At 43.1% G+C, this 121851-nt stretch overlaps 6 protein-coding genes across 17 annotated transcripts; 4 read left to right on the plus strand and 2 right to left on the minus strand.

Annotated features, from left to right (window-relative positions):
• Window positions 1-28822: 28822 nt before the first annotated feature.
• Window positions 28823-32757, minus strand: LOC147247234 (uncharacterized). Of its 3 annotated transcripts, none has more exons than XM_086180382.1 (7): window positions 32535-32757; window positions 31992-32228; window positions 31394-31582; window positions 30912-31078; window positions 30321-30470; window positions 29582-29754; window positions 28823-29504 (listed from the first exon to the last, which is right to left on the minus strand). In XM_086180382.1, the coding sequence occupies exons 2-7, from the start codon at window positions 32175-32177 to the stop codon at window positions 29107-29109; spliced, it is 1263 nt and encodes a 420-aa protein (XP_086036508.1). In that variant the 5' UTR covers window positions 32178-32228; window positions 32535-32757; the 3' UTR covers window positions 28823-29106. The 3 variants fall into 3 exon arrangements, with proteins under 3 accessions (XP_086036508.1, XP_086036506.1, XP_086036507.1); XM_086180380.1 differs by having other exon boundaries at window positions 31394-31588; window positions 32535-32715; XM_086180381.1 differs by lacking the exon at window positions 32535-32757 and adding an exon at window positions 32319-32528 and having other exon boundaries at window positions 31394-31588.
• A 5541-nt stretch (window positions 32758-38298) lies between these two features.
• Window positions 38299-44350, plus strand: thumpd2 (THUMP domain containing 2). The gene is made up of 11 exons (XM_086180331.1): window positions 38299-38523; window positions 39727-39865; window positions 39976-40608; window positions 40725-40843; window positions 40980-41057; window positions 41132-41184; window positions 41491-41578; window positions 42142-42213; window positions 42466-42580; window positions 43072-43192; window positions 43455-44350. Exons 1-11 carry the CDS (start codon window positions 38392-38394, stop codon window positions 43795-43797), a joined length of 1893 nt encoding a protein of 630 aa, XP_086036457.1. The 5' UTR covers window positions 38299-38391; the 3' UTR covers window positions 43798-44350.
• Window positions 44351-45171: 821 nt separating this feature from the next.
• On the plus strand, window positions 45172-85587 carry map4k3b (mitogen-activated protein kinase kinase kinase kinase 3b). Of its 8 annotated transcripts, none has more exons than XM_086181422.1 (35): window positions 45172-45402; window positions 55659-55716; window positions 55931-56021; window positions 57320-57384; window positions 57527-57582; window positions 58034-58081; window positions 58486-58528; window positions 58640-58712; window positions 59049-59180; window positions 59585-59647; window positions 59760-59841; window positions 60021-60137; window positions 62821-62899; window positions 63035-63093; window positions 66155-66217; window positions 68571-68623; window positions 68956-68994; window positions 70268-70342; window positions 73391-73442; window positions 73665-74025; window positions 75644-75750; window positions 76103-76144; window positions 76442-76526; window positions 76626-76705; window positions 76920-76980; window positions 77118-77235; window positions 77397-77455; window positions 77778-77881; window positions 78353-78524; window positions 78617-78685; window positions 78786-78878; window positions 79074-79144; window positions 79564-79619; window positions 79719-79766; window positions 81212-85587. In XM_086181422.1, exons 1-35 carry the CDS (start codon window positions 45304-45306, stop codon window positions 81297-81299), a joined length of 2961 nt encoding a protein of 986 aa, XP_086037548.1. In that variant the 5' UTR covers window positions 45172-45303; the 3' UTR covers window positions 81300-85587. The 8 variants fall into 8 exon arrangements, with proteins under 8 accessions (XP_086037548.1, XP_086037553.1, XP_086037549.1 ...); XM_086181427.1 differs by having other exon boundaries at window positions 73665-73851; XM_086181423.1 differs by lacking the exon at window positions 79719-79766.
• Window positions 85588-86522: 935 nt separating this feature from the next.
• Window positions 86523-104775, minus strand: arhgef33 (Rho guanine nucleotide exchange factor (GEF) 33). Of its 2 annotated transcripts, none has more exons than XM_086181430.1 (17): window positions 104285-104775; window positions 100910-100953; window positions 98336-98500; window positions 97624-97745; window positions 97279-97427; window positions 96926-97045; window positions 96645-96771; window positions 95009-95141; window positions 92514-92621; window positions 90601-90693; window positions 89769-89917; window positions 89592-89681; window positions 89266-89444; window positions 88516-88967; window positions 88208-88426; window positions 87748-87890; window positions 86523-87548 (listed from the first exon to the last, which is right to left on the minus strand). In XM_086181430.1, the coding sequence occupies exons 1-17, from the start codon at window positions 104334-104336 to the stop codon at window positions 87422-87424; spliced, it is 2472 nt and encodes an 823-aa protein (XP_086037556.1). In that variant the 5' UTR covers window positions 104337-104775; the 3' UTR covers window positions 86523-87421. The 2 variants fall into 2 exon arrangements, with proteins under 2 accessions (XP_086037556.1, XP_086037557.1); XM_086181431.1 differs by having other exon boundaries at window positions 97279-97424; window positions 104285-104774.
• A 2073-nt stretch (window positions 104776-106848) lies between these two features.
• slc17a5 (solute carrier family 17 member 5) lies at window positions 106849-115453 on the plus strand. Its single transcript, XM_086180408.1, has 11 exons — window positions 106849-107049; window positions 108208-108404; window positions 109151-109384; window positions 109607-109694; window positions 109994-110080; window positions 110904-111022; window positions 111536-111697; window positions 111930-112062; window positions 112145-112292; window positions 112722-112812; window positions 113610-115453. The coding sequence occupies exons 1-11, from the start codon at window positions 106965-106967 to the stop codon at window positions 113745-113747; spliced, it is 1482 nt and encodes a 493-aa protein (XP_086036534.1). The 5' UTR covers window positions 106849-106964; the 3' UTR covers window positions 113748-115453.
• An 836-nt stretch (window positions 115454-116289) lies between these two features.
• LOC147247239 (elongation factor 1-alpha 1-like) lies at window positions 116290-121625 on the plus strand. 2 transcript variants are annotated; one of them, XM_086180410.1, is made up of 8 exons: window positions 116290-116380; window positions 117408-117587; window positions 117778-117957; window positions 118538-118834; window positions 118975-119125; window positions 119537-119793; window positions 120084-120318; window positions 120431-121625. In XM_086180410.1, the coding sequence occupies exons 2-8, from the start codon at window positions 117444-117446 to the stop codon at window positions 120553-120555; spliced, it is 1389 nt and encodes a 462-aa protein (XP_086036536.1). In that variant the 5' UTR covers window positions 116290-116380; window positions 117408-117443; the 3' UTR covers window positions 120556-121625. The 2 variants fall into 2 exon arrangements, with proteins under 2 accessions (XP_086036536.1, XP_086036537.1); XM_086180411.1 differs by having other exon boundaries at window positions 116293-116380; window positions 117412-117587.
• The last annotated feature ends 226 nt before the right edge of the window (window positions 121626-121851 follow it).

A 121851-nucleotide genomic window follows, 5' to 3' on the forward strand; every position in this document is an offset into this window, starting at 1 on the left:
TTGACATTTTAAAATGCCAAAAGTACGTTGCAGTTTGTCGCATCAGCTGCGTAATCATCGCAGAACTCCATTTTTACCTCTGGTTCAGTGCATTTGAAGAAGAACCCTGGTCTAAATGTGTGTGCAGCCCCATGTCTGCGTCTGTAGTGCTGTCGTCTTTAAAATCTCAAGCCCTCCATCTCATAAGTTGACCAATTTCTCCATCAGCTCATTATTCCCTCTGACTCCACCTCTCCTGCCTTCTCTCTCTCTCTCTGCCTCCCTCCATCTCATCAAACTAAACGATGACAGAGGAACCGCAGGATGGAGGAGCCATTACAGCGTTCCATCCTGCACTGTCAGCCGTTTACTTCTGATCACACACTTTACGTTTATCTCAGAAATCTAACCCCGGAATGTTTTAAAATGCTGTCACACACTCGCCTTTTTAGACATTTATGGTATTTTGTGTCAGGGATGAAGAAAAGGAGACAAATGTGAGCGTGCCTGTCGGTATGCATACCTTAGACAGAAAGATGTCGTTTGACAAATTCCTTTTTTTAATCTTTTAGAAGGAAGACATCGTCACAGTGCTGCTTATTTTGAGCCTTAATTGGAAGTATTCTCACTGGTTTGCTGAACAAAGACAGAGCCGTGTCAACAATGGGTTTGCATACCATTTCATACAATGTTCTATATTTTGTGTCACATTTATATGTGCACCAGGTTATCGAACAGTCTTTTTTTTTTTTTTTAATCTGTGGTTGTGGGGCAGTGTTTTCAAGTCATGGGGGGGTTGCGGCGGTTTCCTGTGTTGCCGCCCAACATGGGGGGTCATTGCTGCAGTTTCCGGTCTTGCCACCAGCATGGGCGGGCATCTGTGGAGTCGGACACGGTTAGCTGTGTTTGCCTCCTCTCCTCGGCTCAATGCATCATTTGATCATCATCATCATCGCTGAACACGTGATGTCAGAGGCGAATGAATCCATCGAGTCACGCTGAAACCTCCCGGAAGCTTGACGGAGGACTTGCAGATCACACCTAACTCATTTGAGGTGAACGAGTAGGTGATCGACATGCAAGTTCTGCAAGCACAGTGTGAACCACCAGTCCTAATCAGCCTTGATTAGTTTATGCAAGCAGATCCCTCCGGGGGCTGAAGTCTCCACAGCCACACAACCACAGCTTGGAGAAATGAGCTAACCACATGGTATTAATTTACACTGTTTAAGGAAGAAAAAGGGTTTAAAAAGGATCTGGTCACTTTGCAAATGACGTATGTTTTACCAACTCGCTATTTTCCCCCAAAGGTTCCATTCCTGTCCTCTGACTGGTTCTTTTATTCTGTGGTTGAGCAGAAATCATTGTGTTGTATTTCTCTTTTATCCAATCAATCATAGTTCCATTAAACCATGACGTCTAAACAGCTTGGTTCAGAAAATAAAAAATCTCATCACTTTAGAGTCCAAACTTCACACAAATACAAAAAACGAGCCATCAAGACACCACATGGCAACTACAAACCCGACCCACATGTGCGACGCCTTGGACAAGCAAACCAAACCATGTAGTACCCGTGATCAATGTCTGAAGAAGATGATGGCGACAAATGAGAGATCTGGTGTCTCTACATCCTTTACCCACCACACACACACACACACACACACACACCATTTGATGTAAAACTTGCATCTATTTTGGAGATCCCCATATGTTGTCATTTCATCCAGTTATCCCCAGAGAGAGAAAGAGATAGAAATAGACTAGAGGGGAGGTGTGTGTGTGTGTGTGTATGGGGGGGGGGGGGCAGGACAGAACAGATTCTAGCAACAAAAACAAGGTTGATCAAAGTTAAATGAGAGAAGGGAAAGTCAGGTCAGAAAACCTTACACAAGATGAATAAAAGGTTCTCTCTGGTGAAGGAGGAATAATAACTCAAATAGATGAGGAGGGAACAGATGGAAGGATGACGAAGTACTGGACTTCTGGTTGCGTTGAAGCACACATACCCGCTTTGTCACGCATGCATAAACGTCACAAAAAGGTTCTTCGTCCTGATACAAACTCATTATTTTGTCAGCACCCATCCTTTTACTTAACGGAGTAAACACACAACTTGACTTAGTGCCGGACTGAAACTATTCTGGCGTCCGCTGGGACGTGGGAGGACGGAACACAGTGAAGGATCTGGGTCAGGGGCTGAAGGTGATTTGAGACTGACAGCTTGGGTGATGAGGTCAGGTAGGTAGAAAGTACAGAGGCCAATTATTTTGAGGCTGTGTGGGGGATTTTAATAACCTGCAGGGATGGAACAGATGGAGCCAACAAAGGCAGTTGATGTCACAATAATCTTCACCTATTTGCTTGTTCTTGGGAGTCAGGGAGGGCAAATGTGCATCTATTTACAAGTGTTTGCTCCTTTTATATCACTCAAGGTGTTTGAGATCTGCACCTAAAGTAGTGAGAGAAGTGAGCCAGGCTGGCGGGTGCAGGTACCGGTCAGAGAAGCAATATTGATCCACCTCTCTGTCAGTCCGGCACCTGCATGATTAAGCACTGGGCCCAGTGGCCATGCAGACTACAACATACTGGGCGCGTCCATGTACCAGTGAAGGTCGTTGCAGTCAATTATCATCGGACCCTGAATGTCACACATGACTTCAACTTCACCTTCTTTTTCCTCAATAGGTGAATATTTTTCTGTCCTAATCATGCAGAGTTCCAAACAAATGGATCTTTTTCTACTGTGTGTGTGTGTGTGTGTGTTTGGGGGGGGGGGGGGTTAGACCCATCGACACACACATGTACACGGCCTGAACAAACAGTCAGTCTGGCTTGTTAAATACCTGATAGAATTATGAGTGTGTTCCAACCTCAAAGTTGAACCTCCACCTCCTGCAGCTACGCCTCTAGGAGGAAGCTTTCTGGTTACACCGAACACCATTTCTAGTCATGTAAGAGTCTCTTGGCAGGGTTCTAGGTGGAGCACCACCACCCGGTGACTCCATAAAGCTGAACAAGGAGGCCTTCAGGGCAGAAGACAAGCGTCAAGCCAAAACTTTTTAATTAGGTGTTACACTTGAATTAAATTGTAGGTTAATACCACCTGCTGTTATAGTTCCAAATATGAGTTTTTCAGGCATCACCAGGGAAGTAGCTTGTGTGACAGTAGTTCTAGAAGCTTCTCAGACTTTTTTTTTTTTTTTTAGCTGGTCCCCAAACGAGATTAGCCGTTCCATCTTAAAAGGTCAGTCCATCTTAAGTGAGTCTGGGCCGAAGTGTCTCTCTCGACTGCACACTCCTTCAAGTTACGCCACTCACAGACTTAACCCTGAGAGCAGTTTGCTCTCTGAATATCCCGTTTTAGTCGTTTTAGTTTATGTTAAAGGTGATAATTAAGTGGGGTGTGTGTGAGAGAGTCGCACTGCAGGGTGTTGCCAACTTGTATTAAGTATTTGAGCATCATCCACTTTGTGACAAAAAAAAAGCAAAAAAGGCCATTTGCGGATGTTTTACGGACCCTGTACTTATTTCACACCACAACAACCGTGCTTAATGTTCTGTGTGTGTGTGTGTGTGGTGCCTCTGGATGGTGGTGGTGGGGTAATAGAGTGCAGTAATAGAGGAAAGAGATGAGTATTTTCAAGCCATGTCAGTTGACATCCCAGGTGAAAATGCTCAATGTTGTGTGTTAATGTATCAGACGGCGGCTTCTTCTGGGTTCTTCGTCTGGCGTTTGTTCTAATTTGGACTGCAGTGGAACGGTGTTCTCATAAGGATACGTCACAGTGTTACACTACTGGTACGCACATTTTTCAGGTTATATTAAATTGACTCAGTTTCTAAAATGTTCCAGAGTTCCCTCTGTTGCATTCGTGCGCCAGCACAGGAGAAGCATCCGGCTCAACCCATCATTGTTTGTGTTTCTGTCATCCAATCATAATCGTCGTGGGCGGTGCTAAGATCCGGACCCAGTGAAGGTGCCCTCATGCTCTATGCAACAATTATAAAAACATGCCTGCAGTATTTTAGGATCCAAATCTTAGCAAACTAGGGGAACAAGTTTTGACAACTCAGTGGTTGTTGTTTCACACAACAAGGGGGGCTTGTCAGGAAGGGGAGGGGGCAGTGAACGACTGAAGCAGTCACCCTATAGAGAGTTTAAGCCCGTAGTATTCTCCCGCTATGCTAATTCCACAGTATTCCTCCATTTTCCCAATTTTTGTGAAAGAAACTTCAAACTGTGCCATTGGAGGGCATTTTGCCTTTCATCCAAGAGGCTTGATTACGATAAGAGATTATCAGTCACAGTGGACTTTTCTCCATGAGGGCAACTGGACTTGCGTGAGATCCTGAATCTGTTTTTTCTTTTTCTTTTTATAGAGTTCCCTTCTAGTTTTCAGTGTGTAACTCTTGTTGGTGAATGTTTTTCTCTGTTTGTTTGTGTTACGTATATGCTATGGTGCATAAAAGTCACGATCAACAAGATTTCATTTTGCACAGTGGCAGTAAACCACAAAATTACATTTGCATTGTGTCGCTCGCCCACAGCAAACAGCTCCCCCCTGTGGAGCATACAGGGTTTGCTCGGTTGGTGTTTGAGAGCGTTTCATTCATTCGTTCATTCACTGTATGCCAAAAACATCTCATTCTTGCTCTCCTACGTCTCCTTCCTTCATCTTTTCAGCAGACCAGCACCCCCCCCCCCGACCTTCTTCCTCCAGCTCTCTCCCCTCCATCTCTCTCATTCATCATGGTAAGCTCCCATGACAGGGGAGTGCTGCTCTGTGGCAGTCCACTTAGTAGAGCCTGACACACACAGCCTTGAAGACAGCCTGGCAAAATGAAAGTGAGGGGGGGGGGGGCAGACAGATGCTGGACAATATGCAAATGAGGGAAGTGGAAAAGAGATCGGGAGGAAGGGAGACAGAGGGAAAGAAAGACAGGTCACATGTGCTCCCAGTTGAGCCATCTCAAATTCCAGAATGTGTGGCAGGTGACCTTGGGAATCATGGCCATGCGTCTCTGTGTGGTTCTTTGTATTGGTGAACAATGGAAGTCTGACTCACAGAAAGTAAGTGGATCGACAGACAAACCACGCGCCCACACATGCTGGTACAGAGTAAAGTGAGCGTCATCCATGAATGTAGACCCAGATGCCCTCAAAAGGTGAGCTCTGGCTACTCAAAGCGTTCACGACAACAATCTTCGGTAAGGTCTGCATGCACGTGAGGACGACGAGCTCTCGTTTCGGCAGCTCCAAGACCACGTCGCTGATGTTCATCCAGAAATTCTCTGATTGATTGTCTCACGCCAGCATTCCAGAGGTGAAGAGCACAGATGTGGCAGGCCTGGGCTGGCATGGCCACATGTGGTTATCAAATTCATGGAAACAATTTTGGAGACAGTTTAAGTGCTAATGTGGATTTTCACCCATTCGTAAACCAAATGTTATGAGATATAAACCTTTTGTGGCCTACAAAAAGTCAAGATCTTTCAACTGAAGTGATGAAAAATGGAAGCGAGAGCAAAAAGGGTTGCATTTAAATTTTTGAGTTCACCAAGGAAGTGGAAGAGCTCAACCTTGACGTGACAAATCCAACAATGAATCCATCTCTCTGCAAACGTTACAATACCTTCACAATCTTGCAGCGTGTAAGGACACGTTCTCAAACACTCCTGCGCTGCACTAACTGAGCCACTGAAGGGTGGAAGCCATCTTCTTTAATAGAAGGTTTCACCAGAAGTCAGAATGACCTGACTGCACACGATGACTTAGTTTGGCTGGGTGCCTTTTGGAAAAATATTTAATTTTGTAATTTAATGTAAGACATAACTAGATGACGATGTCCTTGACTGGAGAATGTAGTAATAGAAGAACTTGTCCTTGATTAGAAGAAATCCATCAGTGACCCCCATAACAAATGCTGGGAATAATTAACTTCTTTAATTAAATTTTCCTGTCTGCAAGGACACTGTTTCAAAACAACTCCTTGGAGCCAAAGTTGAACAAGTGATCTGAGGATAACTGCGTTTGTTTTCCAAGGGGTGCAAGCCATTGCTTTCCAAAAAGGTTTCCCATAGGCCCCGTTCCCAAAGGCCAAAACCCTGCTAACACTCAGCAATTTTTCTGCAATGAAAACCGCTTTAATGGGCATTCACTCCTGGGTCCGCTGACCCTCCATCTGCGATCGGCACTGATGGAAACACAACACTGACAATGGAGAAAAGCCCCCAGTTGTAAAAGATTCATGTTCCATGCTACTTCAAACATGGTCGGGGGCACTGTGCTGGATGTGGAGGAGCTAATTATTTCTTATAAGCTTCAAACGTAACATGTACAGCTACGTTTATTCTTCTTTCCTTCTTGTCTTTTTTTGTACTGAAGGTGCCTAAAGAACGTGCGAGGGAGACATCTCCTCGCCTCTCTCCTTAAGACCACCGTTCATGAGATGCCATTTGAATGCAATTTAAAGAGCAGGTCGCTCATAGTCAGGTGAACCCCGCTGCCGTGCTGGATGACCACCGGTGCGATCAGATGTGTAATGCGGTATACTGTTGTTGTCACATGCATTCTGAGTAGCTTTGATCATACACGCTCCGCTCGTTTTGTCACTGAGACAAAGGTTATCGAGGGCAAGCTTTTATTGCAATCTTTAAGGTTCAGCTGTTGCAAATTAGTTGCTATAAAAATATTCCCCGGCGTTAAATTTATCCGCTCGACATGAGGAACTCGACTCTTGAAATAGACCAGGCACATAAATGACACCTCATGTCTGCACGAGGGATTTTTGCTTCACCTGCGACACCTGATCTGTGCTGTGTATATCTGATGAGATTTGAGCAGGATTCTCATATTGATTATTATTGATTGTACCACGCGTCAATGATAGCTTTTAGGAAAAATGAATGGTTTTGATTAAAATAAACCGTAAAACTTAAGACATTCATGTAATGAAGAACATTATTGAAAGCAGATTTATGACTCCTACTTCTGTGAAACAAAGTTTTACTCGGAGTTTAAAAAAAAAAAACAATGCACCTCATTTCTGTAAACCCTGCAAACAAGTGTCTGTGCTCCATTTATTTTAGACATAATGGAGTAGTTTTCTCACACCCCCCTCAAGGAAACAGCTCTTTCTTGTGTCTGCAAAATGTAATTACTTTTAGGAAATTTAATAGCTCGCTTTTGCTGGGATCAGATTAGTGTAATCCTTTACTTGCTGTTCCCACACTGTTGATACATTCAGAATAAATTGATGTCGGTGTTTACACAATGAAGCCAGTCACCACTCTGTTCGCCGGCTTTATTAGAGGAACCAAGGTCGGCAAAGAGAAGTGCCATCATGCTTAAATAGCCAACACAAATGCAAAAACCCTGCTATCTAGCATGTGTTGTGCTGCGATGACTCAATACATTTTTCAAAGACAACATTTAATCCTCTTAAATTTAAGTCAACGTGCAGTATTCAGCACAATTACAAACACTGCAGTGGTGGTTTCATTTAAACCCCTTTTGTTTGTCTGCCAACTGTGATTGTCACATCAACTGGTGAGGTCACGTCGCCGTAAATCTGAAATCATAAGTTGATATTTAGAGTTGTGAGTATGAGTTGAACTGTACCTTTTCAAACTGTCCTCACAAGGAAAAGGTGCATTCTGCAGCAGAGGGCAAACGCGGATGTTAAAAAATGAACAATTAAGATGTTCAAAAAGTTGGGTTTGAAGAGGTTTTTCAAAGGAAACGCGTTTGATGCATATCGTACTGTTAGGCTGCCGATTGATATTCATAATATAGTGTTCGTAAGGCACTTTTAATCTTTTTAAATATGTTGAGCCTCTTCCATTCTCATATGACAAACATTTAAATTGATCCAAAATCTAATTTAAATGTGCTGTGAAATACCCCCCCCCCCCTAAAAAAAAAACTGATGGCTGGAAGTTTGGGAGGAGGAAAAAGCTTTAAGTTGTCAAAGATCAATGGATGGAAGATGACAGGGATGCCAGTAACAGAGGGAAAAGGGAGAGATGCATGACAATGGGAGAGCAAGAACAGAAGGGATATTCACCTGAACACAAATAAGGAAGAAGCACGTAAAGTGTGACAGCATGAGAGGGATTTGATGGATGAAAAAAAGCGGAGTTTAATTGGATGCTTTCAAGAAGAGGGAAGGAAAGAATTACAGGGTTGGATCAACAAGAGGAATATGACAAGGGAAAGATATGAGCAGGAAAAAAAAAGGAAAGACAGGCAGAGGGAGCGATAATTAAGCCGGAAGGGAAAAAAAGAAAGTGAGAGATTGGAACACACACACATACGCAAAACAAAACAATTCATGCAGGGCAGCAGCAGGGGAGGGATGGACATCGGGAGGTGGCCTCAAAATGAAATTGCAAAGTTGCTGTTTCTGGAAGTACAGCAGGAAAATGAATTGAGCAGAGATAATGAGACAGGTGGAGAAAGACAAAGGGTGGGGAAGAAACACTGTCACTACTTTAAATTCTTTCAGAGGCACAAAAATGGCCATTTAAAAGTGACCCCCCCCCCCGCATTACTTTTGCGATTACAGAGTGCAGAAAGAGCCAGGCACGTAGCTCTAAGCTAAATTTCAATGCTAAGAACTGGCTGTGCTACCATTTACTATTATAGTAAAGTATTTCATTTACTGAGAATAAAGAACGGGAATTTTTCCTGAAACAGGTGTTTTTAGTCGCTGTAGCCGTCAGTCGCCATTAGCTTTGAAGCTAATGAACAACTCTTCCTGCGTTCTTGAGTCACAAAGCAAAGCAAGAGGGGAAGAAAATGCATTTGAGAGCTCAAGACAGCCGTTTCTGAGTACTTGAGAGGCAAAATACACTTTATGGGTGAACGTTATCAAGATGATTAGTTCACTGATGAGGGTTAATATTAGTTTGCTGATCTTGAAACAACATCGACATCTGACTCCTACTCGCCCTCCATGGAATGTTTCAGAAATCATTAAAAACACTGATAGCATGTTGAGCTGCTGGCTTTACTGAGTGTGTGTGTGTTTGAGAGAGAGAGGGAAAAAGATGGAGCTTCCTGTTGCTTTTTCTCTGCTTTATCGTCGATCAATAATCCATTTTCGCTAGCTTACAACCCTCACACATGCACACACACATCCACTGCCTTAGTTAAGCGCACACGTTCACTGACACACACAGAAAACAAGTCGACACTTGCACATATGAACACAAACCTCAGCAAGTACAACAACACATGTAGACAGGCAATTAAAAAGCTTGATTACACATTTAATGGAGATCATTATTTTGGTGCAGTGTCAACATGCCTGCACACACGCATTGTCTGAGCTGCTGAGATGTGTATTGATGAGTTGTCGTCATGTACCCACAGTCGTGTGTCTTTCCTTCAATGGTTCACTGACTCAGTCACTCCTTTCTTCACTCATTCCCTCCACACTTCCACGTGTTTCAGGTCTGTTGCTAATTGCGGTGCGGAGGTTCCAGGCTCAGCAGTTCAGTTGCACAAGGACCACCAGTCCTCTGCAGGGCAGTGACTGACGTGTGTTCTCCGCAATAATGCATAATAGTCGCAGTAAAGGCTGAAGCACAGGTATCAACAAAAACATCAGTGTCCTTGTCGCTATTTGCTTTGTTGCTCTTACTTTCATCCACACACGTGCGTCCTTCCCAGCCCGGTTCTCTTCAAACTGGAAGGTGAGCACAGGTCATTGTTAGTTTTCTGCGTCTGCGGTCCCACCAGCATAACCTGCGCTCAGTAGTCAAGCGCTGTCTGACTCTGGACTCTACAACTGCACCACAGCATGGGAGGTGGACACAGAGGGGAGGTTAACACAATGGGCGCTAGCATCAGTCGCCAGTATCTCGCTTATTGTTTCAGACAGTCGTGTGGAATTCATAATTGCTCCACTAAAATTAGCTGTACTCATGATACTAAAGGACCATAATGCCTGGTCTTAGTTGGGTTTGCTGTGCTCTAAGCCCCCATATTTAAACCCTTCACGGTTCTGATAACGAAGCCGTTGAACGCTCTACCTAGCTAGAACACCTGTGGCTGCATACCACGCTCACTCACATCCATGGAATGCATGTGGAGCCGTTAAGAGGCTAAGACTTTAGTATAGAAACAAATCGTCTTCCCCTTTCTGCTCATCAAAAACAACGAATTCTACAATCTGCCTGACTCAAAGTTTCATCACAGGTGAAACATTCCTCACGAATGCGCCTGATATGAAAAGCTCTGCTGGTTCTACTTCCCAAACAGAAGGGAGCAGCACTGCATGTTTATGCATTAGGCTGCTCTGCAAAAACTGACTCACACAATGAGTTCTGATTCAAATGTCTCATTCAACTTGAATATCATTGAAATTAAGAAAAGCAATTATAAAATGTGACAGCAGTTACTTGATTGGAAAAAAAAAAGTCTGATTTATCCTGAAGTTAATTAGTAAACAGACATAATGAATGGTTTAAACCTATTATTAACATTTAATCATGAGAACGCATCCACACTCCTAATTGATTTCAGAGTTGTAACTGCGGGGTCTCGGTTTCTCACAGACACTTGATTTCTGAAAAAAATAAAGTCAAACATGGAGGCAGACACTTGTCGCAAACTGGTCGCCCTTGTGGGGGAAAAAAAATCTGAAGTCATGGCTGAGACGACTGAACGAACATGTTGTATATATTTTGCAAATAATCTGTCTAGATCAGCTTTGAATCACAAACACGACAGGATGAGCAAATCTGACCCCAGATCATCGCAGACATCCTGTCGTGTGCAACAAGTTTAAGTGGTATTTGAGTGTCTGCCAACCTTCTACTAAGAGTTGAGGACTAATAATGATAGTTGACAGGTCTCTGGCTCACACTGCACTGATTTTAGAGTATCAGACACATTAAAGGTCATTCCAGCAGTGAGGTGTATCATATCTGGCATTTGGAATAATGAGATTTGGATCTTTGGCTTCAGGAGAGCAGCAGAATATTGCAGCAAAAGAACGTAAGAATTATTTATTCATGTCCAAAACTCATAATCCACAATCATGAAATATGCCACAAGAACACAGCTATCCATTATTTATCTATGGACAAAGACACACGAGCGCTGGGTGGTTGGCAGCATAAAAAGTACACAAACGCGCAAAATGAAATTTTTTTTTTTAAACTTTCGTCGTGAGTAAATCAGAGGCATAACTGTCATCTAAAGGAGCGTCACATCGGACGAACAGGAACACGCATAACACAAACAGCTCATTTTTACTTGTCTGACGTGAGCACATTCATTCCTCCAGATAGAGAGGGTGGGAGTGTGTAATCTTGCCAGAGGAACAGCAAAGAGCTAATGACTTTGGCTACTGTTTTATTATGAAGTGTGAAACAAATAGCCACGTGAGAGAGGCGCATCCGTGTCCACTCCAGTATACCAGATGAACCCAGCAGCATCAAAATCAGTCAGGTGAGACTTTGTGCTCAGCAGGATTTCATTGATTTCAAAGCTGCAGATCAAAAACAACCTGCAGGCTCCTCCAGCCTCAAAGTAAATCTTCATGCAGTCGTTGCTAATTTGTTTTAGTTCTCAATCAAGGTGGGGAAACTGAGAACAGCCGCGTAGGTAGCAGTGCAGTGCGAGCAGCTGGCAGAGAGGTGCTGTGACTGCTCAATTTCTAGGAAGGTTTCAGTTTGTTGACTTAATAGGAAAACATTATGTTAAAGTTAACACCCCCCCCCACACACACACACGCTATCGGTTGGTCTACCCACACAGGTGTTTGCACCTACTGTGCCTGATTAGACCTCTGCTGGGGACTGTGTGGGCATGTGCAGACGGTTTGATTGACATCTTCCATTTCACCGGGCGTCAAGTCTGTTAACAGCCCTGCATTAAAACAATGGAAGGAGCTGAGTTGGCGGTGGCCGTGATTATTCAGGTGCCAATGTGACATCAGCGTTTGAAGGCTTATCTGGCAGAATAGATACCACAATGATTACCATTATGTCATGATAAATGATGCTGTTTACATGCCATAATCCTGCTGTCTAGGCTTGTATTTATTTAGCATTATTCATATTATTAGTCAAGCATTAGCCAAATTAGGCACACACACACTATAACACAATGCATCATAATTATAGTCCTTTGAATTAGATGACACTTCACTGAACTGCAGACTAGCACGCACTGTCAGACTACATCACCCATAATTCTCTGAGACACCAGGAAACAAATTTGTGCGCTGTTTTCAAACCACCCTTTACAACTAAACAGCCTACAGCAACAGATGCACTTTGTGGTACACATTGACAACATGACCGCTACATCAGTGGACTGCGTCAGGTCACAAGTGGATTCAAATGTCATCATTTTAATTTCACGAAGCAAACGCTCAACGCTACGTTGCTGGATTGCAACGCCACCACCACCGCAAGCAACAGGCTTTGCCAGGTAAGTGTCCATCAGTAGCCCCACAAGCTGTGAAGTAAAACGGTAACACAAATCAGAACATTTAGGCAAAGAAACATTGTCTTACCGGTGGCCTGTGTATTCGTTGAGGATTCCGTTCGAATGCTGTCAGTTCAGATCTACCGGCCTATTAAAGGAAGGACTGTCAAACAAGCGCACCTGCGGTCTACACGCATCTCAATTGAGGGAGAGAGACGGCAACTCTTTGCCTGAACATAAAACTAGAGCTCATGATAGGCTTATTTTGAGATTTAGTTTCACCTCATTTTGTTCTTCACTTTCAGTGGTTCATAAACACAAAAGTCTTTCAGAAACAAATTCAGTTAGTTGAGCGAAACAGGTAATAATGATCATATTTACAATGACAGCAGGATGTTTCGTGTGTAGAACTTCTGTCTTAACACAGCTCTGTTCATGAATGTGACGTCAGATGGTGAGGTCACTGAGGCTGCACAAGGCCTCCCTGCACATTTGGATCCTTCTTAAGGTTTCCTTAGTAACGACGGTTGCAGCACCAGTCGGAAACATATTCCTGTAACTCAGAGCATAATTATATTGACCTCAGACACAGACTTACTTAGAGGGATCGCTGAGGTTAAATACCCCACACTCAGAAATGCTTTGCATCAGCAGTAAGGTTGTATATGGAACTGTTTTCCAGTGGATCAGCTTCACCGAACATCTGCCTTTTGTTCTCTAAAGGGTTAAATATCCATCATGGCTTGGACTGTTAATATTTTCTGTTTAGGCTCATTGACTTTGTATTCTGTCTGGTTGTATAAGCAATTCATCACGTCCTGTGGGCTGTACGCTCCTGCTGCAGTCCCTTCTGTTACCCTGTAGCCCCCCCCCCCCCCCCCACACACACACACACACACACACACACATACACAAAGAAATCAGTTTGTGTCGGTACACCTTTTTTTGTTCGGTGCAGCTGGACCCACCTGGAACAATATGAAGTCAGAACACTGAATTTTTAAATGGGAAGTTCTCAGTTCCCAGGAGCAATGCAGTACTCGTCCTGTTAGCTCTTGCTGTCGGTTGTGCATTGACTATCTGATGAGCATCAGGTGTGCTTGAAACTTTAGAAGCTGGTGCAGTTGATAAGTTATCTGAGCCCTGAGTTTGGAGCAATTTTCTTTTCTTTTTGTTTGAGCATCCATTTTCCCAGCAGCTATTCCCAACGAACCACGTTATGTAACGGAAATTAAGTTATCTTTGCCAGCCCAAGAGGGTTTAGTGACTTAGTCTTGTTCGAAAAACTCAGTTTGTTTGACATGACTTGACATCCATGGGATTTATGAGTTATTTTTCAATAAACAAATCTGGCCTCACATGGATTTTTCACGTTGTTGTTGTCACATTGTCCTGGCTACTGTCCAGATCTGTTTTCATCGTGGTGTTTGTGTAGAAAATGTTTTTGAAAGGAACAGGAGGTTCAAAACCTTTCCTGAAAAATATTGTCAGTTCATAAATCACACCTCACTGCACAGGAAATACACGCACACACACACACATGCACACACACACACGCACACACACATCACCTGTCTCGGTGCATTTGCACACATGCAGGAGCAAACAAAAAAAATGCAGCCTTCAGCCCAAGTGTCCTCCTACCTGTGCCTCAGTAAATTGCATTTGTCAGAGACAACACACACACACACACACACACACACACACCGAGGGCACAGAAAGCAACAACTTAATGGACTCCAGCTACAGAGGAAGTATTGCCTTGTTGTGGCCTTTCAGTGCTACATCCACACGCGTGCCAGCACAGTCACACACTGGCACACACACACATTAGTATACACACACACACACATGCACACACACACATACAAAGTAAGACAGCCATTTTGTGCATCAGAGTACCTGCCTTGTAGTTGTCTTTGATGGAACAATCCAGGACAGAACAGTCCAAAGGTAGAAGAAGAGATGATGGAACTGACATGTGACATGAAGAACAGGAAGAATGCTTGAAAGGATGGACAAAAGACAGGAAAAAAAAGGATAAAAAATGACGTAGGATGAAGAGCAGAAGAGTTTCATGCATGAAGGAAGAAAGGAAATGTCTAATTTGTCCACCATTAAAATCCCATCTAAGAATAACGTGTGACTTTTCACTTTTTGGGGCTGAAAAACAACAGAGTGATCAAAAGAAGAGTTGAGGTTGTGTGCATAGGGTGCACTTGTACAGAACAGAATAAACAGGGCTTTTTCTTCAGAAATTGTGGATGTAAATAATCTCTTCATATTCCCATTAAGGTCCCAAGTTGGTTAAAGAATAAATAAGCTGATTAATTTTCAAGTTATGAAATAAGAATGACCACGAGGGAAGAAACAAAGGAAATGGAGATTCATCTGGGTGTGATGCATATCTGTAGTTCTGACAGTAATTAAAAACAGGAGGTGTGTGTGTGTGTGTGTGTGTGTGTGTGTGTGTGTGTGTGTGAGAAGGTAGTTAAGCAGGGAGGATGTGCATAACTTCATCACAGTTTTTTCAAAGAGCCAGGAAACAAATAACACGCCGACTAGTTGGGGTACAGCTTTTATTTATGTATATTTAGGTATGAATTTGAGAGACCTGTACTATTTAAATCTCAGCTGCAACTCTCAGGTGTTTTGTTTTGTTTTTTATGTAGGAGACTTATTGTGATAATAAATAAATAAATAAATTGTTCAACCACATAAGCCTGTTGTTATGATAATGATAATAACGATAAAAATAATAAAGACGGTGCCATTATCGTTTTAGCCTTTGGTACAGGGATTTACGTAGTAACTTCTGTTGCGGTATTGCAGTATAAGTGCTGGGTCACGTCAGGATGGGTACAACTTCCTCACTCTGAGTCTTATATGCAGAGTGGTGTTGCTCCTTCACGTGCCCTACTGCTCACGAGTGATGTGATTGTGATTCAGTTCCTCTCCTCTCACCTGATTGTGCTGCACAAGCGTTAGCATGTCCGCCCGCTGAGGCAGAGAAACAACGCTGGCTCCTACAGTTTTAAGATATCTGCCAAGTGTACCTTTCCCAGTGTGATCCTTTTTTTTTTTTTTTTTGTGGTTCTCATATTGATTTCCTCTTTTATTAAAAAAAAAAAAAAAAAGGAATTGGATAAGAAAAAGATAGCTGCAGGTATTTCCATCATTAATATTTATGCATCCACACGGTTCAATAATTCACGTGTCCAGCACAATAAAGCTATAATCTGTATTATTCAGAAAACCTTTCCCTTTTTTTCTTTTTTTTTCATGGACTGGAGTGCATAACAAAATGGTGACCTTTCTCTCTTCCTCTATGACATTTGGTATTGTGAACGTAAGCATTATTGTAAAGTGTCCCTGCTGGTATATTAAACATATAGGAGAGGAGATGGAAAAAACCTGAGTGGACTCACAAGCTGAAGGCAAATATCTGTAGAAAATACATCTTCTGAATGATGAGGGAAATATGTAACACACAATCATACACACGGCCTTGAATTATTGATACACGTTCATGTTGGTGTAATTTGTCCCAAATGTCTTTCTGTATGTCTCCATAAGATACTTGACTAAGACTACATTTATAAAGTTACAGCTTGATGAAGTTGTGTCTCAGGTGTGCGCCACAGCCAAATCACACGGTCTACGTCGTGGATGAGTATTTATATTTCTGCGGTTACGCAACCACCCAGGAGTCACGAGGTCTAGTGTGCGTTGCCTAACATCAGCTTTGTAGCAACGATCACGTTTATGCATCAAAAATTAAAAAAAAAAAACCCATTGGTGTACGTTTCTGAAATCATCCTACAGAGCAAAACCTAAATCTCACGAGAGGTTGTTTGCTGCTGAGCTTAAATACTGCGATACTGCAAAATCAAATGTAACAATCCTTTTGGCTGAGGGAACCTGTGGGGATGCCAGACATCCCAGTTTGCCTAAAAAGACAGCGTAGGACCCAGACCTCCAACTCAAATGACCGCAGGAGCCATCAGCATCTGTCTGAGGTCACTTTAACCCACTGCATGCCGTGTTCTTCATGAATGGTCGTTCTCCTCATCTTAAACACACTGGCCTCTCTGGTCTAGGCATGCGATTATGTATTACAAGGAGGTGTATCATGTTTGATATTATTGATAGGCTAAGCAAAAAGACACTGAACTGAGGGGAGGTTAGAAGGAAATCCAATTTCTGGGGACAAGGGACTTTGGCTGTCACTATCCATCAGTGTTTTATATCTTTGGCCTCGGAGATAGCAGCAGTCAGGGGAGTGTGTTCTCTGGAGCAGCACTGGTAGGAGAGAGAGAGAGAGAGAGAGAGAGAGACACGAAGAGAAGAAAGGGAGAATGGAGAGAGAAAAACAGTTGTTAAAGTGGGTAATAAGAAACAGAGATGCTGTGCACTGGGATGTGACAAGAGCTTATATGTTTGTGGAGGAGTGGAATAGCACAGAATCTGTCTGCCAGTCTTTCTATCGAGTGGCTTTATTTTTGATTGATGTGCGCCAATATTCATGGATGCAGGATTTGGATGTAACTTTCGCAAGCTGCTCTCTTGTTATGAAGCCATTAGCTCTCTTGCAGTGTGGGTTTGCACCGCTGGCACATCTAATTTAACATGGGACTGTAGTTTTTTTAAATTTGTGAAGCTCAGCCACATTTAGAAAGTACATTCGCGCAAGCGGACCACAATACTCGCCTCATCATAGCGATTCACCCTGTCAGATTTATTCTAAAAACTCTACATGTCCATACAGCTCAGGTCAGATTCAGCTGGAAATAAACAAATTAAAACCTGCTGTTGAACTATTTGGAGTAAACCCATGGGGTTGGTCTTAACTGAAAGGAAGTACTAGGATTTTTATTTATTTTTTTGCTGAGGATCTGTGTAAGCGCTAGTATCATTGAGTATTATAAGTTTGAACACAGAAATACTGTAGGTTTTATTCTCACCTAAATCTTTTCTTGAGAACAGGTGCCTGCAGATGAGCAGAGCTAAGAAGCTCTAGGAACTGCAACACAAAATGGGGCCACAGCACCAAGACTGACCTAATTGAGGTTCAGATTTCATAAATATATCATAAAATGAGTATTTCACTCGTGTTTTCCACTGGGTATGTCCAGGCGGAGTCGACTTACAAGTCTGTTTACTCATTGTTGTGGTACCCAGCATGAAACAGTTGCGTAATGTCTCCGGTGGCTCCAGAGGAGAGTCATGTCAACCTCGAATAACCTTTTTTTTCCCCAACATGTTTGTCTCTTTCTTTTTGCTACTTTCTAATTTCAGATTCAGCCAATGGCATTAATATTACATTAAAAGCATGCCTGAGAGCCCAACAATGACAGTCACACACAGAAAGAACTTGCAATACGTCATCAAGATTCTGTGTGCAACCTTGATGTGAGATTAACCTACGCTTTCTGTCCTCTGAACACTTCAAAATCACTGTTATACCTCTCACTTGTTTTATATTAGAATTACTGCAATATAGCAAACATGGTCAGAGCTGCAGCTGATCACAAACGGCACAAACCACGTAAAAGATTCTACATGCAGGTTAGATTGACGAGTTTACTGCGTGTGTTCCGTGTTGAGGTGTGACGGCAAAATGCAGCAGCAACATTTCTTCTATCGAGGCTACAACTTTCATTCTGCTGTTTTCAAGAGTGAAACTTCAGCGCAGCATTTAATCAAAACAGTTGTCATACTTTGATGATTCTCATTTCCAAATGTAAATAGCTAAGATGAAACCGTCAGAGCAGAGTAATAGGCAACGCTGAAAATAAGGATATGCTGTAATATTCAGGTGCGTGAAGCCTGCTTGGCTCTGCTGTAGTGGAGTGGATACTAATGCAGGCTGGAGACCAATGTGGACTTGACAAATTGAGGCGGCTTTGAATTCCTTTAAACCATCAGCATCTGTGGCTACCAGGAAATAGGCCTGTCACCCTGATAGATTAAAACAGCCTGTATGTATACACACACGCGCACGCACACACACATATAATATCTATATATATATATATATATACATATATGTATTTACTGAGATGCACTTGCCTGCCATTTGATAGCTGTCGAGCCATGATGCAGCAGCAGTGTATGTGTAAGCGTGTGAATTTGTTTTTAAACCGTGCATGCAGGAACTTAACATACTGCACTTTGATTTACTAGTCTCTCTCTCTCTCTCACACACACACACACACACACACACACCTGACAGGCTGCTCATGCATTTATAGATGAAAGAATGGTTTGAGGGGGGAACTGGTTGGCCTGAAGACATAATAATTGCTTGTGGATGGGATGTATAGATGAATGCTGCACTGCTTGTGGAGTGTTTGAACGTGTGAAATTCAAGAGGATATGGGAGGAATTTAAAATGTAGGCTGACTGACTAGAAAGAAAGCAAAGAATAAGAAAATAAAATTGAGAGATCAAGTGATTGAGGGAGAGGAAGTGAGAGGTAGAGGAAGTGAAAATTGCAGAGTGAAAAGAGCGGTGAGATATGGGGAAGAAAGAAATGAGGAATGACTGTAAAAAGACCCTCTGCACCGCTGGCCCCGTGCATGCCTGGAACGGGAATATATCAGGTTCTATTCTGCTGACTGCAGGTTCACTCCGGTCACTGAGTAGTTATTCCTCTGTGGTTAATTTTATTTAAAATCCATCCAGTTTATGCAAGGGAGTGAAAAGGGTGAACATCTGCTGCTTCCAGATAATCAGAGGTGGTAAAAGTACACATTTTCTTTACAGAAGTAGGGGCAGATGTTCCAGTAAGAGTAGAAGTACTAATTCTTTATTCTTATGTGTACTAACATTAAGCAACTACTTGCTCTGCCTGACTTTGTCCAAAACTTACTGAACCAATAAAGTTTTAAGACGACTGGAGGATTCTAACTGCGGCGGGGGTGCAGTGGTCCTCACTGTCGCCTCACAGCAAGAAGGATCCGGGTTGGAGCCCCGACTGGAACACGGGGTCTTTCTGTGTGAGTCTGCATGTTCTCCCTGTTCCTGCGTGGGTTCTCTCTGGTACTCCAGCTTCCTCCCACAGTCCAAAGGCATCAAGAGGGGACCAGGTTAATCCAGACTCTAAATAATTGACCGAAGGCGTGGCTGTGAGAGCCAATGGTTGTCTGTCTCTATGTGTTGGCCCTACGATGGACTGACGACCCATCCAGGGTGAACACCGCCTCTCGCCCAAAGGCTGCTGGAATAGGCACCACCCCCCGCGACCCTTCACAGGATAAGAGGTAGAAAATGGATGGATGGAAGGATGCTAACCTCAACTTCAACAGGCTGATCAGTTCTCCGTGATCGACTCTTGAGGACAGACATCCATCGTTGACTTTAATTTAATAACATGAAATAAAAACAAAATAAATTATGAGCGCTGAGAGTAAAAAGAGTAGATGTGTGTGATAAAAATGTAAAACTAGTAAGTACTTCACGTATCTCCCACCTCTGCAGATGATACAGAACCGATTTTTGATCAAATTACAAGCACAGACAAGGAACCAAACGTTTTCCTGGTTGTCGGCCGAGACTCTTTAAAGAGCGGTGAATCTCCTCAGCCAATTTAGCGTTGAGTTGCTCAGAGGAGGTGCAGCTGAACTGCAAAGACTCTTTGATATTTTGCATTAATTATTTTTAGCCCAGTCAGGAACAGTGAGTAAAGACTTTTTTTAGAAAGTGCGTTAAAAAAATCGCTGGAAAAAAAAGTTGGACTCAATGAGAAGCTGTTGAGGGTAAGCCAATGAATGACGGAGCCAACGCCAGAGATCAAGAGTCAAAAATCAATATCTAATTTTGCAAGCAAACATTCCCACAAACAGCGCCGGCACCTTGAGAGGTGATGCATTCTTTCTGCATTTGATAGAAAACTTGGTCATTTTCTTCGGAGCTCTCCAATCTCCCCAGATATAAAAATGGCTTGCTAGATGGATTCCAACTTCCCTTCATGCCTCTCTGACTGTTTGGCCTCATTCGACACTCTTAGCTGATAAAAAGTGTTTTGGTTAAAAGTGGCAATTAGAGAAAATCAGCAAGAGGGAAATATAAAGACTAGTCATTGTGTCCAGCGTGTCCAGCCTCCACTCGTACACACTCGTACTTTTTGATAATGAGAAGTGTTACCCACATAATAATGACTCACTGGTTACGTTTACATGCGCTGTTATTCCAAAAAAATGATACTATTCTAAATGTTATAAGGGTAATCTCAGCAGCACCTTCTGGTCAGGTCTGAATGCATCTGACATGTGGGCTGAGCTGATACTCGTCTGGTTTTAGGAGCATTACTCTGACATGAACGCAGCACATGTGGAATATGCTTCTGGAGGTTTGACAGGGTTTGACAGCCTTTTGAACCTCTAGTTTGCAGCTGCGTGGCGCTGAGCTGTAGCTGTGCAGCAGATCAAGGTGTGCTGACAAACGCCCCCCACCCCCACCCCCACCCCCACCCCCACCAGGACACACCCACAGTCACAACTCAATCACAACACAATGAAACCTTGAGAAGATGCCAGTACCTGTCACTTCTAAGCATAAACCTTTGAAGTCAGATGATGATCTTTTTTTCATTCTTTACCACAAGCTGGCTCACCGGATGAACGATACGTTTGATATGAAGAGTAACTGTATTCCATCCAGCTCTGTGAAACCTGTTACATCCATGCGTCAATCAATAAGCCTGAGAGACGCCTGCAGTGACAATCACACCCATCTTACTGCTCTTCATAGCCGTTTCTACACGTGTAGCATCACTGTTTCGCTTGCTTGCTCATTCATGGGGAATTACTGTGTATGTAGAATGGTTCTATACGGAATATCTGTTATGATTAGACAAAATATGTTCAGAAATATGAAAGAATATCTATATCTATCTATCTGTCTATCTGTCTATCTATCTATCTGTCTATCAGCTGAAATTGAAATAAGTGTGGAGCACAGTCTCAGCTCCTCAGGGACACAGTTCCAGTGTTTACAGGCAAGTGAACTAAATGCGGAGGAACAGAGCCCAGGGTATTGATGAAAACATGAGTGAAGCCATGAAGTTGTCATGTTCATGTTGAATGATTCATGGTGGTTTAATTATATGTAAAGGTTTGTGTGTGTGTGTGTGTGTGTGTGTGTGTGTGTCTGTCTGTCTTCCAGAGCTGTCTTCTGCCCTCCACTGATTGCAGCACACACGTCCAGTCACTCCTGTGTACGGGACATATTTGCTGTGGGGGGGTGATCTTGTTGCATGCAGAGACCAGAGAGTGCTACTCAACTTCTTTCAGCAGGGGCGGAGGAAGGAGTGGGGAGTGGGGAGTGTGTGTGTGTGTGTGTGTGTGTGTGTGTGTGTGTGGGGGGGGGGGGGTTCATTCAGGAGGAATTTTAGCCGCCGTCAGCATATCTGACAAGAATATCTCAGTAAAAGTGTAATGGATGAAACCCGTGTCTACAAAGTACAGTTTCTTACTTTAGCATAAATTGTCACATAAATTAAATTGATGTGCCAATTCAAAACCTAACTCTATGAATTGATGACTTTGTCACACTTCTCCTCGTGAGAATAATTTGAAGGCAAAAGCAATTTGTTTTGTGTAGCTTCCATAACGTCACATGCACGTCTCAGTCGCACAACTGGAGGGGTGATAGAGAGAACGATACACAAGGTGGATCAGTCCAATCACTGACTGTGTTCACGTGAGCAGTGGATTAAAAACATGAACATAAGGTCGCAGTTGGAATAAGTAATATTCAAATTAGGATGTGAGGTTTTCCTGATCTTGGTCTCATTATTGAAGTGTGTTGTAGACGTGTGAGCACATCACTCGCAAACTCCTACCACGTAGCAGGATGATGCTCAACTCGCCCGTCTTCACTCCGCCTCTGTTTCTCTTTTCCTTCTTTTTCATCCTCATTTACATGTCACCATCAAGATCCCCCTCCATCACTTTCTCCATCTTCTTTGAGTCTCCTTGTTCATCCTGCCTCATCAGCCCTCTCCACTTTCCTTTCCTTGGATTTTCTCTCCACCTCCGCATTCCCTCCATCCTTCTCTCTGGAGGAATAAACAGGTTCATCTATCACCTGCCCGGTTGCTTATGGATACAGGGATCTTAGACGGATTTTTTTTTTCAGGTGTTTTCACTGTAATTTGTCTCAAAACTTGACAGCTCAGCCACAAAACTCCAATAAACATCTAGAAAACAGACTGACATTAAGTCTAATATGCCCATTCTGTCAACAGGCAGAATGCTTTAAGTGCTGCTTGTGCTGTCAATGTGGAAAAAAGTGCTTAATGTATGAATCAGAACTGAGAGATGTAGGATTTATTGAAGCACTGGATATTATCCAATAGCAATACACTTGGGAGAATTAGAAAACCAAGTGCGCAACTTGACAACAACCAACCAGACACACTTCTGACATGCCTGATTATTCTCTTTCAATGTTTTATTACCAAAACCGTGCACCATAAACAGAATTCATGATCTTGAACGAAGCGAAGTGGGAGGCAAGGGGGTCGTAGCTTTTTTTTTTATTTTTTATTTTTTATATTTTTGGTCGGTTGGTTTGACTTGACGTTGCATTGCAGACCTGCAGTTAATGTCATTACCAATGTTCACTGCGATCTTTTCCTAACATTTAATGTCGAACCAAAAGCATGAATCTGACATATTTTATACGCCATAATCATATTTTTTCCCGAATGTAATGCACAGATATGAAAACAGGGACTCTCTCTGTTTCAAGTTGAATAACCTCCACAACAGAGATTATGGTACATTGTGTTCACATCAAACATGACGCAAAGCTGCACATGGACGAAGGCCGACACATTTCAGGATTGATGAGTTCGACCCAATAGTGCGTCCCTGTATGTGTGTAAATATTGACCCTCTAGTGCTGTTATTGAACTGTGTGCCTTTTGGTGTCCTAATTATGCTAATGACATCTACTGAAACCCCCCCCAAACCATCAATATCAGTGTCAGAAGCGAATATCAGCTCTTCTAATGTATGTCTTGGAGGGAATTTTGGAACGTGTCCTCTGCCAAGGATCCACCCTTTTAAAACAAAGAGGCCCATAAATCCAAATCTTGAGTTAGTCTGCAGTCTGAGTAAACATACATCCTTGCTTTACCAGCCTTAGCGAGGCAGAATCATAAAAAATGACTACTTTACGAAATTGGCCTTCGCATTCCTTGAACTTAGAACTAAGGAAACAACTACAACAGAAATAGAGAGCACACACCCTTATTGAGGTTCTTTCCAGTAAATGACTCTCAGCTTGCGGGGATATTGAGCCTTATGGGTACAATATATCTGGGTTTATTCATAGAGAAGTAAATTTATTCTGCTTTCAGTGGGACTTACACAACACAAAATCCCCCACACTAACAACAACAACAGCAGCAGCAGCAAGAGCAACCACTCCGTCACACAAACAATACAAAAGAATATCCAAGTCGGAACATGCTAAGTACACACCAATAATAGATGTATATGCGTACATGAGAATACAAATGAGATTCATAACGGAAGTGCTGTGGGCTCCTGTGCCAAATCTGCCTCCATGCAGACGTTCGTCTGGGGACCAGATGTATAAACACTGAGAAAACATGCACAGACATCCAGTCAGACATGAGCAGGCCATTCATAAGGAGCAGCCCGCAGTGAAAATTTATTATTTCCACATCGCATCAAGCACAAACAGTTTATGAGCGCAGGTTGGGGGTAAAGTAGGAGAAAATAACATGAAAAGGGAGAATTTGGGCTGTAATATTATCATTTGAACACACACGGTATGTCCTCAACAAGCAATGTCATTCTCTGACAGCTGTTTTTTTAAACTGTGATTTGATGAATTCCTCTAGCGCATTGTCCCATAACGTGATGAGGGAACGGTGAGCGGTTGTTCAGTCGTCATTGTGAGGGACATAAGCAGTCTGCTCCTAACGGCTGTGGAATGACAGAAATAACTGTGGAGGATATCATGCCATTGCATAAATGGAAGCGTGTGCTTGTCTATCCTCTGCCTCACACACTCTAATATTTTTGATGCACTCTTTAGCCTCGCACTTGAGGTCTGTTTCATCTCTGCCTGGGTCAGGTTCAGCGCCACCGCTGCTCTCATGTCAATTTCTCTGATCATTTTTCCATCCTCTCACACTGTGCTTACCCATGAATGAATGAATGAATGAATGAACAGCAGCAGTGATTCATGTAGAAACTAGCAGATCGGGGGAGTATCAAGCCTCCATTTACGGCTGTTAGCATAACTGGAAGTTAGACTCATGATGATTGAGATTTACTCTTCACATGCACGCAGAGATTTATGACCTGATGAAAAGCATCCTCACACGTACTTCTGTCCTTTGATCACCACCGTTCCTACATCAGCAGTAATGAAATCAGATGACGAGTCTAATGAGAGGACACGGAAACTGAATCAGTAGAGTCATTAATCTTGGTCCAATTCAATCTCAAGGTACATTTTGTAAACTACTTGTACTATACGGAGTCTAGTCTGACTCATTCGCAATGTGCAAACTCAAACTGTGTTCATATGTTGTTATTCATCTTGTCCCCGATGACTTCCTGTGATATGAAAGAACCAGACTTCCTCACCAACAGCTTCCAAGTGACGAATACGGCTGCAACCTTACAGGTTACAGAAAGGCTGTTAGAGCTGAGAACACCTGTGTCATTGCCAGGTTAGGTTCTTAATGGCAGCCCCCCCCCCCCCCCCACACACACACACACACACACACACTCAGATGCTTCAGCAATATCAGCTAAAACCTCTCAAGCATGTGATTTGGATCCAGATCCTATTAAATTACAAGTGACCTGCAAATGATAACAGGGTTCCCTCTGGTCAATACCTTATTGGAAACTGCCTTCAAGACTGCTGTGATAAAATCTCTTGAAGCAATACGATCCCTCATGATTACCAGCCTATTTCTAACTACCTACATCCTCTGAGCAAATGTTCCAAGGAGTGTTTTTTAATGAGCTTAAATGGTTAACTTCTTCCGTAATGACGACTGTGTCGGTCTGTAGATCTCATCACAGCTCAGACACACCCCCTCGGACCAAATCTGACTCTCACAGAGTGTCATATAGATTTGACACTGATGGTCACATTAAGTTGCTTGGGGGTTTGTTTCTGTAAAACGTGATTTAGTTATATTGAGGCTCAAGGACGTCGCTGAGGTCTGCTGCTGCACTCTGTGTGTGCCTCCATTAGGTAACATCATCAGTCAACGTGATGTTAATTTCTGGAGCTACGCAGATGATATCCAACTATAATTTTCTACTGAGCTAAAAAAAAAAAAAAAAAAAAAACCCAGACGGACCTTTGCTCCATGACCATCTGTTTGGTCACAAATCAGGAGACACATTTTAAAGCTGACTGAGGATGAAATACTTTTACTTGGACCAAAATCAAAGAGAGGTGTCCTTGTAGGCAAGCCTGGGAGCTTGGCTCCAAAATAAAATGTAAAAAAAAAAACAACAACAAACAAAAAAAGAAGCAAACTGTAGAGGTGAAATTTGGGACTTGCAAAAATCATTTTTAACAGGACAGGATGAAAATGTGTCGATATTTATTGTACTTTTTACCAGTCTTTGGAAAGAAAAAAAAATCTGTAAATATTTTTCATGTAAATGATAAAGAGATATTCAGATGATTTATCAGGACTCCATAACCAAACTTGTAGATGCGGATGATGCTCGTGCAGATCTGGCAGTGTTTCTGCCAGTGAAGGATGACACAGAGGAAACGAGGGTCAGGTTACATCATGGACAAGTCCCAAAAGTGTAGATCGGTCACTGCAGAAGAATCATGCAATGCAAATTTAAAAATATGCTAATTGAGGATATGCTAATCCTCTTGAAGCCTGCTGACTAGATCAGCAGTGTGTGTGTGTGAGTGTGTGAGTGTGTGTGTGTCAGATTTTAAAAACCTACAAGTATGTTCAGTTGGAAAAAAGAATGTCACTGAACACAACCAGTTCATTTCTGAGGGCTTGTTTCCACATCGTCTTGTCTGGCGTCCATCAATTGTGCCCCTTGCTGTTTTACACAAGGAACTGCATTTCTTTACAGATGGACATAAACGCCGCCTGCTAGCTAGCAGGCTCTCAGGTTAGGCTGTTAGGGCGAGGAAGAGGCGAATTTTGAGTAGCTTTCCCCATCAAGTTGTACGAATCTGCACATGAAGCAACACCGTGAACCAATAAATAACACACGTCAGCCTGTTAGCTTTTCCTAGCGCTCTTTTCCATTCAGTCTCTCTGAAATTCACCACAAGGTTCTGTTTTTTCCATGTGTATGGAGCATAGATGACCCCAAAGAGAAATGTAAGGAGGAGTGTCTCATAAGAAGGAGTGGCTGACTCATGTGAAGGGAAACGTGGGGTTCTACATGGAAGGACCTAGGCCTCCTCAGGAAGTGGGGCCTCCACGTTCACTGAAACAGGACTGAAACATTTCCTGAGGCTTCTCGGTGATGGAAATAGGGTTCGTTTTTGTTTTGTTTTTAGTCCACTACTACCATCTTGGTTCACTACTCCTGCCCCTCCTTAAAACACAAGTCAGTACTGGCATTAAACTGGGTGGAGGAATGGAGCTTGGGCCCAGGAGGAGGATCCGGCTTGAGGGGCAGAGTGCAGTTACTGCACTGCCAGTACAGGTAACACCTCCATCCTTGTCAGGAGACTTCTAGTAGTAAATTGCAGTTACTGAATGTGACAGTGTTCGTTTGTCCCTCTTTATGGGTCACCTTCTTTGTGTTTTTGTGTCTGTATACATGTGTTGCTGTAAATGGAACAACTCACCTTGCCAGTGAATCAGTTTAAACTGAATTGAATTTCAATAAACTTTAATCTATAACACCCCTGTAGAAACCCAAGGATATTTTACAAGGTAGCAGCTAGTTGTACTGATGAGAGATGGAAAGAAGGGAAAGAAAGATACTGTAGTACAAGAAAAAGAGAGTACATAAAAAAGAGTCAGTGAAATTTTATAATCACTGCTTTGTGTGTATGAAATAAATGTAGTACTTTTCATCTGTGTGTGTGTGTGCATGTGCGTGTGTGTGTGTGTGTTGCCAAAGCTGGTTAGATTTATATAATAAAGTCACACTAATCTGATACCGTTGGAAAAAAGGGGGGAAAAAAAGAGCGAAAGGAAGGGAAGAAGAGTGAGAGAGTAATAACACCTATCAGAAAGCATTAGGAGCACAGAGACCAGTAATTGGAGCTGTAAAGTGTGACTCATCAACAGCTACACACACACACACACAAACTTGTACTCTAAGTAACTCACACACCTTTTATTCACGCAATGTACTTTTTCAGATCCTTGGACTTGTCTTCACATCTTTTCCTCCTGTCTGATGTACACACACACACACACACACACACACACACACACACACACACACATTCTCTCCCTCCTGGGTTGGCATTCACGTGAGAGCTCCTTCCTGCGCTGTTCCCCACCTGCTGCATTACGCATCACAATACTGAGCGAGACATCATTCAACCTTTCTGAGTGAGAAACACTTCAACCGAAAGTGTGTGTCCTTTCAGCATCACCCAGACTGTCCCCACTGTGGATGTGCATCGTCTTCACGTACAGGTGGCAGTCAGTTGTGCACCATAGGAGAGATGCAGCCGTAATTTGAGTCCATGATCTAGAAACTAAAGTAGCATTGCTGTTGTTGTGTCAAATGTGGGTAAAATTTTTAAAAAAGGTTGTTATTCTAAAAATACAGCTGCCTCTGATTACTCAGCTTCTTACCAAAAACATGGATCAAGAGACATCCCCTCCCCTGAGGTGTTCAGGCAATGTGGTATTAGAAATACCACATTGCTTGCTGATCTCCAGAAGTGAAATGTTCGTTAACGTGTATGAACATCAGCTATTTTTTACTCATTGGCAAAAAATCTTTGTTTGGTGGCCAAAACTTCTGGAAGATGTGGGCCCACAAGTTAGGAAGGCGTAGAAGCACGATGGGAGTGGCCGAGGGAACGGCGGCTGGTTGATTAGAATGAAGTCGACCGTAGCCTCAAGGTCAGCAAACTCAGTAAATTCCATTAGCTGTCGGAATGTTTCCAGCATGTCGCTCGCTTATAGTGAATTCATGTCTGGATACAAGCAGATTCATATCTTTGTAAGTCAGTCCAACATTAAATTAAAATGAAATTGCACAAATCATATACTTTTTTTTTTTTTTTTGCAGAAGCTGATTTACAGTAGGAATCCCAATGAATGGGGATTTGAGTCTGGCAGCCTGCCCACCCGAAGTCATCAGTCAACACAAGAGAGCTCAGGCATTCGACCGCAGGCACAAGAGGAAGGGAAAAACCTTTTAGAGCGCAAGGACACTTTTATTCCTTTATTCAAAGCTGAAATGTACATTGACACATTGTGCCATAATCACTGGCCATACAAACATATTTTGTGAGATTTCAAGCCAACACAAAACTTGTACCTGTGTAGCTAAAACGCTCAAATTTGAAAGGAAACAAAGTGCAACAGATGCAGACTGACAAAAAGTTAAACCCTGATGATTATTGCCATGATATTCTAATGCAGACAAGTTATTATAACTGCCATTCAGCCTCAATGTAGCCATCTGTTGTTATGTCTGCTGCTAGTTTTTTTATTCCTGGTGAAGGCTGTGATGGAGGTCTTGTTGTTGCTGCTGTGTTTCTGTAATACTCAGCTTTAGACCGTCATCTGGTCGATCCCGTTGCTGCATCTCCTTCGGTTCTCTCCTTTCAACTGTATTTTCTCTATTTACTCCGTCAATACCGTCGTTAGGTTTCACTCCATCGCTTTGTCCTTTCCCCTTCCTTTTCATGCATGCCGCTTCAGTTCTTAGCATTCTTAGGTTTTCACCAGCCACGGTGAAGTAGTTCTCCAGCTCTGCTACAGGTCCCTTCTCAGAGAACAGATAGTCCAGGTAAGCCAGGGCGTACTGATCTGAGGTGACCAGGTCCGGGTTAAAGGAGGCGGAAGATGCAGCAGCGCTGTCAAGCCTGGACTCTCCTCTTCTCCCTGTTTAGTTCAGCTCAGTTTAGTTAAATGCAAATGGACTCAGACAGGAATAAGCAGCTGTCAACAGGAAGGTGTACCTGTCTCTGCTTCCATGGCGGCTAAAGTGATGGTTGCGCTCTTTCCCGTCTCCCTGTCTGTCACTGTGAGTCCTGTCATGGATCCTTCATCTAGCACCTCGTTGGTGGGGTCACATGATGGTTGAAGGCCTCCTCGACATTTCACAACACACACGGTGTTTGACTTATACCGCCTGAGATGAAGCGATGGTGTTGTGACAGGATGGGAGAGGAGAACAGGTCAGTCTATCAATCAGTTTACTAAGTGATCCTTTATTTGTGTGTGTTTGTGTGACTCATGTTCCCCTGAACCTACAGAATGCATTTTCAGGAGTTTAAACAAAGTCTTGTATTCCTCCATTGCTAAATTACAGAGGTGAGTGGTGTAATTGAAGCGGTTGAAAATCTGGCTGAGGGTCTATGACTGTACAAAAAAACCAAAACATTACATCATCTCTATATAAACTAAAAATTCAACTTTAAACATTACATTTCAAAACATCACTCGGATGAAGGGCATTAAGTCATGATTTAAAAAGCGGCACTTTTGCAACTAGGCAGAGAAAAATCAAAATAGAAAAACTTCGAATGATTTTAAGTTGTAAAAGTCGTGTTGAAACAAAAGAAGTTTAGCCCTGTTAGCGACATACAAATGTTTCACGCGCTAACATTTCTATCACGTGGATTGGTAAGAGAGGCTGTTATGGACCGATAACCACATTTGTGATTAAAAACCTCCTTCACTGTTGTTTGATTTTACCTGTACACAGGTACGATGTGAGCGAGGTCCTCCGTGTACTGCTGCAACGCCGCCCTTGCTGCCAGGGGCTCCGTCCGGCCCTCGAGGGCAGCCAGGTGAACCAACATCTGGGTGTGAAATGCTGCTCCACTGGCCCAGTGCCTCAAAGACCTGAGGAGCAAACCAGTCTGAAGCCACTCCACGTTTCATCATACTTCTTACTTCCTGCCGTACAGTTTTACAACCTTGGTTCAATCCTCCAGAATGACGCTTTTTTTTTTTTTATAACCTTTTCATCCACTTGGCTCTTTAGTACGAGTATATTTACAGTACTTCTCAGTGCAACCCTCTCTGCTTTACTCTGCTCTGCCAATTGATGCTCCATCCAAACCATCCACTTTTCTACCTCCTTGCACTTAAAGCCCTTTACAGAGGTGCGTGATCCACCTACTCACACGCTGATGGTGGAGGCCACCGCACAAGGCGCCAAACTGCTCATCAGGAGCAATGAGGGGTTCGGTGCTTGCTTCCACCTCCTCAGCCATACCACATGATTGTAATTCAACCGTTAAGTGACGCTGTCTTAAACTTACCTGTCCTGTATCACCTCACCTGGAGTCACAGTCTCCCCCGATCAGGCAAGTCTTCAGCTGGGTGAGGGTAAAGCTAAACTGGGCCTCTAGTCTGACAGAGTCCTGGATCAATCGAGTTTTATCGCTCAAGTGGATCCTGCAGCGCTTCAAGTACTCTTCCATTACTTCCTGCAGCTCCCAGACTCTCTGTGGGAGGTACAAATTCATAAACCTTCTCTTAAAACTACAGTGCGTCACATTTTCAATTACACATTCCCAGAATACTCATTAAGCTCGTAGCAGACAGCTAAATCTATCCGCCTTTCACAAAACCATTTAACCACATTCTCACAGCGGCAACAGCAGCAGCGTTACGGGCTATGGCAGCGCCGGTGATGTCACGCTCCACAATCACAGTGTAAATTTGATCTGACCGTACTAAACGTTCTTCTTCTACTTCATTAATTTGCCCTCTAGCACTGCCAATACTATTCACCGCTGCCGATCACTCAGAAACCTTACCTGGCATGATGACGAGCCCACCGACTTCCCTTTCACAGCTGATGGCTGTTTGGACGATGTGTAGGCCATATCCATCACCATAGTAACCACTGATCCCAGCAGGCCCGCCAGACGGGGCTCATCTGAGAATGATGATAATCGGCCTATCAGGTCCCTCAAGTAGGTGGGCGCCCTGTTTCCAAAGTCAACCTGCAACTGAAGAAGGACACGCTGAAGATGCATGAATTGCTGACAAAACTTCAGCGTAGCGTTTCTGACCATCTGTTTCAATACCGGGAAGAGAGCGGATTACATCCCTCTATTCCAGAAAACACGTTAGAATTTCATTTTGTGATTATCTCCATCACTGTATTGAGATGTCGCTTCTTCACAATCCCTGGCTGAACTACATTTCTAATACAGTCATTTTGCATATTGCACTTTCGTAACAAGGCTCCAGGCAGCATCACCTCTCTCTTCTGTTCATCTGCAATTCATGACTGATGGAGTTTCAGGGTGAAATATATGAGCAAATCGCCCTCTTATGAAAGAACAGGGTTTTTTTGGGGGGGGGGAGGGTTCTTTTTGTCTGCGTAAACTTTCTTAAAATCTCATTAACCTTTTGCAGTTGTTCCCTTAGGCAGGCCCCAGAGTCAGCATCTTCATCATGACTTGCGAGGAGGAGAGGATGCACGACACCGAGGTTGGGTACAGCACCGCCCTCCAGCATGGCACGGTAGAGCAGAGAGCCAACTGCATCCTTTAGATGAGAAAACTCTTCTTCTGATGAAAACAGCTGGCCCATGATAATGGGTATGAGTGGGAATCAGGAAATACTCCTCGATTACAGCTGCATCTAAAGAGAAAAACGACAACCAGGTGGAAAATAAGGTACAAATCCAACATTGTATTTATGCCAATAACACATCATGAACTATGATCATACCGATTACAGGTCATGTACATGCTTCTCTTTCTATTTTCATTCCTCTGAGTTCTATGATATTCTAAAATTACTTCTGAATATCTGTGGAACAGCCTAAAACTAATGTGAACCCTCACAAATACATATTTAATCCAGTTAATGAACAGACGTCAACAAAATAGCACTCCTCTATTCCCAATTTAACACAGTGCAGCATTCCAGTTGTTTCATTCTTACTGCAGTGGGTGGTATGTGTTGTTGTGGTATGGTTGTGGTCAGCCCTCATTTCCCTCTTCCTCCTCCGTCCCTCCGCCTGCCTGCAGAGGAGAGTTGAACCAAGACAACACAGGAGCAGAATGGAGCTGAGCAGTAAAGCGAGAGCTCCCCCTAGCTGCCACTACAGGACCTGCATCAGCTGCTGAGCGGGCGTTAGCTAACCGATCATCCAGTCTGTTTGGGGTTACAGTGCTATATTGCCTTCAGGCAGTAGTATAACGTGTTACTAATAGAAATTTTGGCATTAGTATTCCAGTAGTCCATTACCAATTAAAATTTACCTTCTTGTTATTCATCATGGCTTTAAATGCAATGAAATAACCGATTTACTTAAAGTAAAAAGCTCAGGGCTGCTGACAACTGCGCAGTTCTCATTCCGATCAGGTGAATATGTTCTTCTCAGAAGCTTAATAAAGCAGCCTGGAGCTTCAGGGACTTCTGGAGTCTTTGCATATTAACTGTGCAATGACTCTGAATCCTTTTTCCAAAAAAAAAATATAATCCAATTTCCGGCAGAGTAAGACCCCTGATGCTCTCACCCAATCAGAGCTTCACAGGAACCCAGCTCAAGCAGTGAGGTATCCTGGGTACTGGAGTTTGGTACTAATTCGTTTTCAGAAGCAGCACTACTTTGCACATCCCTTAAATGTTACCGCTGCATGTTTATATACAGTACATAAACACACACATACAACATGTACATGCAGGAAAAATAAAGAAATACTATATTTATGCACATAAATCTGTCCAGTTGAACACTACCCATGAAAGAATACAATGTGCTTCATTTTTAATACTTTTGCAGTAATATTTGGTGAAAGTAGCACAAAAGTAGTATAATTGATAGTTATCACTGCACACAGACAGTAATGGTGTAGTAAAGTAACACGTTACTTTCAAATGAAACCAGCAGAATCTAATATGTTACACTGCCTGCCACTGCTGTTGTTTGTGCATGTGGAGTCAATCCTCTGAGAACAGATTAATTCTTCATTCAGATTCTTATGAAATGATCTTTAAATGAATGCATAATATTGAGATTCAATTAATCCTCCTGTCTGTGGGGAACCAGCGCTTCAATTTAAGTCCCTGCCCAAAATCCATTCTCCTTTAGAGAGTGAGAGCCAGTCAGTCACGGAGGACAGCATTGTGCAATTTGTGCAAATCATGATTTCTAGCAGGGTCATTAAGCAATCTTCTTACAGACATATTTTAAAAGCTGAGCCGTGAGGCCATTGCAGAAATACCAAAAAACTAGAACTCAGTCACCTGAGTCTGGCTTCAACATCGTTAATCCACATATTGCCAGGTTTTGATCTCTATTAGTCTATTTCTCCTTCCATGAGAACTGTGCAGTGGATACATTTTAACATAAATGGGATTGAAATTGGTCATAATTGAAGGGTGTGGTCTCTGTAAGGAAAGTATCAGTGGTCTCACTGTTGCAGTCCAGCCAAATAATAAAAAAAAGAACAATAAACAAGTCTGAGAGCGAAACCATCTGATCAAAATACCCTTGAAAGAGCCATAATTCTCATCTCTATAGGGGACCCAGAGGTCCTTGGGAATGAAAGTAACTCAGCAAACTCTTTATGGCTGTGTTAAACACTGATAAATAGGCCAAGGGCTTTCAAGCTTTTTATTTAGCTAAATGGAACAGCGGCCTTGCTGCTGCTATGATGTTGACTTTTTACTTGATAAAATATGGGGCAGGGGGATTTGGGATTTTATGTAGCGTGAGAGATGTTCTTTCTTAACTGGGACAAGGGCCTTTGTACTGTCAGGCGTCAGAGGTTTGTGAATTAGAGCTACATCAAATACCCCACACACTGTTGAGGTAACTGTAAACTCAGGTTAATGTTAATGATTCGGTTAATTATTATCCCGGCCACGGAGGTTATGTTTCAGTGCTGCTGTCTGTATGTGTGCAGGATTGCTGCCAGGGTCATTTTGGTGGGGGGCTGGGAAAAAAACTGTTCATTTTTCAAAGCAAATGTGAATTACAGGGCTGATACATAAATAATTTCTCGCTTTCATTAACTTTTAAGCATCAGCAGGTGATTCTTGGACCTCAAAACCATCTAAAGTGCTCTATTGTGCAACGATGTATAAAAAGTCCTGACCTGAATCTGGCCTTACTTACCTCTCCATGAAGTTTTCTGAAAATCTGTGCAATATAGTTTTTCCATAATGCTTTTCTCAAACTTTTCTTTAAATGAACACTCATAGTGGTAGTAATATGAATTATTGAGTTGAATGTAATAAATTTAATAACAAAATAAAACCCTGAGTATCTGAGAGTGTTATTTTTATGACTAATCGTAAAAGAGAATATGGATCTTGCACTCACTTGGACGTGTCACAGATGATATGTTGGTATTTAGGAAGTGAAGTGAGTGAACCTTTAAATTGAACATACCTAGTCTATTACAAATCACACACACACACACACACACACACACACACACACACACACACCGACGCTCCTTCCCAGATGTCATTTTCTCCTCTTACTCCATCTCGTGATACACCCTCCCTGTTTCCTCTGTTATTGTTGCGTTTGATTGCTTCTGTCAGTTTGATGCCGTGTTTACTGGCTGAGCTCTGCTGGGTCAGAAAAATCTTTCTTTAACACACACACACACACACACACACACACTCACACTCCCTCTCTCTCTTGACACGGAGGCTTGGGCCTGTTGACACACTTGACACTCGTCTAAGAGCAATGAATATTTAAATTTACTTATGTCACAAACACGTGCAGAGTCAGCACTCAGAAATGGGCAAAGATGCACACGAGGCTAAAAAGACAGCAGATGGACTAAACTAACTGGCTCACTTACAGTAAAACCAACGCTAAGCTTAGCGCTTAAAACCAAGTCTTCACCCTTGAACTGCCATTTGAAGTGAGAATTTGGAGCAAACAAAACTCCTTCAATTTCTGAAATTGGTCCTCACAAAGATAGCTGTTCAAACACACATTTACACCCAGAGATGCCCATATGTGCACGCGCGCACACACACACATACACACGCACACACACTTTCCAAAACAACAGCCTGCACACGTGCACTCTCCTGCTGCAGTGCATTTACCCTGGAGGAGAAAGAAACGTACGTTCATAAATGCTGCAGCAGAAATAAGTGCTTCCACTGAATTCTCACGTCTCCTGTCAGAGTCATCCTGTCTCTCCCTCTGTCCTTCACTCTGTCCGACACTTTTTAATCTCCTTTTTTTGCTCCTGCTGACATTTTAATGACCCCAAACATATTTAATCCCTTCAGTTTATTCAATAAACAGCGGTACTGTTGTTGCCTGGTGCCATAAATCCCTTGAATGCTGACCGACTGCTGCAACCTGTCACAGTCTAGTATGCTCTCGCTTACGTCTGACTTAGACTTGCACTAAACTGTGGTTTTACTCTGTGTTTAACTGCAGAAGGAAGCCTGCTCTTTATTCACAGCACCTCCTGAGTTTGCAAGAAATAGCATGTCAGAACCGTTTTGTGTTTGGATGTTGCGCTCAGTCCTGACCCTGGGCCCTTCGGCCTCCAGCCTTAGAAAAGCTATGAGCCTGAATTTTACCCAACGTGATGTAGGAGTGTAGCACGGACTGAGGCAAAACCCATTAAAAATTGGGGCAGACTGGTTTAAATTTACATTATTTCTACATTCGGTTTCGCCTTTGCAGACTTATTTGCTCTCAGAGTTCCGTCTGGTTAATGTTTGCATTCCTGCAGAAAGCCAGACATTTCTGAAAGATCCAATGGTCATAATACTTGAAGCCCTCGTTCACCTTTTGGAAAGTCAAGGGCCCCTGTTTTGTAATCTACTTCGGATAACCATGTTAACAGTGACCCACTGTGTGACATTTTAAGTCCTTTATAGTCAAGGAGAGCATCAAGTGACTTGTTTTCTTTTCTTTTTTTTTTTGTGAAATTGAGGAAGTTTAATTAAACTGATGAAGCTGTCATCCATCTCTTCTGATGTCAAAAACAATATCGTGCAAACACTGAGGGTCACATTGTCACCATCCAGTATTTCACAGTCAGAGGTCTAAACTTTCTTGAGGCTGTGAGACTGATGATGATTACAGTGAAAGTGACAGCCTTAATTAGAATTAAAACTGGATTTATGGGGTTTCCCTTTTCTTAGTCAGTCCCTTTCTTTGGGATTTTGCTTGTGTCTCACTTCCATTAGCCCATAACATTGGATGTAGCCATGTAGAAATGAGATATTAATACTCCTTTCAGCAGCTGCCATTTGCAATAATTAGCCTGACTGCTGTTAAGCGGACACAGCAGCTTGACAAAATGGATGCAGCCTGGCACACTTGCCATGACGTGATGTATTACTTAACATTAAACTTGTTTTCATTCTGCTCCACACCCATAAATGAGTAGAGGGAGGTTAGGGAGAAGGGAAGCACGATGGACGGCTAAAGATGATAGAAAATGGAGGATGGAAGAGAAAAGAGGGGAAGACAACAAATTATGGTGAGTGGAGAGGTAAAGAATGGGAATAAAAAGGACATGAGGAGGGCAAAGGAAATGGCCGTCAGCTTTATCAAGCTGAAATGATTCCCCCACCTTAACTGCAATGTGTTTAGAACTGAAGATGGATGAGTTGCACTGTGGTTTACCGTATATATGCGGGCAGCATCGCTGTGGCCAAAAGTCTCCTCACATTTCCTGTAAAACCTTTCAGCTCCCGAATTACAATGTTCAGCAGCGTGTCACGAGCAGAAATACAAACAAAACTGAGTGATGTCATGATCCTGACACTATTTTATTGATTTTAACAGTTCTCTCTCAGTATGTAGAATGTTGTACTTTATTACTTGTTGTCTGGTAGACTCGTTCTCCAGGAGCTCTGATTCCCTACATTGCAGGTTTATTACTGGCTTCAACAGCTTCTGCGGTAGAAATTAATTATTAGATATTGAAACTAAAGTAGTTGATGGTATTGAGCCTTTCGGTGGCTTTTGCACAGATGAGTCAATGGGCACTTTTACATTATCACAAGGCAATCTGGCCCAAATATTCCTATTTCATATTACAGATACATCTAGTCAAAACACCACTATGTTGCTATTTCAATCAAATGAAAAGTTCCGAAACACTCATAGGAATACAAAACATTGAATTGCCAGCGGGATTGATTCGGAACCGTGTAGGAGCCGACATCATTTTAAAGGAATCGTAATTGAAAAAATATGAATGACATAGTCAACATTATTCAGCATATAAGTGGAAGTCAGTGGGATCTCTTAATTAGGATAGATGGGCAAACCTCTGTGTGTGTGTGTGTGTGTGTGTGTGTGTGTGTGTGTGTGTGTGTGTGTGTGTGTGTGTGTGCGCGTATGTGCTGTGAGACCCATGACTTCGATCATTAGATTTAAATTTACAATTGTTCTCGGGATTTCTCATTGTTCTGGCGTTATTTAATTACAGAAATCAATATGAATCAATTACGAAAGCTGAAACATTATTACATGCACATGGTGAAAAATGTCACAGTCAATATCATCTAAACCGCTCCGAGTTGTAAAGCCTGTTTTACAAACTGTGGAGGGAGAGAGACCCCTACTGGCCATAACAAGTAACAGCAGTTTTTCAATTTATATTGATCTCCTCAGTATAAATTATCCAATACACTGTAAACAGGTTTCTCTGTTCGAACGAGTCACCCCTCATCCTACGTCTTCCGGTTTAAACATGATTCCGTTTCCGGTGCAAACAAACAAAACAACATGGCGTCCTTCTTCGTCCCGAGAGACGACATGGCAAACATACCAAGTAAAATATAAGCTTTTATGAACATTGAACATATTTATAGCCGCAATAAAATGGCTGAGAGGAGTTTGGTTCGCTACTTCTGCACCGCCGGTAGTGGCATGGAACCGTTTTTAGCCGAGGAGGTGAAGATGAAGCTAGCAGCTCGAGACGTGAGTGTTCCTGACCGAGGCTCGTATTAGCGAAATATAAGCTTCTTTCTAGTCTTTACAACGAAACAGCGCTTGGTAAATTCTAGTTTCGTTCTGTGTGTAGCACGGGTTACTTGGATGGGGTTTACTCACTTTAAAGTGACTCAGCAATATAAAGTGACCGACCTCTTATTCTGAAAAAACTCACCTTTCATTAGTCGCCTCTCTGAAATGGCCCCTCCCCGTCTCCACTTAGGTATCACTCCGTTTCAGTTCAGTCTCTGCCTCAGCTCCCCAGTTCTCTTCTGGCTCTGTGGACTTCATAATGCCATATCGAAACAAATATAAAGATGACATGAAATGTTGTATATGCAGTCAGGTGAAGTCTCCCAACACCAGCCAGCTCATTTAAGTGGTTTGTATGTGTCCCCTCAACCAGTCAAACTTTGTTTATATAGCACTTCTCATACAACTGTGTCGCAGCACAAAGTGCTTCACGAGGAAGGAGCCTATCCCAGCTGACATTGGGTGAGAGGCAGGTTCACCCCGGGTGGGTCGCCAGTCCATCGCAGGGCCATCAGGAGCTCAGTATCTTGCTCAAGGATACTTTGACATGGTGACTGGGGGAAGTGAGGATCGAACCAGCAACCCTTTGGTTGCTAGACATCCACGCTGCCTCTGAGCCACGCTGCCCCGTTACACAAGAATCAAGTCACAGAAAAAATGTCAAACCAACTAACATGGACAAAATTGAAATAACGCTATTGGAAGACATTGCAATGAAGAAACACCAGAGGCAGGATTGAAATAAGTCAATAAACAAAGTGAATAAAAGTTATAAATCCTAGCATAAAATATCTAAAATAAAATGACTGTAACTGTGGTTAAAGGATAGAAATTGAACCGAGTAAAAGCTACAATACAAGTTTTAAAAGTAGAATAAAGAACTGATTGAAGAATATGTGCATGAGATATACGAATATAAAACAAAATATTTGCCCACTGTTCCACAGATGTGGGCCGCAAGAGCTAAAACAATTTTCACTTTTGGGATCATCAAGAGCGTCTGGGGGTTTGAGAAAAGCATATCTAATGAACTGAGAGGACCGTTTTGATTAAGAGCTTTAAAAACCAATAAAATAAAATTGAAAATCAATTCTGACAGGAGGCCGGTGCAGAGACTTTTAAATTGCCGTTATATTTGCTCTGCTTCTGGTTCTTCAGGTTTGCCAGCTGCCAGGTAAAGTGTTGTTCAGCACCAGTGCGAGAATCACCAGAGTCAGTGAGCTGAAGGCTGCAGAGAGACTCTTCCTCCTGCTGAAACAAGACTCACCTGTGACGCTGCCGGCTCACGCCACTCCAGGTATCAGCTAATGCTAAGCACACAAGATACCTTTTCATTTAATTGTTTATCTGTCCCTGATCCACAGCAACTGCATTATGATAATCAATCCTTCTCTGTGACGTTGATAGAAATGGCAGCCTCTTTGTTGCACTCCAAACTGTTGGGTGACAGAAAGCAATGGAGTAGAGCTGTAATGACATGGAGCTGTCTGCAGGGGGAGCTGGCAGGCAGAAAAACAACTGTCAACGTACCAAGCTGTCCCCTGGGAGTGGTAAAGAAGAGAAAGGAGGGGAGGAAGAGTGAGGAGGACGAGAAGTGTGATGAGGAGTTCAGCGAAAGTACAGGGAACCACAGGGAGGAGGAGGAGGAAGAGGAGGAGGGTAGAAATGGGAGGCTGAGAAACCGCGAACAATATGTAGCGCAGAGTCTGGAAAAGAAGAGAAGGGGGGAAACACTTGACAGAGCGGAAATGACAAGCAGAGAATCCTGTGGAGTTGAAGCCCAGATGCTGGCAAAAAAGAGAAAGAGGGATGATGAAGGGGACACAATGACTGACAACAACACGGAGAAATGGAGGACGCCTGTGAGAATGATGGAGGACAAAGAAGAGATGAGTTTTAGCAGCTGTGGACAAAATGAAAAAACAGGATTTATATCAGAAACAGATTTGCATGGCAGAGGAACACCAGGCTTGGACTGCAAGTTGGAAAGACGCAGCACCAAGATAAATGACGCGCTGGAGAAGTGTTCTGTGGAACATGGTAAGACGATGGATGCTATTTCATTTCAACTTTTATGACTTCAGTGTCTGAGTTTGACTTTTTTTTTTTTCTCCTTTCTGTTTTTACTGCCTTGTGTTTGCCTGGACGTAATGAAGCAAAGACCACTGGGGGAGGAGATGAGGAGCTGACATCAGACCTGCTGTCTTCTGTCCCGGTCTTCTTTCGCATCAGCTGCAAGTGCACTGGATCTCTGTCTCGATGCCTCGGCATTCAGGTGATGGACGTCACAAAGCAGCACAATGTCCAAATGTCGTCTTTTGATTTTGTGCGCTTCAATTTGACTGTTATTAAATGCGATGCCTGTCCTTCAATAGGAGAATATTATGTATAATTGTCAATCATGTTTATAGGAGGTGAGCAAAGTGCTGGGAGTAGGTTTGAGCAGACTGCTGGGCTGGAAGGTTGACCTGAAGAATCCACAGCTGGAGGTAAAAGTTTGACAATCTAAGTGATGGTAGAGAGTTATTGTGTGATATTTATCCATATCCGTTATTGTTTACAGGTAAATGTTTACTTGAGTGATGACCTCTGTCTGCTGGGGATACCACTTACCAGGTTATTGAATACAACACTTTCCATATTCCTTCTTCCACTGAGGGAGGCGGGAGGCCTGCTGGCATCATATATATATATTTTTCCCCTCGTTATAGCAGTGGCAAAAATAATAGTCATAAAATGATGATACCATTTTTATTCAGACATTTCCCTGGACAATATATCATCTAACAAAAAAAAACATTGTGGCAGGTCGTTATTACATTATAATTGTTTTGATCAATTCCTTGTGTTTGTGCTCCAAATCAGTGTCTCTACATGGACAAATAAAACTTCTGTCTATCTGTCTCCTCCTCCCTCTCTCAGATTACCTCTGGCTAGTCGCAGCTACATTAAAACCACAGGGCTGAGGTCTACGGTGGCCTGGGCTATGGCCTCACTGGCTCAGATTCAGGTACTAACACATCCAACTGCTGCAGTTGGCTTTCTTTTGTCTTTCTCTGACAGTTGTTACAATTACAACCTCTGGAAACTTCTATCTTAAATGATTGAGTGATAAAATTTCATATCCAATGTGACCTCATGATGTTCCACGGAAATAATCTTTGAGTGCGGCCTTGGCAAAATAATGAGGTGCGCAATTTAACCAAAATGAAAATTCCAAAACCTTTTTTTTTTTGTCCCCCTAGTAAGTTCATTTAGTCTGTTACTGTATACAGTAAATAGCAGGAGGGTGGACCAGCTGGCAGAGACATACAACTGCAAGGCTGTAATTCTAGTTGATCAATGTATGTCAGAAGACCTTAATGACGTTACAATGAAAGGACAGTCCCGTTGTTTCTGTTATATCTTTTGTCTTTCTGAGTTTTCGTAAGCTGTCCTCAAATTCCCTAAAAAGTGGGTCTGATTTAGTCTCATTAAATGTGAAGTTTCACGCTTGTAGCTGCTCATTTCACAACATCAGCTGTATGCTGATGACCAGCTATGTGTGCTGCTGTATGATATCTCCTTTCCCAGCCAGGTTTCCTCGTGGTCGACCCAATGTGTGGGGTGGGAACAATCTTAGTAGAGGCAGCCCAGGAGCACAAGGTCAGAAACCTGCACACACTGCCCCTGCACTTGAGTTTCCTTTTTAGGTAGTTAACTGTTTCTCCAGATCAGGTGGAGGGTTGTTTTTTTTTTTCACGTTGTACAGTCCATTATAGTTTGAACAGTAATATCTTGAAATCTCTGGTGTCTCATGTTCTGTTTAAAAAGCAAGTATACCATGAAGAATTGTGGTTCTCGACTGTACAACCACTGTTCTAATCAATAATCAGTAACCCTGTGCTGGATCCTCAGGAGGCCTGCTTCCTGGGTATGGACATTGATGATGAGCAACTGCTGAAGGCCCATGAGAATGTTCTGTTTGCAGCGCTGGGAAACAGGATGCACCTGCTGAAAGCTTCATCTATGGGTAGGAAACCTACTTTTAAGCCTTCTTTGATGTAAATACTGAAAGAAATACAAATGAATGCTGCTGTGTCATGATGAAAATGTTACATTACAGATGTTAGTTAAAAAGGGTCTCAGCATTGATTTGTTGGGAATCCTCAACAACTAAACAGTACCTGCAACCGAATCCAGGCTCCTGAATTCATCCCAGCCTGAATAAGAGTCTGTGTTGAGTCTGTCTTAGAACGTGTCTGGAAAGATCCAAACTTGCCTGTTTCACTGCAGTTTGTACAAGTAATTTATGCATTTTCACATTTAGAATATATTAGCTAAACTAGTCCGTAAATAAATGAAATATAGTTATTTTTGTCATCAAGCTGCATGTTTTGGGTGAGTGTCAGTGAGTGGGAGGTGAGGATGGACCATGCTGCCATGTGTTAAATTCTCTCTTGGTGTGTGTGTGTGTGTGTGTGTGTGTGTGTGTGTGTGTGTGTGTGTGTGTGTGATTTGCAGTTATGCCGCTGCCAAGTGGGGGTGTAGATGCTGTAGTGTGTGATCTGCCCTTTGGTAGGAAGTTTGGCAGCAAAACCAATATGGCTGCCAACCTGCCACTCATCCTCTCTGAGATGGAGAGGTTTGTACTTCTGTTTGGCTGTTCCCATTGTCTCCTTTACAGTTGTGCAGAGAAACTTAAGAGGCTAGCTTGTATTTGTGCAGTGAAACCGTCAGGAAGCCTTGACAGAATAGCAAAGTTGCAAGTCTGTGTAGGTCCTAAATCTTATATTAAAAAAAAAATCAAGATACCACAATGTTTTCATCTGGAGGTCCAGAGAATTATGAAACTAACTTTTGGGAAATTTTTAACTCTAATCGATTTAATGTGTCTGTGTGTACAGAGTCCTCTGTATTGGTGGCACCTTGGTTCTCCTCCTCAGTCCCCAGTTGTCTTGTCTGCTGAAAAAACTCCTTGCACAGAGAGGCCCTGGACCACCATCTAACCTGGAGACTCAAAGTGAGACACAAGACTGCCCATGTTCTTCTTCAGTTCCCTCAAAGCAACAGAATGTCGAGAGCGTCAAGGGTGAGAAATTATCTTCTACCCAGGACAAAGGGGCTCAGACTGGGCTACAACACAGTCTGCCCCACCCCCTCTCCTCACTGAAGCACCAGGTGACCCTCCGACTCAGCTTAGGCGCCATCGATGGACTCCTCCACAAATATGTGAAGACAGACACTTGATTAGCGTACCTGTATTTGTTATCTGTCATGAAGAATGATTCATTACATTAAAACCACCGTTTCAGTAGAACTGTGCCATGCACACTGTTGTCTCAAGTCACCTCTGGTCAGGAATGTGTTTTCTACTTCTTCCTTCATTTGATTGTTTGAGCTTCGCTGCATAAAGCGATGTGGGTACAGAGTCTGAGGACGGAAGGCTTCACTGATGAACATACACATCCCTCTGTTTTCATTGAAGATCAGATTCATTTTTTAGACAATATGTGACATCACAAACATATTTGGAGCCGATCCTGGTCCACTATTCAGCAGACATGAGTGTGACAGGAAAACCTAAAGCGTCTAGTGCACAAACACTGAGCATGAACTGTATTGAGAGGAAAAAAGACGTGCACATGAATTTATTCTGTTTGTCGATGAGAAGGAGCAGTGGGCATTTTAAGGTTTTAATGTTGTAATTGTACATCTTTCCTACTAGAACCATGTCTGTGAAAGATTTTTGTATGTGGAGGGGACACTTGATTGCAAAAAGTATGAATAAAATATACATTTGGGGAAAAAAGAAGTTCCTTTTACTTGTGTTGGCATTCTCAAAGTTCTGAAAGCTGTGGGCTAACTGCGTTCCAGAGAGACTGACATGGATTGGGTTTTTTAAAGGTAACGCTCTTGTTGTCATTCCATTAAAAGACCAAAATCAATGCTTTGACTTGTCTGTCAAAACTTCAAACTCCCAAATTGTTCTGTACCAAACTGCTACCCGCTTACTGGTGGATGTGTGATTGACTCATAAATCATCTACCATGCTGCTGTCTCTGAGGATGCAGAGACACGCTTGTGCGACTGTGACTCAACGATGACTGGTAAACAATACTTGATAGAGAAAGGTCATTTCTGGAGCAGCGAGGCAGCCTTTGTCATTAAAGGGGACTTCAACTGTTAAATTTTCAATGGAGGACTTAAGTTCTGCCTGTAACACAAACCCCACCAGCTGAACCATCTGCCACTGTTTAGCCCTGCTTAGCCCAGTTAAACACTGATGGGCCAGGACAAAGCCACTCAGGGCTGACTGTTTTCATTCAGTTCTTTCTCAGCCAAACACTTGCCATTTTTATATTTTTGCACAAAGATCATGGCCGCATCTTCACTGTGAGGAAAGTGCACAGATTTTGACATCAGTATTTTAGTTTCAATGCTGGATATGAGCCGTTTATTTTTTTGCTTATTCAAAATTTATTTGGCTCAGACATTTACATTTTATTGTTTTTACCGTTTTTAAAGGAGATTTGTCACGAGATTTATTTCCATAAATCACTATTCTACCGCTCCATCTCCCTTGTCTGGGCTCCATGTCTACTGCGCATGCTCACTGCGCGTGGAAGCCATGTTGGAGTTAGAGTGTATTCGTGCTGGTATTTTCTGACGCCGTATGTTTTCCTTAAAATATCTGTTTTCACCTTACTGGAGTCTGTCAACCGTACGCGATCGGCGCCTCAAACGCCCGTGGTAATGATGAACTCCAGTGTCGACCTGTCCCGGAGGAATCCGCAGGAGGATTTCGAGCTGATCCAGAGGATAGGAAGCGGCACATACGGAGATGTATACAAGGTAAAACTGCAGTGAGGGAAGGACTGTTCGAGTTCCATTGTCGGACAAAGAGTAGCAGGGGCATCCTCTGCTAGCTTAGTAACGAATGTGGTCATACGTCGCCCGTCAGTGATGCCGCAGTATTACAGGAGAAACAATGCTTCGAAGATTCGCGTATTTATCAAATAGCCGGCTTATTTTGGTGTCTAAGACAGTGATGCAACGTTGAAGCTACTGTGCAAGCACTTTAACTCAATACGTGGACACATTACATTGTCTAATCTGTGCTGATTTCTTGCGACTTTTGTATTGGCCTTTCTCCTTCAATATTTGCTATTATGGAACATCCTGTTTACATTCGGAGTTTCGCCGTTTAACTTGTTAATATTCAAAAGATTCTAACATCTACAAATCATGGAATATGCCAGCTAACATGAATGTTAAACCTTTGTCTCAGCGCACAGATTTGACTTTAGTGAATGCATAGATAAGGTTACATTCACTTTGTAACATTTAGTTGAAAACTGAATTGGCTATGTTTTGTTTCATAGCAGCGTTTATACTGTGGTTGAGTCCAAATTGCGGAAATTGGATAGATAAACTTAACGTAATCTATGTATTTATATATATATATAAACAGTTTATTTGTTTTTACCAATGTTGAGACATCCGATAGTGAGCGTTTAGCAGCTAAGTTAGCTGTCCGAAAACGGGCGCAGTTAACTGGTTAGCATCGAGCAGCTAACCTGACTTTAGCGCATAGGTAGGAACTCTGTCAAAAAATGACATCGAGGAGTGATTTATTTGCTGCGAAGGTACACAAACGGAACAAGTACATGTTCCTAGGTTCACCTTTTCTTACAGTAACGTGTGTAAAAGCCTCCGCTGGGCCTTCATATTGACAGCTGCCGTGAAATCCAGCTGAGCTAAAGTGCCCAGGGCTGAGCAAGCTACAATAACAACCCCACATTAACGCCTCTTATTGTTATTACTCAGGTTCTGATACCATCAAACTTTAGGCACTGTTCCTAAAGACTTGTGAGACCCATTTATATGTCGACTGTCAGATTTATGTGGTATGCTTGGTTATCTTTGGTCCACATTAGATTAAGGCCTTGTGCTGGGAGCAGATAGCCTGGGAACCTATTGGGAGAACTGTTCCTGAATTACTTGAGATTATTAAATGCTGCTTAAATCAACGATGTCACAGTGGAACAACACCTTAGGGTGAAATACAGTGTAGTAACACTGCAATGCTGCGTGTAAAATGTAACTTGTCACAGGTAACCCAAGGGTAATAACTACAAGGTACAAAAGCAAATGTTTCGCAGGATTAAGTTGTTGTGGATCTTCAGCTGAGACAGAAAAATCTTCCCCACCATATTAGATATAAAATCACCATCAAGTTTGATAAGCTGAGCAGAAGCATACAAGATCCCACTGAAATATTAAAGGGAATTTTCCATTCTCGCTGGGTTTCTTTTTTTGACAGTTGTAACAGTTGATTGCCACATCATCTCTTAATTCGATGCATTCTTAAGTCTGTAGTTGTTTGTGCAGCAGGCACCTTGTTGTGGAATTTCATTTCGCTGGTGTGTGAGTGTATGGGGTGGGGGCAGCCTGGAGATTCATTCAACACATTAATATGACTTGGTGATGTTTAATTAACCTCTCTGTCATATATATGTGCCGTAAAAACTACAAATGTGAACGATGTGGAGTCGCTTTAGACAGAAAAAAACCGCCACTGTTGGCGAAATACCGCTCCGTCTCTGTTTATTTGTACATTTTTATTTATTTTTCTCATATCGTACTCCTCCCTGCCAGAGCTTATCTTGATTGTTTCTAATTTTATGTGCAGTATCTTGCCGTGTTGCACACACATTAGTAATGTAATGTAGACCTGTCACACAGCTGAGCAATGTGTGTGTGAATACAACTTCGCAGTAAAATACTTTAATTGATTTTACAGCTAACAGGATTGCAAACATAAATACTTACAGTCGTCACGATGCTGTCTGACACTCTTCATAGTAACCACAGGGATTTTACTGAAGGGCACTCAAACCCAAACTTCTTTGATTATGGGATGTCTCTCAAAGCGCCGGGCTGCCTGGTAAACCTCATAGATGCCTATATTTGGCTCTACGGCAGTGTGAAAATCTGTGACTTGGATAGGAATGTTTGAGTAGGAAACAAAGTGTGAACTCTGCTAGCTTGTAGCCATCTCTGGATGGCTCTGTCTGTTGTGCTGTTGTCAAACCGGTGACCCGGGTCAGACACGGGTTCATTTTGACCGGTGTTCCACCCTTCAAACCAAGTTGGCCTGTTCAGATACGACGTGGACACTCAGGAGAGATGTGTATCAGTACGCTCACCCATGTGCTGGGTGGGGGTCAGGGGGTCGGGGCGGGGTGTCCCACGTCATATTTAGTCGATAGCAAACATCGTTTCCTGCACAGAGCCTCAAGAAAGAGCAAAAACAATCTCGGAGAGTTGATGATGGAGTCATCCTGGGGATGCCTGTCGGAGGAGGGAGATAATGGACAGAGGTTGTTGGACGCTACAGTGTGTTGAAATAAATAAACTAACAAAATATTCACGTTGTCCGACATCCAGAATCACGATTGTTGTTGCTGGGGTCACTCATGGCCTCCTGAGACGCTTGTACAATGGACGTTTTAAAAGCTCATTCGAGGTTACTGTGTCACTGCCAGCGATGAGAATTGATAAAATGTTATTGAATTCCCTTAAAAAATGTTATCATCAGTTCAGCTGTTTATCGATTCCCTTATTGATTCCTGATCAGTTTTCTGTGTGAGGGAAAAACTAGGCCTGCATGGATTTTCTCTGTCAGTTAAATTGTTTTGCAACTGTGGTTATCTGAAAGGCTGTTTCTAAATAATTCACATTTCACCTTTATTTTCAAGTGGTTTTCAATGCCTTGATCCCCAGCAACAAGTTGTTATGCGTCAATACAGGAGCACTGATTGATTTCCAATTTTTAAAGCTGAGAGATGAGGCTGCTTCTCATTTGGTGGCTTACAGTGTCAGCGGGGTGTGATGGATTGATTCATTTACACTTAAACTCTCTGAATTCCTGCAGCACAGCAGCAGCACATAGCACACTTGTGTTTACTGATCCAACTGGTTTGTTATACTTTGAACCAAAGACTCCCAAACACACTAGAGGCAGAAAATATTTTACATGGCGAGCCAGGTTTTCAATGAATACCCAACTTAATGTTAATGATACCAGTACAATTGCTTTTTTTAGGCTCAAAGTGGCTGGAGAAGCAACACTGCCCCTCCTTTGCTGCCTGCTTCCAAAGAGCTTCGATAAACACAGCTACCAGATTAATACAGTGCCGTAAAGCTGCTGTGCCGCTACTGCTCTAATAGCTACCTTTTTATGTATTTACCATCTCATAGGATCTGACGTAACTGCTGTTGTTTCAGTAGGATGACAGGCTGGTTTGCTCAAGGTGAGAGTGACTGGCTTCAGACGGAGGGAGCAGAGACAGACAGTGTCCTGTAGTCGGAATATTGATTTTGGACAGAACACTGAATGTCCTGACATAGCTGTTTGTTGCACAAACAAATAGAGAAATGAATGAATAATGCTAATATCCTAATATATTTTTGAGAGTACAATATTACTGGCATATTTATGGCTATAAATCAGGTGCCCATTCCAGATATGAATCCAGATCAGCTTTACAGCTCTATCTGTTGAAGAATGAAGGCCTTTGTCACAGACTGAAGCCATATCAAGTGGCTGTGTGTGTACACGTTCAAACATTCCTGGTGTATTTAATATAAGACAGATGTACTTGGTTATAAATGTGGTTACAGTAGAGATTTCCTCTTGCCAGACCTCGGGAGTGTTTGGGACAGTCGGGCCGCCATGGTTCAGGAATGCAGGAGTCCTCACTTCCTCCATGTGTGTGCGCTCATGCTCTATTGTTTCACACCGCTGCTGAAGAGGAAGACGATAGAGCAGAAGGCTGCAACACGCACACACACATGCACACACGCACACACACACAAAATAAGATCATTGTATCATCACGTGCATTGACACACACGCGCATGCACAGATGGCTCGAGAGTCACCATTGAAGCTCCTGGCTCACAATCATCCTGTTTTTGTCACTGTTCCTCCAGTTGTTTGCTCAGTGACATGGATGCCGTCATGAAATGAAGGTTTTAATGTTCTCTTCTGAACAACTGGAGTCTCCTGCTGAGAGCAAATAATGCGTCGGAATTGTATGAGCGAATGGCCTTGCGAGTGTCCTGCTTTCTTGTTTAAAGTTGACTGTTGAATAGAAAATCCTTCGTCATATATTTGCATTGGTATAATGTTGGATTTTTGAAGGAAGGAAGTTATGGTTATGGCTGAATTGAGTGTCAGAAATGTCTCTGATATGGAACTAATAAAGAACAATCTTATATTATATTATACCCTATACTATTTATTAGGAATGTTATTTTTTCCTCATTTTAGTGCCAGTTGACACTGTTAGACTGAAACTGAATCGTCTTATTTATTTATAACAATTCCTTAAGAACAAAATTGTTACAAATGCACTTTCCCTCGAATGCATTTGAGCTGAAAATGGAAGTACGGTTCTGAATTGTCCTTAAAACCATAAATGAAGCGAGTTGCATTCAGCTTTGATGAGTAGTTGCCACTTGTGCTGCAGGCAGCACTGAGAGGAGGATGGAACCAGTTGGAGCGTGCTATGCTGGACAAACATCAGAACCACATTTGTAAGTTACCAAAGCATCTTTGATGCATATGTAAACTACATGTTTTCACACCGCTCCACATTAGCTCTGATTGACTACAACTCTGACGCTTCTATGAAATGCCAGACTTTTCAGATGAACCCATCTGGTTGGGCTCTACACTCAATAGTGGTGAAATCATGGTACGTAAGATAGGTGGTGAGCAGTATGGGCTGCCCCCCTTAACACACACATTTCCAACATTCCGTTCCAGAAGATTTGTGTTTTTTGTTGTTGTTTTTTAGCTGGAAAACCTCCACTTGGCCGGTTGAACACATCTGAGTTACAAGAGCTGATAGTGTCAGGCACCCAGGGTCAACTGTGGTCAAGGCTTAGGTGTCTGATTCAATATTAACTCTTACAAATGTGCATTTTTTTGCTGTATTTACCACATGCAAGAACACATTTAAGTCACAGGTCAAATATTTGACTAGTTTTTACTCTCTGCAACATGAATTAGTCACTTTTTGAGCTCCAAGTGCCTATTGAAGAATTACTGGGTAAATAGTTTGTAGCAACTGCGTTTTTCATACCTCAGCCAGGTTAGAACTGTACAGCCGAGCTTGTTCAGTAAATCTTGGCACCATTGGAGCACAAGTGTCAAGTCCTATTTTGAGATTGCGCACTCATGTGATGGCGTTTGGAGAGCTGAAAGCTGTCTTGAGTTAATAAACGCTTTAATACCAGTCAAATGTGTCGAAGGGAATTAATAACAGAGCAATCCAGGCGGACAGGAGTCACCTTAATGTCTTTTTATTTTACAATGGAGAAAAAAAGCTTTATGTTTGGAATTTCTGAATTCTCTCATGACACCCATAGTAATGTACATGCATACCTGGGTCAGAGTAGCAGGAGTATGTGAAGTATGGAAGATTAGACTTAACAGGCCAACACTGTTCTGAGGGATAATCGGCCATTTTCGTTGTTGAATAGGATTTTTGATTGTAAATATCCTCAGATTTCTATCGAAATTTCATTTTTATTCTGCTGGCGTGGACTGTTAGTTTGCAATTTCTGCCAAGTTGAGTTTTATTGAAAACAAATGCCGTTAATTCAATTTGCTGAGTCCATCACTTTTTCAGGAAGACACGTTTTTAATAACAAAAAGCAGAGCTCAATAACTTTGCAAGGAGGATGCATTTGCATCATCAGGAGGAAGGCAGCGAGGGGGGTTCTGGCGTGTTTGTGCATTTAAATGTGTTTTGCTCGAATGAACCAGCGTAGCATGCAGCTTTCCACCTCACCTGTTCCCCTCCTGAGGCCGTTTGTGGAGCTGTTGACACTGAGCTCCAGAGCTATTGTCATACCTTCCCTGTCTGCGAGGGTGTGTTCACAGTACAAAGCTGTCGAGTATCAACTAAAGAAACGGCTACAGTCTCGTAGGCGCAGCATACTGTATAACGCATCAGTGAAACCACGGCAGATGACAAAAGACTTGATTTCCAAAATTCCAAACGATAGCAGCAGATTTTTGCCCCACAAAACAGTCTGATAGAGACACGTCAGTGAGTTTAGAGATGTGGGTCGAAAGCCAATCACTTCTCCCAGCAGTGATGAGGAGCGACTGGTTCTGATGTGACTGACAGCAGGAAAGGGGGGCACCAGAACCTTCTTCCACTCTAATGAACTTTAAAATCTCCACAAGAGAAAGTTCTCAGTTTTTGTCAGAAACAGAAATGAAAGCCTCTCCTCTCAGCAGACCTCCTGGTTATGATCCATGTAACCATTCTGCTCCAAATGTGGTACAGCAGGTGGCAAGTGGATCAGGTCTCGCCAAGTCTTGTCCCAGCTAAGAGGAGCATGAGCATGGCATGAACTCTGACCTTCTGCTTGTTGGTTCTCGGTCCTGCCTGGTTAACCTTGTAAGACTACTGCCACTGTGTCAGACAGGATTAACTGTAAATGGTTCACAGTTGTTTGTATTTACCTCAGGCCTTGATGACACGAAACAGTGAAGACAATTAAATTTAGACCAAATTGGAAACAAACAACTTTAAAAGCTTAGCAAATCAAATCGGGCAGCCTTGTTTTGCTCAGGTTGGAAGTCATGCTGCGCTCATGGTCTGTGTGTGTCCACCACAAACATGCTGATAGATCAGTAAATGAGGGATGTGAGGGATGCAGTGGAAGCCCACATCTTACTGTTTCTGATCTGGTGAGAGTCCTCCCTTGACTGAAGTCAAATGTCATGTTGAGTCAGCTTTCTGGTATATTTTAGATCTTCATTTTCGAACTAAGTCTCCAAAACGGGATTTTGAAAATGAGTGGTCATTTTCATTTTGTGCATTTTCAGCCGGTCTTTGGCAGTGTCTGCTCAGTCGTTGCCTGTTTTTGTAGATATAAAAACGTCTAAGAATACCTCGGCCTGTTCGCATGTTCACACGAGGTATTTACTCATTACGCTCTCTGCTCTACCCAACGATGTGATGTCATCGCTCATTAACCTTTTTAGCTGATTGTTTTCTCAAAGAATGAATTAAAATGGGCAAGATTACACAGATCGGTTGACATTCCTTATTTCAGGAGACCGGCTTCTCTGGACTGAAGCAGTTTTTTTTCCCTCCAAGCTCTTTTACTGGTTTGCTGTAGTGCTGCAGGATTTAGACGAAAGGTCATATTGTGAGTATTTTTGCAGAGTTTTGCAATATATGATAAACAAATGGTATCGTATGTCTTCCTGCTCGGTTATCAGGTAGAAATGTACACAAATTACTTTTGAGATGTGTATTTCTCTACTCAAAACTTCAGCTTGCATAAAAGAAAGCAGGGAGATTCTTGCAGTGATGTTTTCAGAACAACTGCTGTGCTGAATGGAATTGATCGCAGTCACAACAAATGTCTTTTTACAAAAATATATCTGCTACATTGTTGCAGAATTGTTCCAGATAATACTTGTGTATTTTGGTGTTGTTATGTAAGTGCACAAGCTGCCATCATGATTGTGATTATCTATCTGATAGGCAGCACTAGGTAACGTTAATGCTGCACAGACGAGGGAGAGGCTAGTCGCTGCTATTTTGACTGATGTAAGAGCGCATTTATATCACATCTTTATGTCAGTCTCATTGAAATGATAAAGGTGGGATTATTTTTGTTTGTGAGGACTTGTTTTCTGAAGTCTGCAGAAGTCTTCTGTCGCATCCATCCAGGCTGTCCTAGTTGGCGCTGAAGTAAAGAGCGTGAACGCTTGTGAAAATGAAGTGTTTCTGATTGATTTGCATGAGCACAGCTTTATTTCTGTCCTGGCTAGTTAAAGCAGCCAGCTGTGTCCTGGAGGTGGTCAGTATCATCTTAATTAAGACTGCGTACTTTTGGCTGCCTGGTTATTATGCTCTCAGGCAGCGTGCAGGCTGTTGCCAGAGAACCTTGCAGGGTGGACGTCCGAGGTAGCTGGGGATCAAATCTGCATCCTGTCGGTTACCCCAGATGGCTTGCTGCAGTCTCTTAGTCCACTCAGCCAGCCAGTCTAGTGGAGTCTGGCTCTGTGTTGTTGCCACTAACAGTGGCGATGAGGGCAGTGACTCATCTTTGGTCTCTGTGCTGACTGAAGACTCTCTGTCTCTGCTCTCCCCTCTACTTCTCTCTCTCTCCTCCCTTCTTCAGCTGCTTTGTTTTAGTGCAGGCTGTCATTCTCCCTCTGCCTCTCTTCTCCTTCTGCAGTCAATCTTGCTCTTAAACTGAAGAGACAAACTTAGTCTGCCGTGTTAGACTAAACTCAAAGTCTGGCTCTTAACCTTACTGATTAATTTTTGATACTGCAGTTATTTTGAGGACACTGCAGTATTTTGTCTTCTCATTTTGCTCGTTTGTGGCCAGCTTACTGTTTTCCCTTCCCTTCTACACTGATGTGGCACTTCATTACCACACAGTGCGTATCTGTAACAGAAGTATGACTTCTGTTTCATCTAAACCAGTTGTTCAAGTCTTATTTTGTTATTATAGCTTAATTCCTTGTTGCTTTTGTGCAACACCTGTAAATGTATTTTGAATTCTCCTTCTCTTAGACACTTTTCACGCTGCTCAATCAGACAAGCTTTGTTTTAGAAAGCACCTTTCAATCAAACAAAGTGAAAGAAGAGGTTAAAAACAGAGTTAATATGTGAGTCAGTTAACACAATGATTTTATGGTAAAATTATTACACCCATATGACACAAGACATGTTTTAAGATGGATTTAGCTCCTCATCGGCACAGGATGCCCCTCTGACTCCGGCTGGCTGCCCCTGGCGAGAAACTGTGTCTGATGCTGGAGGGAGAATGTAGTTGCACAACTTGAACTTTGTTGGTCGAACTCTTATTTTTGATCCCGAATTAAAATTGTCATACCCCTACTACACGCACGCACGCACGCACGCACGCACGCACGCACGCACGCACGCACGCACGCACGCACGCAAGCACTCTCCCTTATTCATTCTCTCACACATACTTGTGCAATGTCGTGCTTGAACACACTTGGCCTGAGAGAAGCGAGCGATTCATATTTCCTCTCAAAGACCATCTTTTATTCATGTCTTTCATATAGAATTCCTCCGCATCACCAGCACTGCTGCTAAATGTAAACAGAGCTCACTATTTATAGAAAATCTGCCCCAGTGTCCCACCAAAGCCCTCATTTTCAACAACAATTGTCTGCTTTATCAGGAATCCAGGAAAGACCTGCTTGATTATCCAATCATGACTTCCTCCATCACCTCTCTGTATCTATGTTAATATTCCGATGATGCTGCGAACACTGTTTTCCAGTGTCCGCTGTCAGTGCACATGTTTACGTGGATTCTGGATGCATCTCAGTGTAGATTTGAGGGTGTAGAAAGTTCCGGTTTGTCTCACAGAGGTAACTATCAGATGTTTTATGATGAGGGAAGTTTAATAGTAAAGATTGCAACTGCTGCTTCTTTGAAGACGAAGTCTCACGGGTGAAATGAGTCATTGCCTGACCCATTTGATGTTGAGGAAGTGTGGTGTTTTTATTGATTTTAGTTTTAGACCCCAGTGCACATGGGCTGATTAAGGGTTTTGTTATCCTCTCCCCCTCTGCACAACTTGGTTTGGGATGGCCCTTTATTTGGGGGACGCTCCCCGAAAATGTACTCATCCACTTGTTGTCCGGCGGGTCATTCCTGCTGCTAGCTTACCTTTTTGTCAGTGCGTAGAACTTTCACTGTCTTCTTCTAAATGCTGTTTTATTGTAATCTGTCTCGAGGCGCTCTGCGCTGCCCCCTGCAGGAGTGCTGTGTCCCAGCCTCTGTAGAGTTGAGAAATCGCTGTGATAATTCAGATACTTCACTTCCACGCAGCTGCTGGACGCTGCTCTGATGTCCGTTTTTAATCCTGCATTGATTTCCCCCCAGAGTTTGATGACAATATCAAGTCTCTCTCCAGAGTAAGACTGAATTTAAGAGAACTTAAGTGCTCTGTGCATCTCAGGTGTTTTTTTTTTTTCTCCACCGGCTTCACTTTCTGTTCTTTTCTCCTTCCTTAAGGCTCGTAACGTAAACACAGGAGAGCTGGCTGCTATCAAAGTCATCAAACTGGAACCAGGTGAGTTTTCCTCTCATCTTCTTCTCTTCCTGTATCTCCAGCTCCCTCTTCATCATTCCCCTCCTGCCCTGCCACCATACTTTCCTCTTAGGCGTCTCTAGCTATGAATGTTTTATCACACCGAAGGTAAAACCAAGTTCTTAAAAACCCATTTCCCTCCTCTTCCTGTCGTTTGTTATTTCAGCTAAATGTGATAATAATGTGTTCACTCCAGGTGAAGACTTTGCTGTCGTCCAGCAGGAGATTTTAATGATGAAGGACTGTAAACACTCCAACATCGTAGCCTATTTTGGCAGTTATCTGCGGTAAGATCATGTCTGTGTTTCACATTTTCAGTCCTGGATGGAATTTTTGGCACCCTTCAGTTTCAAGTGTGTTATTTAGAGTGTCATAAATAAATGCAAATGAATATATATTTTACAATCAGAATATTGTCATGATTAGTGAACTAAAAAAAGAATTCTTGCACTGAGAACGTTGACAGCCGTCTAGAAGCTTCCTGCTCTTGTCTGCTGGTAGTTTCTGTCACTCCTCAGTTTCTATACATTCAAGCTCTTCAGGTTTACCAGAATTCTTTTTAGCAGTTGTAGATTTCTGCTCTCTGTAAAGGTCTCAGGGAGGATTTAGGCCAGAGCTCCTTGTTGGCCAGTTTAAAACCATCCATCTTTCTTTTGTGCTGCTGGATGTGTGCTTGGGGTTGTTGTCCTGCTAAAAGACCCCAGACCTGACTGCAGCCCTGTTTTTCTGACACGGGGTAACACTCTTTTACTTGGTTCCCCTGCTAATCATCTGATTACATCATTCCCCTGATAAATTCGTCACCTCCAGTGTGAGACAAGCAAAGCAGCTCCGCAACTCGATCCAGTCTCTACCAGGTTTTATTGGCTTCCTTTAATCACCTATAAACCAAAGAGCCCTACTTTGGCTTCAGCTGTCCCAGGAAGGCCGCAGCTTATCTACAAGACTTCTCTAAGAACACGTTCTTGCCCTTTTTTGCCTTTCTCCATCTTTTGGACCTTCACCCGTCCTACTTGTTTCAGTGTGCGGCCTACGTGGGCTGAACCACCACTCCTGATCGCTCCTGGAGCTCTTGAGATGTTTTTCTACAATACACACTGACTCTCTGAGATGTTTCTCTGCCATGATATTGAACAGTAGCATTTCTGTTGGGCTCAAACGGCTGTTTTCACCTTTTGTGAAGAAGAAAGAGGGAACAATCAGCCCCTTGTATACAGTAAAACCGCTCTACATTGGTTACATCGGGTCATGTGATCACTGAAAATCAAGTGCGGGGTTTGTTTGTGTATTCATCCGGTTTATATTTGATGCCTGTGTTTTTATTTTATAATTTTTTTTTCCCATTTTTTGTCAGTAACTTCTGTAAATGCACTCAACTACATTTTTAAGTGTCAATTATGCTGACTCATGACTATACTGTTATGTAGTTATGATTGGTATTAAAAAACAGTAACTGTCACTAAAGCATGTTAATTTACTTTGTATGTTAGTGTCTATAGATGGACTTGTATGAGAGGATGTTAAGTACTGTGTATCTGTGTGAAAGTGCACTGACAAGAGTGTGTGTGTGTGTGTGTGTGTGTAGGAGAGATAAGTTATGGATCAGCATGGAGTACTGTGGAGGAGGTTCTCTGCAGGATATTTATCACGGTGAGATCGATGTACACCAAAACACACTCGCTCACGAGCTTTGATCACCTTCCATTGATTACATATTTCCATTTATCGTGTTTATTTTGATCTTGATGAATCTTTTCCTGTTCACTGACCTCTCTTCGTTTCATTCCCACAGTAACTGGGCCTTTGTCGGAGTCACAGATAGCCTACATGTCCCGGGAAACCCTGCAGGTAGCGTACAGCCGCCCTGATGATGAAGTGGATGTGTGATTGTGGAGTAGTGCAGCTAAAGCTTTCTTTCTCTCAAATCATTTGTGAGCACGTTTTCAACTTCGATCCATATTAAGCTTCACGGTACTGGAGATTATTTTCTTTATTTGGTTTGTTGAGAAGACGTGTTTATGCTTAAATTCATATCCCTGTACAAGTATTTGCCCTCTTAGCAACTAAATGTGTGAAAATAGACTTTACTCAAAGCTATAGAAGCTATTTTTTATTCTCAGCAAGAATAAGAGAGCATCATTTACAGCCAATACTGTCAGCGCTCGGTGCGGTGAAACCATCCAACTATCACACACAGATGTCTGGTAGTTATTAACAGTTACTGCCGTCACTGATCATTTCTGCTTTGTTGTCGCTGTCCTGTGGTTATTTATCTTTTTTTTTTTCTTTTGTTTTTCAGGGTTTACACTATCTGCACAATAAAGGCAAAATGCACAGAGACATCAAGGTGAGTGGAGAAACTGTGTGGGATATGAATGACAGGAAACTGTATTGTATCAAATCAACAAATCCCTCCATGTTTTCCATAGAATGAGTTGACAAGGCCTGATACATATTTTCCTGGTGTTTACATCAGATGTGTGTGTTCATGGTTGTTAAGAAATGATCAAACCCAGAAGTGTACAAGAGGATACTTTTGGTGATGCTGACATTGTGAAATCAGAGCTGGCTTTGGAGATGGAGCTGAGGGCTGTTTCCATTGGACAGGAGTACTATTGATTCATCGCTGAATTCTGATCAACTACTTTGGAACAAACTGATACTTCTTCTTGCTGTATTTTGAACTGAATTGAACTGTGTTGGATCCTGATGTGTGAAGTGTTGGGGTTTTTTCTGTGTGTGTCTTAACAGGGAGCCAACATCCTGCTGACAGACTACGGCTATGTTAAACTAGGTGAGAGGAACCAGCGAGGCCCCTCCACTTACCTCACAAGACTTGATATTTTTCCTTTAGAATATTCTCGTGGTGATCCCTCATCAGCTTCTCTGGGTTTTCTCCCCACAGCTGACTTTGGGGTATCCGCCCAGATCACAGCGACTCTAGCTAAGAGAAAGTCATTCATTGGAACACCTTACTGGTGAGTACCACTCATCTTTAAACTCGCTCAAACCTGCATGTGGATGTGTGCAGGCGGAGCTGCTGGCACAGTAGGAGTATTACCTTCTTAGAAGGGAAAAATGAAGGAATCTTCATTTATGAAAGGACTAGTAAAGAAATTTGATTTGCCTCAGGAATACAACAGAGATGTGGCGTTGAACATGTTGAATATTGATGATGTGTCAGGGTCAGCTGGAGGGAAATACTGCTCAACACTCATGCGTAAACCAACTGATTTGTTTGTTTTTTTCTGTTAAATGTGAGTGCACGTTTTCGTCCTTTTTCCTGATCTCCCACCCTCCTCTCTGTGTCCTAGGATGGCCCCAGAGGTAGCAGCAGTGGAGAGGAAAGGAGGTTACAACCAGTTGTGTGATATCTGGGCTGTTGGCATTACAGCAATAGAGCTAGCTGAGCTACAACCACCTATGTTTGACCTGCATCCCATGAGGTGTGTGTGTGTTTGTGTGTGTCTGAACAGTGCTATGTGCATAATACTCATGCTAGCGGAGGGAATCTGCAGTAGAAGTTAAACAGTAACGTTCCAGGAAAAACAAGAGGACTGTTTTGTATTTGGAATATTTGACACGAGCAAAATGTGTTTCTGGCAGGGATATCTCACAAGGTCTGTTATCAATTATTTGTTTGTGTCCTCAGATAAATGTAGTTTTTAGATGAGTCTTGCTACAGATTTATTGATATTTATTGCAGCAGTTTAGCAAGTGTGTTTGTGTGTGTGTGTGTGTGTGGGGGGGGGGGGCTTTACAAATATGATTGTGTGTTCTTGTTAGCATTATGTTACATTGCTGAGCAGCAACTTGAGGTTTAATCTTTGTCTCTCTTTTCCCACCGCAGAGCTCTGTTCCTAATGACCAAGAGTAATTTCCAGCCTCCTAAATTGAAAGACAAGCCCAAGTGGTAAGAGGGAACTCACTCTTTGTGGGTTTTTTTCCGGTCTCTTACTTATAAACAACCCCTAGTTTCATAAATAAAACCTGCACTTTCTTTTCTTCTCTCTGCTGGACAACAGGACAGACATCTTTCACCATTTTGTCAAATCAGCTCTGACCAAGAACCCAAAGAAGAGGCCCACAGCTGAGAAACTGCTGCAGGTGAGCAACCATCAGTTCGCATCGTCGTCCTCTGATGAGCTGACCAGTAGGAACAAATCATTCATGAATTTGATACATTCTGTTGGCTGTGTTTGGTTTTTAAAAAGGCCAAAATATATTTTATATTACAGAATGTAAAATGTAAAAAATGGCTGTTTTGGTCTGTTTTTCCGGTCCAGCATCCTTTTGTGTCCCAGCCTCTCAGCCGGACACTGGCAATAGAGCTGCTGGAAAGAGCCAAAAATCCTGACCACAACAACTACAATGACTTTGATGATGATGACCCTGAACCAGAGGTAACCTTTGACCCTCTGTGTCATTAATTGTCATTAAGCTTGCAAGCAGATCATCAGAGTAGTGATTATCTTTTGCTGGGTCTTGCTTCTTTTTCCTTCCCCTCAAATCGCCTCCCTCTTGTCTTTGTTTGTTTTCCATTAAAATCCCTCTACATCCTCCCCTTATCCTTAGCTGCTCCTTTCCCTGCTGTTTGTGACTCATCATTCTGCTTGTTGTCCTTCTCCTTCACTCCTCTCACTCGTTATGTTTTACTCTGTGCTGTTCCTCTTCTTCCGCTTCTTTTCTCCCGTGTATTTCCCTCCTCTTCCTCTTCCTCCTTGTAGCACTTCTTCTTTTTCTTTACCCTTCTCCTCGTCCTCTCTCCCCCATTTCTTTCATTTTCTTGTCTTCTTCTTTCCATTCTCCATCCTCTACCTCGTCCGCAGTTTAAGTACAGGGGTCATTTCCTACCCATAAGCCCCGGTGCTCGGCGTGCACCACGTTTTGCGGCCCGTAGGAAGGTACCACATCGGGCTGCGGTGTCTGCAGTGATGTCTCTCTAACAAACTGTCTTGTCAGTTGGTCTTGGACTGGGAGGAGGACCACAGAACTGAATGAATAGAAAGTGGCTATCTGCTCAATTTGCAGATTGTTTACTTGCGTTGTCATGGAAACTGGCTTTGGTATGTGAGGCTCAGATGGTTGTTGGATTTCGGTGGCAGTTGCATGATAAGTTTAACATTCCAGCGAATACTGTAATGTCTTTGCTCTTCGGTTGCCCATCCACAACCCTGACAAGAATCTACGGTCCTGGATACGGACGTGTCCTCTCTTTAATCATTAAAGCATTTGTCTGTTCAACTGTAACAATTCCTACCATAATTTTGAGTCTTAAATTTGTGCGCTTGTAGAACGTTACAGAAACCAGGAAAAAATGTTTCCTAAACTAATGACTAATCACCATAATTGTAAACGCAGTTTTTCACAGGAAAGATTAGGACTTTTTGATATCAAATAGGCCTTTAGGTGCATCAACTAGAGGGATACATTCTGAGCCTGACAAAGACTCTCCTGCTTTTAGTGCTTTACTATACTGCTTTGGTTGAGTTGTAGGTTATTTCTAGTATATATTTGAAAATTCTAAATTCGGGGATTGTTGACCTCCACAGAGCAGCTGCTTCCCTCGGTCCAGAAGAGGATTAGTTCCTGGCAGCTGGTTATAGCTTCATGTTTACTGTAGGCATGACGGTGCTATTGATCTTCACATCTTGATCTCACCAAGAAATAGTAAAAGGTTTAATTGTTCATTTTTATGTCGCTGTGATGAAAATGATAACGTTGGGAGCTTCCGTGACAACACCGTTGGCATCTTGGCACGGCAGAACACTGCAAGTCATCAAAGGAAAGCTGTAGCCTCTCTATTCATTCTAGTTCTGTGGCAGCAGCTGGCTGTTGAAGGACTAGCTCATTTCCAGATGGCTACCAAAGTGAGACACTCCTTTGATTGATGCATCTTAGATGGAAATACATTTTAAGAGCATTTAAGAAGGGTCAGAAAAGTACTTGGATGGAATTCTGCCTTAAAAGCCCTTCAAGCAGCTCATGTAACTGAAAGGGGACCTCGGGTTTTCGTTGTTTGTTTTTCTTTTCCCCAACCTGGACCGTATTTGCCTTTCTTTCTTCTCTAAGTGAGTAATGGAAATAAATTTGAAGTTCCCCAATATGTAGCAAGGGCAGAGCTACCTGCTGCCCCATAGCAAACTACAGTCTAGTTCAATGGGGCGACTGGCCATCATCAAATTACAGCCACTAAAAGTGCCTTTTTTTCACCCTCATAAACTCAGATTTTTATTTTAATCATCCAACTTCATTGAAATTTACCACCTTGCTATTTAGGAAACCAAGGACATGGACCGAGTGTTTCCAGTATGTCTGCTTTGGAAGCCATCCTAACATACTAACCATGAGTTGTGTCCTAGCAGAACAGACGGTGTTGAGCTCATAAGATGTTGTTTGAAACTGACAAATGCAGTGATGGAGCTGAGACACAAGATGACTTTGAATGTATTTCTTGTGTGTGAGGTGGTTGGTCTTTATTTGTTTGTGTCCATTGCTCTGCTAGCATGGTTTGAGGTTGCTGTGATTTCAGTGATACCATAAGGATGCCAGGGCAGGAATGAAAACTGAACTTTGAAGAAAGTTGGGTAGACTCTGTGCAAATTATTGTTTAATTTCTACATCAGCCACCTGGCCATAATGGTCATTAATTATACAGTCTTTATTCACAAAGCAAATCAAGAAATAGCTACGTAGTAGGGGCACGTTTATTCAAAAGAAGAGTAAGTCGAGGTGTTGTATCGTGACAATCCTAAAGATGCCATACTACCCAGGATATAGGATATTTTACCGTCCTGGGGTTCAAGGAAGATTGTTTCATCACGAAGGTAAAGTGTTCATCCTGTTGCTAAGGAAGTTTAGTGTTTTTTTGTCAACTGTTGCTGTGTTTTGGCTGTTCGGTTGTGGAGTGCAGCTGACTGTTTTTGCTGTGTCATTAAATCCTACTGGCAGGTAATAGCAGGAGGATTATGTTTTTGTTTTGTTACTTACTGTAATCTCCTCAAGTACCCTGTAAATCATCATACTGTGTGTAATATTGGAGCAGGTATTTACTGTATGTGTGCGTGTGTCTCTCTTCCCTGATAGTCTCCCGTGTCTGTTCCTCATCGTATTCGTTCCACCAGCAGGAGCACCAGAGAAGGAAAGACGTTATCAGAGATTAACTGTGAGTTCACACTCAAGGTCATCATGGATAGATAGTGTTAGTTTGCCTTTTAAAGTCAAGAAACTGAACAGGACGTCACAATGTTGCTCCTCCTTCCTTTTCTCAATTCCTTTTCTCCTCATGTTCTCCTCTTAGTTGGTCAGGTGAAGTTTGATCCTCCGTTGAGAAAGGAGACTGAGCCCCATCATGAACCGGTAAGTTATTCGCGGTGGTGGATTATTTCCTCGTATGCATGAGTGCGGTTATGTTTGCGTCGTCACTTCACCAGAACCAGCATGGCGATCCCCAATCACAGGAAGCACCTAGACCAATCCTTGTCACTGTCAGTCTATGTTGAGCCGCAGAAACAAGCCCATCCCCTCTCAGACAGTTCCACAACTGTGGCGTCTTAAGTAGTGAGGTAGTGATCCACAATATCAATATTGACAACTACATACTGATTTTCTTACATTTTTGCCGTTAAAAATGGGTGAACGGCCCTCCATAGCACAGATCTTTCTCTCATGTCTGCGTCTGTGCACCCACAACACAAGCACACTAAACAGTCCCCGTGAGTGGGAAAAACCCTGGAGGTGAGGGAGGAGGTGCCCCCCAGTCAAGATTAATTTAATAGCATTTTACATAACAGCGATGGTCCAACAAGCCGTGAGTGGCAAGACGGTTTCTAAGGTGCATGTTAACACGCAGGTATGGATTCTGAGGGTACAAGCAGACGAATGTAACTCAACTCGAGACCTAGTGGTGAGCTTGGTGTGGTACTGTCACTCCAGGAAGCCCCCCAGGGTGCCTACTCATTGAGATGTATTCCAGGTACATCTGACTAGGCGGGTGCCTCTGAACATACTGGAGGGTTGATGTTGCACCAGGGCTGAAAAGGTTCTGTATTCCCCACCGAGAGGTCACGAGTTCGGCGTTAGAGCTTCCTGCCTGCCCTACATAGGTGGCTGGCGATCTTACCAGGACCTGTTGAAGCACCAGGTTTTGGGGGTTTTGATGCATTCCCACACAGAATCAACACACCTAAGCTTCAACTTCTGATGTTGCCTTATTTACTAGCAGGGACACTGGGGATGCACCGATACAGAAATTGCTGGCTTATACTGATGTTAAAAGTGACAAATAGGCCAATAACAGTCACCGATACTCAATACTTTTGAACTTGAAATGTCACTCAACACACAGCAAGTTGCTTACAGTGTCGTACTTCTGCACAACCAACACTTTTTTTTTCTTACTTCATTGCGGCGCTTGTGCTGGTCACTTGCACGTGACCAGAGTCATGGCCGCTGGTAGGCAGTGCAGGGCAGCTCATGTATCCAGCACAAAAATAATGAGATGCAACAGATGGACGTCAGCTGTCCTGCAGTGGTGAGCACCACCTGATTTGCCAGTCGGCCATTGTCAGTCAGTACCGCGCACATCAGCCGATGCAGAGGTTGAGCCGATATGTCGGTGCATCCCTAATGAGCATCCATATTTCAAATGCGACACAACAAATGCCAACCTGGGTGCATTTGAAATTTATCCCCTGTGAATTTGTAATAAATCTAAATGTAGCCATGTGTTGGTGCAGCTTTAGATGTTAAAGTCTATGTACTGAAGGATCCACAAGTGATTTCTCATGACTTGAAGCAGCCGACAGGAAGGTTGCCAGTGGACCATGGATGGCACAGGGCTCATGCACAATCACAGTGTGTTGTTGAAGTCCTCCACTCCCTCCCTCCCGTCCTCACTCACCCACCCTTTCTGTCCTTCCTTTGCACTTGCACCCTTTCCTGTAGCTGCCTTTTCTGTAGTTCAGTTTCCCTTCAGGGGAAAACCTCCAGCTGAAAACCTTTAGAATCAAATCCTTACCTTCTTTTTCCCCCCTCCTGTCCCTTCATGCATTTATTCATCAGTCTGAAACATTATCTCCAGCCAGGGTCACGGTGACATGCATCCCTCTGTCCTTCAGTTTACACCCTCTCAGCCAAAGTAATGTAATAAAACATGACCTCTCTCTCTTTGTTGCTGACCAGTGTGGTTCTGAGCTCCACAACATCCATCCAGTACAGTTCTGCATGCAGGAGTTTGTTTTTTTAATCATCATACAAATAATTTCTGTTCTAATATTGTAACACATAATTGATAGCAGGATTTCTGTCACAGATGAGATTTTTATTTTGTAGCAACAACCATTCTCCTCATTCCAAAGAGTCTATTGAAAACACAAATGGTGCGAGGAGTCATTCGCTGGGCGTAGATTCAGCAGCTGCAGACTCTGTGTCCACATGGCCCTTTTTTTTTCCTGACAGAAAACCGGTGGCAGGGCGCTGAGATGAAGTGCTTCTACCGCACCGGGAAAATGTGTATAGTTGTTGTGTTTCTATGGCGATGATAGGACGACAAATTGTACGATAGACCAGCATGGCCTCTTTGCATTTTATAATTTCTCTCTTTTATCCCTACCACTTTTCTGACGTTATTGCTTTACTACATCGAGAGTATCAACCAACTCGTGATCGACGTTATATTTTACATAAATAAGCCAGAAATGGCGACTTCACGGCTGCACAACAAGGAGGTCGTGTGTTTCTGTCACGATCTGTGGGTGACATTCATTGTTTGTCCGCCACAAAAACGGGCTTTTCTGTCTTAATCATGATCGTTTCTATCAGACGCCTGTCTGATGTATCAAAAGACAAATGTGGCTGCACTGCTCTTTCTCGAGGCGGTCACATACACCCTCTTTGGAAACGATTGAGAAAAAGATGGTGGCTGAAAGAACAACATGCTATGTGGACACACAGCCTGGACCTCTTCTGTAATGCTAAACAAACACACCTATAGCAGCGGGGGGGGGGGGGTGTCTTAATTTAATAGAAGTATACAAAGGCCTTTAATTGTCTCATGTTCACTGAAAGAGGCTTCACAAAGTCATCTTTTATCTTATTGCACATTTTTAAGACATAGCTGTCTCCTTTTCAGTTTATAATGCATCTTGTCCTCAGTTTTGCTGATTAAACACCCCATCAGCGCCAGGTTGTTCCTGGATTCATCTCCACCACTCTCCTCCATTCACACATACCCTCTTTTGATTAATATTCCAATATCTCTCCTCTCTCGGTCTTGCTGATCCACTGAGCCCGGAGTTCATTTTGGCCTTAATCCATTTTTCACACATCATCCTCTCTCTTGCATCTGTGTTCCCTGTTCCCTCCATCGTCCAGGTTAATGTATTAACTGAGGTCTCTCTCGCTCTGTCTTGCTGACCAGTGTGATTCTGAGCCCTATCTGGACTGTGTTGAGGAGCTCTACTATACCGCGAGATCTAATCTGGTAGTACTCTCTCTCTCGTCTCTCTCTCTCTCTTTCTATCTCTCTCTCTAACCACCAACATTGGCCTTTTTCGTTCCAATCTGTGGTTTTTGCTAACCTCACACCCTTCCTCTTTCTCTTTACGCCTTTCATTCTTTATCTCCTCTCTGGAAGGACACATTCTTATCCTTCTTTTGGCTCTTTTGCTTTCTGAGGCACCACTCTCTTATTTTATTTATTTGTTTTTTTTTTTATTTTCACCACTAGTTGTCCACCATTTTTGTTTATATTTGCAGTTTTTGTTTCATCTTTTTCGGTCCATCCATCTGTCACCACACATTTTGTTCTTCTTTTTCCAGCCTTGGCTTTTGCCTCACTAACTGTTGTTGTTGTTGTTGTTGTTGTTGTTATTGTCATGGTGATAAGGGTCCGTAGTGATGTTTTTGTTGTGTGTCCAGACGCACATGCAGAAAACACAACAATCACACGTAATACACAACCATCCTAATCAAACTGTAAATGTTTTTTTTTTGTGTGTGTCAATTTTGAGATAATTGTGGGACGGAGGTGACACGGGGGCAGGGCCTCACCCACCCACTCCCAGCGCAGATACATGGACATGTAGAACCACGAAAGCAGAAATCAGACACACTCAACCTGTCAGCGGTCGCTCTATTGTACCTGACATCCGTTAGATGTGTATTTCCTCCGACAGAACGTGTCCCACTTCTGTACACTACTGCTTATATGCGTTCTAACCTCTTGTACTGTAGATCATCAGAGCACTTAAAATGCTTGTGCTTATTTGCAGTATGTTTGTTATGCGTGTTTCCCTTCCTGCACGCTTGTTGCATTACGTCATTATCTTTAAACCTATTTTTGTTTTTTGTTTTTCCCCTGACACAATGCTGTATACACGTTGTGGCTTTACTTTGTGGTTTGATTCAGTTCAGACAAGGAAACGATCGAAACTCCAGTTGATCACCAGTGCCGCTCAACATCCACCTTAATCAGTTTGATGGTGTTGCAGGAATGTAAAACTATGAGAGGAATGTATAATCCAGCGGACTTTAGAAACCTCCTGAGCCCCCCCACCCCCACCCACTGACGTCATGTAAATGAGTCCTTATTAAAATACAACACCTGAAATAAATATGTGGGGTCACAGAACAGATAAATGAAAAGATGCAAGCCAAAATCATACATGTCTCTTTAACAACACTGTAAAATTTGGAATGCGAGTTCAGGCTGTGTTCAGACCTGGTGTCTATATGCGTCCTGAGTGATCCGATCGCAAGGAGACAGCTCCCAGTGCAGGTGTGAATGTGTCGACGGCGCATTGATGTTCACACATGATGGCTCCGACCACATTCCAAGGTCGTATCATTTAAAGAAGCTGCTCATTGATTATATCGTTTATGTTGCCGTACTCAAGTTCCCTCAAGCTGCAAGGTTTATGAAGAGAGGAGCATCGCCCCCATCCTGACACAAAAGTGGGGCGGGTGGGGGGAGGGGGTGACTTCAGAATGCCTCCAAACCAAGAGTACAAATGTAATCGGGCTCTTTTAGCTGCTTGTCAGACCTCCTGGACAAATTGGTTGATCTGGAATATGGCACACTTTGCAGTTTCCTTTTATTTCAGGCAGCCTGCTACTGGTTTCGAATAATGGAAATACCGACATGTTTGTTTGTATATAGAGTGGTGAAGTAAGATCCAATCACAAGGGATCACCCAAGACGCATGGAAAGGCGCATGTAGAGACGCTGTCTGGGGTCTGAATGCCAGGTGTCCCCACAGAGGCTATGAACCGGGGGTCGTGAGTAGATCTGGCTCAGGGGAAATGAAGCCTCCGTCCCAAAAAGGGACACCAAGAGTATCTATGATGGTCTACCTCTTCTGTCGTCACTTATTCTAGTGACAGCAACATCAGACTCCAATAATTCCTGCACACTCTGCTAATTTTGTTTTAATATCTTGCTCCTCATTGCAGTTTAAATTCTATTTTTATTGCTCAGAAACATTCTCTCTAGGTTTGCTGTTGTGGCTAACCTTGTGATGACCACACCTTAAGGCCACAGTGTGAACTCAGCAAGAGACAAATCTGAATTGCTCACTTTTATGTCTGTGCTTAAACTGATTGTGAAATTGGGGTTTTAATGTTTCTTTCAGGCAGCTATAACCGTCACCCTGTCGCCATTTGGCAACAGGGTCTCGGTTGTAGTCGCTATCTCTGTGTGGTTTATTGGTGCCACCTTGCCAAGATCTTAAGTCCTGTTTATGGCCCCTAGACAAATCAATTCTTAGCACCATTTTAAACGACCCAGTTATAAAATATAATGTCTCAGTTGTAAAGTCATGTATTTTGTCTTGTAGGACTTGCAGCTGGAGTACGGGAGTGATTCACCTTGTCTGCTGGGTGGAAACAAGTAAGTCTGTCTCACTTTATTTCTGTCCTTGTGTCGTTACCATTTCTGCTTCTTTTTAACACCCAGATGTTGTTAAACGTCTTAATCGAGAGGCAGAGTGTGAGGTAGCGAAAGGTTTTCATGCTGTTGGTTGATTATTTATTCATTACCGCAGCTCGGGGATTCTCTGGAAGCTTTGTATCTATGTGCACTGTCTTCCCTACAAATGTGCTTTACTCACAGAAAAAAAACAGGTTCAGTCCAGGCCAGTAAATTTTAGGGAGAAAAGACCTCATGGGGATGTAGAATTTCAGTCGCAGCAGATAAATTCGGCTGTTTTTGTTCGTGAACAGGAGTCTTCTCAAATCTGTGGAGGAGGAGCTACAGCAAAGGTAAGATCCTGATTCACCTTCCTTTCATTCGCTGGCGTTCTAATCACGCCCACACATCAGCCAATCATTATTTAACGCAGGACTAATTGGGCCAATCACGCACAACTAACACGGTCGTCATAACTTCAGACTCTTGTGGCTGTCAGCATTTTGGATTCTGCTGGGTTTTATTTTCCACCTGCGGCTTGCTTCACGCTCTGTCATCAGGAAAAGGCTGTGCTTTATAGGAGCTTCCCGCAGAGCATGGCTTACACACACACACACACACACACACACACACACACACACACACACACACACTTCTGCGTGCGCGCACAAACACACATGCACGTGTGTACAGCCGAAGCTGCATTAGGTATCTTTAGCAGTTCTACTTGCAAATCTGCAAAAAGAAAAAAAAAACCCCAACCTCTTGGTGATGGTCTAAATTCTTCTTGCTTTATGTGTTTTGAGCTGATACTACAACTGTGTTTTGATGAAGGTCTGTGAAAAAAACAAAGAAACTTAACGTCTATGAATATTAGACACAAAGTTTTCTAGTAAAACAAAACAAAAGACGCTTTTTAGCTCCAACAGGTTAAATTTCGTATACTTGGGCTGGGCTAAATGACCTGACGGGTTCATTTAGAAAGCTTTATGTGGTGGAAGTTTGTTCAGGTCGACGTTTTTCACATCAGTTTTCTGATCTGTTATCAGAAATTGAAGTTTTTAAACATTTTGTTTGCTCCCGAGGTGGAGTATCCTCAGCCTGTCTAGAGTCTAAGACCAATAACATCCCGTCTCTACAGTTGAGGTAATAAGGTCACAGCCAGTATTTAATACTGTATGGGAAATGCATCGCACTTCTTCAAGCCAGGACTGCAGCAGCCTGTTGCTGAGGGGTAGACATGAGAGGAGTCTGACACACGCTTAGGTGCTTGGAAGTACGCAGGTGCATATTGGAGCTAGATTTCTGCGGCTGTACTGGTCTGTAAATTACGAGACATCCACCCATTTATTCTCCTTCCTTGTATGGACGGTCTTGTCAGATGTATCCACTGTGTCAGTAGATGAAGGGTTAGTAGGTTAGGTTGTGGACAAAGCTTCACTCAGCTCTCCCTCCCCCTTTCCCTTCTTCCTCCAACCTCCTCCTCCTCCTCCCCCTCTTGTCATCTCCAATCACCTTTGCTTGCTCCCTTCCTCCCTTGATCTCTCCTTCCTATCCTCTCCCTCCTCCAATCCAACCCTTCTCCTTTCTTCCCCACCCCCCTCCTATCTTCAACTCCTCTCCCAGGGGCCATGTGGCACACTTAGGGGATGATGAGGATGAGGATGATGATGGTGCAGATGATGATGAAACTCACACTCAGTAAGTTCTCTCCAAGTCTTAGAACGGGAAGCCTCGGCCTCCTTGACTCTTTAATCCACACTTTCATCCGCCGTCCCTCCCTCATCTCGGGGGGGGGGGGGGGGGGGATGATGCAGAGGGCAAAGAGGAAGGCTTCCTTCTCTGCGACAGTTTCATCCACGCATTGCTATGCAGCGCACCCCCCACCATCACGCCACATACGCCACCTGTGTTTGTGTTTACAGCTTGTGTGTTTTCTTTTTACTACTGTCTTGTGTGAAGTGTACTAGGTACTAACAGTAACCCTAACCCCACAAACCCCCACAAACTCACCTGGAAGCTGTCACCATGGAACTTGTTTGTCCATTTTATTACAGCACAGAATCCAGGAGAAACGTTGAGTCATGTCAGCCACGGGCAGTAAAGCAGCCACAGGGCAAAAAAAAAAACAGCATTAAAACATTAAATCTAAAGCCGCATGATATGAAGTTTCAGTCCGCTCACTTCCCCTGTAGGTAAAACAGGAGGTAGAATTTAGTCGTGCTTCCAGAAGTGATCCTCATCACACAGCAATATTTCCTTATTTGCTGTGTGATGACCTGTTTTGTTTTTTTTCTCCACCTGCATCGCCATCTGTGTTCCTCCTTGCTGTGTGTGTGTGTGCGTGTGCGCGTACGCTCATGCTGTCTGTTCCCGCCTCTATAAAACCATAAATTGGCGTCCAACCTCGTCCCTCATGGTGTAAAAGCAGCTGACATTAGAAAGGCTCACATTTTAGACTTTCTGTTGATGGTAACAACCAAAGTGGTTGCAACAGCAGTATAAACTCTGGATGCATGATATCCGGCCAAGAACTGATATTTCCAGATGGCGATATTATGCGTACAAAAACAAGCTCGTGCGATGTTTCCGTATTGGATATATTGAACAACACAAAAACATTGTCATTTTGGACATTCATGTCATTTTCTTTCTTTCCTAAACATAAATCTGATATTGACCTCATTGTTTCCCCATGATAAATATCAGATAATAAGCAATGAGAAAACTGCAGCCATTAAATATCAGCTGTCAGACTGTTAGCCATGTATTGAAGAAGAATGACCAATATATTCCGATACCGATGATATGATGACGATATTGTGCATTGAGAGAATAAACCTATATCCAGACAACCAGGAAGCCAGCTGTTCAGGGTGCAGGCTACGCCGGAGACTCCCCAGCTCCTTTTGATTTGCTGCATGTAATTTCCCAACTTTCTTTCCCCTCATTTCCTGTCACCTCTTCGCCTCAAATGTGAAAATACGCCCTAAAAATCATTTTAGAATCAATCTAAAGTCTTAAATGAAATGCCACCATGTTAAAGCCTCTTTCCATTAACACAAATAAGATAGGGAAGTGTTCCGGCCAAAATCATTTGCGATGCTCGGAAATGAAACCGTGACACTGCTGGTGAATTCACACACACAAAATCATTTTCTTGAGCTCGGACCTTCAACTTCAAAAAACCTCCCCAACAGAGGCCTGAAACCTTGTTTCTTAGACTGTAATACAGTTAGATAGCAGAGAGCGTTGTAATGAATACAAATCTTCACTCACACAAAAAACGAAGCTCCCTGTCCTTTTTCCCGTTGATAAATCAAGATTTTTCAAGCGTGGGATCAATGTTGTTCTTCAGCTTGATGCGGACGATCAGCAGTAGATGTACAGCGTTACCTGTAAACATGGATCAGGGGCCAAGTTGCTTCACGCAACATCCCTGGTTTGTGTGCAGCTGCCTGTGCATTCATCTCTCTCCGTAGTTACTGGGCCATCTGGCCTTGTCTCTGCTGTCCGTACCGTATCAGTTTTACGCGAAGGGTCTTCGAGTAAAGTCGTAATTTTCTTGCTGCCACATCTCTGGATCACCATTGAATCATCGACTCATTTTCACAAGAATTTGTGTCCATTTTCCAGCGTCTGTCCACTTTGAGTTCAGTGTTTTTATTGATTCTTTGTCTTTAACCAGTAGTTCAGTAATTCTTTAAAATCTCTTTATGAGCAAAACGGGAGAATAAAGTGCTGATCTGAAGTCTCAAGTGTGATCATCAGTGAGGTAGAGATGCTTTAAAGCCCCAAAATGTGACTATAACTAGGGTATATAATACTTAGTTTAATGAATACACTCGATGAAATATTCTGTTTTAAAAGTATAGATGCATCTAAAGTTAAAATTCTATTGAAATCTGATCACTGGAGTAAGGTTTTCTGACTCTGGTTGTGATTCTGTTCCTCAGTTTTTCCAGTTTCAGCACTATAATTCTCAAAGATTTGCTCCATCTTTATTTTCCTTGGTGAACACCAGTGTGGCACTTTGTATGTAGTGAATCACCTTTAAACACAGCTATTTCATGCATGTGCGTGTGTGTGTGAGTTAGCGTCAGGCTGTGGCTATACTTGTCATTTCAAAGTTTCTTCAAAGTAAAATCGGATGACCTCATTAAATACTGCATGTGGTCAGGATTAGAGATGCACAGCATTGGAGGTTGATTAGATGTTATCTATATAAAAACAAGTTAATGTGATAATCGCTTTTTTAAATACTGAAAAACCCATCTAAACATGGTGAATTTGATTTTGAAAACATTCGGAAAAGCCCATCAATCATAAGGGTATTGCTGTTTGCTCGTCATTGGCGATGGGCGAAATTATGAAATCATTCTAAAAGCAAGCGCTATCTGCCGGTAGCGATGACGTGCAGGTGTTGTCGCGCATCCCTCGTCTGGGCGCTGGAATGTTTCCACACATCTGCTGAACTCTACATGATGTAGTTTGCTTATGTTGCACTTTTCCACTCAAGGACAGCAGGACTTTACTCTCCGGTGGGCGTTTCTAGTGTATCGTGTTGAGTTTCTTACGATCAAATATTGCTTTAAAATGGCAAGTCAGACCATAGCCACAGTGGTGACGTGTTCCAGACTGGTAGACTCTTCTCAGTGTTGACCGTGTTTAACAGGAAGGTTTTACTGTTTGTCCACGAGTATCTGTCCAACCAAGTCTCAAATCCTCTCTGTTTTATTCTTGTCGTAGTAAAATGAGCACTATCATGAGGCCAAAGGTCCCGCCCCCCCTCCCGCCAAAGGTAGGAACAGCTAGTGGCGTCGAGTGGCCACAATTAATCTGACTCAATCACTTAATTACGTGGTTCTGTTCTGTTGAATTAGCTGAAAATGTGACGTGCGTAGTGCCACACACCAGCAGCATTGTTGAAAGTTTCGATACCAAATGTTCCCAGTTTGGAATTTTAATGGATTTTAACTCCAGAATGTGAGAAATGTGACTCTTTGTCTGTATTCCCATCCAGCCCAAGTCCATCTGCACGTCTCAACAGCAGCAACAGAAACACGACGAATCCCACAGTGAGGATGACGGCGGAGGGACCATCAAACGCTGTCCTGTCCCACAGACATCTAGTCCAGCCAAGCCAGCCTCCAACGTCCCCCCGCGACCTCCGCCCCCGAAGCTGCCGCCCCACCGCCGCAGTAGCTTAGGTAACGAGACCGCCAAGTGCACGGACGTCGAAAACTCTGCCCCAGAGGATGATGGGAGCTTTAGGCATTTCTGGGAGTGGCTCCATACGCCTCACACAGAGGAGGAGCTGGAGGAGGCGTGGGAGGTGCTGAAGGAGGTGAAAGAGGAGCAGGAAAAAGAGGAGGAGGAAGAGAGTAAGAGCAGCCGATTGGTAGATTGATAGTGTCCGCAGACCCTGTCGTCCCCCTCAGTTGGTTGTGTGGTCTCCTAATAGTCAGTCCTTGTAGTCTGATTGATTTATCTGTTCCATGAGCCCATTAATAATAGTGCTTTTTAATTTTTTGTTTGTAATTCCTTCTGTCCATCAGCTCCTGCTTAGTCCAATTTTATTTTAAGGTCATTTAGTTGTAGGCTGATTGGTGCTGGAGTCCAGTCTCTCATCACCTGGTTGGTGATGAAAGCTGGCTCCATGACATCACCTGCCGCCAGATCAGCCAATTCAATTACAATAGCCAACCAGTAGAGGGCAATTGCTTCGCATTGTACTAACACAAGTATGGAATACTTGAACCAATCCTGCAACACTACTACTACTACTCCATTGGTTTTCAGCTGAAAAAGTGGTTAGGAGTTTAGTTACTGTCAGACAGCGGTGTAGATTCTTAGATGCAGTGTTTATGAGAATTGAAACGCAAAGAAGTGGTCACCCATGATGATGGGTTTCATTTTGGTCACCAGGAGTCGAAGGAGAAAGTGTTTGAGTTGAATCACATTGATCTTAAAACAGCTTGTATTATTCACTTGTAATGTTACATTCAATTTGACTGATTTGGACTCTAGTCTGTGACGAAAAAAGGGATCAAAATCAGCCTCGCAGTACCACTTTGCATTATGTAGCCATGCTCGTAGCAGCATGTAGCTTCCAGCAGAGATGAGGAATGTTTCAAGCTCACCTCTTACTGTCCTTCCCACATTTGTCTTCAGCTGTAACCCGATTTCCATGATGCTACTCAAGACAGTCACAGTTCCTGGAGCTCCTACAGCCTAAGAAGTAGTTTTACCAAAGTCATGCAAACTGACTGTGATGTGTAAAACCAATTGAATTCCCCTTTGAGTGGATTGGAAGCTAACGCTTAGAAACGCACACACACACACACACACACACACGGTGTAACAATTCTTCCAGCCCTCCGAGGGAAAGCTGCTGTTTTGTGTGAGAATGTTGGTCTCAGATATAACAGGAAGTGTTTTTTCACAAGTAGCGACAGCGGTTGACTTAATCTTTGACTGCTACATTAACCGAGTCAAAGACAGAGAAGAACGCACTGTTTAGAGGAGCATTAGGAAGCCTTGACTAAAACTTATCGAATCTAGCAGGTTGTGTGTCGTGCATTCACATCCTCCTTCGCTCATATCTGATCCTTTGAATTTCTCTTGCTCACCTGCTCCCCTCTTCCTTCCTTCCCTCCCTCCCTCCCTCCTTCCCTCCCTGCTCCTGGTAGTCTGGTACTGCTTGTGTTAAACTGTCCTGTGTGTTTTCAGTCCTGCGAGTTAAACTGTACACGTCAAACCCACAGCGTGAACAGGAAAGTCTCCGTGTGTGTGTGTGTGTGTGTAAAGTGTGTGTTCATTTTTGGTCAGCGTTCATTTGCTCTCTGACACACCCCTCTGTCTCTCTCTCACACACACACACACACACACACACACACACACACACACACACACACACACACACGCATGCACCCTCACACACCCTCAAACACCATACCTTGGTGTCTGTCAGTTGAATGCAACACCTGTCTGTTGTTGTAGGTAATGGGCTCAACTCTTCACACAATGGAGAGAGGGACAGTCCAGCAGATAGACAGTCCACCATGCCACCTAGTGTCCCCATACGGAAAGACAAGAAGGATACTCCGGTACGTAGACAGCTGAGACCGGGAGGTCCTTGTAGGTCCATGAGGACATGTTCGCTGGATTTGCTTTGATTAATGAAATAGTTGATAATGTGGAAAAGTCAGTGATGTGGTCAGTTGGGTTTTGTGGGGCGCTTCACCCTCTGGGTATGTTTCCAATTCCAAATCTAAATTTGTGGCGTTTCGCACCACTGGCTAAAAAGAACAATCTGTTGGCTAAAGTGAAAAAAGAATCCGAGTTCATGATGTCAGCATTCTTTTATTGGGATATTTGCAATGACTCAAGTCTTAATTGTCTTAATATTTGATTTGCATTCATAAGTGAATGCTACCTGTGTGTTGTTGTTTTTCTTAGATGCCGCTTAGCAACGGTCTCCCACCGACACCCAAAGTCCACGTAAGTAACTCCCACACTCTGCACTCAGTAAAGTCTTATTTTATTGAGTTAAATTATGTGTAGCTGCCGTTTGATTGATTATGAAAAGAAATTTTGACCTTGAGAAGGCAGCAGTTTCACATCATAAGACTGGGATATTTGGCTGATTTACTGCACTTACATATTAAGCCGTGTGAATAGTTCTCCACCGAATAAAATTCATGCAGCGCCGACGAGGCCTGCGATCCCCAGAAAGCACACCTTGATATCGGGAAAGTTCATCCTTTGGATCAGGTTTCTTCACCTCCTCCTCTACAGATGGGTGCGTGTTTCTCCAAGGTCTTCAATGGCTGCCCTCTGAAGATCCACTGCGCCACCTCCTGGATCAACCCTGACACTAGAGGTAACGATCAAGAGTAGTTACCAGGTCAAACCACTTTTACACCTCCCTGTGACTCTGTCACATGGTTGAATGGTTATATTTGTGTGCGTGTGTTTTCAGACCAGTATTTGATATTCGGAGCTGAAGAAGGAATTTACACACTAAACCTTAATGAGCTGCACGAGACCACAATGGAACAGGTGAGGCTGCTTTAATAACTATTTCATCCTTTTAAAAAGACGGTCATCTTCTTCTTTATAGTTTGCTTTATCCTAAAATACCTTATGGTGATCTAGATACATTGGTTGGTTTATTCTTTTTCTGTTTTTTTAAATAGCAACTTTGACAAATTATTGGCACTACTTGTATTGTGCCTGACTCGTGCCATCATTCTTCTCCCTCACCTGTCCGCAGCTCTTCCCCCGGCGGTGCACCTGGCTATACGTCATGAACAATTGTCTTCTCTCAGTTTCTGGTGAGCTATTAGCATTAGCTGTCAGCTACGCAGCGATAGAATATAAAACTGTTGTTTCCTGTCGGTCTCATTTGTCCTTGGCCATTGCTCCTTTTTTGGGTAGTTTAATCAAATCATTGTCGTCTCCTCTTTTGCAGGAAAAGCGTCCCAGCTGTACTCTCACAGTCTGAGCGGTCTGTTCGAACAGGCCAGACAGTTACAGAAGTTACCAGTAGCCATTCCCACGCACAAACTGCCTGATAAGATGATTCCCAGGTAAACAGCAACTCACCCTTCTCTCATGCATCAGAACACTCTGTTTACTGGCCTGTGTTGGATTATTTGTGGTGCATCATGTGGACTGAAAACAGGTTTCTCTATTTGACTGGCTCAGATTTTCTTTTCTTCTATTTTCAATTTTTTTTGTCGGTTTACAGGAAGTTTGCTGTGTCCAATAAAATTCCAGACACTAAAGGGTGCCAAAAGTGTTGCGTCGGTGAGTTTTTTGGGAGAATGTGTGACTTGTGACTAATCCTGGGTTTTCAACAAATTGTGATGACTTGTTTGTTTCGATCGGCTAAATGACGAGAGAAAACGGTTGATATGATTGTTTTGAAATCCATTTTGGAAACATGGATATTCGTGCCAGTTTTTAGCACATCCTTAGTAAATGATAACAAAATGTGTTGCAACATCGTCAAGCCACAACATGCACGTGAAACAAAAGCCGAACACGTTTCCGTGAATGTTGAAGTGGAGCAAGTGTTCAGGTGCTAGCTTAACTCAACGTGACTGTGACTGCCGTTGTCTCTGTGCAGTGCGGAACCCGTACACAGGCCATAAGTACCTCTGTGGAGCCTTCCAGTCCAGCGTCATGCTGCTGGAGTGGGTGGAATCAATGCAGAAGTTCATGCTCATCAAGGTCGGTGTTATTTATTTGTTGTCGTCGTCCTCATTCTGCCTCCTGACCTTCTGTTGTAGCTTGTGTTCTTGGCACAGTGAGGGTCCCCTTAGTTATTGGCGTGCTGAATAAACCTGCTCCGTCTCTGAGGACAGGTTTTGCATGCAAAGCAGGTTTGATTGACGTATTTGGAACCAATTATTTGAAGGGGGAAAAAAAACATTTGTAGACTTGGCAGATCATGATCATGGTTCATGGCCAGAAGTTTCTATTCGAGGTACTCTGAACAAATTGTACCTGTAAATGTTTTTATCCCTTCAGAATGTCAAAATATTGGACTTGGATGGATCATGTTTGAACATTTTTTAGTCTCAAGCAGAACAAACGATGAACAATATCCTTCAGTCATGTCTGTAGAAGATCCCGCTGGTCCTGAATCCTCTAACAATAAAGGACCCCCCCCCCCCCCCCCCAATCTCTCCATCTCAACAGAACATTGACTTCCCTTTGCCGTGTCCACTGGAGGTGTTTGAGATGTTGGTGGTCCCGGAGCAGACCTACCCTTTAATCTGTGTTGCAGTCAGTAAAGGAACCGAACTCAACCAGGTGGTCAGGTTTGGCACCGTCAACCCCAACTCTACCTCTTCCTGGTTCACAGAAGCAGGTGAGAACTCAAAGACCAGTTCAGCTAGTGAACGTCCTCTCGGGACGGAGAGTGTGGATGTAGGAGTGATGTGGTCTACTTTCTCTCCGCAGACACACCTCAGACGTGTGTGATCCATGTCACTCAGCTAGAGAGAGACACTATTCTAGTCTGCCTCGACCGTGAGCAACACACACTTTTAAAACACACTTACAGATCAGCGAGCGTGAGCCGGAGTTCGGAGCAACAGCTTTACGGCCTCCTTTTCTCTCTCTCTCTCAGGGTGTATAAAGATCGTGAACCTCCAGGGCAGATTGAAATCCAGCAGGAAGTTGTCAGCTGAGCTCACCTTCAACTTCCAGATCGAATCCATAGGTAAACAAGTGCCATGAGTGTTTGATGCCTTCAGTCAGTGAAACAAAACCTTGTGAAAGAGAGAAAGTACAGCTGAGAGTCAGGCGAGACCACAGGGTCTTCAGCTGACAGAATCAGGCATATTCTTTCCTGTAACGTATGTGTATTTTTAATTCTTATTGACTCCAGTTACTGTTTATCTCCTGTTCTTTGCAGTTTGCCTCCAAGACAGTGTGCTGGCCTTCTGGAGACATGGCATGCAGGGACGGAGTTTCAAGACCAACGAGGTGAGACCGATTGTGTGACAGTGCTTCAGTTTGTCTTTGGGCCTCGTTCTCAAAACGTTGGGAAGCACAGGAGCCTCTTTAACTTTGTTATCCCTCAATTTAGTCTTACAGGCAGGAAGCAAAGCCTGATGACTATATCTAACTCTTTGCTCCTGACATCTGCTGTTTACCTCTTGTAACTTGATCATCACTCAGGCTAGCAGACTGTAATATAAGGCATTAATGTCATATTAGAGTCCTTTGGTGTGTCAGCACTAATTTTGCATTGGAATATTTCCTGAACGAGGCTGTGACTAATGGGATCATGTGACTGTTACATACTTTAGAATATTATTTCCACGGTGGAAGAGCAGCTGTTGCACTGCTAATATCTCCCGAGTATCCAGGTAACTGAATAAAAACTCCTGCTCATTCATCAGATCACCCAGGAGATCTCTGACAGTACACGCATCTTCAGACTACTGGGATCAGACAGGTGAGACCCCACGCACTCTCTCATTTCTCTTCACATCATATGACACACACACACACACATTTAAGTGTTAACATCCTCTCTGGTGTCTTCTCACCGAAGACACGCTGACTGTAGCGATCCAGAGGACAGAGGCCTCTCTCTGCCCAGGTACACACACTTCTAGCTGGCTACGGCCGGCTCTGCTTCTCTCTGTCGGGGCTCTGGAGGTCTGCTTGATGGCAGCTGTTCACAGATCAGGAGCTTTTAGTGTTTCAGGGGGAGAGTATCTGAGGGAAGAGATCAGTATGGGGAGACGGCATCGACACCAGCATGATCTAAGTAAATAACCTGATTCATCCAAAACATCTTTTTTGATTGATAGTGGGACGTAACTAACATCTAATTATTTTGGGGCTGTTGGGACAAATTCTGCAAAAATCTCCTTTGCGAGAGCCGCACAGGTCTGACTGGGTCATTTTGGTGTCTGCTGTCCCCTGTTGTTTTATGGTGTGTGATATTCGGAGCCTTCAGTGTGTGTTAACAGGAGATAATCACTCGTTTCCTCTCTAACTAAACAGTGAGCAGTATGAAGAGAATACCCTGTGAACAGCTTAGCCCCGCCCCCAATAACATCATCACCTTTATATCATTTGACCAAATCCTGCGCAGGTTGCTGGTGAATTTTCATCTCCCTCACTAAATCCTTGTCTTTACTGTAGACCTGTGCCCACATGGTGTTACTTTTTTTAAGTTTTCCAAACGAGGAATGAGTCTATGACTGCGTGTGGCTCCGGCGTCATCGCCGTCTCTCCTCGGCAGGAAGCTGACCGTGGTTGTTTGTGCGTGATCTGGAAATGACCAGACATGGGCAGGAGTAGTTGGTTCTGTTAACCAGGGTTGGTCCCACCGTGGCTCTCGGGCGAGGTGACGATATTCACCGTTCTGTTGCCTCCTTGTGTGTCAGACTCGGCAGTGTCGTCACAGATATTAAGCTCATTCCTCGAAATCATGAGGGTGAGCATCCTCTCGTCGGTACCGCCCATCGGCCATTGAGTGGGGGAGGGGGGGGATGATTGAAAAACCACAAGTTATTTATAATTTACTTAATTTATGGCCAGAAGATACCACTTCGAAAATATATGATAATTAAATGAACAAGCCGTGTCCTTCCATCAAAATCAAAAAAATTCTCTGCCTACAAAAAAACCCCAACTTCTCGATGGCCTCTCCAAGGCTCTGTAGATGCTTGTGGTGAACAAACTATGCCAAACAAGTAGTGAAAATAAGGTATGAATCATAGAATAAAGACTTTTAAGAAATGGAATCAGTGAACATTTCGTGGTAGACCAACAACCATGCCCAGTGTTGTTGTTTTTCTGGGTCTGGGGAGCTGCTCCGCCCAGCATCCCCCGGCGCCGCCACCACTTTCTGCCATTAAACAACTCCATGTGGACACAGGCTCTCGGTCTTCCAGTCACGTTTCTATATGACAGAAGAACTAATAAAATTCTGGCTTGTGCTTTTGTTCGGGATGTAAAGGTGAAGAGTAAAGACTGATGAATCTGCTCTTTAACTCATCTTGATGTCTTTGGCTCTGTGTGTTTGTATTCCAGGGTGGTGGTGCTGGAGAGTCGGCCTACGGACAACCCGACAGCCCATAGCAACCTCTACATCCTGGCAGGCCATGAAAACAGCTACTGAGACACACACTCACGCACACACCAACACACACAGACACACACTCGAAACAGTCTACCACTAATGCAAACAAGGGAGCGAGCAACTGGGAGACACACTCGCCCTACCGCTAACCCACACCACCTCCACCCTCTCAGCCGGGCCGCTGCTGCCGGGAGACGAGCAGTTCACGGGTGCGGGCGTGTGTTTCCAGTTAAGTGCACCGCAGTGTTCCATGTGTATGAGCGAGGAGTGTTGGAGAGGGGCGGGGGGTTTGTCACCAGTTCCAAGACTCGAAAAGGTTTGAGTTCGGGTAGAAGGAGTTGGAAAGTGTAAGAATCCTACCTGGTACAACCCGCCTCCCCCTGCATACTGGCACAGACTTCAATGCTACTTCTACTACTAGTTCTACACATACTACTACTACTGCTCCGACTAGCGCTAGAGCCTCACAGAAGAGCCATCTTGCACAGAGACCCCCCCCCCCCATCGTCCTCTCCTCTGTCACCGCCTTCTTTCCTCCCTTGTTTTTTTTAAACCTTTATTTATTGTGGCATGATGTAACTTTAACAAGCAGGATGGCTTTCCTGTTTTATGTTTTTAAAAAAAAAAGATACAAAAAAAAGAGAAAACGGACTAAAAAGCTTCGTCACCTCTGCTAGCATTGAATTCCAGTACCCGTCACTACACCACACAAGTGCTTAATTGACCTGTATTTAATTGTTGTAAATATAAATGTAGTATTTTTGACAGATATGAACACTAAAAACTCTGGTCGTGTAGTTAGATGTGTGCATAGTTCCTCTGCACGACTGTGGAGACGAACAGAGAGACAAAGGGAGGTGATATGAATACTCACTTGCGAGTCCCCTGGTCATGTGACACGAAGGTCAGGAAGCAGGGACACCTTCCGTCTCCTCAGGTGGACAGCTTCAGTAACAGTGTGATTGCGATGTGGAGCTCGTGATTGGACGGAGCAAACACAGGAAGCAGCACTGATTGGTTCTTTCTGCATGTGTCACCAACGTAACTTCCTGCTCGTTTTCACCATAGCAACTGACGAGGGGGGGGTTACGACATGGTTTAAGTTTGTTTCTCCTCTTTTGAAATCATCCTTTTTCATTTTTTTTAATGCTGTTCAAATCCAAAAGGCTTTTTTCCTTTGTGTTTTATGCTATTTTTTATTGAACCACTGGTGTTAAAAATTTGCACAGAAAAAGGTATTTGTCAAACAAATGTGATGTCATTATAATATATGACCTTGTGTGTATGCACTGTGTGTGCGCGTGCGTGCGTGTGTGTGTGTGTGTGTTTGTGTGTGTAATCATAGTATCTGCACAAAGAAGTGCATGGTGTACAGATCTGGTCTTTCACGAGTGACAGTTTGGTTTCTGTCTGAGGTGACAGATAATTCAAACCAAAATTGGTTTACACAGAAAATATTTATGGTAACACTTTATTATAAGGGTACAAATCATTTACTTCTGTAACGCTCATGATTATTTAACACAGATGGTCCACAGCACCCCCCGGTGGTCCTTGAAGGCATTGCAGGTAGTCCCTGACCAAGCATTTAGTAACATACTTTTTTTTGTGCACATTTCCACGTGTTAATTATTGTTTGAGAATAATCGAGTTCATGCAAGTCTATAAAAGTTTTCAAGCTGCGGTGAATTTCACGATTAATAAAGTGCAGAATAAGTACGGTTGGAGCGGTAGGGTGAGACGGGCCACATGCAGCAGATCATTAAATCTATGGTTCAGTCACTTCATTGGTGTTCGATCAACTTAGCTGGATTGAAGCAATATTAAACTTTATTTATACAGCTATTGAAAATGTTTCTTGTCAAAGGTTTGTTAATACACAGGTCTGAAATCAGTTTTAATAGAACGACAACGCGCCGTCACATCCTGTAGCTATTTGACGTCCTCCTGGTCGCTGCAGCTCTGACACGTCTCATTTATGGTATTGATGATAACTGGCGCACGTGAACGAGCCGTTCTAATCAAGATCACCGGGGAAAAGATCCAGCTTAACCACGTAATCGGTCAACACGCCTTCAAAATGATCAGCTGGCCCTTAGTGAGTCATGATGTAGGGATGTGATTGGCTGAGGGTGAGCATGGGAGGGCTCATGCTACTAAATTTAATGGTCTTTCACTGCAGTTTGCGAGGAATTAATTTAAAAAAGCTACTTATTTTCATTCAAGTGTCTGTTGCTGATACATTTGATGTCGCTTTGTTGCCCAGGCCGACTTTCAAGTGTGTACGAACCAAAAGGAATCATTTGAATTTACATTTGTACCCTTATAAAGTGTTACTGTATCTACCAGTTAGCGTCAGTCGTGGAGCGGTCGCCTTACAAATGTTCTCCTGTTCTCACTACTTCGGAACACGTTACGTTTATTCTAGTTGGACTCATCTGGATCCCTTTGAATAACTAAGAAGCAGAAGACTCCTCCCATCTTTAAAACACTCCTCTCATCTTTGAGAATTATTTTCAAATGCTTCTGATGGTTAAAAGATGTTTCACATTTTTAGGCAAAATAAGAAAGCAGAGCGAGCAGGAAAATATCCTGATAGGGAGAAGTTTTATCCACCTTAATCATATTCAGATACTCAAACCATCACTTTTGCGACTTTTTGCTTTTTTAAAGGCCGGCATCTGTACCAGAGATCACACTCCATGCATGTGGATGTGCACGACCAGTTTTCACAAGCTGTGATGCCGGTTGCTGCCTCAGAGGACGCCAGCACTAGTTTAGCTAAATGCCATCATCGATGCTGAATTTCACAGCCGTGATTGTCCTTTTCCAAGAAGATACTGAGCTAAACCTGAACCCAGCAAACCTGGGATTCATTGGAGAAAGAAACTAACAAAGTTCAGGCGCAAAACCGCAGGAATATTCTTGCACGATGATAGAAAAGAATGCAACAATCACCTGCGATTCTTCAGTGTGGTGAATTCTTTTCTAGACTGGGAAGCCAATTGTGACTCCAAATTGAACTTTTTTTGGTCCCTGCATCAGAGGATATCGACACCTGTGCCCCGTCACACCGATTCTGTGTGGATGGAGGCATACTCGCACTCGATTTAAGCTCATCTGTGCATGTTCTTCAAAAAAGAGCCCACAGATGCTCATTTTGTGCCTAGAAACAAATTGGAATATTGCTGTTGCTATTGAGCCAGTCAGGAATGGAGACTGTCTTTCTCTGCAGTGCTGGACTTGACCCACACATCAGTCTCACGGGGAGTGTTGGGAAAGAGCCAAGAATTGAGCTGACCTCATGCTGTTGGAATCAAAATCTAACATGAGGCGTTAAAGGTACCATTTGTAAGTCATGTTAACGAGTTAGCGCTTCATAAAGTAGCCTCCAGACCAATAGGGGACAGCATACAACCAGATACTTGCAGAAACAAGCAAATGCTAACTCTGTTAGCTTAAAGTGGAGGGCAAGATTTCTGTTTTTCTCCCAGTTGATTCAACGCTAAGGTATCGTTATCAGCTTTGGTTAGCAGTTAGTTCACTCACAAAATCCGGCAGAGATAAGCTTATCATTAATTTGTTAAGTTTTGTCAAATTCCTTCTTGCAATGTGAAGCAACAACCCCAGAGCTAGCTAGCTAGCTAGCTGCCTACCGACACCGTTAAAGTGGTGAGTTCTGATGAAGATGTGGCTCGTGCTGTAAGGCAGGGCTGCGCGGTGAATCATTAGCGAAAAGTTTACAAGCTTAGCAACGTCTTTACTGTTTCCCTCCAATGGTATTTAGCCTCTTGGGCTCAGCGCCACAATGATTAGCCAGAGCGTTTGGTTCAACCAAAGCTACTTTTGTTTCTGAGTCACGCAAGTGGCATCACGTGACCTGACGCTGCTAGCTTGCCCGTGCGCTAGCACGTTGTCATTTTAAGTCTCAATCATGCTAACACATGTGCTCCAAGCCAACTCTCATTAATCACCACCTCGCCATAGTTTCAGGGCTGTGACCATATTTTCTTCACTCAGTTGCGCAATTGAATTTCCTGGTTAATTCTTCTTTTTCGGTGAGGGATGCCAAGCACACCCGGTCGCCTCGGAATCTCAGACGTGAGGCTTAAACAAGTCACTTTCCTGTCATCAGTTCATCACGTTGTTGTGAAAGAAATGTGTCACACATTCCTGGAATATTTGACTGACTTTTACTTTTTTTTTTCTTTTAAATATATAATGCCAAAATATGTGGTTGAAAATTTGTACGCCCAAAAAATCTTTAGATCAAGTCGAGTCCAGTGAGTCTACTTGGTGTTAATGTCATAGATGGGGGGGGGGGGGGGGGGGATTTGAAAAACGGCGTCTAAGTGTCAGTCAAAGATGTCTTTCCTGTCAGCTGACAAACGTAAATGAACATCACACGAAGACAAAGTGAATGACACATTCCACTGAAATTTAAGGGTTTTTAATGTTGTTTCAACCCATTTTTATTCCATGGAAATGTCAAGCAAGTACATTTTGAAAGACTTTTTTTTTTTTTTTTTTGTATGTGTGCCATTCATGTCTTTAATTTTTTTTTAATTTTTCTCATTATTCTGGAAAAACTGTCCCTTTCCCTGAATACTACGAGGACGCCCTGCTGTCATAGACACAGGCTTGGGCTCAAATCTCCTATAGCAGGTGCCAACACGACCTTCTTCTGTTGTGGGTTCGTAACATCTGTGTTTTATAACCTCAACTGGGCGAAATCACATGTAAAAAATAATTCCTAGCGTTGTTCTTCGATGCTGAGGATACCAGACGTTTGTCCAGCTACAGGAAAGACGGTTAAAATTGATCAGTGGCTGGATTTTGCCCCAAATTTCAATTAATCTCGCCCGTCTGGTGCCCTGAGCAGAACAAACACAGATGAATTATTTGCAGTTTTGATGCAAGGTTTCCTCTCAATCTTACCCAAACCAGTGAGTCTCCTCTGTTCTGTCGCTATTACATCACCATTGTCTTTTGTTTTCATAATGCAATGCACACGTTATGAAATGTATATAGTGTAAAATAAAAATGGGTTTGTTTTACATACTGTATAATTGCCTATATTTTGTTTCAGAAGTGTAACAGATTTATGAGATGAAAGGTTAACACATTAAAAAGAAGGAACTGAACCGGCGCGCTCACGTGGTGCTTTGTTTCTGCTTTTAAGTTCAACATGTTACCGTTAAAAAAAAAAGGAAAAATAAAAAAAAGGAAAAATTCTGATGAGCCACAGAACAAATTGTCAATGTGAACTTTATTGTACAAGCTTCAACTTTGCAGTCGTCAAGTTAATCTTCAAACTAAATCTTTTAAGTGCGTTGAAACATTGAAAATGTTCTTTAACACATACAAAATGATGCTAAGTGTTCTGGTATGGTAACAATACAATCATTTCAGATGACACAGACATGGAGGGAAACAAACACTGAAGGCTCCGCATTAAGTTTTACTTTGAGGTTAACGTTGACCGACCAAACGAGGACAGAAAGCCTGGAGCGGGAGATCTCTGTAAGAGGACAGTGTCAAATTGCTCCCTCTAGTGCTCATGTGGTGTACTACAAAATGATTGTTTTCATAATCGCGCTCTGAACGTACTCAATCAAAACTTCTCTTGATTGGATATAAAGACATTAAAGTCTGACATCGAAACTAAACAAATATGAACATCAAAAGACTTTAAAAGGTAACATTGTGGACTGTGAACATTGAGATTCTGACTTTTAGAAGATGGACAAAACTGAAATTATCTTCAACAACGTTTCTGTTTGTGATAAAGAGAAAATAACGAGAGATAACGGGATTAAAAAAAAACATCCATTGGGCGTGCGGCCTTTCTTGGCTTTAGGAGAATTTCTGTTGCCTGATCTCAGTACATTCAACCTCTTACAGCAGTGGTGAATGTGGGATTCACAGAACGATACAGCTGTCATAAATGGTGTCCACAGCACCACGTCTAGTCCCACCATATGACCACCAGGGGGCAGTACCAGAAGTTGCTACACTATAGACAAAAAAAAATGGCTTACACCTGTACAGCATAGTGAATATTCTAGTGGTCGTGTGTATATATACTTAAATATGAATGCATAATATTCTATATTGGGTCCATTTGTTAGTGTGTGTGTGTGTGTGTGTTAGAGTGGGTTTCATACAGCAGTGCCACGGTTCATCTCCAGATGCGCCAGTTTGGGAGTTTTTCCCGCGTCGTGGTCTCCGTTGTTGTAGTTTTCTTGTGTTTTCTCGCCTCCTTTCTCTTTCCTCTCATCGCCACTTCTGTCAGACAGGAAGACGTAAACTTAACAAGCCGTCTGGATATCAACGAAGTAGTTCAGTGGGTATCTGCCTCTGAGGCTGAAGAGAAAACTGGGGCTTTGCTGTCATGTCAGAGTGCTTTTCTAGAAATTCTTGATTCCATTTGAAATCAGAGCACTTGTAATATCCAGCCAACGTTTCCCTCGTTTATTGCTCTTACTTCTTCTTGAAGAGTTTCTTGAACGAGCTCCTGAAACCTCCTTTTTCCTGCTTCCGACTCCGCTCGCTGAAGGGAGTGTGGTTATTCTCTTCTGTCCCGCACTTCCACTTTGACTCATCCCAACATGGCTGGATCCCTGGGTCCTGGTGAGGGACAACACACCACTTACATTCAGTACCAAGTATAGCGCCTCTGTCTGCCGACGACAGATACGACTGCATTGTTACACAGTATCTTCGAGGTAGGCGGACGCGCTAGCAAGGAGGCTACAACCATAGACGCTAGCATAAGTCACCAGTGCTTCTCTGTACAACTGAGAAAGTGATGCTCGACTTTAAATTTTGAGAGGACCACTAGCTAAGGTCCAAACAACTGTCCAGAGCTGTTGAGAGGTTCAGCGGGACGTCTAAGAAGTTCTTTAGTTACAGATGTAATTGGTGGAGGAAGAGCCAGAACCCACCATGCTGAGCAGCATGTGAAGGTCATCGCTCTGTTTCTCAGCGTCCACTCTGTTCCCTGCGGGGCTTTGGAGCTTACGAGATGGAGTGACACACCCTTTGCTTCCCTTACTGCCCTGGCGCTCCAGCTTGGCGTGGCTGCCCAGTCCCGCCCTTTGGTCTGATACAGGACCACCATCCAGACCACTTACTGTGTTTTCCATCTGTAGGCCGTTCAGTGACTAAACGGCAGAGAAGAGACACGTGTAGATTAACACAAAATTGATTCAAAGATATTTCCGTCTTCATTCAAAAACATCCCGAAGCTCACCTTGCTCTTGCGCTGGCTTGCCTGAAGGGGGCGATGCTGATTGCGGCGCATCATTACTGCTTCATCTGGTGACACGCACCCTCGCTTGGGTAGTTTGCTGTAGCCGTTCCCCTGATTTCCAAAGACGTCCCGGCTCGACAAGACGTTTGTTACCATCGCGTGGTGCGATGCTGAGGGGGCCTTCGGACACTTAACGAAGGCAATGTCGATGGAAGAATCAGAGGACGCTGAGGAGCAGCGGTCGAACATAGAGACATCAGGAAGGGAGCCTCTGTCCTCTTCGTAGAGGCTGTCCATCCCTATGGAGTCAGGAGGGAGAAGGAACTCTCCGAGGGCATCAGCCAGAGCAGAGCCCGGTTGACCCTGATGGATGTCTGCAGGCCTGGAGGGTAGATGATGCTGGCAGGGGATGGATCTCTCAGACCCCTCGCTCTCTGGGATGCTGACAAGACCTGAAAGCCAGAGGTTGGTTTAGTTTGATGTGAGGGTTATTTTGTCCAACTCCTTCCTTTCACAGGGCCAACAAGCATATATAAGACCTGTTCCTGAAGGAACAGTAAGCACGCCAAGGGTTGAAGGCACTTTCCCATCACCACTGCCACGTCTTTCACGAGAGGTAAGATATAACGGCTACCACTCCTGAGGTGGAAGCACAGCCCCACTGTGTCTCGGCAACATTATTCATTACCAAGAGACTTGAGCGAAGAGCTCATCTTTAGTGGTTCATCAGATGTGTCTATGACCACTGACCCATTGGTTTGTGGTTGCGTGAGTCCAGGTCAGGGCTGAAGAACGGGAGCTGGGGGCGCCAGTCTGTGTCGTAACAATTTGTTTCTGTATCCTGGTCCCGATCCCAGTCCTGGGACCTATGAGCCTGTATCTGCTCCAGGAGACGCTGCTTGCTCCGTTTCACATGGTTGGCATGTTCCCTGCAGGATAAATGAGCGGTAAAGCAAAGGAACGTGTGAGGGAGTTGAGCTCCTCTGCAACACCAAGAGCTTATTTACCTTAAAAGTCTGCAGTTTACCAAAATGTGAAGTATAAAGCAGATATCGGTCTGCAGACTAAATACTCACAACATGGCGCTGTTGTGAGGGTACGGCGAGCCCATGTTGTTGGCTTGAATCCCACTTTCCGCTGTCTTTAACAGCTGTTTCATGGTAGACCTGCCGGTCACACAGCACAGTCAACACATCTCAGAGTGCCTCAGATTCAGATGAGCTGCAGTGAATTTGTGGCGTTGTATTTCTGACCTCTTCACCTCCTTGCGGTTGAGCAGCAGCAGCTCCTGGTTGTGCTGGAGGAGGTGGTGGTACTGAGTGGAGAAGGACCTGAACTGTTGGATGCACACTAACAGCAGGTAGTAGTCTGGGTGGTCGGCCTCAGTTTGCCTGAGCAACCCCTGCGCACGCACACGCACGCACACACACGCACACACACACACACACAGGCGCACTCTATAAGGGCTTTACAATGTTTGTGGTCAAAATAATTCCCAAAAACATGAAGAATTCCTCTAAACTTGGTTCTTTTCATCATAAAGTTACTAAATTATTTATGCATTTATTAAAAGTGTAAAGGTTGAGTTTAAATCGAAACAGTATGTGGCATTTTAAAACTAGACACGCTCAAACGCCCCAACTGGAAGGGCTATAAAACATATATAAAAATGTCATAGCACACAAAACCCATTGAGGTTTGTAAATAAATGATCCAATATGGCTGCCACAGGAAGTGATCATTTCGTTTCACATTTTTTCTCAAATGTAGCACCATATGTTGTTGAACAATGGACTAAAATCTGAAGTAAATCCAAAAAGATTTAATTTAATTCCAGAATTATTTAAAATTTTGTGGCAAATCAATGATCCAATATGGCTGCCACGAGGCGTAATCAACAGAAAAGAAACACACACACACACACACACACACACTGGGATTCCATCTTAGACTGTATTGAAAACGTGTTAAATTTGATAGAATTCTGTGAAATGGTTCTTGAGAGAGTGTGTGTGTGTGTGTGTGTGTGTGTGTGTGTGTGTGTGTGTGTGTGTGTGTGTGTGTGTGTGTGTGTGTGTGTCCCACCTGTAACAGTAGCATGTACTCTGGGATCCTCTGAACTGGTTGAAGGAGCAGAGTGTGAAGGGAGAGTTTGGATTCATCGCCTATCATGTCCCGCTAATCCCCGATCAGGTCAAGAGGGCAGCGCAGGTCAAATAACCAGCATGGAAAGACAAAACCAAATTCAACCATAAGGTTTAAAAAAAAACAACCTTAAAACTAGAGTGGCATAAGAAGGGGTCCTAAAACACAGAACTAAGTTACATTTAAGTCCCGCTCTCTCATCTAAATAGAATCTGTGCTTCACACTGGTTCAAGAAATTTAAAATCTTTGTTTAACAGCTGAAAATATGTCAATAAATACATGGAAATGTAACAGCATTATGCCAAATAAAGAACAAGTTAGCTTATTGATAATCAATTAAAAAAAAAAAGCATAATCTTAGCTTTGTACACGAGATTCATGGTATATGTTAGTTTTGTAGTAGTGATTCATGGTGTAATATTAGCTTTGTAGTAGCGATTCATAGCATAACGTTAGCTTTGTACAAGTAATGTTAGCTTTTAACTGATAAGTCATAGCATAATTTTAGCTTTGCACCTGTGATTCATGGCATAAAGTTAATTGTGTAGTAGTGATTCATGGTGTAACGTTAGCTTTGTAGTAGCGATTCATAGCATAACGTTAGCTTTGTACAAGTAATCAATAGCATAATGTTAGCTTTTAACTGACAAGTTAAAGCATAATTTTAGCTTTGCACCTGTGATTCACGGCATAAAGTTAATTGTGTAGTAGTGATTCATGGCATAACGTTAGCTTTGCAGTTAGGGTTGCCAACCGTCCCATATTAGTTGGGACGCCCCGTATTTGAGCTAAAAGAGGCACATCCCATGCGGGGCATTGTTTGTCCCGGCCTCCCCAGTAAAGGGAAGATGTATATATTTTTCTGTTTGCGTAGCATGCAGTGTGTCTGCAGGATGCCTGCATGAGTGTTTGTGTGCTGTATTCGACAGGCGCTAGGACCGCTCGGCGCCGCTCAGTTGAAAGGCAGGCAACACTCTGTGTGTGTCAGCTGTATATTAAAGGGAAAATTTTATTTGGAGAGGGCTGCAAGTGCTCTGGTTTGCACATTTTGTAAAAAATAAATTCTTGAATGATAATCTGTTTCTCATGTTCATTATCAAATACACAGTCAAACTGATCAAATTACATTTTGTGTGTCTTAGGAGGCCTACATGCCTGCTAGCTGGTAGTGTCTGGTTGAAGGATTCCATTTCCTTGATTATGGTAGGAATAGGACTTGTCAGTGTAATACAGTAGCTTAATGCAGGCATATGTAGGCCATGTTGTGCTTGTAGAACTCTGCCAAAACACATTTTTCCATGCATTTGAGGAGTTTTCACCCACACAATACCCCCAAATTTTTTTTCGGCCAGGGGGTGTCCCGTATTTCAGTCTCTGGGAGTTGGCAACCCTATTTGCAGTAGTAATTCATAGTGTAACGTTAGCTTTGTATATGGGACTGAGGTATCACAATCGCAGTGTTAATCTCTGAAGATTATCTTGCTGATTGATTTTACTCTCACACACTTTTATTTGAGCTCTTTTCTGAAATAATCCAAAATCTAATTTAAAAACCGTTTCGGCTGCAGGTTGAGGGACACCATGGTGATGCTAACATCCGTGTTGGCCAACAGAATTCCATCATCCCTGAGGCACACTTACAAGGCCTCCACATATCAGTGTTGCACTCTGCATTTCTGAGAATATTCAAAATGGAGGGACTCATCAGATTTGTGTCGAAAAGCACAGAGAGCCCCTGTCTTCTCTGAAATTAGTCATAAAAATAAATCGGCCGTGATGAATTTTCTATCAGCCACTTTACACCATGACCTGCCTCAACCTTCCAACCCTTAACCTTCCTTTCTTGTTTTACCTCCAGGAAGGTGGAAGCCTTCACAGAGGTGGAGGTAAGCATGTTGACGACCGACAGACAGTCAGGAAGCTCCTTCAGGTAGGACACGTAGAAGTCCAAGAAGTCACTCTGCAAGGGGACAGACTGCGTTAGCGTCTCATCCACACATGTACCTTCCACTTCTTCCCATCCCTCAGCGTGGTTCTATTTTAGTTTGATGGCCCTCATCATGTGCACGCTCAACATAAACAAGCTTCCAATTGTTTGTTCTGGTTTACCTTCTATAACTTACTTACTTTTATTATCTTATATTTAAGCAAACAATTCAGTTTGTTTTTTTTACCTAATTCGTAGTGTTGTACAAAGAAAACATGATGATGTTCATCTAACGTTAAAATAAAAATGAAATTAGTTTTCCCTGCTCTTTTTTTTTTTCTTCCTTGAGTGAGCGCTCAGACTATCAGGAGAGACCCGTGATGCATTTCCTGTGCAGTTAAGGGTTTTTAATCACACACCAACCAAACTTGGTCCAGATTTTACAATTGTGAGCTTTTTTTTTGCTTTTTTTTTCCAGACCAGATTTCAAGGAAGTGCAGTAACAGATTTCCATAGAAACTAAACTTTGGATATTGGATGAATGTCAGTTAAAGGTCAAAGATTTTCGTTTTTTTTTTTCTTTTTCGAATAAATACTGGTATCTCTATCAGACATCGGTCATTTAGCACAGAAATAAAAGGAGTCACTGTTGTCTCGGCCCTTCGCCTGCACTCCAGCTCTGACCGAGGCTCTACTGGAATTTGACATTTCATTAATGTCAATCACGGCGGCCGGAGTGATGCGGATTCATTATGAATGGTGAGTCACAAGGGCGAAACTTTTGACCTCGCCGCATTAACTAGTCTGGAACAGCTCTGTACTGTGTGAGTCCCTGACCCGAGGAAATCCATGCTGCTTTTCTTTTTCTATCGTGGTTGTTGAAATAATCCATTAAAATGTCCTGTCATCTTTCTCTCTCAAGCTCGTTCTCCTTCTTACTTCCATCCAGCCCTGTGGTCATTCAGGAGGCTGCAGGTGAAATGGACCAAAGGTGCAGCGACGGTCAAATTAAAAGTTGCAAATGTGCAGACAGAAGGGTTGAAAGGCCGTCGGGCCGTTTACTTGATGTAAGAAATAAATGAATGAATTTATTTAACGACGCTATGACCTTTGACCTTCTTGAGTCCCAGTGATGCCAGTGCTATATTTCTGTAGGCGTTTCTGAGATACTGTATTATTAAGTAGATGTAAGTAAAACAGTGACCTTTGACCCCCAAATTCTTTTCCGTCGTTCCTTGACTCTCAGTGGGTGTTTGTTTGAACTAAATTTGAAGAAAGTTACTTACGGTGTTCTGGAGCATTTACGCATTACGCGTACCTACGTCGTTGACGCAGACCCCTACATGGAACCCACGCCGTAGCCTGACGTGCACCTCCAAAAAATCCTGACTTCGCGTCGCGTCGCGTCGACACGTTGTGACGTGAACGTCAAGGACTGTGATTGGTCCGCTCAGAGAAGGTTGCAGAATGCATGAACAAATATGTGCGTCTCCGGAAGAAAGTGGCCACAAGAAGTCATGTTTGTCATGTTCAAAGTTTAAAGTTTGATTCATGAAAGCAAACAGTCGTTCAAAGAAAAGGACTGGACTTTCTGTTGTAAATAGTTTCGTTTTTGAATCCGACAAGAGCCCCCCGAAACCATACGAAGACACAGCCACACCCCCTAGCAGCTTGGCGGTGAACTGCAGAGCAGCGCGTTCCCTCAACGCAGAACTTCGAATGCTCAATGACGGCGTAGGGTCTACGCCATTGCTACGCTGTCGCCGCGACGCAGAAGCATAAACCAGGCTTAACATGAGAAAAAATGTTTAAAAAGGAGTAGGAAGATGTGTAAACTTAACTTAAACTCCTCTTATCCATCCATTTTCTACTGCTTATCCTAAAGGATTGCGGGCGGGGTTCACCCTGGACGGGTCGCCAGTCCATGGCAGGGCCAACACATAGACAGACAACCTCTCTCAGCCACGCCTACGGTCAATTTAGAGTCTGGATTAACCTGGTCCCCTCTTGATGTCTTTGGACTGTGGGAGGAAGCTGGAGTACCAGAGAGAGCCCAGCAGGAACAGGGAGAACATGGAGACTCACACAGAAAGACCCCGTGCTGCAGCCGTAATTGATAAAGAATTGTCTAATTTTCCTCTCCAACCCATTTAGCAACACACTGTAAAAAAACAAATATGTACGTAGAACCGACCCATTTACACACCCCGCCCACAAGTGTTCTCAAGTTTTTGAAAATCAAAATCAAATGAAAGCAGGTGCAGCACACGATGCTCGCAGGTGTCACCGCCACTGATGCATGTGTGCGATTCGTTTTACTCTGTTTTACTGACACCAGCACAGTCTGAAGACTCAAGCCAAGCCGGCGCAAACGTTCTCACGCGTACACCATTCATTCACATTTTTTCTACATATTTTACCTCTTTGCTCGTGAGTCTCATGAATATATCTCCCATGATGCCTTGCCACTGGCACTTGAGGACTCGTTCTTGGAGAGTGTGGAGGAGTTCGAGGTGCTGCTGGATCAGAAACCTCAGAGAGCTGGGGAATGGGCTAGAAAAACAAGGAATGGGCACAAGAGAGGACACAAGTCAGTTAGAGAGAGACGACTCCGTCCCACAAGAGCAAATAAAGATGGAGGTACTTTCCAAAATAACCCTTCATGTTGACACTTTAATACTCCAAAATCTAAGGCTCCATCATTTTACGTGACAGGCTTTTGGCACCAGATTAAACAGGTTAAATTATTTGAAAATATTTAACCCGGTTTAGTATTTGCACGGCCACAATGGTACTGTTGGTCTCGGGGAGCACGTGTGCAGGGGCAAGCGGTGATTACATTAGCAGGCTGAGTGGAGTTGTTTTAGAAGAGAATCCTCTCTTTTCTCTCTAGTTTAGAAGCTGTTTTTATTAAATTTGTTTATTTCCTGTCCTCTCCTCCCTGAAAATTCTCAAATTAGGTCACTGGAAGAAAAGTGTCTCTGACACGTACCTTACAGAAGTACCCGAGTACAGGGTGAATAAACTTTACCGTATCTTAATAAATGTGTGTGTGTGTGTGTGTGTGTGTGTGTGTGTGTGTATAGGCGAGAGAGAAGGAGTGACAGTACAAACACCTGGGCTTTGTCATCAACCGCTACCAAGAACCAATCTGATACCAGTTTTTAATTAATACGATATTTCTAACTGTGGGAAGAGACGGGGGTCGCTGCGTATGCATAGCCAGAGTGCTGCGACTGGGATTTCCGTCAGTAGTCGTGGCGATCGACAGGAGCACCGATCGAACGGCAGTCGCAAAAAAAAAAAAAAAAAAAAAATCACACATGGTTGCTTTTTGCGGTTGGTCAGGTATGCTTAATAAGCATGTGTGCCTCCATGTGCTGTCACAGTGCCCTTGACCTTTGACCCCTGATAGATACGTAGATAGATAGATTACTTTATTCATCCCCAAAGGCAAATTATGCCATCGTAGCAGAATACAATAAAAAATACAATGGAATAAAATAAATATGGAATAAAATACTGGTGTAGAAGAGGAGTAGAAACAGAAATAAGAAGAGTAGGACAAAAACACCTCAAAAACACAAGATAAATAAAAGATAAGTGGGTACGGAACGTGCAGTGGCAAAATGATAATGATACTACTACTAATAATATTGATGATATGGTGGCATGTAATTGTTACTACTAATAATACAGTATATAGTATAATAATAGTAGTACAGCATATATGGTATATAATATAGGATAATTATATGTAAAATTATTGATATATAAGTAGAAGCACACAGATATGGTATAATATGATGTAGCATAGGCATATAAATAAATACTTGAGGATACAGGTAGTGTAGTGTAAAGTGATGGAATTAGAAATAGAAGGACTTCGTTTACCGTCTCTGTCACTGGTTTATTCATATTTATAAGAAATAGATGCTAGCGTTCAGTATTCTTTGGGGGCGTGGCTTGCTTGTGATTGGCGAGTTGCAAAGAGCTTCCCTCCGCATGTTTTCAATCAGACTGACCGTGGTTGTGATGGTGCGCCTGCAACTGTACCGTTTGTCCTTGGAGGTGAGAGCTTCAGACCCGTTGAAGGAGATGTTGGCCTTCAGTAGCAGAGACAAGTGGGACACATAAACTCTCTCAGACTCCAGCAGCTCCAGAGCCGCTCTCTGTCTCTTGTCTGCACACACAAAGCCCAACGTACACTGTGGTCTGAAAACTGATTCTCGCTCTTCTCATCAGTCATGAGTCATCCAAGCTCCTTATACATGACCCCATTTTCATTCAGCTGGTTTTTCCTGTCATTTGTCGGCCATCTTTGTAGTTTTCCTTACTGTTTTCACTCAGGCTGGTGGGTGTCTGCATCTCATCTCTGCTGTTCTTCCTCTCTCCCCACGCTGGAGATTTGGATGGACAACCTCTCTGCTGCTGAGCCTCCTGATCAGAGTTGGAGGCTGCAAAACACACACACACACACACACACACACACACACACACACACACACACACACACACACTTCTCTTATAGATCTGTCATTAGATTTCATTCTCCCTCTTTCCTATCACTACACATCCTTCTTGTTTGTTTGGTAAGTTGTGATGAACACACACACACACACACACACACACACACACACACACACACACACACACACACACACACACACACACACACACACTCACTCACTTTGTGTAGATGTGTTGCTCCTCGGTGGTGAGCCGCTATTAGGCAGACTGGAAAAGTAGTGCTGAATAATGCTGAGATCTGATTGGCCGGGCATGCAGATGTGATCATCCCCTGATGCTGTTAGCAGATCTGCCTTAGAGCTCTTCCTGCTTTTTCAACCAATCAGAGAGGTAGAATATGAGCATCATCACTCATACCCATCCAGCTCAGTCTGATCTATTATCAAACATCTGATAAGATCAGGAGAAGGCACAACATTTGTTTCAGACATGTTTTGCATATGAATGTTTCTCCATGTTTGCATTTTTTTGCACTTTTTACTGTAAACGTGTGTTTCAGCCGTACCTTTGTGGAACAGAGACGAGGTCCTTGCTATTCTCCAACTGCAGCAGTTCTATCCTCTTCATAACCTCTCGCTGTCTGTTGGACACATCCTTGATGTGGAACAACGCAACGCTCAGTTCCTCCTGCAAGCAGTTTTCAGATTATAGCATGAACCTGCACCATTGCTGGATAAAACGTGTGTGTGTGTGTGTGTGTGTGTGAGAGAGATAGCTAGATAGATAGATGGAGAGAGAGAGAGAGAGAGAGAGAGAGAGCGAGAGAGAGAGAGAGACAGTGCCAAGTACGATTTAGAGGAAAATCTTCTGGTTTGCTTGAGGCCACAGCTCATGAGTCAGGGAGTATTTTCTTCTCCAGTGACCAGAGCAAAAGCTTTCCAAGTTCATTATAATCAGATGGTGGAATAAGTGAATGAAGCATGTTCAGCTTCAGACGGTGAGAAACAATGCTATATGTGGGAAATCAATTCTAAATGAATGTGACACATTATATCAATGAAGTGTCTATACATATGAATGTAATGAACGTTGAGATCTTGTAGAATGCAACAGAAAGGTTTCTCCCAGTTCTCAGCATCTCTGATACGGCAGCTGCCTTCCTGTCTAACAAATTGAATCAGTTTCAATAGAGTTACTGTCAGATGTTCTAAATTATGTTAAAGATGCTTCTCGGAAAAGACTGCATGTTTGTGATATTGCTGTAGTTTCTCCAGCACCTTAAAAGTGTTGAGTGAGTTCTTAAGGCCCATTATCTTATCATCCACATCCGTTTGATGGGCCTGCAGCTTTTCCTCCAGCCCCTGGTCCCTCTGGCGCAGCTCACATAGCTCCGTCAGGGCAGCACGGAGCCCCTCGCGCAGCTCCGCTACCAGGCCCTGCAGCTGCGGCACAAAAGTAGTTCAACACACCACGTTTTCATCCATGCAGCCAGCTTTGATGGTTGTTGACTATAAACCTACACATCCCGTCAGTCATTTATGATGGCTTTCATTTCTAATCATTTCTTCATTTAATTGGCTCTTCTGCTCATTTGTGCCCCCTCTTCTAAGCATCACCTCGTATGATGACAAACTGCATACGCAAAACAGTTGGCTTCATGGACAAAAGTATCACATTACACTGGATCTGATTGGAAGTGTAACGTCTGGTCCCAAAGCCATTTTAGCATTAGTAGGTATTCAGTCTGAACACAAAGTTGAACTACTTTACTACACTTAAAGTCCTTTTTTTTCCCTCTCTCTCTCTAGAGAAAAAAAATATCTATGTTCCTGAAATGTTGAGGGTTTCCCACTTTAGTTCCAAAAGGAAGTAAATGGAAAAGTATTCATGTTTGGCGTTGTGTCCGTGAAAAAAACAGTGTTATTATCAAAAATATAACAATGATTTAAAGGGGTAAAGATAGATTAAAGAAAAAAATAAAGCCAACGATAACTGCTTTTGTTGATCAAGACTGAAGTTGATTAAAAAAATGTAATCCAAAAAATCCCCAGTAATTAGAAAAGTGAGTTATAAGCCTACATAATCATCTTAAAGCACTTTTAAAGTTGTGTTATCGCGTCCTTCAGGAGTCCCATCAGCACCTCAAGTGACTTATGGTCACTCTTGTTAGTTTTTGTATTTTCAATATTCTTCTGGAGGTTGTTTGTTATCATTTTTGGATATTTTTTGACACTTCACATTGGTTTTGATGTCGTTCTTGTACTTATAGAAGTTAGTTAAGCTTCTGCTTCTATCTACATGGATTGTCTGATTTTTCTCTCCTCTCTTCACTGCTAACTGTTGTTATTTTTACATGATCATGCCCTTTTTTCTCTCTTCTGTTCCTATAATATCGATAAACGTCCATCTTATTTTGTCTGCAGCCCCGTTCTTTTCTTGGTCATAGCTGATTGAATTTATTCAGCAGGGTAACTGAATCAGAACATGGGAACATGACATGGTTTGAGGCAGCTCTCTCTCTCTCTCTCTCTCTGTTTCTTGCCCCATCTTTTCCATCTCATCCTCTCTTGGTCATGTGAAAGGCATCAGGCAGGGGACTGAATAGAGCATGTGTTTGCCCCTTGCGCTTCCTCTCTGCGCCTACGATGATACAGTGGATCAGAGCACCTGGAGGCTGCATATCAGTAGAGATACTACAGCCTAAACCCCTCATAAATCTCATTGTGTAATCACATCCGCTCCAAGTTTGGCCGCCGTTGCACTTGAAGAGATTATAAATGCTGAAATGTAGGTTAAAAAGGACGTGACTTCTGTTTCGTCTACCAGAGCTAAAAACATGTCATGTCCAGCAGCGTCTCCGAGTCCTGAGGACATTTTCACAACAGGTTTTCCTGCCAGTTGCTGTCGTGGCCAATTTTGTCAACATCCGGCTGGGGGTCTGTGCTAATCAGGTCATCGAAATCATGTCCCGCACAACTGGTGCAGGCCTCCCGTATCAGTTAGGACACAGCGGTGTTACACAAGCAGTTAGTGCTCATCTACTTTCTTGATCAAATCATGAGACCTTGAGTGAATTCAGTCCAGAGAAACACGACGTCCTCACAGTGAACGTCCACACCTTGTGCGCTGTAAGTAAACAGGTGGGACCTTTTGTTCCCCTTAAACTGACGCTGTTTATGGCTTCATCTTAGGCTTCAGGATTGAACGATTTGCTAAAAAACATCTCGTTTGAAAGTATTTTGACTGCTTCTCTAACTGCGATACGATTCCCAACATTAGAGGAAATGATCATTGTGTTGTTATTCACATTTTTAAGTGGAAAACACGTTGAAATGAGATTTTGCAAGAAGCTCTTTTCTCTTAAATTTAAAGAATTCAACTTGCAGGCTGGAATATCTCTACAGTACCACTATGCTTTTTGGATACGCATGAAGCAAATATTGTACCAGGCCATATTATAATTTCTATACATTGTTCAGCCCTAGTCGATGTTTACAAGAGTGAATTTCCACATTATTGTTGCTAACATCCAAACAGCTCCATTCAAAATAGAATGCCTTTTTGACAAGAAAAATTGTTTATTTTGCCTGCAGGTTTTGGTCCCTTTTCCAAAGTATTTTCAGTGTAACGCCTCGTTCAAGAAATGTGTTTCTGTAAATCACACCAGTGATTTAATGTGTGCTAATAAAAACATGCTACGGGGTGGGTTAGCAGCAGGTTAAGAGTAGCCAATGAAACAGCCCTTTTATTTAGCTCTTTCAAGTTTGTCGACGCTACTGTTGGTCAAACGGGGACAGCGACCGACTGGTTTCTCTCTTACCGCACTCAAGTTTGCAGCAGAAGTTGTTTACCTGAGCTATCTCCAAGTTTGCCACCTCCACAATTTCCTCTTCACCTAGAAAAAAAACAAAACAAACAAAGCTTGTCAGACATCAGTTCCTAGTTTATTGTCATGCATACTTTGGATTATTTCACACGTGCCGACTGGAAAACAAGAGTGAATGAACGGCTCGGTCGCAAAACAGAGCGACTGTACGGTCCTGATAAAACACTTGTGGGCGACCTACTTTGTGGCACGCTGATTTTGAAATTTATATTTTAATGAATCTTAATTTAATCAACATGTTTTGATCAAGGATACCAACAGCCAAACTTAATAGATGACGCACAGATGATTTCCCCTGTGCTGCGTTTCTCAAAGATTCATGTTTGTATCTCAGATCTTTTGCTGATGAAAAAAATTCAAATTCCCCTCCATATTGCACCTAATATTTTTGATATTATTTACTCTCAGGAGTACTTATTTCATGCAGTTAAAATTCAACACAAAAGAATTATAGGAATCATCAGTCCGGATCAGTATATTTAGACATATTCTCTTTGGTCCGCACAGAGACAGAAAGTGGAGCCTCCAGGTTCGTGTACATCTTGAAACGTCTTCGAAAAACATCCAACTCCATTTTACTGACTTCTTTTATTTATGGGTTTGAATGGCTTTTAATTTTTAGTTTAGTTTTTCCGATTTCTACCAAAAGCAACCACTGATCGGAGACTGACGGTTGGTTTTACCCTCTAAGACCTCTAACCTCGAAGAAGAGGTGTCTGGAGGGAAAAATCCCGTGCACTGGCGTTTCTCAATCCTTATCTTTGCCGTGTGACTTCACTTCCCTGGAGTCCATCCTGATGAATTCTCTTTTCTTCGGGAAAAATGTTTTGAGGAAGCGTTTATCAAGTTTCCAGTAATCTGATGGTTGTGGGAATGTGTTGCATGAGGAAATTGAGATTTTATATGGGTTTGTGTTTTAAACAAAGCACAGATAAGACACTTAACGGACTGTGTGAAATGCACAATGCCTCTGTTGTTTAAAAGTCACAGGTCGACACGGCCGAGGCCCATTTGAAATACGGACTTGCCATTTATTATCATGTAGAATTGGCAAGGCCGTTGGGCATAACGCATCACGCCTGTACTGCCCCCACATGTGAAAGTGCAGATGAAGGAATATACAGTCAACACAAAAGTCTTTCTGTCTGCAGGACTTGCAGTATGACAAATTTCCTCAAACGATTTGCATTTGTGCCATTGGCTCCAGCTGTTATACAGGCCGGGGAGAGTTAGTAGCAAGATGCTGTGGTAAGATAGCATCCTGCTGCGACTTCAAAAGACACCAAATCGATTATATAATTCAGAAAAACAACATGTTTCTGTGGTTGAAGATGTTTGCATGACATTCTTGAGATTTTCAGACACACGTCGACTTGCTGTCATTCAGCGACGAAGATGTGAGACTATTTGTTAAACGTTGTGAGCCATCGTCTGTGGCCGATGTCAACAGTTACCGTTTTTCCCTGCCGTTTACGGCGGGTACATTTAAGAAAACACCCAACTGAACGTGGCACTAAACTCAAATATGAATGTATGTTTTCAACAATGGCTCTCCTCCATTTGTATTTTAAATATATATTTCTATCTCTACCAGCAAGGTTATATTTTCAGTGCTGTTAATTTGGTTGTTTGTTTGTCAGTCAGCAGGATTACGTAAAAAGGGACAGCTGGAGAATGGCCAAGGAAGAATGCTTAAATTTGGAGGGCGTACAAATTACGGGGTAGATCTGGAGTGGCTTTCCTTTCATTAGCAGTGAGCACACATTTAATTGAAGGAACATTCAGAGGCTTGATTGGGTTAAAGGTTTAAACTGAAAATGGCAGTTTCACTCTTCATGCTTTTGCTGAAATGTAGGAGATTTTCTCCTCTGTCACACAATTTGTCGTAGCAGAGAAACTGGCACATTTTGCTCCACAACCCTTCATGGGAGTAACCTCAAACTACCAAAGCGTTCTGGAAACATTTAGTTCTTAAGATTCCGAATGAAGAAACCAAACGGTTCCTGTGTTTCCACCGCCGCCTGAAGTCCTGGGAGGATGATGTATGTTTAGCTTGTTAAATGCTATAACGCTAATCGATGCCGGCCTATTCATCCCCTAAAGCTAACATTAGCTACATGGTAATGCTAACCACTAGCTAATGCTAACCATTAACAGTGTAGAACCTTGATTTGTGGGGCGAAAGCTGGTTGTTGCAGTGACCCAGTTTTTTTCCAAGATATAAGATAAGATCATTGAAGATAAGATAAGATCATTGAAGATAAGATAAGATCATTTAAGATAAGATAAACCTTTATCCGTCCCTCAGTGGCAAAATTGCCAGTTAAAGCAGCAGATACAGAGAAGTATCAGCAAAAAAAGTACAAGGGCAACAAATAGCAGAAACTACAAGAAATTACAATTAAAAAAAATAAGGCTTCTCTCAGCTGTATTTTTTGTCTCACTCTGTACAAACTAAGCAGTTAACGTCACCATGGCAACCTCCAGCTGCAGTTGCCAGCTGAGTCAAAAATCCCCTTTAGGTTTCCCTGCTGCCAGTCCTTCTCTCACTCAACACTGGAGTCCACAGGTACATTTCGAATGAGGAACTCTGCCCCGGAACTAGCAAACAATCTAATATAAAAACTGGGGCTACAACCAGGGATTACATCACTATGTATGCTTGAGTTCGAGAGGCTTCTCTCAGCTGTATTTTTTTTGTCTCACTCTGTTCAAACTAAGCAGTAAACATCACCATGGCAACCTCCTGCTGCAGTTGCCAGCTGAGTCAAATCAGATGCACATTGATTCTGGTTTTATTCTGAAGATGATGATGGGACCATTCACTGATTATCTATTCCACTATTGTCTCAAATGATTGCCAACTTGCATGTTTTTGGCGTGTGCCAGAGTACCAAGAGAGAACCCTCACATGAGAAGAACATGCAAGAACCACAGGAAGGCCCCTGCCAACCAGCCTGGACATTCCAACCAGAACCTTGGTGCTGTGAGGCAACAGCCTCCATGGAGCTGCCCGTGTTTATTACATAAACATAGAAATGTCCACTTGAAAGTCCTCAAGAAAAATTACGTGCACCTTGGTAGAGGTTGGTCCTCTTTGACAGCACTTGGCCTTTTGATTCCTACCAAAATCTGTCAAAAGCGATTTAAATAAATGATTCAGGTAACTGCCACATGCACAAGTTTGCTTTTGTTCTGTTTTGTGTAGCTCCAGACTGGACATCGGATATCTTCATAGCTGGAGAGCAAGAATTATGAAGATTTCACAGTCAAATGTAAATGAGAAATCACTCAGATTCTGTTATGAATCGGAATCGCCTCCTCTATATTTTCACTTTACCTTCGGACACATGCTCCGTCACGCCCTCTGCTTCTCTCTTGTCCTCCTCCATGGTTAAGTAGTCCTCTCTAGTTCGGGTCCAGTCCAGTTCCGAGCTGCCCAGAATCCTTTTCCTGCTCCGGATGACTTCACTCTGCTCCTCTGACTCGTTCTGTTCCTCTGAACTACCCTAACCTTTGCTGTGATCACTCATTTTCTCTCCTCCAAAGCATGTGAGTCCTATGATTTCTCTTTGTGCACAAAAAGGCCCTTGTCTTGGGAGAGGAACAGAGCAGAGAGATCAGGAGGAGAGAGAGACATTTGTTCATCGCACAGCCTTATACTGTAGCTCGCTCATTAGATTTAGGGAGGCGCAACTTGCTGTTTATCTGTGATGATTTGCACACCAACACTCATCAGAATGGACTTGAAATGGAAAAGCCAATAAACCTTTGACAGTGTGTGTGTGTGTGTGTGTGTGTGTGTGTGTGTGTGTGGATGCCTCTCCGACATGCTAACCTCCTGTGTTGATTTTCCTCCTCTGCTTCTTTACCACATTCATTTCGATTTAGTGGCGCTGTGAAACACTTGGAGGCCGACATGACTTTACCAAAAATTAATCGCGAACCGTTAGCGGCAGGAAAGTTAATCACTTTCATATTTAATCACTAAAATCACACTCAAAAATGGTCTTTGATGTCACTCTTTTTTTTATCTTTGACACTCAATCAAAATATCTTTCTGCCTAAATGCTCCAATGTTCACAAGCTAACTTTGTCTGCCATTTGTGCTGCGAACTCCCAGCAGATATCATTATAACCACTTATTATCATGCGGTTCCTAATTATATATGTTTTTTTTCTATATTCACTGCGGTAAACCCCCCCTCTTTTCTCTGTGTTCATTAATAAATGTGGCTTCATTTTGTATGTGTCATTCAGAGACTGCAGTTCCCCAAGGGGTGGCGTCTCGGCTACCAAGGTGTGCACAGGTGTACTGCCAACTGCCAAAGACTGAAGTTGCGTATTTGGGCGAAGGCATGACAGACTGAAAGCTTGCGTAACAAAGTGAATTCTGCATAGATTTAAGCGTGTGGAGGAAAAGTAAAATCAGCATGAGCGTTATTGATTTGGCAACCAAAGTCCCATTCTTCTTTCATATCTTTGAAATGAGCTTTAGCAATATTTCTATCAATAGCTGATCAATTATCCCTTTAATTATATCACAAAGAGCAAAATCCGTGGGTTGACACCCTCCAAAATGGTTAAGTAAACCCGAATACAAAAACTGACTTTTTCTCAGTCGTATTTAGAGGCCTTTTAGCTCCACGTACCCTGAGCTCTGCCTTGAACTTTGCTTTTCCAACAAGGAGAATCTTCAGTTCAGAGATTTGCCAAAATGATGCCAAAGAGCAAAACCATAGATGTGTATCCTCGTGTGTGAGCATGTGTTAACTGATAATCAGTGTGACATCTTGCGCCATGGGAGCTAGAAGCCTGAGTTAGTCTCTGTGTCCATGCTTGGACCACATGGCAGCGCTAGTCAATCTCTCTTCATATCAACAGTCACATCTCTTTGTGTTCTCCGTCCCTCCTATCAGCGGTGGAGACGAAACAGCCCAGAGACAAACAGCTGAGTCGCGCCTCATGTCAACAACAAGGCTTGTGTTACATCATCGCCTCACATCATCTGATTCTGTGGTTACAAGTGAATGTGTGTGCAAGGGGAATGAGCCGTTCATGCTGCAATTCCATCCACGTGATAGAGTTTCTGGTAAAAAATATATTTTGAAAAATCGAAGGATGTAGTTCTCGGAAGATAAAACAACACCTCTGCTGAATAATGCATCCACACTGGGAGGGAGGGAGGGACTTCCATTCTTCTAACACCTGTACTAACAAAGGGGCCAAGTAAAAGAATATAATTGGTTAATACTACTGAGACATCAGAAATCTTGTCTCCTGCTTAAAAATTCTCAATGCTAAACTATCACAAGCTAACAAACTATCCACATGCCAACAACTGTCCTGCACAAAGTACTACACAATTTTTTTTAACCTGCAGTAACCTCTGAGCAGTGCTAGAGTCTAGACACAAACAGCTCCCCCACAAATGCATGTCACTTGGTACATTCCAGTGTCACAGGTCATTTCTGGACAGGTGCCCCTTGAGAGCAGTCAGTCAGTCAGACTGAAACACACCAGCATTTGCAAATTTAATGCCATTGACCTACTTTTACTACTAGTGACGTCATGTATGGTGTTGCTCTACACGCCACTGCGTTCATATCAGTTTTCAACAAACCAATTATTCTGCCTATAAACGGCATGGTGGAATACATTTGTAGGTCATTTAACAGTTCTGCTTGGCTATGTTCATAATTTAGAGGATTTAATTTATGCTGGATTATCCAATCACCTGCAAAATAATATATACATACATGTATACACATATACATACACACACGTATAAATATATATATATACATATACAAATATATACACACATTCATATATATAAATATATACATATATCGCCTTTAAAACCTGCGTTGCTTTACTTCCGGAAACCCTCGTCACGTGAGGGTGTCTGCGCTGACGTCCTCAGCTGACCGGAGGCTCCGCTGGCGTAGCTCTAACAGCTGGTGTTGATGTTGCTTGTTTGTGATGCTGTAAAACACCGGCATCTGAACTGAGAGGACATGGAGCGACTCGGGTCGGACACTGAGGGAGAGGAGCCGGAGACGCCGCTGCTTCACCGGGGACAAAGAGACAAAGTCCAGAGAGGTGAAGGAGCACCTTAAACCACGCTAAGCTAGCTAAAGCTAACAAAAACGCGCTCACTTTACTTTAAAATAGACACCGCGCTGTTGTGCAAGCAAATCTTTGTTTTTTCCCCGTCTCACTTGAAGATTGAACATGAATATTATGCAGTAATTACACACGTGGTCAGCCCACGGCGGATTTCAGCCCGTAATGATCCTTTCTTCTCTATCAAATGTAACGAATTAATTATTGAAGTATTTCTGGGAGGTTAAGGGGATGCATGACCTCATGGAGGCCCAAAAAAATGAGGTTCTGTCGTTGCACCTGTGCTCCCTCATACTTAATGAAATTAAAATAATCGTATCATTACAAGTTCCTAGTCATAATATTGACCATTAACACTCCATACTCATTTAAAAGCGACTGCACAAATGAATATGAATGGGATTGAAGTTGTAGCTCTGAATCTGTGGGCTGTGTCTGTGCAGGCGGAGCCACCTTTACCTTGTTGACCATTACCCTCTTTGTCATAAGACTCCAATCCTGTTTGAGTAGCGACGAGAAGCTGCCAGACAAAGACACCTGAGGCCAGGAAGAGAACAAAACTCACGAGGTTAACGACTGAGATGACACTGATACAAAATGCTTGAGGAGTGGCATGGTGACTTTAGCACTCACATTCTTATAAAATGACATTCTTGTCCATGAAGTAAGCACATGAAGTGTTTTCACCTCTCACCTTGTGTAGTAAAGTACATGACACCAGCTCAAAAGTACAGTTGGGTTTAGTCAAATATAGACAAATATCCCATAAACAAAGGCCAAAAGTGATATTTACACCCTTAGAACAAAGATATGCATATTAGGGATGTCAAAGCAAACCATAAAAAGGAAGGAAGAAGTTCATGTACATAAGTACTAGATAAGTACCATTGTATGCAGGTTTCCCAGTCACTGTTATTCTGATACAGAAAAGCAAAGATGGAACATAGCTTCAGATCCAACAATCTCACCGTCAAGTTTCCTGCTGATTTGTCGGCTTTGTCTCTTTTTATTTATAGAAGCTTCCCGGTGGAATCTGTTGAGTAACGCTTGTGTGTAGCTGCTCCCTCTCTGTCATACCGCATCGTCATCATCTACTGAACAGGAGCTTTCATCTCTCCATCTCTCACCTTGCAGCCCCAGTATGCTGTTCCTCCCGTTACGGCCTGGCCCTGCTTTCCTCATACGGCTTTTTCGTGGTTTACTCCTTGCGGGTCAACCTCAGTGTGGCCATGGTGGACATGCTCAACAACACCCGACAATCCAACGTGAACCACAGCGGTTCAGTTTGTCCTGCTCACACCAGCCCTGTGCGACCCAAACACAACCACACGGTGAGAAACCAGGATGTTTGAACCAGGCAGTGTAGTCCACAACGGTTTCCCCCACGGGGGAGCATTTCCTCCAGGAGCTCGGGATATGACTTTGCTAGGCCCAGCAGCCACGACCAGCAGTTAGATTTTGGTGTGCAGCCAATGGGTGACTGTCTCTGGGTTTACATGTAATAACCAAGAAAGATTACTGCATTGAACACCTGAGCAGTGTCTGACCGCGCCCTCCAAATTCAGAGGGGAAATCCAGTCTACTTTAATTTACCAGCCGTAGTATCGATGGTTGGTTACATTTCGATTGACGATCTTTGCCGTGGGATCACCTCAGACATGATGCCCACGGGCCACAATGGGTGCTGGGCGGGGTACACAACCCCAGTACTTGAGTCAAAGATTGAAAACTCCAAGTGAAAGTATTTCCGTTAAAATTTTACTTGAGTTTTTCTTCAACCAAAGTCAAACAGTTGAAATACTGAAATATTTTTTAATTTGGAGTGAAGTAAGGTTCGACCAATAGTATTTTTACTCTAACCCAAGTACTGGGATTGTGTACTTTGTCCACCAGAAGACACACTACAATTGAAATGTTATACTCTCAATTATAAATGATTAGGACTGTAAAAGGTAGAGCGACTAATGATTTTAACATTAAAAAACCCCACACGTGTACATGCACGCACGCACCAAACAACCAGAACCGTTCCTGATGCTTCATAATATTGAAAGCAGCTTCCATTTCCACGGCGCAGGCGAGCGTGTACGACTGGGACTCCGAGACACAAGGCTGGATCCTGGGTTCATTCTTCTATGGATACATCCTAACTCAAATCCCCGGAGGTTACCTGGCTGGCCGCTTGGGACCCAAGTGGTTGATGGGCTTTGGAATCCTGGGAACTGTAGTGTTCACGCTGCTGACCCCTGTTGCTGCCGACCTGGGTGCAAGCTACCTGATCGCGGTCAGGGTGCTGGAGGGGATAGGAGAGGTAGGACGTTAAGTTATGATATCAAAAACTTAAAATTGGGAGTATTTGCTTAAGCCAGTGGTATTGAAATACATCTTTGTGCATTTTAACCCAAAAATGTGAGGTACGTCCAGAGCTACCTCTTAGCAGAGATGTTTGCTTTCTTTGTAAAGACAGTCTACTCTTGTTGAAGTGTTTTTTTTGTCTGGTCCTGTTGATGTACTTCTTTGTGTTTGTCTTCAGGGAGTCACTTTCCCCGCTATGTACACCATGTGGGCAGTGTGGGCGCCACCGCTGGAGAGGAGTCGACTGCTCACCATTTCCTACATAGGTCGGGCGCACACACTCACCGGCTGACAGATATCAGTCTCCATGTCACTGCTGTGTGAAGAGAGAATCCATAAATGAGTTGATTAACAGAAATTTAACAGACCCACCCATTGATAATTGATTAATGAAGCCCGGCAAAAAAAAGTTAATAATTCTCTGGTTCCAGCTTCTGGAATGTGAGGATCTAAAGCTCTCTGAGTGATAAATTAGCAAACTAGACGATTTCCATTAGTTTCAGAACAATTCATCTATTGTTTAATAAAAGAAAAGAGTTTGATATCTTTTCTCTGTATCCATCAGGAGCCCAGCTGGGGACAGTGATCGCTCTCCCTCTGTCTGGTGAAATCTGCTTCTACCTGGACTGGACCTACATCTTCTATGTGTTTGGTAAGAACACCGGGATGAGGGGATGTGGTTACCAGGGCCAGACTGACGGTCTTTAGAGTTCAGAGTTGTTCTGTTTCTGATGTTCTGCGTCTCCTGCAGCACAGCGGAATGTGAAAATGAGCTGTTTGAGATTCGCCTCCTGCATCTTTTTGTTTTTGCCTCCAGTGCGTGCATGTCGAATGGTTTTTTCTGCTTTTGGAAGACAACTGATGCTTATTTCCTGGTCTGCGCTGCTATTTTTAGAGGTTGCTTATCCCTGTGGATATTTAGTCACATTCAGATAGAAGATGTGTGACCTGAATAACTGCAGTCAGCCACCATTTTGCTCTACATTTCTGAAACTACACAGTTTATAACTCGTCAATGCAGTTTTTGGTGATAGAAAATGTGCTGAAGTCTGATACTAATGACTTTTACATGCAGACTTCTATTTACACTGGCTTAGGGACAGATTTCATAATCAAACTTGCATGGATTAGTTAATAAACTAAATGTCTGATGTGGTGCGTCCCTGTCAGGTCTTGAGTAACCTCCATTGATCCCCTTGGCGCTCACTTACCACGAGCGTTTTTCCAGTGTCAGATTTCTTGTTCCTCTTTGTGCTGTGGAGACAACGAGTGAGCAAGTTGAACAAAAAGTTTGCAGACATTGCCGAAGTTCAACTTTTTTCCCTTCTTGTCTGGTGTATGAAGCCTAATTGTGTTCCAAGTCATCAGCTGAGGCCAATACGACCTTTGACCTGTTGAAGGAGTTAGAGATCAATTTCAGACCATCAGTGCTGAACTGAGGTCAGTTTAACGGGTGCTCCCTTGTGTTTGTGCAGGTGCTGTTGGCCTGGTGTGGTTTGTTCTCTGGGCCTTTCTGGTGTTTGACAGTCCACAGACACACCCACGGATCTCCGAGCGTGAGAGACTCTACATCACCAGTTCACTCAAGAATGAGGTAACACCAGAAGCAGAGCGCAGAGTCAGTTCTGAAATAAGATTCATTTTGCAATGAAAACACTGGAGAATGGTCGAAGTATGAGGTATTATATGACATCTGATTTCTATTGTTACATCGTATGGTTCGCTGCTCAGTAGCAGCAGAGTGTCTGCAGACGTCTCCAGTCCAGCAGTTATGAAATGCTGATGTTACACAATCGGTTTGAGCTGCGGCATTTTTTAATCTCTTATCTGTTTTACTCAGCTGTTTGGTCACAACACACTTCCTACTTTATGATGACACTCTGAGGGCAAGCTGCCCTAAAATGTTACCCACCCTCGTGTCTGACTTGTGAGTGGAAACCTTAAGTTATTAGAGTTTTTCTAAGTATAGGGCTAAATACAGTACATCTGTTATTGTTTGTACTCCTGCCGTTTCTAAGCACCGTGAGCTAAAGAAGCAACACCCAGCATGCAGGTGTTTCTTACGATCCTCAGTTTGTACTACAGAATCTGTTGTTCTCGTCGGCAGCTGTCAACCTCAGCGGGGTACATCCCCTGGCGAGCCATCGTGACCTCCGGGCCACTGTGGGCCATCGTTGTGGCTCACTTCTCGTACAACTGGACCTTCTACACCCTCCTCACCCTGCTGCCAACTTACATGAACGACGTCCTGGGCTTCAGCATACAGCAGGTGAGCCTTAGTCAGGCTCACAAGTGCAGATAAATAAGTCAAATTTGTTTTTGTTTTTAAAATTCATTAATTATTCAGTTTTTCCACGTGTCACAAATGAAAAAAAATTCTGCCATGTGAGACGTTGGAATTCATCTGTTCTGCTCTAAAATTATTCCTTTGGCATGTGGTGGTGGTGGTGGTGATGATGATGATGATGATGATGATGATGACGACGACGTGTCCACACCAGAACGGGATGCTCTCGGCTCTGCCCTACATGGGCTGTGCTGTGTTGGCGGTGCTAAGCGGTCAGGTAGCAGATTACCTGAGAGAGACCTGCCTCTACCCCACTGTCATAGTGAGGAAGTCCTTCTCCCTGGTCGGTAAGAGAAGCCCTGATCACAGCTTCCAGTGGGATTTTGGTTCGTAAAGCAGGCTCTCAGAGGTTCGGTTCTGGTTCTGTAGGTATGATTGGCCCGGCGGTGTTCCTGGTGGCAGCAGGATATACAGGCTGTAACTACACCTTAGCCGTGATCTTCCTCACCCTGTCTTCCTCTCTGGGTGGCGTCTCGGCCTCCGGCTTCAACATCAACCACCTCGACATCGCTCCTTCGTAAGACTCCACCCCTCCAATCACCCAAGCTTTCCTCACAACAGTGCTACTTGCATCCACTCCAGTATTAATACAACCACTAGAGGCTGGGCCATGTTGCAAGCTAAATGTAGCCGTCAAGCCTTCAGTTTATGTTTAGATCAAAGCATTCTTCCGTCTTGTGACATTAGAAGTGTAAAGATACAGCAGTGATTTGTTTAATCCTTTCTAAGGGTCTAAAATTCCCTCTGGTGATTGAGATGTTGATTCATAAATAGCTAGAGTGCACATCAACACCATCAGTCACCCACGCCACAAACACGAACCAACAGCGTAAAGATACGGATCTCGATAAACTGATGATTGCATTTCTGTTGTGCTGTAGCTGCGTGTAATACTGTAGTACAAAAGCAGGTACTCACAACATTCAATGTACTTGTATCCTTGCAGGTATGCTGGTATTCTGCTGGGTATCACCAACACCTTTGCAACAATTCCTGGGATGGTGGGTCCAGTCATTGCACGAGGCCTCACAATACATGTAAGAAACACACACACACACACACACATTAGCTTGCGTGTGCGGCAGGTTTGATCCCTGGAAATTGTACAGAGCCGTAATCATCCACTAACATCAGCGTCACGTGAGCATTGCATGAATGCAACTGCTTACTCATCCGTCTGAATGCCATGACCTCTATTGGCTCTGGTGCTGCCCATTTTCTTGTGGAAATGCGGCCACCAGGGGGCAGCCAGTCACCCTGAAAAGCAACAGCATCATGTCAAAGTCATCACCTGCTTCTTTTGTCGTCTTCTCCGTTGTGTCTCTACAGTGTGGAATAGTTTGAACGTCACTCACAGCTCTTGAAAGTTTCACCGTCACGTGGACGCTGTGTGTGTGGAGGATAAACATTTTAGTAGTCAAATAAATAACAACAGTAATCAGTAAGTGTTTCAACCCATCCAGTAACTGGGTGTAAATGAACGCTTTGCTTTCAGGATGGTGTCAGCGTGACCCGGTGGTGTTACCACACATTCCTACTCTCACCGTTACATGCATGGCATTAATTTCTGTACTGCTGTTTGCTATCAAAGAGACCTTCTGTCCGTATCACTCCTCAGCGTGATCGAGAGTGAGGTTTCACACCAAATCATCAGTGTGGACAAACAAATTGAACCTTTGGGATGTTTCCTGAATCTGCCTGATTATTTCCTGTTCAGTTATTGTCAGGTAGTGGCTGACCATACCACGCTGAGTCTGAGTATGAATGAATTAGCAAGGTGACAGCTTAGACTGCTGTGTTGTTTCCGCCATTAACACCGCTGACCGTCCTCTAGAACACCATGGAAGAGTGGCAGACTGTCTTCTACATCGCTGCTGCCATCAACCTGGTGGGAGCCACGTTCTACACCGTGTTCGGCCGAGGAACGGTGCAGCCCTGGGCCGTCCACACGTCCTACTCTCATGGAGACTGAGACACACCAGCAGCACCGTCGCTGGCTAATTTCAGCTGTACTGGTACTATACTGGAGGAAGAGCCTTCAAACCCTCAAGGATGTTCCGTGCTGTGACTGTGGGTTCTTGAAACTACAGTCAGAGTATTTAACTACACACATTACAGTTTTAAGACTCTGGAGGCAAAAAGATCCCGGGATGATCAAGTTTGTGTCTCAAACCTTTGAGTACTCCGTAGTAATACTACATTACTTAAAGTACTCATGGGTGAGACTGCAGGGACAGCCTTCATTTGGATCTCACCCGTAAAGTTTCATGACTGCATCTCACACAGTCGGGACTCTTTCACGGTGATAAAGTCAGTCAACTGACAGAAATTTAAAAACTGCTGAAGTACTAGAAACTGCTTCTGTGGTAGTTGCCGAGTCTCTGGGACCAAACTTCACCATCACACACACAAACACCAGCCACACAGTGTTGTGGCTTCTGCTTAAATACATTGTTACAGTCCAGCGCCTTGAATTTTATTGCCATAGTAACGTCCTGCGGCCTTTACGAGGATGTTCATCACTAAAAATGTGCCACTTTGCCGAAGTTCAGTGATTGACACTCAGTGTTGGTTACAAGTGCCCAAAAATAACAAACATGTCACCCTGGACTAGATTTTTTTTTGGTGTTTGTTTTCTTAATAAAAATGTTAACGCACAAAACACTTGTCAGAAAAAAAGCCTTATAATGAAGCTTAAAATGAGTTGAACTCGTTGTCACACTTGTCGCAGTGAAGGGATTTTTTAAAATGTTTTTATTCTTGTAGGGATGTCTGTTGTGTTTCTAGGGTCTGTCCACCAGGCCCCGCTTACTTTAACCATCCGGTAACGGACTCACGTTTGAAGTGTGATTGGCGCTGACGTGGTTTCACACTGTAACACTAAGAAGGAGCGAAGTTGCTGGTGCTGCCGGCACCTTTCCAACTCATCTTCTGACCACACGTAAGGGGTTCCTGGTGGACACACCTTGACTTTGTTCTCCAGATTTGCACTGGTACTTCTCAGGTATCTTCTATCCATCACAAAGGATTACAAAAAAGGAATATTTACTTCACGCTTGGCCTCGAATGTGACCAGCTAGTAAAATATGTGTTTTTCATAGATCTGCACTCCTAGCAGGTGAAGCTGCAATAATAGCACACTGTTTGTGGCCGTGTGCTGGTTTTGTCTTGGTTGTAATTTAAACAAGTAGCACCATCATCGCACTTTGATGTTCTGCACTTGTGCCTTACTACATAAGCTTGACCAGATCAGAGTAATATCCATTCAGTTACAGCTCCCCCCCCCTCATTTCTGTGTACATTTACCTCCAATTGCAGGACATCAAGGGACTTCAGTACAGCATGTATACTGTAAATAATATGATTGTAATCATTGTGAGCTTGGAACTGGGACACATTCCGGAAGTTTATCTCTAATCATTGTCGTGCATTGTAAAGTCATCTTCACATACAGGACAACGATGATCCACCGCAATTCTTGTGTTATTTCTGAATTCAGCTGTTGTAATGTGCAATGGCTAAAAAAATAACGCAACAATAAATAATCATCGAATGATTCCTTCATAATTTCAATCCATTTTTTTTTTAAAGAAAAAAACTTTTCATAAATGTTTGTCTTTGTATCATGGGAACAAAAGGAGTAAAACCATAATGAATAAAGGTGCTTGAGTAGACAAAGAGTCACTGAGGGGTTGAGAATGACGTGATTCAGGCGTCACAGCCTTTACACCCGCCAGATATTAGCTGCCGTGTTTGGCAGCGCTTCAGCACGGCGGTGAAATGGAGTTCAACCCTCAGGAAGAGTTCCAGACACGCCCCCTTCTGTATGTAGAGGGTGACACACTGATGTCCATGAACTTGTGGCAAAGTTTCAACAACACCATCCATTAATGTCAAGAAATACATCAATATATCAATTAAATGTTCTGATTGGCAGACAGACGCACTAAGATCCTCCGTGTATTTGAGCTCAACTCATTTGGCCAATCTTTACCCACCTCCTTATCTGTACTCATATTCCCATGTTGTAGTGTTAATAAACATATGAAAACTGAATTTGACCAAATTTGGTTTTCTTGAAGTAAAACAAACAAACAAAAACATTTGGAAAAGACCAATAAGACATATTTACACCATTTCCTCCAGAGGATGAGCACAAAAAGAGGAGCCTCATGGACCAATACATCTAAAAACAAAGTTACTAATGTTGATACTATTATTTTTATGCATCCCTAAATTTGGTTAAATATTCCGCATGTTTGCGCCGTAATTTCAGTTTAAGTACAAAAATTGAAAAAAAAATTAAACCTAAAAGACGAATAATTATTCGTGCTTTACAGCTAAAATCATCTCCCTCGTGTTTGTGTCACAGTGACCGCCGTTTTAAAGCAGACGTCCTGTGAGGAGACGGTTTTAATCCGGCGGGATTTTAGGTTGACGCCAACTTCTCCAGGTCCCTGGCTGTGATGCTGTACACGGCGGGTGCGCGCAATTACGCAACCCCCCCCCCCCCCCCCCCCTCCAGTCCTGTGCGCTATAACCGGATCAGCGCCTGTCCTCAGCCTCTCCGCTCCTGCAGCCGACCTGACACCGCTCCTCTCTCAGGTACGGTTCAAATACATGACAATAATGCATTCGTGTGGGGTTCATTTCATCAACTTTCAACCGTGAGAATGAATAAGCGTTTTCCTGCGCGACCCACCCTCCTGCTGCGCGCTGGGAATTCTGTTGTGATGCAGAAAGGAGGGCAGACGGCTGGAAGGGAACGAATCCAGGCGTCTGTAAATCGGCCAGATGACAGAACATGGCGGATGGTTGACATTTCTATTAAATCCTTCAAACATTAGATCCCGCAGCCCCTTCTGTTTGCATGATGACCCGCAGCTTCAGTAGTTTTAGGGGATGGGAGCGCACTGCGGCAGCTGCCGTGACGTTACACATGACGGCGCGCATGTATGTGTTTAGTGTCCTGGCACCGACTACACCTGACCAGGTCTGCTCCAGATCATGTGAGGGATTCGAGTTACGGCTGGATTAAGATACTGACCTCTCAGCCTGGTGCAAACTAGATTCAACCACGAGACACTATAATTAATCCCTTTTCATATGGATTAATTCAACTTTGCCCGAATGCCTCTATTGAGGGCTTTCATCCCCTGCAGAGTTAGCGAGTGAGTCCTCTCCTCTCCTCCGGACAAACCTGAGCTTAGTGTACTGCAGTGTCTGACAAATGGCTGCTGTGAGACAGGACCTGACAAAATGGTGGATTCTGAATTGGAGTGGGGGGCTTGTAAATTAAGTCTGAACGCTGTGAATTTAAACATCTGAACCAGTGTTGTTGTGATGTGTCTGTGCACAGAGGAGCGATGCACACAGGACCAGAGAGGAGGCTGGGTGTGGGGGTGGGGTTGGGCGGTTAGAGGGGTGCAGTTTATACTAATTCGTTTAAAAAAACCTCCAGAGATGGATTCATGTTTCCTGTCTGATGCAGAATTTAAATGATTTTAGCTCAATCTCCAGCTGTGTGATCGAGTATTTCTCCTGCAGTCAGTATCTTGTCTTAAGTGACTATTTCATCAAAAAGGTGCAACCATCGGTATCCTGCTCTGACTGTTACTGCGTTTGCTGACAGACAGTCGTGACGTGACCTCAGACAAGTCCGGTTGTCATGGGGAAGGAGAAACTCCACATCAACATCGTAGTGATTGGCCATGTGGACTCTGGCAAATCCACCACTACGGGCCACCTCATCTACAAATGCGGAGGCATCGACAAAAGAACCATTGAGAAGTTTGAGAAGGAAGCTGCAGAGGTAAGAAGATAGGTGAAGATGTGAAGGAAAATCCAGTCTGTCCTACACATTTAGCCAAGAAGCAGAATTTACAACACCAAGTCGACTTCAGTGCTTATGTTTGAAAAGTAGAAGCCATCAATTACCCCAAGCTACCTGAACACAATAAGGACACTTTCTTAAAGATGCATCTTCATGAATTCCTTTGTAGATGGGGAAGGGATCGTTTAAGTATGCCTGGGTGCTGGACAAGCTGAAGGCAGAGAGGGAGCGTGGCATCACCATCGACATCTCACTGTGGAAGTTTGAAACCAGCAAGTACTATGTGACCATCATCGATGCTCCGGGTCACAGGGATTTCATCAAGAACATGATCACGGGGACCTCCCAGGTCTGTAACACGAGGACGCCCGTGAGCACTGTTTGGCATAGTTGTGTGTTCCCGCTGTAAGAGTCTGTGCCTTGGAGAAATGTGGTCCTGTCTTTATAGTTCTTTTAGAAAAATGCTTGTCTGTAATTGTTGTTAAAGGACATAACAGTATCCGATAAGCAGCAACAAAGAGCGTGGTCAAAATGAATTACTGGTTGGTGATGCTGCATTGTGGTTGTATACCTCCACGTGTGTCACAATGACCTTTGACTTCTTGATTTTTTTCATCCTTGAGTCCTCGTGGAAATTTGTGGCATATTTGAAGAAGTTGCTTCAAAGGGTTCTAGAGATATCATATCGATCTGAGGTGACAGTGACCTTTGACGTTTGTTTTCCGGTGTGTACAAAATGTAAATATCATACAAACAAGCTTTTGTAGCTGCCATACTGGCGGATCGGATAGCAGCAAAATATCCGGTATGGTGCATCCCAAAAATATGGCTCTTGGTGGTGCAGACACACACAAATACTACCTCAGACCTGATGTCAGGCCAGGTTTGGGTCAAAGCCCTTATGTTGTTATTATCTCCTGCTTCTTCAGGCTGACTGTGCTGTGCTGATTGTGGCTGCTGGTGTGGGAGAGTTTGAGGCAGGTATTTCCAAGAACGGGCAGACTCGTGAGCACGCCCTGCTGGCCTACACTCTTGGAGTAAAGCAGCTCATTGTGGGCATCAACAAGATGGATTCCACTGAGCCAAACTACAGCCAGAAGAGATACGAGGAAATAGTCAAGGAAGTGAGCACCTACATCAAGAAGATTGGCTACAATCCTGACACTGTTGCCTTTGTACCCATTTCTGGCTGGAATGGAGACAACATGCTTGAGCCCAGCCCTAATGTGAGTGGAACCATGAAGAGTAATGCAAATGCTACAAGTATAGTACTTGATTCACTCCCTCGTGCTCGGTACTACAAGCAAATCCCCATTTAGGTTTAATGCAGATGTGCAGCGGTTGAAAATGTACTTTTCTCTTGTAGATGACATGGTTTAAAGGGTGGAAGATCAATAGGAAGGAGGGAAATGCATCAGGTACAACTCTACTAGAGGCTCTGGACGCCATCCAGCCACCCACCCGTCCTACAGACAAACCCCTCCGTCTGCCCCTGCAGGATGTCTACAAGATTGGAGGCATGTTCAGTGCTATTTAGAATTAGATCAGATCTGTAACTAGTGAGACAAGTGCAGAGTCTTGGAGCATTTATGATCCCTTCAGGAAAAGTTTTATGACTTAAAAATACTTCTGCTTTGCTTAATCATTGTTTTCTTTAAGTATTTAAAACTAACTTGTGAATTCTCTCACACAATGAAAACTCAAATGTATGAACATGCAAATGTATTACAAAAAACTCAATACTGTAAGGACATTCTTAGTGTGTGTGTACTAGAGGCTTTAAGTATTTACAACACGCTGAATGTGAGAAGTAGTGTCAACTATCTGGAACAGTTGAGTCAAACATCCGTCTGAGTAAACTTGAACAAAGAATGATGTCTTTAAGTACACAACTGAACCACTCTGACGTTCTCTTTGTTCCTTCTCAGGTATTGGAACAGTTCCGGTGGGCCGTGTGGAAACAGGCATCCTTAAGCCTGGCATGGTGGTGACCTTCGCCCCTGTTAATGTGACTACCGAGGTCAAGTCTGTGGAGATGCACCATGAGGCGCTGACGGAGGCCCTCCCTGGTGACAATGTGGGCTTCAATGTTAAAAATGTGTCTGTCAAGGACATTCGCCGTGGCAATGTAGCCGGCGACAGCAAGAGCGACCCACCGCAGGAAGCTGCCAACTTCACTGCTCAGGTAGGGGGGGGGGGGGGGGGGATTTTTAACACCATCATAATTTCGTACCTTCTTATGTCAGAACTGTTCATAGCATTGAAAAATATTTGTTGCTCTGCAGCATTCGAATATTTCTTCCCAAAGAAAAACCATCTCTGAATCTGATTTCAGAGGCCGCATCTTTGACATGTTTGTCAAAAGCTGACTCAACACTGTATTTTTGGTTTAAAGGGACAGAGGAAAAGTACAGTTTAGGTTGCGCAATGAAATTCATGACTGTAATATGTCGATGTTGACTCTTTGCTTTGCAGGTGATCATCCTGAACCACCCGGGCCAGATCAGTGCAGGTTACGCTCCTGTGCTGGACTGTCACACTGCTCACATCGCCTGCAAGTTTGCTGAGCTCAAGGAAAAGATTGATCGCCGTTCTGGCAAAAAGCTGGAGGACAATCCCAAATCCCTCAAGTCTGGAGATGCTGCCATCGTTGATATGATTCCTGGCAAACCCATGTGTGTTGAGAGCTTCTCGGAGTACCCTCCACTGGGTAAGGACGTGGATGTGCACATGTAAAAAGTATAACGTATAAAGCACTGCGACGCCACTTTAAATCGATGCAAGATCCCACAGTGACACTAAATGTTCATCTATACCTGCAGGTCGTTTTGCAGTGCGTGACATGCGTCAGACTGTGGCTGTGGGTGTGATCAAGGGTGTGGAGAAGAAGGTCTCCACCACTGGTAAAGTCACCAAGTCTGCCCAGAAGGCCCAGAGGAACAAATGAATGTTGTGCTCCTCTGCCGACCCCAGGGTCTCCCAGGGCAGGACAAAGGTCATCCAACTCCATCCTACAATTGGCTGCTTCAACGTAATAATCAAAGACTGGTTAATCATCACAATGCATCGAAAATCCATTCGAAGGAAAGAAATACATTTAGAAATTTAGACTTGGAGGCGCCACTCCTGATTCCAAGTCAGTGGTTAGATTACTATGACGTATAATACAGATAGTTTTAGGTGTGTACGGATCATTTCAATCATTGCAGTACCTTTCAGTGATATTGAAAAATTCCAGGTATTGTAATTCATCACCACACTAGCTCTCTGAAGTGCAGATACTTGTGTTTACATGGTATATGTTGTCTTGCTGTTAGTGTTTGTTTGCAACTACACGGTGTTCCATAGGAGCCTAAAGCAAGAAGTTAAGCTATGTTCTTATGAGTAGTAGATAAGTAGAACCTGTGTTGAAGCTTTAAAAAAAGTGATTTAAAACAAATGTTCCAGTTTGTCTCTCTGCTGGGACTCAAAGTAGGCCACCTGATTCTAAAAGGAACATGTCATCGTTTTGGGAAATTTGTTTATTAGCCATCATTTTTTTGGTGCCTGACAAGGAGATAGAGACCTTTCTCTCGTCTTTGTGTACTTTACAGGACTAAAGACCCCCACTATAAGGCTGACTGCTAGTTTGCGTAGCTGCAGTGCATGCTAGCAGTGGGGCAGTAGAGAAAGCCATCTAAAAGGTAATAAAATACACTTTAATCCAAAACAGTCTTTGCCAGCATTAATAGAACAATCTCTGCAGCTAAGCTAACTAGCATCCAGCCATCTGGTGGAGGTCTTGAATTCTGTAATTTAGACAGAGAGGAGTGAAGGGTCTCTACCTGTTAGTCTGGCTCTAAAAATAATGGAGAAAAAGTGGATTCCACAAAAAGTTGGTGTGTTCCTTTGAAGCACTTTGATTGGCATTTTGCTAAGTTTGCACTTGCACTGGAGAAGTTTAAATAGACATAAGCTACCGCACCTTACTGTAAGATGGCAAGAGCCTCTTTGCAACATTAAACATATTTCAATCGGTGTGTTGTGTTTTGGTTTGTCAGTCTTTTTCCGTGTGTAAAGCAGAGAAATCATAAGGCAACATTACAATTCCTATTAACAAGTCTGACAACATCCACCGTAATTTCCACCTTTCAATACACGATGTTGTCCACAAGGTGTAGTGCTTTATTAGGAATAAAATAGGAGTTGTCAATGATTTTCAATTTGCTAGTAGGCTCATAAATCCATGCGATTCAAATTAAGT

This window comes from Aulostomus chinensis, chromosome 16 (genome assembly GCF_037954235.1).
Source record: "Aulostomus chinensis isolate RoL2024-O1b breed Wild chromosome 16, RoL_Achi_v1.0, whole genome shotgun sequence".
Taxonomy (NCBI): Eukaryota; Metazoa; Chordata; class Actinopteri; order Syngnathiformes; family Aulostomidae; genus Aulostomus; species Aulostomus chinensis.

What these genes read in the sequence shown, in the direction of transcription:
- LOC147247234 (XM_086180380.1), bottom strand. Translation starts at nt 32,177, where the DNA reads ATGGGCCAGCTGTTTTCATCAGAAGAAGAGTTTTCTCATCTAAAGGAT. An exon ending in CACATCGTACCTGTGTACAG is followed by an intron (nt 29,755 to 30,320) that starts GTAAAATCAAAC and finishes GCTTCATCTCAG; the next exon opens with GCGGTATAAGTCAAACACCG. An exon ending in CGCCATGGAAGCAGAGACAG is followed by an intron (nt 29,505 to 29,581) that starts GTACACCTTCCT and finishes TGAACTAAACAG; the next exon opens with GGAGAAGAGGAGAGTCCAGG.
- thumpd2 (XM_086180331.1), top strand. Translation starts at nt 38,392, where the DNA reads ATGAACATTGAACATATTTATAGCCGCAATAAAATGGCTGAGAGGAGT. An exon ending in TGAAGCTAGCAGCTCGAGAC is followed by an intron (nt 38,524 to 39,726) that starts GTGAGTGTTCCT and finishes CTGGTTCTTCAG; the next exon opens with GTTTGCCAGCTGCCAGGTAA. An exon ending in CTGGGGATACCACTTACCAG is followed by an intron (nt 41,185 to 41,490) that starts GTTATTGAATAC and finishes TCCCTCTCTCAG; the next exon opens with ATTACCTCTGGCTAGTCGCA.
- map4k3b (XM_086181422.1), top strand. Translation starts at nt 45,304, where the DNA reads ATGATGAACTCCAGTGTCGACCTGTCCCGGAGGAATCCGCAGGAGGAT. An exon ending in AAATGCACAGAGACATCAAG is followed by an intron (nt 58,082 to 58,485) that starts GTGAGTGGAGAA and finishes GTGTCTTAACAG; the next exon opens with GGAGCCAACATCCTGCTGAC. An exon ending in AAAAGAGGAGGAGGAAGAGA is followed by an intron (nt 74,026 to 75,643) that starts GTAAGAGCAGCC and finishes CTGTTGTTGTAG; the next exon opens with GTAATGGGCTCAACTCTTCA.
- arhgef33 (XM_086181430.1), bottom strand. Translation starts at nt 104,336, where the DNA reads ATGGAGGAGGACAAGAGAGAAGCAGAGGGCGTGACGGAGCATGTGTCC. An exon ending in CACCAGCCTGAGTGAAAACA is followed by an intron (nt 96,772 to 96,925) that starts GTAAGGAAAACT and finishes TTGTGTGTGCAG; the next exon opens with ACAAGAGACAGAGAGCGGCT. An exon ending in TTCACATGCTGCTCAGCATG is followed by an intron (nt 87,891 to 88,207) that starts GTGGGTTCTGGC and finishes GTCCCTCACCAG; the next exon opens with GACCCAGGGATCCAGCCATG.
- slc17a5 (XM_086180408.1), top strand. Translation starts at nt 106,965, where the DNA reads ATGGAGCGACTCGGGTCGGACACTGAGGGAGAGGAGCCGGAGACGCCG. An exon ending in TGCTGGAGGGGATAGGAGAG is followed by an intron (nt 109,385 to 109,606) that starts GTAGGACGTTAA and finishes GTTTGTCTTCAG; the next exon opens with GGAGTCACTTTCCCCGCTAT. An exon ending in CACGAGGCCTCACAATACAT is followed by an intron (nt 112,813 to 113,609) that starts GTAAGAAACACA and finishes ACCGTCCTCTAG; the next exon opens with AACACCATGGAAGAGTGGCA.
- LOC147247239 (XM_086180410.1), top strand. Translation starts at nt 117,444, where the DNA reads ATGGGGAAGGAGAAACTCCACATCAACATCGTAGTGATTGGCCATGTG. An exon ending in TTGAGAAGGAAGCTGCAGAG is followed by an intron (nt 117,588 to 117,777) that starts GTAAGAAGATAG and finishes ATTCCTTTGTAG; the next exon opens with ATGGGGAAGGGATCGTTTAA. An exon ending in GGATGTCTACAAGATTGGAG is followed by an intron (nt 119,126 to 119,536) that starts GCATGTTCAGTG and finishes GTTCCTTCTCAG; the next exon opens with GTATTGGAACAGTTCCGGTG.